The sequence below is a fragment of the Sinohyriopsis cumingii genome, unplaced genomic scaffold, assembly GCF_028554795.1.
Source record: "Sinohyriopsis cumingii isolate HCF-2022 unplaced genomic scaffold, ASM2855479v2 utg000972l, whole genome shotgun sequence".
In the NCBI taxonomy this organism is placed as follows: domain Eukaryota; kingdom Metazoa; phylum Mollusca; class Bivalvia; order Unionida; family Unionidae; genus Sinohyriopsis; species Sinohyriopsis cumingii.
Window position 1 is genome coordinate 895,076 of NW_028315949.1, and position 133,604 is coordinate 1,028,679.

Genomic DNA, 133,604 nt, shown 5'->3' on the forward strand with positions numbered 1-133,604 from the left:
TTGTTATATATAGTTTGCAAGTAATATAGGTATATTAGTACATGACATACATATGAGAAATTTAATTAAATTTACTGAGATATTTTCCTAGAAGTCTGAAAGTAGGTTGGGATGGAGTTGGGTTATTCTGAGTTATGTATATTATACCTACTATAGATTGCCCGTTATATTTAAGCATAACGCTTAGCGGAAAATTGTCTATTCTTCATATAGTATAAGCTTCGTTGACCTTGTCATTATAGTCATTGCTTGTATTGCTACCTGTTACATTAGATATTTGTGTCAATATGGGTATTTGTTACTGACATTGTAATCAGTTAAAATGAGTTTTTAATTAAGGGTATGAGAGTGAAATCCAGATATATGTTGGTCTGTTTCCATGAGGTGGATAATACAGTCATCTAAATTTGGGGGTGTAGATAGAGTCATCTGAATTGGAGTGGTGCGGTGCGGTTCGCGGCAGTTTGCACATCGTTGTCCTTGAAATGTACATTTGCCAGCATTATGGCCGCCACAGTTTTGCACCTTGCTTTGTGTGTACATGTTCTGGTCTGGTGACCAAGTGCTTTGCAGTTGCTATAAAATCTGGGTTTGTTAATTTAATCCTCCAGTTTGTAAAAATTTCTATCAGTGTCAAATTTTACAAGAAGGGGAGAGGTTGATAAGAATTCAACAAGTACTGCTGAAGTTTCTTTTCCATAGCTGTTCTTGAGCCTGAATGGTTTATTTTAGCTCCTTGTCTCATCAACTATTCCGTGATTGCAGCATTACTCATTCTAATTTTGGCTCTTATTATTTAGACTGGTGTTACGAGAGCTGTCGCCGGTCACTGGTACCTTTTATAGGGCCGCGTCGGTCAATTTCCATGTATTTGGCCACTTGTTGAAGCGTTCTAGACCATGCAATGATTTAATGCGTTTTAGGCCGTATTAATTTGACTTACCCATCATGTACTTCTGCTAATGCAGAGACAATAATCCTAATGATACGGTTGAGCAAATGGGTATGAGTACTGATGATAAATAGGGTATGTTCTTTTGGGTCATAATTTGGGGTCTCTTAGATATGGTCCTTGGTTTATGTGCTTTTTCTGTCCTATTGTCTGTCTCATTATTTATATAAATAGTCCTGTTTTCCGGTATCTGAACGCTCTATTTCTTTTCTTTATTCTTGTCATATCTGCCTTTACTGTGTCATTGGACATTGGCTGGGTATTGAATGCTTTACTGGATTCCTTGGGTTATTTTTCGCCTTTTTTTAAATACATTTTTTTCTTTTTTTTTTTCGTTTTTGTTGACTTGGACATGGATTGGCTATTTTGAGGGTTTTTCCGCTTTCCATCAGAATTTACCGCATCTACAACTATTGGTTTTATTGGTGGATTGTTATCTTCTGTAATCTCAAATTGGCGATGGCTGCTCCATAGACACAATACACTACAAAGATGTGGCAGATAAAGTACTCTGATAATTAGAGGTCATTGCTGCTGTGTTGAAGATTATGATGGTCCCTTTTTTATAGCCGATGATTTACAAAGCGTCGATCCGATAACAAAACCTCGGAGAATATCCTTTCCAATGCAGTTTTGCTTCTTTGCCTCGGCGTTTGCATACTTTACGGTACATCGATAGAGAATGATTTCGATATCGTGTACGTTGTCTTTTTTGGGATCACTCATTGTCATTCGGGCACGTATAAAGTTCCATTTAGCACTTCAACCTGGATGTCTGCCAATTTATAGACGAGATGATGATGGCCACACACTTGTGCAGTGGCACGAAACAATTCGGTGGTCCATATCACTAAACAACCTTTGTCGAAGGTGCAGTTGGTTTATCCAATGCTCACCCAATCTCCCGTCGTCAACAGTCCACGTTTATTGGGGACAGCTGTAGGGTTCGTACCAAACAGGTGCCCAAACACAGTCACTTCGTTGTCAAAAGTCACTACTTCGGGGGAGAATCCGACGTTCCGATTGTAAGATAGATTGTAAGCTTTGACCAGGCGCGGTAAGACGCCAATGTACCTGAGGGTGTGTTTTAAAATGCGTTCAAAACGTTCCACAATGCTAGCTTTCGGGTCGGATTTTCTTTGAAATCTTGGTTTACGAATTAGATGTTCCGGTCTGTTTGCCTCTCCTGTTAAGAAACATATGTTTCAAGGCTCACGCTAACTCCGAGTTCGTTTTGAAACTCAAAGGCAAATTTGGAAAAGACCACGAGAACACAAAATAAATTTTGAAGATGGCCAAATGAGAGATATCGGATAAACCAATTTGCCATTGGCAATCGATGCCTTTCACTTTGGTTCACGTTCTGGAAAATGTCCGTCGAATCTGTTTGCGTAACCTGTAAGTTGCTTGTTCTCGTAACCATCGTTGCACGTTGGGTAAAGGTACACTATTTAGTTGTTTTTGGCGCGAGATACAATGTTTGAACTCATACGTAACCTGTTAGATGGACAGGATGTTAGTAAATGTAGTAAATGGTCCAATGGAGATGGTGATGGTGGTGGTGAATGACATTTCATCATAGCTTTGAAATCTGTCAGTCATTTGTGCTGTTGCGTCTAAAGCTTTCTGGTCAAATAGCTGAAAACTGCGCAAACCGTGGCCATACCGTTGCGATTTTTCCGTGTCTGATAAATGGGTGGTATCCATCAACGATTGCAATTCGATTTATAACTGTGACATATTGGTCAGATGAGGATTTGGAGGTAAATGAGGGGTTTGTTGTTCTCACTAACGATGAAATTCCATCCATGGATTGTAGGGCACTAAAGTCAGCTTTCGTCTTTTCATGAGATTCCAAAATACATGTGTGATGCCCCTCTGCAAAAGGGTTCTTTTGATCATCTTTTTCCGTCTTATTTCGGACCAACGCATAAAACAAATCCAACATTTCATCCAAGCAGTGCTTCAGTCAGTCCTTACATTAAGGACCCTATTTGCATGGGCATACAGTCACCGCGTTCCATAAACATCTTTTCCTTTGGGCTTAAAAGTATTTTTTGAAGATTTGGTGAAGAAACTATTGATAATTTGCACAGCGTTCTTTCTGATGATTGAACAAAGGCTCCTTTCTTTCCTTGTTGTTCTTTTGCCGTTATTTTTCCTTTTTTGGATGCAGCGTGGTGGTTTCTTTTGTGGGACATCTTTTTCTTTCAGGAGCATATAACGCACTAAAGCGAATCGCCTGTCAAGGGTATATTACATATTCGAATGTCTCCACTGATTGTCCTACCTCGTATCGTTTTCACGATGTGCTTCACTCGACATTAAGGGGATCGCAACGGACTAAATCGTTACGTCACTTGCTTGGATACATGCATTAATTCTGGAACACTCCCCGTCTCTCTTGGAGACTTGTGTTGAGGGGTGGTGCCTTTTTAGACGTTGCCGCTGCGGCTCATAAGATGAAGAGGCTTTCGCTGGAAAAGACGTTCGTTTAGAATCGTGTTTCCATTTTTTCATCCAACTTGAAATAATGCGTGTCCAATCGAATTTGGCTGTCATCACGAGCATCTATTCTGAATGTCGATTCTGGGATCTGCCGAATACTTTATGTTTGTTAAAAAAGCGCTTGGTTTGATGAATGTGAATGATGCCTAGGAGAAATGAACGTGCTGTCATCGTAAACCATTGTAAGACTGGCTTCTAAAACACGAGGACTGATGACATATATGACATGAATCAAACTGGCTGGAAGATGAAACTAAAACGAAGTCAATTTGACAATTTGTGAGACAGACAACAAGTGTCGGGCTCTTTTATAGTTTCTTTTTCTTTGTGAAGCCTACATGTACGTGTCAACAACCGGTCCTCCGTCCTGGAACCAGTGATGGCTAAGGAATCACAAATAATTGGGTTTTGTGGGTTTTAAATCAAGAATTAAATATGTATGAGGTGTTTTAGTGGAATCGTCGTACCCATATGTCAGCCAAACAATTCCTAACTGTTTGACTAACACTTGAACTTGAGATTTATGTCTGGCCCTCTTAAAGAAAGCCACGTAATCAGTAGTGAGACTTAAGGTGCGATGGGCTTTATTTCGTTGCAACTAATTTTGGGTAATGTAAATGATAGTTGTATTAAGACAATGCTCTTCGCGTGTCAATCAAAGTTGAATTTCTTCATTATCTTCTCCTAACATTTCGTCACAGATATGTGTTTGAATTGTGTCAGACACAGGATATGTGTTTGCGAGGAATGCATTCACCAAAGACGATGGATTCTCCTTGACTTTATAGAAGAGATTTGTAAGACGACGGCCTCTCTTTGTAGCACCACACGATCCATTCGGTTGGACGATCGATCAAATGGGCTATGTCCTCCATCAAACGTTTGACAACATCGTTTTTGCCTGAATCACTAGTCCAAGCAATTAATATTTCAAAGAGGCGGTGACGTTGCATTGCTTAACAACATGAACGCTCTAACTTTTTGTCAGCAACTTTTTGAGTAGAAGAACAGGTAGAAGAGTAAGATGGTACCATAGCGAAGGTGTTCCGAATTTTGAAAATAGCAGAGACGTGGAATAAGATTTCATACATTTCGGATCACGGTTATTGATTGTAAAAATTAACGATCTAACAAGAAATACAAAAATACATAAGAGCCAAATGGTTAAGCTCATTTCTAACATGCCAAGTAAACTGAACGCTTGGTGAACTCGAATTTCTAGGAACGCTGTACTTTTCCTTGAGTTTCGACACACTATACATCTCTATTTTCCCTTCTAGAATGGCGTTTCATTCATGTTGAAGTCGACAACGGTACTGCTGTCCTGAATTCGATTTTCCTCTTTGTCGGGCTCATCTTCTTCTGTGACTTTGGCTAACACGAGTTTGAATGTAACACTTTTCGCTTGACGATTTAAATCATTAACGCAAATTGCTGCAAATGCAGACATTCTTTGCGTCCTAGCATCGAAAGCAAGGCTCTTCCAGTCGCGTACGTCTTTCCAATGTTCGTGTACGTCACAAGCTATAAACACATCTTCGCTAGCATAAACAGTCAATGAAGTTTTACCATTTCGTTTCTTCACGCAGAGGTAGAAAAGTGTCGAGTTGAAAGTGCAAGTCTTTTAATAGAGTGAGTCTCTCTTGTACATTTTAAGGAGCAACCATAATGTCTTCATAGAACTGTTAGTAAATATTCCACAAGGAATCTTCTGGTAAACGAAATGCCAGAAAATGTCACTAACACGCACATCACCAATTCAACTAGCAGCAGAGGGGCAAATCCCACAACTTTTAGAAGCCTCCAAACGCCGAAATAAGCCCTTTAAAAACCGCGTTGACGCTTGCAAACGTAATTGTCGCTGCGTTTTGTTGTCGTCGTCGTGAGAAGGGGCTGAATCCCACAACTTCCAAACGTCGAAATAAAACTGCGAGGGCGCTTCTTTGTAAACATAATTGTCGCCGTTGTTGCTGCGCTCTGTTTTCGTCGCCCCTCTGCTGCTGTCTAGCTGAAAATTGTATCTAACCAAACTCAAGTATATAAATTAAAAATTACTGATACCAAATAATGGTACACTCAGAATCTTATACAACCAGGCCGTCTAGGGAGCGAGCAGAAGCGGTTAAAAAATATATTCCAGTGAAGGAAAAGTTTAAAAAGGATGTGCAATCACAACAACAAGCACAAGCTGAGTATGCAATTGAAACAAGGGAATTATTTCAACCCGTCACTGCAGCCACTGAAAGGGTTTTAACTGCTATTAGGGGTCCCGAAGAAGAAAAAAGAAGTCTTATTCAAGTATTGCGAGAAGAATCCGGACCTGCTAAACGAAAAATGGTTGATCTTGAGTCGAGATTTACCCAAGAGGGCATAGAAAAAATTGAGAGTTTTAAGCTGACAGATGCTCTCAGTAGGAATATTTTTGGTAAGTTTGCTGCCGAAAATTATCATCGACGAGAACAATTTTTAAAACCCGAGTATGTCAAAAATGTGAAGAAAGATACTTGGGGTGACTGGTTGTACAAAATAGCTACGAATAAATATACTATAGATAAGGCAGATGTTGACTATCCGTTTTTTATTAATGGGATGAAGGACTACTATGAAGAACAAAAAGCAACAGTACAGAGGTAAACAAAGAAGCAACAGATGAAATGTTACAAAAGCTTCGACAAGAGCGAGAGCACAAAATTAGCACAAGAGCAGCAAAACGCAACGCGTCAGCAGCAACTGGCGGAAAAACGAGAACAGCAAAAAATAATCTTAGAGCAAAAACAACAACCAGGAAAACGTCAACCTTCTCCGCCAGCGACAGGAAGACCTTTCACTTCCTGCACCGTTGCAACAAATAGAGAAAAAAAAAACGAGAAAGACCAAACAAAAACACCAGGAACAATAACAGTGCCACACACGGATGTGTCTGATATATCTTCGCCGCCTGCTCCACAAGGCTCCTCTGAACTGGGAGCTTGTTCACCTGATCCATATGATACATTGTTTGATCTGCCACCTAGGGTTCCGTCGCCACCTTCTCCGCCACAGCATGAAATATCTACGCGGGGTAAGAAATCTCAACTTATTCTTACTTCTACCTTGCGGAGACAACAGCCACCACCCACTGGCAGTGGTTTTGGAATTCCTTGCCCTGATAATATTTTCAATGATGTGTCTCGGCTAGAAGTTCTTATCGGAGGAAGACGTGCCGGAAACAACTCACCGGAAATAATTAATGAGGCCTCTGATATTTGCCGAAGATTATTTCAAGTTGGTATCATGGATGCTCACATATATCAAGAACTTGTCGATGAGCTTGTTGACAGCGATTAGATATATGACAATAACATAACATGGTCATATATAACAGACATACACCTGCACAGATCAGAGCAGTAAACTCACGATTACCAATCTATAGAGCAACTTACGGAGACGGACTTGGCGATACCGCTCAGCGGTTATTTGCAGGATTGGCACCAAAGTTGGGTCCACTTGCAAAACAACTATCTATGAAAGCCATTAATATTGTTGGTGAAAAAGCTCCTGGTGCAATTGTTGGTGCTGCTGGCACGGCACTCAAAGAAAGACTAGCTCAACTAATGAGACGCAAACCGGTGGAATTACCGACCACCGAAACCATGCCCACGGATGTTAGTAAAAAAATAAATCAAGCCGCAAATCAAAAACTAGCGGCGATGGAATCCGACGCGCAAAGAAATATTAAAGCAAATTTAATAGCGGGATCATCCATTTGAAATCACACGCAGTAGTATAAAATGTTCAAACTGATATCCGATACAGCATTCAATATAGATGAGCTGGTCGAGGGAGACAGATCGGTGCGTGATTATCAATTTTATTCCTACGATGCAAGGGATCCAAATCAAAAGGGGCGTATTGAACTTCAAGTTCACGATACAAGCAGATATTTCGTGCCATCTGAAGCGTTTATTGAAGTAGAAGGCAATCTTGTGAGGGCGGATAATAATAACTATAGTGTCAACGACCGAGTTGGGTTTGTCAACAACGGGATCATGGCATTGTTTAGCAGCGCCGCGTACATGATTGATGGAAAAAATATCGAAATAATTCAAAACGATCTCGATGTTGCCACAACAATAATTGTTTTAGCGAGATATTCTGACGACTTTACAAGGTCATCTGGTCAATCAATGATGTTTGCCAAGGATATCACCGACAACGCCGATCGTATTCAGTATATTAAGTTGCGAACACCTCAAAATACTGCAGTTGGTCCACAACCAGCTGATTTCGAACATAAAGCTAGACCAGGTGGTGATTTTGATGTTATAAAAGGTACTAGCGCGACTTACAACTTAGGATTTGCAACACGCCGAGCAATATTTAGTCAGGAGATAATAAAAGTTTTTCAATGCGCGATTCCACTAAATCACATTTTTGAATTTTGCAGAGATTTCAGAAAAGTCATCTTTGGAGCTAAACACACAGTTATGCTTCATAGAAAAGCCGATGACAATGATGCGATTTGGCGAACAGCTGGTCATGCTGGTAAAGTAAACATAACGAAACTTTCACTGTGGATGCCAGTGCTAACTCCATCAGTCACAGAAGAACCCCGACTGCTCTCTTTTATGAATCAAGGCGGTAAGTCATTGCTATCGTGGCTTATGGTAACAACAGACGGCGTCCAAAGTCAAGTCAGAGATGTGTTTACTTGGCATATAGCATCACAACAGGGGTTTTCTGCGCCACGACATGTTTTTATTGCGTTGCAAGATATGCGTCGGATTGTAATCAGGAACGGTCTCATATGATATTTGACAAACTCGACGTTATTGAGGTTTCGTTGAGATTAAACGGTCAACAAGAACCATCCGAAGATATATCACTGAGTTATACAAATAATCATGTGGAGCGCGAAGATCATCGCTGGTTGACATTCCTGGCGCGTAACCTGAATATAGATAGTGGTACGCAAATATCACAGTTAGACTTTACAAACTTGTACCCGATTTATTACTTTTCACTGGAGCATCTTGACTTGTCCAAGCAGTCTGTTGTTGATATTCACTTCCGAGCTCGTGTCGGCGCGTTACCAGAAATCGCAGCTGGTCCTCGAGCTGTTCATGGTCCCTACAGAGCAATCTCATTGTTGCTTGAAGGTATTAGTGGCCGAATGAGAATCGTTGACGCACCAGTGGAAAACTTGTAGTTTTCCGAAAACATGTAACAATTAGATCAATCACGTTTATTATAAAAATGTCATACAGTCACGTTAATGTCACTCTGACTCCTGGTCAGGCTAAAAAATTACAATCAAAGAACGCAAGCACATGTGGGACAAAAATAACTTTAAAACATGATCAAATCGCTAATGGTGGTCCAAACAAACTGCCTCTGACTAAAACACAACTTAATCATTTCAATAAGGCGAAGCAAGCGAAAACTGGGACTCAGCTTGATTCCTGCAGCTTCAAAAATATGGTTCAAACTGGCGGTATATTTCCTCTTCTCGCGACAATACCTGCGTTAATATCCGCTGCTGCCCCAGCTGTTGCTAAAGCCGCTGCGCTAGGAGCTGTTGAAACCGCTGCTGGAATGGCACTAAAGAAAGCCACAGGGAAAGGATACAAAAAAGGGACGAGGGCTAAGACTTCCAGGAACTCCACCATCATGGTACCCAAAACGGTTCTAAGTGTTTTTAATCCGATGTCCAATTTTGATTTGCTCGATGCTGCTAAACAATTAAATATAAAAAATTTCAGAGGCGTCTTTATGCGAGATCAATTGCCACAACAACTGAATAATACAGAAACAGGAATTATTAATCTTGATAACAGCGATGGTCCAGGAACTCACTGGGTTGCTTACGCGATCGATCCACGTGGAATCCTCTATTTTGATTCATATGGGTTAGCACCGCCAGTTGAATTTCTCCGATATACAAAAGACGTCCCCGCGAAAGTTTGGTACTCAACGCTGCCAACACAAACACTGACCGATCCTCCAATATGTGGTCGTGAAGTATTAAATGTTCTTGATGCGATATCAGCGTCAATCAAACCACCTCACAAAGTCGTGCACGAGTACACCACGGGTCGATTTAAACAGTTTCCTATCAAATAATGGTTGATATTTACGGAAGATCTCTTCTCAACAGAAAAGTGAAGCGTACCGATGTGGATTTATCAAAATATGCGACCAAGGATGAAGTCGATGATCTTTTAAGTCTGACTGGAATAGACCCAGATGAGGTTGTTATTTTTCAGGACCGACACGGAAAATTAAAACCAGCGATATCAAATGGCATGAAATAATTCGTAGGGTTATTGGAGCCACTCCGGGTAACATCCCTGTGTTCACTGATAGCGGAAAAATCAGAGATTCGCTGATATTAATCGCGGCGCTTCGAGATGATACGCAAAAAGCTGAAGGGGAACGTGTAAAAAAGACAGGTGGTACAATGACAGGTGAATTCAGCATGAACGGCAACAAAATAGTAGTTTTAAGAGATCCGACATTCCCGGAAGATGCCTCAAACAAACAATATGTTGACGGCATTGACGGTAAACTAACCACGTTGCGGGCCGAGTATGATGTTCATGTAAACGCGTTCACAAGACTTCGTAGAAACTTTCAAAAAACCGATGATGCCACGGATAAGTTGTTTGGAACTCCTTCCGTCATCGACATAAAACTTTCTGATATCAAGACCAACATTGACACGATCAAACAAACACAGCAGGATATCGTAATAGGGATTCCTGAGATCGTTAACAAAACCAGTTTGATTAAAGTCCCTAATGGAGTTACTCCCGGGCATATTGCCAACATAGTATACACGATATCATCTATATTTGCAACATGGTCTAAACAAAATAATACTATCAAATATACAGCAACAGTCACTGGAGTGTATAGACTGTCTGTGTTCAGTTCCGCTAAATTTGAAATCTTCACAACATATCCCTGGAGACATTCCACTGACAAGTATTCCGGGGTTGTGACTATCATATTAAACAAGCGAGCCGAAGAAACATTTATACTGGAATCCGCCGACAAGAAATTAACCGCAGCATCTTACTGGTGGTGTTTGGAATTTGTAGCTGTAACACCTCAATTGTTTACTGCTTAATATAATAAAATGGCGCTAATGAAGGCAGCATCAACGACAACGCTGGATGCTCAGCAATATAGATATGATCAAGTACGCGAATGGAAGTCACAGCTAAAAAATACCATCAACGAATGCACAGCAAAGGTAAAAAAATACAAGCGACGTGTGATCGTGTTAGACACAATAGTGTCTTCAGTGTCCGCGTTAGTTGCATCTACGGGCGTGTAATTGTCTGCGTTAACACCAGTGACAACTGCAATCGCGGTCACAATTACAGTTTCAACATCAACGACAATTGCAGGAGTTGCTAATATTATCGCGAAAAAAAATATCCTCATGCGCGCTAACAAAATTGCACGAGTATGAAAAGTTAAACAGCGCGGCCACGAGCCCCTACTCAAAATTGTCGTCGCTGATATCATCCAGTCTTGATGATACAACAATATCAGATTCCGAATTCGCCCAAATGGCAAAGATGTATGAAGACTAAACTGGTCATTTGAAGCGACAAAAGATAAAAAACAATGTCAGCGACATCGACGGAATTACTTCAACAGATAGTCGAAAATACAAGCCTGAAACGAACTTCTTTAATAACAGTAACTTCAACTAGACGAGAATTCAGTATTAATTTTTCAACTGCGATTCCAGTAAGCGAGATCGCGTTAGCACAATCACAGTTGGCCCAATATCAGATCAAAATCGTTTGGTGGATTGCCAGCAAATAATTCGTTTGTGTTTGCATATAAAAATAAACCCGATGGCACGCCAGACTGGAATGTCGTCTGGTTACCAATCGGGTCTTATCAAATCGAAGAAATCAATGAAGAATTACAACGTCGAATAAAAAATATTACAACAAAGGAATCCAAAGTAGCAATAACTGTTCATGAGCCAACGCTGTCTTCTGCCATTGAAATAAACACCCCCGACTACGCCGTGGATATGTACAATAGTTCAATCAGGACAGTGTTAGGATGGCCTGAAAATCCACCACGGGCAGCGCCACCGCTACCTGGCTAACCTATGAAGTCTGATTATACCTCAGACAAGCAATCATATCATGAAATCACTCCGCCGAATAAAGAAATTCTGGATAACATACAAAATCGCCTAATGGCGGTATTTCTACCTATCTGGGCGATACTTGGTGTGGTTTTAATTCTGGACAAATTGACTTTTCTTTTGGCACGCCTAGCGTAATCAGATATTTTAAAGAAATTAATGAGGTACATAAAACACAACTAGCGCGACTACGGCAGCTCTTCCAAGAACACCTTTTTGATATAACAAGTTCACGCAGTGAAATTATTAAACAAATTGAGATATTAAATCAGCTTGCCGCCAACATGGAATATTTTAATCAACGATTAATTCAAGCAGTAATTAATTCCGATAACAACCTCCCTGTCCAGAAAGAATTTCTAACTAAATATTCACTGACAAGGGCCACGCTGCCGAATTTTAAACTTCCCGGATATAACGCGCCCGAACTAAGAAAATCAGTCAATGATCTAATCAATGAGTTCTTTGATGACATACTAGCACAACACAGAAAAACACTACCGGAGCAAACTATTCTCAGACACAACAATAGCCCAACCGGAGAAGACCGGTAGATATCCCCGGGCATCGTAAACATAACTGAAATGGTCGGGGTCAATCTTGTATGTGATGTCATTGATGGCAGTTACACGACAGTATCAAATCAAGCCCATCAAGGATTTATTCTTTATTCATTTACTCCGAAAGAGGTACCACCTGGATTTCTGATTGTGCAAGAGCCGATCAATCCGGTCTATCTACGATGCCACAATCCGTGGCTGACCAGAATAAATTTCGCGCTGACAGACCAGCGTGGTCACCTTCTTGATTTTCGAAGTGAAACACTACATATTAGTCTGCAAGTAAAGTCTTAGGACTTTCAATCGTAAAACGATTTTCAGTTTTACAGTAAAAATATTTTATTTTATATATATTTTGTGCATACTGTCCGATTTGTTAATTTCGATAGGGGTTTACTAGTAAAAATCACAGAAATCGTCCAGTTTCTCAATTTGGATAGGGTGTTTACTAGTAAAAATCACAAAAATCGTCCGATTTGCTAATTTTGATATGGTGTTTACTAGTAAAAATCACAGAAATTCAACGTTTTTCAGACAAAAAGTAAAAAATATTGAAATCTGCAGAAAAATTAATTTTTTACTGACAATTAATCAAGCAAGTACTGTATAATGAATCACCGCGTGAAATGTTTCATACATAACAAAGAACTTCTTGATGAAGCTGTCAGCGGGGAAAAAGTTACCCCGGAAAAAATAATTGTTGATGAATACGGTAATGACGATTTTATACTGATTGATACACAACTACAGCGACTAATAAAAGATCATATTGTGATCGCGCATTGCAGTATAATCAAATTTTAGAATATATACGCGTATTTAGATCTTAGATTTATGAATATGTACCACCACATAAATGTTTTCGTGTATGACAAACAAGCGCTCGAGCAAGCAGTTAGGGTTGCATTTGCACTAGAAGAAATTAACGATAAATTCATTATTGACGAATACGGAGACGAAGACTTCTTACTAACATAGCAACAGTCAGATAGTCTCAGACGCGAGCATATTATTTCAATTGTATGCGACAGAGATCAAATTCTCAATTATACACACTCCTGCATTAAACCCCACCGACTAAGGAAAATACTATCTAATTCGGACTGATGCAAGTTAAAAAAGTGATATTTTTTTCCTTTCAATTTCATTTCCAAATACTTGACTTTGTCAAGGTGAGGTATTTACTTCCTTGATGCTTGACTTTGTCAAGGTGAGGTATTTACTTCCTTGATTTCGTCAGCCTTGATTTCATCAGCGGACATACAATTTTTTAACCTCCTTACACGAGTATTTATTATCTTTTTAATTTCATACTCTTGAGCTAATTCCAACCTAATTTTTTCAATTGCAGGAGACAATGAAACAAATTCATTTATTTGTGCTTCTTCTACTGTAGCCAGCGATTTATACAAATTAGCTTGAATTCTTTTTATAAATCGATACAGAGCAGGAAGAATATAACGCCCTGCGCATTTAGCTTCATGTAGTGATTCAAAATCAGACATAATTGTTTCAGAATTTAGTGATATATTAAGTCCGCGCTCTTCTAATTTTTTAATAGCATCAATCACATCATTGATATTTTCGTAATTCATATATATAATATTATATATTTAAAAGAAAAAATTGGCACCACATCTCCTTGAGTCTTTAGCTTATCAAATGATAGGCTACCAAACTCAGGAGCGGAAACACAACCCCCATGTGAACCCCTAACCTGTCAAATAACAGACTAGAAGGCGTGTCTGCGAAAGACGAGACATTCCCCGTGTCGAGCCTCTAGCTTACCCAAATGTTATGCTAGCAGGTTCATATAGGGACAGTACAACATATAGTATTTATATGTATTTACATTTGTAAAGGCCTAAAGTGCCACCGCATTTTAGCAAGCTTACAGTAGGACAGTACAACATATAGTATTTACATGTATTTACATTTGTAAAGATTATAAAGTGCCAACATAGTATTTACAGTAGGATATAGTATAGTAACTAAGGACGGCACAGAAAGATACGGGGTTATATTCTACGCCCAACAAAGTTGCACACCCTCCCCAAAATCAATCCCGCGGAGTGGCAAAATGTCACCCCGTCAGGTTGATAACGCGGAAAATTGTGCAACTTTGTTGGGTTTCGAAACCCCGTACATAATTCGGACGCTATAGTATATAAACCGACTGATGCTTGGAAGTTCAAAAATAGCTCACTCGGTTTTTCGTACTTGTTTTCTTAAAAATAATCGCAGAAAAAATACAGATGAACCATAAAACCGAACAAATGTAATAAAATAAGGATTTTACCTGTGAAAAAAATATTATGTATTATACGCCCGCCCGTGCTGACAGTTTTTGATAAAGTCACCTTGACGAAGTCAAAGGGGAAGCAATTGGAGACCGTGTTGTGATCGTATAGGTAACACGGAGAACTGTTTACCAGTTTGTAGTATATATCGTTAACAAGCTCTGAACTAAAATTTCAATTCTGAACTGGATTTTAACACAGAATTTGAAAAATACCTGTACTTGTAAACGCGGAAGTGTTATACACTGTGACTCAATTGCTATACCGCTCTGGGTATTGCACAGTCTCAAGGAGTATTGCGTAATCACCTTGACAAAGGGAGAGAACTAATTGCATGAGATATGCTTAACGGAGTTATCTCCCATTTACATTAAAAAATCCTCGGATTAATTGTGAAGTACCTAACAATAATGAAAAACAATTTTCTGCTTACATGTTTTTGAGATGGCAGACTTGTTCACTTTATCTGCCACACGTTGAACCGAACGCGGGTTAATACCGAAATACTTGGCAGCTGAGTTCATCGATTGAAACATTTTCTCTTCACAGGTACTTATGTTGAAAGATCTGACAGCTCTTCTTGCAACGCTTTTAAATTTACCGGAATCACCTCGTGCAGAATTTTCCCTCTGCCTGATGGCTTGTAGATTAGATAATCCATTATTAAGTCTTTGTCCATCAATGTGATCAATTACAAGACCATCTTCGATCTTCCCTAAGAAACACTCGAATACGAACCTGTGATTATAATACTTCTTTTTCCCAACAGTAAATCTAAGAGAACCAGAACTATTAACAGCGCCAACTGGTTTTTTCAACCCGCAATTTCTGACTATTCCATCACGATTCGCTTCATAATTCTTAATGATAGGATGTGAGACAAATTCTTGGCTCATTTATATAATAATGTATTTGTCTAATTTATAATTTGTCTGAAAACTTAGTTATATAATCGCGCTCGCATTTTAACGCAACGTCGTAATTTTCTTTGTTATAATATCGCTTAAGTTCACGGTATATCCTTCCTGCGCAACTTGCACATAACTGTGTTTTACCACTGCCTCCAACACCACATCGCAGGCATGGTATTGGCCCTAAACGACCCCTTCGGACGCTTTTGGAATGTTTCCAGCAGAATTCTTTTCTGCAGAATTTATTACAAGGAATTACGGATCCAGCTTGAAGCCACTTGCATTTATTCATCTATATATAATATTTTCTTATTTAAATGTTTGTCTTAATATGGAGGAGTTTGAAAGATTATATGCCATTGGTAATGGGAAAGCTTCTAGATTTGATCTTGACAGACTTACCCCTGACTCGCAGAGACGGGCCCTGACTGATCTGTTTTGATATTATCAGGAATGCCAAAAAAGAATTTCGTAACGACGGTGCATCTCACGTATGGTCCATATTTCAAATTATATGCGACACCGAAGGTGTCAAGGACGCTACAATGAATGATGCACGAGCGAAAACAATTATTGATTATCTCTTTGATAGTCAGAAATATTTTTTCAGAATAAAATTTATTGTGCAAGCAGATTCCGATACTGGATTATCCGTGACAAAAAGACTCTATCCTTGCTAGCGGAAAGACTGTTCTGTTAAGTAAAGATTCCAAACCAGGAATGCTGACTTGGATTGATAAACCATATTACGCTCGAGCGTATCTTGTGACCGCGGTCATTTATGGAATCTATCCAATTAAAAAAACAAAAATCAATAAACTTACCCCAATGAGATTGTCAAGGCTGAATTGTGTAGCCGAACGAATAATGGAACATTTCAAAAATGCGATGCGCGGAAACGGTCTAACTGATCTAAGAAGTTCCAAGATATCAGCGTGGGCTGAAAACGTCAAGGATACAAGACATTCAATGAACGATGTTGCCGAGCTAGAAAAAGCATTAAGATTTCCCATAACCGTAACAACGATAACAGAGGAAGTATTATACAAATCGAAATATAATCGATACGGAGCTCCAATAAATATCATTGATCATAACGCTCACGCTTGGACTAACGCAGTTACGATATTTCCGCGGGATCGTGTTGTGAAATATTATTCGGGAAATATATTTGATATTATTTATCAAATAAAGCAAAAACGACCCTGTGTCGATGTGGTTGTTTAAAAGTTCCGAAGATGGCGAGTATGATCAATTTTTTAAATCTAACGGTGAATTATACCGGACGGAATCTCTGCAACAACAAATGAAAAAGCTCGCAGAGAAATATTCAGAAAACACCGAGCAGTTATTAACTAAATGTTTTACAGTTCCAAGTGTTGCCGCTCACACCGCCAGAGAAAGAAATTCGTGGAGACCAACACGAAGTGAGTTTCTCGAGGATATACAATTGAGTTGTGTCGAGTATGGGCACGGCGGTTTGTGGAATACGAAGTATGACCACAGCGAGATGATTTCCGTGGATATCATTGCGTGTTATCCGGGAAGCTTTCTCGGAATGGGCGAGTGTAACGAATACTTTAAAAGATTTGGACATCCCACAACCTCGATGACACGAGTTGCTATAAACGGCCCTTTACCCGATTTTTCCCTGGCAGGATTTGCTCATGTGAAGTCGTTTGAATTCGCTGAAAATCTTCATTCGTGCTGTTATGTTTGGTTTTGGCAGACACTTCTCAGAGAAACGCTGGGCACCAATAGTGTTATTGCGATATATGCTTGACAGCCGAATACTGGTCTCCATGACGGTCAGTGAACCAATTATATCATACAGACCGCAGACTTCAGTTTGGTTGCCAACACCGGAGCGTATCAGTCTCGATGAAGTCATTGAAGAATATGCACGAGAGAGTCCAAATACTCCCATGGATGTTATTGTCGGTGAGGCTCCTAAAGTTCTTAAGATTAGATTCAGCAATAGTGAAAAAACAGCAAAAGATCTCGGAAGAAGAATAATTGGTAAATTTACTCAAGGTGGTGCATATGATCATAAACTACATCATTCACGATTGATTATCGATGACGCTGAATTAAATTTTTTAATTGCTGATGCCACTGCGAGAAATATATTTTGTAATCGGGAGGACGCGCTCTTATCCAACGGGGGAAAGTTGGACACAATTGTAAGTTATATTAATGAAGAATCACCTCAATACACATATTTAAGATCTTCGATGCTGGCTTATGTTTCTATAAATTTGCTATCAATGATAAATCGATTTCCTGACACTGCAGTTAGAGTTGCAACGGATTCATTTTATATCAATAAAAGATACATAGAATCACTGGTTGTAGGCAGCGATGAATCATGGAGTTCGTGAATCCGCTGATGTTGAAATTAAGGATATTTATTGCAAATCAGAATTATTAGAAATGTCGAATGCACCATCTGTGTATGATCCAATCACCAGACACAAAACCGTTTATTTCAACGGGCCGGGTGGGTCTGGTAAGACAACCCGAGCGATTGAATTATTTCGAAATTCAGATATGATTGCGCTAACACCAACACACAGACTCACCAGGGAGATGAAACAACGAGGAGTCAATTCTTGTACTTATCACAGCTTTTTCAAATACAGCGGTAGTGTATGGACTCCAGATCGAATGGGAACAAAATATATTCCTGGGAAAATAATTTGGGATGAGATATGTACAGTGTCGATAGATATATTAAAATTGTTCCTGGATTGGCTGCTAACAAAAACTACAGCTGTGATAATGTGCGGCGATCATGGTCAGCCACCACCTTTTGTCGGTCCATCTCCGCGTTTATGGTTAAAAGATTTTGTTGATTATTATGAAGAAGTGTCTGATGATCATAGAGCAGTTGATGCAACGTTGAAGGAATTTAAAACATTAATCAGATTACAGCCGAATAAAATTCAATGTGAAATTATGCGCGAGATGATTCCTAAAACTTCAATGAGCGACTTTCGGAAAACGTGGAAACCAGACGATTTGATTGTGGCAAGTAGAAAGATAGTCAGAGACACACTTCAACAGCAGTTATTTCAATTACAACAAGAATAGGTTCCAATGTTGCCAACGCCGCTGTGTTATAGACCAGCTGATATGCGGTTACAGAATATAGATGTTGATATTCCTGGAAAAACAGAGAAACAGAATTTAGTATTGAATGATATTGTGCTAGTTGACATTGACGCTGTCAAAGACGCACTAAAAATGAATAAATCCCCGTGGACGCTGGGATACGCAATGACGATACATTCATCTCAAGGATTGACTATCAGTGATACAACTGTCTGGATCGTTGATGATCTATTCGAATGGTCAAACTTGGTTTACTTATCTGTGTCCAGAGTCAGAAGAATATCTCAACTGCGAAGAATTGTCTTGGAAGCGTCAATGGCTGATAATAATGAAAAGAACAGCGACATAATAAGAAAAAAATTAGCTGGTTACAAAGAGAGTGACAAAAAAAATTAATAGAGAATTTGACCTTGATGTTTATTTATTAACGCGCTGAAACAACAGCAGAATAATCACTGTGCGAGCTGTAATTGTGTAATGTTATGGCAGTATTCGAATAAAAATTCAAGACAATTTACCGTAGATAGAAAAGATAATAGTCGCGGTCATACACGAAAAAATACCATGTTCACCTGTCTTGAATGTAATCGAAGGCGTGGTGCAGGCACCCTTGGTGCTAGTTAAGTGAATGGGGTGGTAATTGTGTGTCCTCGGGAATTACCTGTAATTGCTCACGTGTGAATCCACGTTGAGGAGCAGTCGAATCCAGCCTGTAGATTGCTGGTCTACCAGTGGATCTAGTTATGTTAGATATCTTGTGTGCGGTAATACTCCAGATAGGATCAGTCGCTCTTTTTTTACCACCTTCAAGTTCACCTGGTTCATATAAATATCTCACAGTGACATTACCCAGTATTGTTGTGCTGAAAAACCACGTCGTTGCACAGGTATATGTTTTTTAGTGACCGCGATGGCAGGTTTCGTGTTGGTTGTTCGAGTAATTTCATTATTTAGTGCAGCTATCACGCTTGGTAATCTTACAACCCATTCGCGCGATCTCGTATCCTGAATGAATTCCTTCGCGTATTGATATCCAAATAACCGCTCAGCAAGTGTTCGATTACATCGCTCAACAATTGCCTGATCACGGTGAATTGCGATATGTCCTCGCCCGATGGTGACATTATGTTTCTTCATCAGTGATGAGACTGCGCCTTGAAATTCTTTACCAGGATCAACTTGTAGCAGCTGTGGCCATCGTAAACCACCTCGTTGATAAATTCGTTCAAACGCAGAAGCAACGTCAGATGCTGTTTTAGTCGTTAACGGTTCAGCATCTTTGTACCTACTTGCAACATCAGCTACAGTTAACGCGTATTTGTATATTTTGCGACGAATGGTATTTCATTGCAGAGTTTATTAACCAGCTTGCTAACCTCTCCTTGAAAGATTTATCAGTGATGGCATTTAACGCGTGAATTAATTTCACATCCGCGAGATGGCGCTGTTGCAAATCATTACTTCGGTAAGCTACATCACGGACATGGCATCCGCTATCGTTGGCATTTACCGTTTCTTCACCAGGGTTTGGTTGATTCTGGTCATCAAGTCTGATACCAAGTCGGGTTCCAGGACCACAGTAATTATATCCTGGAAGATGTTTTTCTCCTGGGTATTTAGCCCAAGGAGCTCCTGGTAACTTTCCTAACTTGGCTGCGATATCACCTCCTTTTTTTACTTGACTTTGATTTTGGCGCTGACTTTGGTTTCGGCTTTGATTTTGGCGCTCCACTGGAAATAAATTTAAACTTTTTTGTACCGCATCGTTCACACTTGCCTGTAAGTGCTTGTCGATTATTTTTTGTTGTAGTGGTTGTTATACCTGCAGTTGGGGTACGTGCTCTACATTTCACATAATATAAATCCATATTCTTTTATAATATATCTAATGGAGATCACTGACTTTTCTGATACAAAACGACGAGAATTAGTCAAACATATCTCGGTGCTACCAAATTCAATTCGAATGATAATTATAGGCCCATCTGGGAGTGGCAAGACGCAGTTGTTACTTAATTTAATAATGAAGTGGATGAAATGGGATAAGTTGTATTTGGTAGCTCCATCTGTGGACGATCAGCGATGCTACAGCGTGTTAAAAGATTTTAATGAAAGTGTAAAGTCGCTAAACGACGGTGATGATGTTGTTCAATTTATTACTAGTATTGATGAATCACCAAGTATCGATGATATTGATGGGAGAATTAACAATTTAGTCGTGTACGACGATGTGATGTTGGAAAAACAATCAAATCCTGCCAGGATATTCTCACGCGGCAGGCATAAAAACGTGGATGTGATTTATGTAACTCAACGATATACACAAATCCCGAAAGTTATCAGGGATAACTGTAACATCCTTGCGCTGTTCAACGGCGTTGACACACACACGTTACGAAATATATATCAGACTTGGTGCAGCGGCGATATGGATATAAATAAGTTTAAACATTTCTTTAGTCGTGCTCAGGCAAAACCACATGGGTTTGTAACGATACATTTACATGATCCTCGAACACGGTATCGAGTCGGGTTAGATACGATTTTCAGCTAGAGAGCAGCAGAAGGGGCGACGACAACAGCGCGCAGCCACAACGGCGAAAATTATGTTTACAACGAAGCGCCCTCGCAGTTTTATTTCGGTGTTTGGAAGTTGTGGGATTCAGCCCCTTGTGACGACGACGACAACAAAACGCAGCGACAATTACGTTTACAAGCGTCAACGCGGTTTTTAAAGGGCTTATTTCGTCGTTTGGAGGCTTTTGAAAGTTGTGGGATTCGCTTCCTCTGCTGCTCAACTGAAACTGTTCTTGTAAAAGGTTTTGCTGATCCTCCATAGTCTGAATAAGGTTATTGATTTTCATCCAATGAATATTTGTGGAGGTAATATATGTAGTGTTTGCACAAAGTCCCTTTTTGATCACTTACTTACCACATGTCACACAGAAGTTTCATCTTGAAGCAATTCTAGTTATTGTAAATGTCTGTTGCAATCCTCCAACTCTTCTTTGGGAACTACGTGTACTATTGGCATCTTGTAAATAGAAGTCATAGAATCTAAAGATTTCCGAATCTCGGGTAGTTCATCAACATGTAGTCATTGGAAAACTTTCAAAAGAATCAATCCTCCCTTATCATGTGTGTACCAGTGGCTACATTGTCGGTGGCATAAACGATGCAATTGTTCTTTGCGTTTCATTTTTATTTTGACACACTCTTCGTAAATGCGTTTTCGCAACACTAGCGAGGCCAACCGCAAATATTCTCGTCTAGAGTCTCCATGAAGATATTACTTGGGTCCAGCTAAAGGAAAGTGGTGCTAGTGTAGAGACCATGGAGCATGTTCCAGGTAAACCGAATCTCCCACTCGTGAAATGACACACCACAATTGATGCACTTGACTTTATCTACTTTTTTAAGTATGTCAATCCAGTTCTTGCTATTACTTCGGCCACTTTCCTTAGAACAGGCTGTGGATGATCAGGGCGATGGATGTCGATGCAACTGATACGATGTCCTAACTGCTGAAAAGCTTCGTACAATTTTAAGCGAGCGAGGGCCGTCACGTAGGCATCAATTATGGCATTTCCAAATTCTTCTTGCTGTACAACTGCGAGTTCATTTTCGTAATTGACTAGGATCTTAGCGATCTTGGCGAACGACGTCCACGTGTTTAATATATTTTCTTTTGTTCTGTATCATGTCAAAGTACTGGCATGGCTCTGCCAAGTACTCCGTATTGGGTAAACCAGGTCGTTGTGCCATTTTGCCACACAAGCAATTCAACATGACTTTGGCAAATAAATGATTTCCTACGTTTCTTTTCTACGTAATCTAAAGTGATGCCCTCCTTGTATCGTTATTCGTCTTTGAATTACTCTTGGTCTCTGTGAGACTGACACCAGGAAGGATAGCAAATGCCTTCTTGTTTGAGTTTTGAAAAGGCATCAACGTACCTTTCTGAGTGTCATCGCCCTTTTGTTACTGTTCTGTCTTAGGAAAGTGGAAAAGTTCGTACAGATCTAAAGGTATGTACCCCAGTTACAGAGCGCAAAACAATTCCATGCTGATCCACGTTCGTTCCTGCCAATGCTTGTTCTTTTTCAGTGTGATGACAAGTTTGGTCTTGGTTACAAGTTCTGGCACGAGTACGGCACAAAGAAAACGGAATAGTGCAAATCGGTAGGAGTCAAGACTTTCCATTTGATAAGTCATTCGTATTGACGAATGTTTTCAATCCTTTGTGTTCCGTCATCAAATACGGGTTCCCTGCTCAAAAGAGACGATATTTGCACACTTAAGGATACAGTAAACACAAGTTTAGGTATTTGATCTTTTTTCTCATTTTTCTTCGTCCGTGTGGTATAGTAAATTCGTTTGTCCTCTAAACAATCTGTCCCGCGGGTCAAGAGGATGTATCAGGTAGTATCTTTCCAAGATGCGTTTAAACTCGGGATCAGTTTTTAAATGGCGGTCATACTCGTGATCCCACATTTCACTGACTAGATATATTTCTTCTTCTAGCTTCAATCAGCTATGAGAAGATTCCTCGTATACGTCTTCTTGGCAATCTCTAAGAATGGATTTTTTATATTACGTTGAGGGTAACAAGTAGGGCATCCACGATCTTGGGGTCTTCTAAGTACCAACCATCCACCGAATAGGTTCCAATATCCTTAGGCATCTCTGTCATTCCAGATGTTGTAGGCTTTCGACTTAAAGGCATAGCTAAACCATGTCTCTTGATCCTGGTTTTTATAACAAGGACCTACGCTCAAGCACTCACACACGTACAGCATTCAATCGTCAATAGTAAAAAGGGGATTTATGTTTTACGTGATTTGACACATTCTGAGTAGTCACTCTTTTTAGAGAGGTAGATAGCCCTAAAAAGGACAATGTGTTTTTAGGAAACTAATAAACTGGAGGCAATGAGATTCAACTGCCGTATACTCTTTCGACGGCCAAGTCCTACTTCTTCACCTGCTACAGTCGATGATTCGATAATGATCCCTGCTGATGGTTCGGTTATCGATTATCTCAGGAATAGTCAGGGTAAAGGGTGTGATGGCAGGGTTAGAAGTTTGACACGGAAAGGTCTTTTATGCTTGGGTCGAGTTAAACAAGTCGGATACATACGTCTCAGAGTCCTTAGCTCTGATATTATAAATCTCTTAGCTCTGTTTCACTTTCCTTTTTCTCTCCATGACACTCCCTTTTCTTTTCTTATTCTTCTTATTTTTGTTTTCTTTTGTCTTCTTTTTCTTCATGTTGCTGTTGCATCAAAAAGGTTTGTTTTGCTTCTTTCTGCTGTTGAAAACTTTCTACAATTCTTACTTCTGCCTCTGTATAACATGACCTGAGGTATGATGCGTCAGTACTGGCGCCGGTACCAATTCTTGCGAAGAGGTTATATATTCTACTAATACACGATAAAATCGTTCTCTTCTGGAAGTATCATTATGTTTGTTTTGGTAGCCGCTATGCCATCACTCATCGTTTTACTGCAGGCGCACCTCAACACATCGCCTTTTTAGTATCAGCTATGCTCCAACTCTGTCGCATCGATTCACTGTGCAAAGACGCTAGTGTACCGTTATATGATATATGACGTCACACGCAGCTCTTCTCACTGTAAGAGAGCCTGTGCTCTCCCTGAATATTGTACGTTTGGATTAGTTAAAGATATCAATCCGCTTCGATATGCCCTTAGGCTATAAATACCCTTAGCTCGCCATTTTAAATTCACTAGTTCTCATGAACAAATGTGGACTACCGTTGTTTCCTCTACCCTGATATCATGGATGCTATTCAAAAAGGACTATCCCATGATGTGAAATCATCATGAGCTATCACGAAGATAACAAATACAGCTATTTGGAAAAGAAGATTTGATGTGGATAGGCAAGGCTGCCTGAAGAAAGACTTGATATACGGATCTGCTGTCAGACAAAGGAAGAGAAGAAGACAAGTATGATGCTCCGTATGTTAACTCAGTTGGGTTAAATGAAAAAACGGCCCTTTTCAGTGACATTCAATTGCCTCGAAAGATATAGTCATTGCCATGTTTGTTTATTTTAATGTTTGTTTGTTTGTGTATATGTGTATATTTAACCCCAACATCCTCTTTGTCCTATCAGCATTTCACGTAGTCTTTTCCATACCTAAATAAATTAGCTCCACAACTCGAACGCTGCTACTATGTTTCAGCCCTTTGAAACACTGTTGCCATTTTTCCTAGTGTCCAGTACCGTCACGCCACCCATGCTAATTCCTTCTAAAATTCCCCAAGAGTCATCCCCATGTTAATTTCCCGTTATGACCCTATACATTTTTTCCGCCGTTTTGACTATATAAATTGATATGACTCCCAATCGCCACATATAACTGCCATTATAGGTTTGAACCCCATCTCAGGAATAATACCTAATTGCAAATTGTGTATGCAAATATGAACATATTTTAAATTCGCAATCCTATGGTGTATATTTAGGGTCACTAATTCATGATAAAATACATTCTGAACAATAATCTTGTCCGATGGAATGCTGTTGCCAATTGTTTTAATTTATTTATTATACATTCTAGCTAGTGTATATGTTTGTATAGTAGGATCCTCGGCTTTTCTATAAAACTTTCACAATCGCAGTAGATAACAAGAAATATTACGTTGATGTTGATTTTATTTGTATTTAAATTTAATAATTTAAACATCTTTATTAGTTATGTATATTATTTTGCCTGCGTTAAAAATAGTGCTTTGCGTTCAGTAATGTTTCGAGTATATTGTTAAAACTTGAGCATTTCTTGTACATATGCTTTTGTCCATTTCGCTATTAAATTTGCCAAATTAACAGTCTAAGGTTATCCTTAGTGCATGTATGAAAAACATCCTCCGATCTACCAATGAAGCATCAAGAAACAGTAGGGGATGGAAAATATTCATGTATGAAAGTAAATATACGAATATAGCACATTTTAATATAAATAAAGTGAGAGAAGTAACTTCTTATGTTATAAGCATATTATCAACAATTATTATTCCAATGTAACATATATGGTAATCATCAGTGCGATATAGGAAGCATTAAATTAGCCAACAAAAACTGCAGTACAACTAAACATGTCATATTGTTACAAACATATAGCCGTATCATATATTTCACTGCACGAGGTAAATCTAACTTCGTTGAAACACTTATCATGAGCACATTCTCTATCAAGTATTAAACATGAATACATACCAAGTAAAGTGCTTGATTGAACAGGCAATTCAAAACTAGTTTTCACGTATAAATTGCTGCAAATTATCTATTACTATTACTATTGCTGTCATAAAGAGAGAGATTGTGAATAAAGTAGTTGTTCCACTTCAAAAGACCGATACAATTATACATCATGTATGATGAACGTAAACAAATCAATTAGCATCGGAAGCAAATACATTTCTGCAAAATCTAAAACAATTATGCTAGATTATCACTTTGTAAAGCAATATTGTTTCTGCCCAAATCTCGTACAGCAATTTTAAAACTATTTAAGCGATTTCGGTATATGCATCCTATTGTCACAGTTTTTATTTACAGATATTGTTGGCAATATTATGATATATAACTATTTGTTTGATTTAACCGATCATGATATAATATTACAACTGCTTTGTTCAAATAAAAGTTGATCGTATGATAGCATTATATTCTTTTTTCATGTTTAAATATCTTTACAGAACATTTATATTCATGAACATTCCCAGAAGATATCAGCCAGGTCAATTCTGGCAAATGGTTAATTTATTATTATTATTATTATTATTATTATTATTATTATTATTATTATTATTATTATTATCATTCGTGGTGTTGGTGGTGGTGGTGTGTTTGTGTACGTTTTTCTTTATAGGATTCCCAATTGGAACGACAAGATTTGGTAAGAATACGTGAAAATATTTTACCATGAAATGTAGTCAGAAAGACAAACATAATTACGCATTTATCAAATTAATTTGCAGGACCTGCTATTATTCACAGTATTTAGGGTATTAGTCAATATATTTGACATGGTTTGAAGGAATCCTAGTATTAACATATAACTTTTTCTGAAACATCTGCTGTAAATATCATAAATATACTTCACACACTCCAGTACAAGAATGCAGTGATCTTCTAACCTGAGATTTTGTATAAAATAACAACAAATTTTTAAATCAACTAATTTCTTCAGATATAGAAGGTTTTTCATCCTCCATAATCTGATAGTACTCTTGCTATTTGTGCGTGAAGTCTACAGATGATTTTCTATTTAATTTGTGTAGGAACATCACTTAAGACAAATATATTTTCTAATTACGTGCTTGACAAAATCCACACTTATATTGGTAACATTTTATCCATTTCGGACAAGAAACAGTTGATAATTTAATATATGTTGTGCTATTTCCAAGAATCTCCTAATAAATGCCACTTTAAGGGATAGTATCAAAAACATGTTATCAATCAATCTTTTTCCAACCTTTTCATGGTCTTAGCATTTGCACCCTTCTTCCAACCTTTATATGGTATTAACGTTTTAATTTTATCTAATGAATTATTACAAAGAAGGTTATTTAAAAAAATTGTTTAATTTCTTGACGAATATCCCATTTGGATTTGGCATAAGGATTTAAACTATTGCTTTATAAATATGTATCGAGACTCAGACTAGACTACTGCCTTAACACACTTCCAATTAAGTGCAATATTCGGTCGAAACCTCGCAATAGTTATCCGATTAAAGGTTATATGGAAATTAAGGCCATGAAATGTTGTGCGACCCTATTCCCAATTGATGTCAAACTTTCTACTGTATTTTGTCTCCTTTCTGCCCAATAACATTTGTCGTGGCCTAACTTGATTTACAAACTGGATACTAGAATATCGAACGGTCGTACATTTTGAGACTTTCTTCAGAACAATCTGTAAAGATTAATGTATCTTCAGCATATTGTGATATAAGAAGGTCTATATAATTATTATCGATAATATTCTTAACATGTGTATTCATGTTGCTAATTGCTAATTGGTATGCACAGAGTATCAAGATGTAATGGTATATTGGTCTTCATTAATGAATTTAAACCATTGGTTTAAATGCCCACGTATTATTATCCAATATCGTATGTGGTTATACAATAGAGTCACAAATTTGTAATATAGAATTTACACTAGTTGATTCTGATATAGGATATGTTTTCAAGGTAAATATATTTCCAGCCACCACCAATGTGAAATGTCAAATCTCTCTCTCTCTCTCTCTCTCTCTCTCTCTCTCTCTCTCTCTCTCTTTCTCTCACACACACACACGCACACACACACACACACACACACATACATCCAAATATTTGCCCGGTCGAAAATTGATGTTTATGTTTATTTTGTGCAGAAAAGTTCAAGTCCACCTAGATTAAATTTGATTTTGCTGAGGTTTTTAATTAAATTTTTATTTTATTTTGCTTTGTTTTGTTTGAATTTGTTTCATTTTTTGGTTTTGGTTTTAGTTTGTGCAGGTTTAAGCGAGAAGACACTTAAAACAGTTTGCCAGAAATTATAGTGAAATAAAGATATTACAGTGTTAAATTTATGTTCTCGCTCAACGCAAAATAATTGATATTACGTACGAAAATACATATAGATTCTGGTTGTTTTGTTGTTTTGGGTGTTAACGCCATTTCTCAGCGTAATATAGCCTAGAATTGACGACCAGTATATGAACCTCGATAAGAACCACCAGTCCTCGCAAAACTACTGGCAGCTTTCTCACATACCCACATTGGCCTAGGCCGAGACCCCAACCGACACATTAGAGAACTACTGGCAGATTTCTCATATACCCACACTGGCCGAGCCTGAGACTCCAATCGACACGGTATAAGTGAAATGGCACTTATCGGAAAAGACGAGCTCTTTAGACCCGTCTGCCACCTTGCACCAGACCAATTCCTGAGAACGCAAGATATGCACTGCTCCATAAGTTAATGCCAGTCGATAGGGGTCTCATTTAATGCACAGTTACGCATTTGCCTTCTTCTCCATGAATGGGTTATCTAATCCCCCCATAGGACGTATAATACGACAACCCAAATCAGGTTAATTTATCATGTGTACTCAAAATGTACTGATAACGGGTGGATCAATGATCCTGTTATCAAACCAAGTATGCCATACCTTAGCTGGCTGCACAAGGAAGAAGTTATATTAGAAACAGGAAGGCTTCTCAAAAGTCTTGTATATTCTAGTCCGTGGGTGGGAATTCAAAAGTTGGATGCGTTGTGATTTGGTCATTACAAACAATAGAGATAAACATATCAGGATGTTTAAAATCTGTTGTGGGACCCCACTGCATTAACAAGGTAAGTAAAGATTTTACCAGATGCTTATTAGAATAATTATATCCATCCTGTCAGGAACACTTTCAGAATGTGGTTATATCTAATGCTCAGATCAAAAGCACTATACTAGTAGTATGGGCAACTGTTGAATACAATCAACATGTACAGATGAAGTTTCCATTCTCATGTATCAATGTTAACGAATCCATACAATTCAAGTAAAAATACTTTCTAGAACAAGCAAGACAAATTTTTCCTTCCGTTACGCCACATTTCATCAGTCCAGTACCGAAATGTACCCCTGACTCGGCATACAAATTAGCGAATGTAAACCATACAAAAGATTTGTATTGATCATTCGACACATCCAACTCATTCAGTTATTATTAACAGTTGTAAACACATTCATTAAACTCCCCACACACGCTCAGTAACAGAATTAATCGGAAACAAAACAATGATTATCCCTCTGCCTTAGCTAATTATCCCTAGAGTGGATTTCACTTGTTCTGTAACTCATACTGCCAAGTGACTGTGTAGGAAACATACGTATTTATTACTCCCCCTTTTAATTTACATAGTCATTGTCTGATCATTTTTAATACTCATTTTTCATCACTATACGATATTTTCAAAGAAATATACTGACTTTTTCTTGTTTTGGTGACACGAAGGATAGACTTTAATATAGCATTTTTTGGAGTAGGCTTTATTAACGTGTGATTGGCCATTACATTCGTGTTAAAATTGTGACTGATTTCTATGTCATCACATACTTAGATCACTGAATTACCCACTGATTGTCAATCGAAGGTAATATTACCTCCTTAGATAGGAACAAAACAGCCTAAAATATTACATATCTTCCGGTACAAACACTCTATGTTTGTACGATAGCGTTGTGTTTTTCTACTGTAAAAACTAGTGCCACTATTACTTTATTCTAATGGAGGCGGTGCTAGAGGACATGGTGAACATCTTGTATTATTTTGTTGCATTTAAAAATCGAAAGATATTGTTCTTTTTATTATGCTAAATAATTTTTGCAAATCTTGTTTATGTTGAGCTCTATTTTGCCATATGGTAAAATTACAGACATAAATAAATTAACCCTACCAATCACCGGGTTCTTGATTTCAGTTCGTCATTCATGGATCCCATTTCTACTGCTAAGTAATAATCAGGTCTGCTTGTCTTATGCCGCTTACTATGGATTATTTGATTTTATTAAACGCTGTAGTTATGTTTTCATATATGTTCCAAAACTGATCATCATAGGTCTTCTGAAGGATAAGTATCTGCATGCGTTTAATTTTACTTTTGTTTGCTTCACATCCACTTGTTTGACTTTTGGTTGTATAGTGAATGACCGTATTTACCTCTTGATTGAAACTGTTGTATTCATCCTTATCACCTAAACTAAAATCTGAGTGTTGATGGAGTGTTAGATCAGTTAAGGAGAGAGATCGAGAACATAAACCAGGAAGATAGTATCATATCAGTAACATTCTGAATTAACAGTAACAAGGATGAGGTGGGTAGGTAATATTGATATGGCATGATCAAACATACTGATTGTATCGCCTTCTAGTTTTACTCATACTGAACCTTGTACTGTGAACACATACATGTACACGCCTGGTCTAATACAAGTATAATGAGCTATATCGTATAGACTCTGCACGCCTGAGCCGGTATATCATTACGGTCAAGTTTGTAAAGCATATAATTGAAATGTGCAGAATCAATCCTTTTGTTATAAAATTGAAAATGTATTCTAAGTTTGCTATGAAGTACCTTCATTTGTTCTACATTGTGATTGATTCTAGCACATAGGCTTTAAGTTATCTTATTTGTATTAGGCATTAACATGGACATAACGTAAATATACGCATAAAGCGTAGGCTTAATTGAGATATTTACATAACGTTATATTTTCAAGGTCACATGTCATACTCTAACATTTATCTTTTACATCAGTTTTCCATTATGTGATTAAAAATAGTTATAGTCGCACTAAAAGAATTAAAAAATTGTCAAGCATAAAGATGAAATAATAATTTCATTACTCAAAATAGAAGTATACAATGTTGTTTCCTACCTTTAGCTAAGATTTCTCACTTATAGATGACATCAACCGGAAAGAATGTACATTTAATCCCCACAAGTGGAAGCAAATGCTTCTTGTTGTCGAAAAATAAAATATAAACTATGGATAGGGAATATTTAGACGAAACTATTGAAAATGAACTTAATGTTAAGCCCTATACGCATGAACCTATCCCCAAAAAGTGCCACTCTTTATTCTGTGAGAATGTCATTTTTTAAACCTTTTTGCGTTCAGATTGGTTATAATAATGATAAGTAAAGATTTTGATCAAAGTATACACTGTGCAAGTTAATTAAGTATAATGATTGTTTTAAATGTTATTATTTTACATCTGCAGTAGCATTATTGTGCTATAATATTTTTATATAACTTAAATACGCTTTTTCTATCCCTCTTCTTATACGTACAATAGAGCTTTCAATGTAATTTCTGAGGCCCAACATTTTCAGTTTACGGAAATTATTTTTTTTTCTTATATACGACAGCTGTAGGAAAATTTTCGGCACTGCTGTCTTTAACAAATTGAATTTCATTTGTACACCAAGACAAATTTCCTCAAAATGCCGTATGCACAAGCCGGATGTTGCTGGTGGTATAAATGGCACAACCTTCTCATCACTCACCGTATTTATTTTCAATAAACATTTTACGATAAACAGGGTCTTTCGGAATAAGAATGAACCTTTTGTCCCATCATCTCTTATTTTGGTTACTTTTGGTTCCATATGCAACACAGTGCACCATATTTGCTGTAGAAAACTAAGATTGTAAATATAGATCACGTAGACATTAACGCAGGGAAATTAAACATATGAATTGCCAAGTTAAATAGAAGGGATAAATGTACGTCATATCCGTTTATGGCACGCGAAAACTGCTGATTGTTGACAGTGTTTGCGGAATATATTTTTATTTAAAAACTAATTTTTTTAAGTCTAATTCATGGCTTACATATATGACACATCTGTCTTATGACTATAATAATTTTACACGTTTGTACAATATATGTGGCCAGTGACTTTTAAAGACATCATTTGGAGTTTTCAGCGAGGAACTGAGTTCACAGCCAAATTGTATATGTTTGCATTGTCTTCCTATGCAAACGCCAAGAGGAAGCACTCAATAGATATATTTGCTGTCAGGCATTAATAGTATTTTCTGTTAAATGCAAATCACATTTGTCACTGGTAATGACTTATCCAGGGAATTATATATCATTATTAAAATATAAATAACTGATTGTAGTGATACCATGAACATTCATTTATCTGAGGTGGACGCTCTAACCAAAAGGCCACCGAAGTGGTGACTTATTTATATTGTACTACATTTATACAAAAATATTGTATCAAACATGTACTGGTGGGCAAAATTAGAACTATTTAAGCACACTGAAATGTTGGCGATGCTCAAGAAAGCAAAATCTCACCCACTTTTGGTTATCGCATGAACGAACAAGAAGTCAGTAATGAAGTTCTAATAGATGGCCATGGTGTTGGCATTTTAGACTTATGATACGGCAAAAGAGTAATACAGCAAAACTTGCTATTTGTATTTCAAAACATAAGGGTTCTTTAAAGGCCTCACTAGGTAGTTTGAAGGAGTATGCTGTATAGAATAGTGAAAGTGTATTCAACTATACATTTTTCTTCTCAAGAAATACATCTTTAAAGAGTTGTCGAATATTAAAATTACGAGTAATCTATCCAGTAACAAGATTATATAGTCGTCAAATTGACTCGGGTCACAATTAACTTAATCTAAAAATAAAAACGTTACCTAATGGAAAACAAGCTTCTAGAAAGTTTGCAATCTTCACCTAAAAATGTTAGCTATAATTAGATGTCTGTCACTATAATTATAACATTAAATGTGTAAGAAAAATATAGACCTGGCCATTCATTAGGAATTGCAAAAGTTCAAGAGACCAATTGTGATACATATACTTACTACATTACCAAAAGTAATAGTTCCGGCCGGGCAGAAAATGAACTTAATTTTTGGACAAGGTCAAGTCCAACATACAGTGATACATTACATTAGCATATAATGAAATAAAATAAGTTAGAAAAAATAACTAACAAACAATACAAATTAAATATACATTACACTTCCCCTAATAAAAAAATAGAAAGATGTATGCAATAAAGCTTTAGGTTTACTCTAAGTCAAATGTACATGTGATTTCAAAAATTGTATAAGATAAAATGGTACGAATTACAAAATGTATACAAGAAACAATATTAATATACACGTGAACGTGCATCGGCTATTCAATTGTATTTTCCTTTAACATGCCTAAAGTCAATATTGTATTCATACGAGATCAAACTCTACCTTAATAATCTCTGAACATGATAATGGGGAAAGGAGCTGAACTATACATTTCAAAGTGTTGCAATGTCAATATCAAAGCCAAACATCCATTCAGATAGTGGAATATTTTCTTTGGTTCTTATTTAATATCTTTAAAAAATAGCACACTGTATGATTTTCGGTATCTTGAATCAAATCTGCATCAACCCCAACAGCTTCGCATCAACATACATTTTAAATGATTTACGGCAATTAGGAGCTGAAAGAAATGATGTATTCTTAAGTATCGCCTTTAGTTTATCAAAACTCTTGACTTTTATCAGACCACTTAAACGTAGTTTTCCTGTTCATCAAATTTGTCAGGCTAATACAATTAGGATAACTATGGAACACAAATTCCGATAGTATCCGACCATACCTAAATATTGCATTACTTGCATTTTGCTGATAGGCACAGGGTATTCAGTGATAGCCTTGACTTTAGCATATATATGTTTAGCTAGTGAATTTCCTACAATATCTCCTAGAAATATAACGCAACCACGAAAAAATTCACGTTTTTGGATAAATTAATTGTCAAATTTGCATCCGTGAGTCTGTCAAACAATTTCCGAATTGTCTCTTGGTGATTTTTCCAGGTGTCGTTGTAGATGATAACATCGTCGATGCACGCAGCGCATTTATCTAGACCAGATGTAATCATGTTTATTCACAGTTGAAAAGTACAAAAAGAACTTATCATCCCAGATGTCTTCCATTTATGTTGCTAATGTCATATGAAGTCACAAATGCCACTATTTATTTTCCCTTTCACTCAGTGGAATTTGCCACAATCCTTTGAGGTGGTCTAATTTCCTGACATACATAGTATTTCCAATTTATCAATGCAGTCATGGATTATTGGCAATAGAAATTAATTTGTTTTGGTCACAATGTTACCCTGACTACAGTGACCGCCCACGCGGAAAGTATTTTCTGGTTCTGGAATATGTATACTCGACTCTATTAAAGCATTCTTCAGTAAATACTTAATTTCTGTTGTCAGACATTCCTGTTTCATAGAAATCATAATTTATACTTGTTTTACATGTGTTGAATCTAGAATTTCAATATCATGATAGATATTGTTTGTTCGTGTATCATCATCTGGAAAAAGCGCTCGCATTCGAATGAAAGGTATTTGTAATTCATTCGTTTCTTTTTGTTTCCTATCTAACTCTTTCTTGTCCTGATTATTCATTATATCTTATTCCAAAGAATTGTCGCTCCAACGTCACTACAGTCTGATAGCAATCCGCCGTTTAAATCTAAATATATGGGACAGGTACAACTAAATTGATTGCATTATAAACTTGGTTTTCCCTAACAACATACTGGTACTGCTTTAATATATTTACATCCCAAGAAAATTTGGAAGAATGAAACAAGAGACATAACTTTAACTCTATCAACAGACTACAAAGTTCACCCCATCGTAATTCTGTAGGAATTTTCCAGACACACACTGTGACTCTTGATAAGAAAGGACATATTTGGACAAGGCAAACTGAGTATCAAATATCTTTATCAAAGCTTTTATTTTTGTTTTAGTTTCAAAATTCCTCAAAAGAATAGACTATGGGAATAGTGTATACGCAAACCTTATGGACAGCAAGTATTGGTTGCCTCGCTTGATCTTAAAAGAGATTAGAAATCAATGGAAATATACATTAACAATTAAAGCACTGTATGAGAACTCCTTATTCTAAGGCATCATCTCCAATAATAATGTCAGTATTTAATTATTTACATATTTTCTGTGAGATGAATTGCCCTAACCTTGTCTGCATACTTTCCGCGCACATTTGATTACTTTCTTAATGTTTCGTCATAGTAGCAACTAGAGCATCCCAACTGCCAGTTGCTAGTGTTCATTTTATATGAAAGTCAATGCTGTTTCCGCTGCTTAGGAGTGTACTAGCACACTAAGTAATGGAATTCGACAACATATTCTCTTTTCCGAAGATAAAGGCATTAAGAAAGCATTGATACATTATTGCAAGAAAGTTGATTTCAAATCAAAAACCATGCCACACCCTGTTCTCATTATATTTCTCAAAAATACTTTGCGATCCTGAAAAAAAATGTTTCTCTTGGATAGGCCAATACTAAGTCAAGAATACACATTTGGCACTGTTCCAGACATACATTTGGCTGTTCAAAACAGCTAATACCTTGAATTAACAAATATATTAGTCACTGTTAATTTTTTTTAGAACTGATTCAAGATATTGTGATAAGTCCTATTTGTCCAGTTTAATCGACAAAACCAAGAATTTCTGTCTGTACAATTTTGAAACTCCAGTTTGCCAGTTTGCCAATCGTTCATCAAGAGTAGGTTTCTCAAGTGGTCTCCATTTTCTCAGAAGGACAATATATTTAACAAAATGATAGGTATTTATGTGACTTTATTGTCCCTAATATCCCTCAGCAATAAACAGGAGATCATGTGATCGTTTTACTGTTCGACAAGTGAGTGTCATGCTGATTAAATGAAGAGACAGTGTACTTTAAACATTAGTCATCAATACCCATTGATTGGTCCGACAGCTATCCTTGTGTCAGCTGATGGAATACTTTCTTGATCAACATTATTATCAAGACCATTCTTTGTCAGAGCTCTAGTAATTGTATAATCTGCCTATTTCTTTTTCAAAAGAATCGACATCGAATTTCTAATCCAAGCAAGCGTTATCTGTTACAAGTGGTTTAACAAAACCTTGCCAAAAGCTAGGTCATTTCCTAGAATTAAATATATATCCTCGATGGCTAAAGATGTCACTTATTCGACTGTCGCTGGTCCTGATACTAAGTCTGACGATAAATTTACACAATGTAGAGGAATATTAACAAAACCGCACTATACTCCCTGAATAAGAACGCTCTCATGATAAGAAGACTTCTAAAAAAGGCAAAGTACCTGTAATAAAAGACTATGAGAAGTCCAGGGGTACTTAAACCGTTAATAGAGATAAACTGGTCGAATACCTAATAAGTGATGTCGAACCCTTCGACGTGAATGGTTCATGATTCTCCATAACATTATCAGACCGGGGTTTGCTTCAGGCAATAAATGTATTGCTTTCAATATATGACTGTGACCCTGACCTCTTGGAAATAAGAACATTTGGATTAAGTCTATCTTCATTCTGTTGATTATGTTTTAATTTATAGCAATCCAAAATAATGTTTTCTTTCTCTCGCAATAGGTTCAAGAGGAGGAGATAAGGACTTCTTCGCTCTTACCAGAAACTTGATTTCTAAATGTTTTGCCAGTTTGACATTTGAAAATGCTCGTATTAGGTGTGAATTCACTGTAAATCTCAGCGAATGTCTCTGTTCAATAATATTAAGTAGAAAATGAATTTAAAGTTTGACAAGGTCAAGTCAAACATAAAAAGTTGCATTAAAATAGCAATTAATGGAATACAAAAGCATTAAACAGAACAATAACAACCAATGAAAATGAAATACACATAACACTATAAATGAAGTTTCATTTTCACAAATGAATCACTTTGTAATTCGTTGAATGGTACCGTCAGACCAAGCGTGACCTATCTGCACTGGTTCTATAGCCGCCCCACTTTACTACACCACCTAAGTAATACGTTCTGCTGTGTTAAATATCACCGACTCTGAAGTCCTCTGGGATAATGCCACGAGCGGTAATTATTATCACACCTTCCACGTAGGAGTTTGTTTCGTCTGTTTCTTGGACTTCATTTTCCAATAGATCCAGAGTGTGATCCTATGTTCAATCTTTCCCCCTGGAAGCTTTTTTAAGGTGGTCGTAAAGGTTCTTGTTACGCATTTCAGCTGGTTGTCGGATGAGAACAGTGAATAGGTTATAGGCCGTACACCACTTCCGCTCTGGGTAATTATTGTCATACTAAGGCTTGTTAACACCAGTAAGGAGTTCTGTTTTTGTATAAGGCGAAAGGCCAACCACCCTTTCAACATTTTCTGTTTTCACTAGTCCCCCTCATCCCGTCATTCGGAATCATAAATTTGAGGCAAATTAAAACTGTTTCTCCTGTCATAACTACAGGGAGGTCTGCGCACGAATAGAGACTGTATACGCATTGTTCTTTGGCAATTCAGGCTCAGGCGATAGCTCCAGATTTGAAAACACGGCATCATATAAAAGTCGAATAAGAATAGTTGATCGTCCTCTTCGATACCAAACGTACTAAGGACATGCTATGGGCGTTTGCGGAACAGCAGACTTCAATTTTATTGCTGTCATTAACACGCCGATACCATTTTCATACATGAGAAGGGCACGCAACTACTTTGTCAAGATCAAAGGAGTATATGGGTCCCCCAAATTTCATTAGCGCCAAAACGTTCGAATTCCTGCCACAGGGTCTGCTCTGATCGATAACCTCCCCAAATGCGACTGTGTTGCACCCAGTGCTGCTACTGTGCTCTGCTGTGTGGTTTAATAGGTAAATATTCAATGTGTCCAGCTTTTCGCGCAAGACACGTGTTTCCCGTTAATGTGCCATTTCGAATGAAGACATCTTAATCTACGCAGTTTTTAAACTTTATATTAACAGAAGTTTGCGTTAGGAAGTCTTGAAGCAGTCATGCATGGGATGGGGGGGGGCTTCATGGGGTTTCGTCACATAGCTTGCGCGTAACGTTTCCTAGACACAAGTCTTTCAAGCGTACCTTAACGCCAATGCCAAACCACTACCCGTAAGAAGTCACTGTGTCTTTAATTGATATTGTTCATGTATATGCCATCATACATAACCTCTGTCCACTTTTTCGTTTGTTTGTCTGAACATGTTTTTGTGTTATTATCACTAGTTTTTGTTCAACTTTGTAATATCTCTTTTGGATACATTGATATGCATAACAGTGAAATCAGTGTTTAAATGAGTTTATGCATTTTGTTCTCCTTTTATCAAGGATTACCAAGCAGTTAAATTACCATATCATTAGGTAGATAAAGATATCGGAAACATCCACCAGCACATTCTAGTTTCACGTTTGAATGTGTTTTCTATTATTGGAATTGTACCATCAAGTTCACTAGTGTCAGGTTGAGTGGTGTGCTCCTTTAGACCCGTTGAATCTTGACTAGTCGCCACACCCTCTATCGCACATTACTTAGCAAATAAACCAAAAATATTGTCTAACCAGTGGATGGTCAAAACGCAAAAAGTTCTTGATATATTGTTTACGGTATAATTATGTATCAGAAACAGGTGGATATTATGCAATTAGTGCTGCATTGAACCCACCCCCCAGGGGATATAAGCTTCCTGCGTGGCTACATCATTCAGTTACATTTGATGAAGATTAAACCAAATTAGTCAATCCTATATGCCTTAATTGAGAGAGATATAAGCTATTTTGATTAATCTGTACAGAGTGTGAACAGCATTGCTAATATCGAAAAATAACAAATACTTCCAGTAAAAGAGCTCAAAATATCAGGTTGTAATACACGAGTCATATATAGTAATGGCCCATTTTTCGATATAATCTGATTACGGGAGGGGCCAATCTAAGTTTTCCACACATGTTCTTAAAGTAAAATACGTGACTTTTCATTTAAGCTCTCTGCAAAGAACAGTGGCCGTCGCAGCTAAAGCACCGCGCTATCAGACACAACATTGGTGATTCTCGTCCAGGTTTCGAAGAAAATATTACTTTAATAAGTAGGGAAACTACCGTGTCTAGAAAGTGAATGTAAAAAGTGAAAGTCAGTGTTGATGCTGTTAAGCCGATTTCACTAATGGACACGAAGCACGCATAATCTTTAAATCGTATCTGAAACTGACATGGACTGCGCATGTTAGATGACTGTAAATCTTGAACGGCTTACTAACTTATTACCATGTACAATGCATAATATAAATTTATCAAAAAGGCTCAACACAAGTTATATGCGTTTTTAAACATTGATAAACTGTGTACCTTGGTAGTAACTTTATAAATAAAATGGAATATACTAGGCCAGCACTATGAAAAGTGAAAGAAACAAGAACTAAACATGTTTATGGGGTATTATATAGAAATTTAATCAAAAACTTCAGTATATCTATGAAATGTCGAATAATTACACATATGAGAAGCAGCGCAAGTACCGAGACAATTTTAATAAACTAATGCATAAGGCATTGGAGCAACCTATTTCAGGAATTAAGAGCGCTCCAACATTTGTGATGATATTGCATGCATAAGCACAAGGTTTGCTCGTTATTCAAGCTATATTCAAACTCATTGATGGGTCGTTTGAGTAACTCAGGTCCAAGAGTAACTTGGAATTTAACTTATCTGAGTCTGCAGACTATTTATATCTACATTAGCAACATTTGCAACCGATATAACAAAGACCAAGTCTTGTTCTTCAAGAACGCCTGATTTAACAATTTGAGGTACCATAACGTTGAGTAATGGACTAAGAAAAGTTTTCTATTCACCTAACCTTGAAATTTGTATAATATTTATGCTGAGGAGATGCAACCAGTGGCGAGTGATATCCATATTTAATCTGGTGGACAAAATGGGAGAAAGTTTTGGGTCTCGCGAAGTAGATTTGCCACCTGAATAAAATCTTGTTTCACAGTAGTTATGTGTATTGAGTAAACTGAACCACTAATTGTGTATCGTTGTGAGGATTTGGTTGAGGCAATCGTTAAATCGCTTTATTAACCAACAGTCATTATTAGGATTATTCATAGCATTTCTGAGATTTCTGCAGTCACTCATTGCTGGATCTGTTATGATCCCTTTGGAAGATCGCAACACCCTCGCGTCCGTGATAGCTGTCACATCACTCGCCCGTACAAAGGATAGCCATACACCGCATATAATATACAGTTGAGAATTCATCCCAATAACACAAAAATCATGTTGGTGTTTCATAACGTGAATGTGTACGGTGCTACTTGAGAGTTCGAGATGTATCGACGGCATCAAATACGCCTATAAGTCTGATCCTAACAACATAGAAAAAAAAATCCATTGCTTTAGGCTCGGACAATGACAGTTCATCAGTTCCTTACAGTTTCTGTTTTCGTCCTTGGACACGTTAGTGAGCAACTTAGCGATGGTAAACTTCGCAATCACATGACAATGCTGTCCTCAGAGCGCTAGCGCCCTGAAATATGAACTTTCAGACAAGTAGATGCGTCTATCCATACGAGTACATAAGTGGAACAAGTTTGCCGAAATTCAGTCGCCACCAATTGAAGCGTTTACTTCATCGCAGTCACATGAAAGCATCTCAGAACATATAACGAGCATGCAAACAAGATTTCGTCCGCATTCGAAAAAATATGTGGGTGACTCTCACACTATGTGTCTACGCATCCATGTGCTATTGCTCGCCTGATATGCTCGAGAAAACTCCTGACAATGGCATCAACGTTTAATAAGCTCGATTATACACATTAATTTAATCATCAAGAATGGTTTCGAATGTGATGTTGTCCAAAACTAAATTCGCTTTGGAATTGCTCACCGTTATGAATCGGCAACTGTTCATTGCGCGCTCTTTTCGTTACAGAATTTTTATGACGAGTCACAAATATGCGCGCGCAAACAACCCAGACGTGGACCACCATCTACAGATGGTGGGTTTTGGTGGAATGATTCATGATACCTTAAGGTACTTTAAACGTGCGAGATTACACCACCTACGGTGATCATGGGTCCTACTTTGAAATTGATCTGCAATACTTGGAATATTTACATGATGTACATCCGCTAGCCCCAGCTTTGTCGATGCTTGGAATGTAGCTGTGTCCATATCAGTACAACATCATCATTGAATCCCGCCGTAAATATACTGACTGCACTAAGCTAATACCATGTCTTAGGACAAAACACAAATATGGATTGCATGCGACAAAACTTCAGCTTTATCTGCTACTGAATATGTGTAAACAAGATTCATCGAGTGCTTGAATTTCGCCAGTGTGCTTGGATGACGCACTATATATCCCGAATAAAATGTATCAGGAAACTAGGGCTGCGATTGAGTTTTTGTAGCTATTTTTCAAGATCATGAAACATGATGTGTAGTGAAAACTTGTGCATAATCTACTCAAATGGTTTCGAGTCTACTTTTTCCGTGATAGCGAACAAGACTCGTCACTGATTCCGCCTTTTAATCCAGTAGCATCTTGATGATGAACTTGTTGTCGATTACAATAAGATAACGAAATTAAAGCTGACAAAAACAATCTATGTTGGTTCATCCCTGTTGGATTTGTCGAAGCTGCTAATGTACGAGTTCTAATATAACAAGATCCCATCATTTTCCTAGGACCAGGTCAAGATGCTGTACCCTGACACTGACTCGTTGATGATGCAACTAAAGATTTGTAGGGAAACATGAGATAATAGTGTTGGGTAAATATATATCATACCAGCGATTATGAGCAAGAATATCCTTTGTTTAGTAACACCAATTAAAAGGTGTTTTCTAAGTTCAAAGTCGAATCCTCGGGTAAACCTATCGAAGAGTATATGGGACTGCAACCTAACGTGTATTTGATCCTAGTTGGACCACACACCTCCGAAAATAAAATGAGGGACAAAAGGTGTTCCACGAGTTATTGTACAGAAATGTATCAAACACGAACTGTAGGCGGAATGTCTTCGAGAACAATGTGAATTTGCAAACAAACGGCAAATACATAGTGTCGTAAACATCGCATAGTTGTTTACCGATGCACTAAATTCAGTTTGTCTCGCTTCATACCAAGCGATGGATACTCCACCACGGAATCACAGCCTACACAATAGACCATCATTATGTTGTATGTACATATGACTGACACAAGTTAACGTGCATGACGTTATGCAATTGCACACACTAACGTATCAAAACAACTCTTGGAGGTGGTTCTGTATTCGATAGAACGAGTTACAATTCCCGAATCACAAATGTGAGGCTTTATCTCCCGTTCATGAAGTTCACCCGGTGTTGGTCAATAATGGTGACTTGTTGGTTGTCTTGTAGTATCAATCAATTTCCAAATCGTAAATACACCAACATAACATAATATACAGGATCCGTAAACGACATGGTCCTGATTCTACCTCTTCTGATGGAAACAGCTACCAAACATATTTCTCTCTGAGTGGTTGCAACAGTGCCGGCAGTGGTGAATGGGGATACATTATGTACAATGGAAACTTAGTGTTAAAACACGGAGGTTGTACCCTACGGACACGTATAAATTAACATAGTTGGGATACTCTACAGACAATAGAAATTTAATATAGGGAATGTATAGCGACAATATATTGCGAATGTCTTTGGACACTTGGAATTTAACAATTTAACATGGGTTGCTACAAATTTTGAATCAAGGTCAGGATCTAAATCAATACACTGGTGTTTAAAAACAATTAAGGTCAAACTATTTTCTAAAAAATACCATCTCTTGAGAATACATTTACATTACAATAGCCTGTAATACAAAAATTAAAAATTAAAACTGACAAACAATTAAACTGAAATAATATATATTAAATCAGATACAAGTAAATCAAATATACATGACAAATATGCTTCTTCTTCTCATCCAGCACCTCATCTTACCAGAACATTTTCCCGTTCATCTTCTTCTTCTTTCTTTGGATGTAAAAGGTACCGGCGTAATACGATATGTGTCTTTTTATATGAAAGGGGCACTAAACACCCCAGAACACACCAGTGTCGAAAATTTAATATTTCCCAGGGACACATTTGATACAATTGTTTGACAAATGAACTATATCAAAAAAAGAAATAATTGGCTAGAAGTGCATGTGCGTATTGAACCTGAACCTAAAAAATCCGATTATAGTCTGCCTGTAATGCACATGTACTACGCGATTGTATTACTAACAGAAAAGCTATGGACCCTCAATCTTACCGACGTGAAAATATAATCGAAACAGAACAACAGTTTTGAGATGAAATTGAGAAAAGTCTCTTCTTCTTCTTCTTCGTCATTTTCTTATTCTTCTTCTTCGTCATCTTCTTCTTCTTCTTCTTCTTCTTCTTCTTCTTCTTCTTCTTCTTCGTCTTCTTCTTCTTCTTCTTTTTCTTATGTTGTCCATGGTGTCTGATGATGGTGCTAGTTCTTCTGCCTACGATGACTACACATGTGGCTCCTGAGTCCAAATCTGGAAATGCACAGGAAAACAGATTCGGCATGGAAAGTATGTATACGGGTCAGGGATGTTGCGATATGCCGGTTATCTCTCATGGCTGCGAGTAGTTGGAGGCGGTCATCCTTAACTACTTCAGCAACAATTTGTGGTGATCGTTCGCTATGTAGACCGATCCTTTGTATTTGCACATTTTTCTGCGGTACCCTTTTTTCCGCTTTCACTGCTTCACCTCATCATAGAATAATTGTTTTCGTATTCTGGTCTTCTACATCAAAATGAACTGACCATACCATATTAACATGGATTTCCGCAGCAGTACTTCCATATTAGGAACACGGACCTTTTTGAGGATTTCTGGTGGTGCTAGTAAGTTAATTTCGATACGATTACATTCACAGGTACGTGTCAATTCAGATCTGCTTGCGCGGCACATAGTAGTCATAACACGATTAATTCACTGTATTATATAGCTATTTAATAGTTTTACTCAGCGTCGATATTCCCTTATATGTCAGGCCATTTTATTGTAATAGCATATAAAAATCCGGTCCACAAATTATTACTTCTCTGATTTCAAATGCTAGCTCAGTGGTCTTCAGAATTTAACCCTTTGCAGAACATCTTGTTATTCATAAATTATGACTGTTTAACCAACACTTAATGCAGTTGTTATAAAATAACCCAGAAATGTACTTTATAATGGCCATGCATTGATCCTCACTCATATAAACTGATATCATATATGTGATTTGTGACACGGTATCATTGATTTAACTCTGGCAAATGATAAGCCCGTTTACAAGTTTCATTTTCTGTAAAATAGTTCCACATTTAAGGTCTGAGTGTGATATGATAAATATGTCAGATAATGTCAGATTATTCTAAAATGAATATGATGTTCTTCTCGTGCAATAACTGATTTGTTATGTTTGTTTAGAACTCTTTCTCCGCAAAAAACTATATTTATAAGATGTCTGTGAAACCGCCGCATATGTCATCTGTTTTTCATTTTAATGTTTTAGCACATGATAATGATAAAAGCATACATCAATGACAGACACCTTAATCTACCCATCAGTATTGGTTTGATAAGGTTGAATCACATCAGTGTCTCATTGTCACTGATCACATATGTAACATAAAAGGTAGGAATTGCTTTATATTCCCTATGCCACGTGTGGGTATATTATTTGTCTCACCATTTCTTGTTGTTTTTTTTTTTATTTTATTTTTATGTTGTTTGACCAATCACTTTCCACAAGCGATTTAAGTTCTTTTTTTAAAAACAAAGATATTGCGCTTTTGGTATCAATGTATAAACGATGTAAATAATGTTCTTTGTTTTTCTCTTCAAAGTTCACATCTGGTGTATCATCGCCATATCCAATCTTATCGATTCGCAAGGATATTAAGATATACGGAGAGTACATCAGACTCGACAACTTGAAAGTTGAGGTTTCCAATAAGCTAACGAAGTATCTATTTACTACCGGTTTGTACAATATCAACAATCTACATCATTTGTTCAGTCCCCTCAAACGTATTCACTGTATACGAATCATATCCAATGTTGTTCTTAAAGTAGGTAATTTAACATCAGCTACAACATACATTGAGGCACATTGTAGTTTTTTCAGTCTACCTTTACTTTCCAGAAACTACATCTCTTTTTTGACAAATCGTTTAGTATTGACATGGTAAAGTTGATTAGCTCTTCAGGTTTAAGGTAAATTCAAACGAATGGAGTCTTTTGTATTTATCCTAATGAATTACGTGATATAATCCATCCTATGTACATTGGTTAATCGAGCTCTCAGTATTTAATAGAATCCATTCATTTACACCTTGTATCGTGATACCAAAACTGCAACTTTCTGCTCAATTCGTAAATGCGTTTATCTCATCTCTAAAGAGTGTACAGTTTTTCAAAATGTAACATCATTGCATTATTTATATTTAGCACTAATCTTCAAATAATTTGTTTGGTTCATTTTGAAGTAGATTAATTTGTAGGATTGTATTAAATCTATTTGAAGTAGTTATTTGTGTTTCCTGTAGCTCGATATTAAGGTGACGTTTCATTAGCAATCTACAAAAGACCTCTGGTACAAGTCAGTGAAACTATATGAGAAAGTAAATGTGTCCAGTTGTATGGTCTAGGAACATGGTGGTACTTTCGGTTTTATGCAGTCGGAAGGAAAGTGATATCAGCACATGCACATATGGTGGTGTTTGTCTGTATGAAGTATATGACAGAATCACGGGACAGGCATTTGATTAAGCAATGAACAATGTTTTATTTGTTTCTTTAGGCGGTACAAGGGTAATACAGCAAATCTCTAACTAATAATAATTAGTACATTTTATAAATATATTATATTTCCCTTAAGTACACAATAAGCTTGTTTTTCACTTATAAAATCCAAGTGACAACTTTCAAGTACGTGTAACCTAACAGCAGTAAAGAAATAGTATGAAGTCTGCATTAGAAAGTGGAAGGTGAAAATATGTGGTCTTGATCTTGCTATATGAGAAAAATCAATAACTCGATATCGATTCCAGCCATTGTAACAAATATTAAATATATTGGTATCTATACATTACATTAATACCGTTAAGTTGCGTAAGTGATACATTTGAAAGTTTATATTAACACAAGACACTTTCTCAATGCTTTCTGATTGTCTTCATTGAGTATATTTAATAATGGTGGCAAGTCATTGAGATTACATAGTTACATAACCACACTTTATTTTGTAAACATGTATTAAGATGTAATAAAGTTTAGTGGCTGCAAGTGCAATTAACATAACTGAACACAACTGTTATTACAGCTTCTAAACATTTCTATCCACTTTCATGAGACGATCAATAGTTGTCAGGTATGTATTACGTACTGTGCATATCGTAAATGTATCGTTTGATACACCGTAAAATTACTACACTATTAGTGTATACTATTAATACATAGCTTATTAATGATGAAAATAACATCTGCATCCCCATTGTTTCTAAATATCTATATATCTGGTTTATTATTTCGACTGTAATATAAATTTGAAATTCAAGACTTAGAACTCTCGACCTAAAATGATGATTAATTACTAAATTGCTTTGTTGAAAAAAAATTGGAAAAATGTCAACATTAGAAAAGATTTTGAAATTATATGTGTAAAAGCTATCAAAAATTTATCAAGATCCAAACGTTTATTTTGAAAAAGAAAATTGGCCACCATTATGCACGTGTCCATATTTTTTCGCCTCAAAATAAAGATCATCAATTTGTAATGTATTCGTCAGGTTTAACAATACATTGCGTACTCGCATTCCTTTGGTGTCACTAATCCTAATCACTAATTGTTGTTGTAAAGGTTATTATGTAGCCTAATAGCGTATCGTGTATGCTTCAATTTTCTTTCTCCTTTTCATTTTTATTTGGCATTGTAATTTATTCTGCTTAAATAATGATAAACTTGTAACACACATAACCGACTTTTAACTGAATTATTCCCCGTGCACTTTTGTTTGGATATTTTTGAACGGGTATGAAGATATTGATAGAACTTAATCTAACTTTTCTTAAAATAATGAAATATTGTGTAAATCATTATATTACGGGAAGACATAAGTGTCATAAAGTATGTGCTTATTTCTATTTCAATATCCCTCCCGCTGTGGCAGCACACATTAGTTCAGTTCTCCACATAATTCAAGGAGATAAAATCAGTGGTCCAGAATTAATGTAAATCCCATTTGACGACACGCAACTACGTTCAGGTCTGACAACGTTTGTTGCAATAAAGATGTAACCTTTTAAGAAAAAAGAATTTTTTTGACGAGTATGCACAAAAAAATAAATCCACCTAAGTTAAAGTTTAAAAATCAACTTGTTTGCAGAGAACTATCTGTAATAAAGTGACAATTGAGTGTCTTCAAAGTATTTATTAATATAGCAATTTTGTGAATGGCTTGTCTAATTTACGTTTATAATTTAATAAAGCATGACTGTAAAAGTTGTCAATTCGGATCTGCATAAAAACTGCAAAAATACGAACTAGAGATACAGAGAAATAGAAAAACTAATAGCAATGCAACTAATCAAAGAAACAAAATAAAACTCAATATAGAACAAAGAGTCATTTCATATAATTATTTGCATGATCATATATGTTTTAATTCCAAAGTGCAAACATTGTTTTTATCTGGATCATTTCAGAATTATAGATCACAGAAGGACGAGACTAGATTGGTGTTCAACGCTGGTATGTTTATGGCACTCAGTTGACCCTGTCCTACCAACTTGCTTCATATACTAGTCTACCTGATTACTCTAGCAAGCTCCGACGAAAGTAGAAAGATGAAAATCATCTGTGAAAAGTTCCTGGCTTATTCGGTAAGGAACAGTTCATTTGTTAGCATGGTTTGGTTGTATTTATATCGAGTTTAAACCATGCTGAACAGAAACAGTTTTCGAGTATCCCCACTGCATGTTATCAACATTGAATTTTAATAAAAGTGTGCATCACACTTGTATTAACCAGTGAGCGGAATAATGGTTGATGTTAGAAATTCACTTGAAGAATCTTTAGGAATTAATCCATTTGAACGTTTTTTGGGACATACTATCCGTGAATGATTGAAAATTGTTGAACGAGAAACTTCTTTAAAAAAAACATACAGAAATGAATCTGTTCGACTATGTTTCTAATTTTAAACATACGTTGTCAAAGGACTCTGAATTAGAAAGAACTAATCTGCACTCCATTTAGTCAAACATGAAATCAAGGAATGAGAAAAATACAGACGAAAGTAGCCTGGTGATAGAGTTTAGGCTCTCTTGTCCATAACTCAAAATCCTATTCAGGATAAGAGCTATGGTCCTTATATCATTAATAATCCAGGGAGGCGAAAACAAAAACAACTTTTGCCATTTAAATAGCTTAAAAGATTACGTTTAAAGAGTGATCCATATTAATCAGTTTAATTGTACCCTTTATACCTCACAGTCAGGATTTAAACGGTCGAATGCATTTTGACCTTAGTGACTTTGGAGTAAACAATCTTCAAAAGTCAATAATTATAAATAATCTGGACCAGAAAATTTCACATATGCGGAATGTAAACATAATGAACTAAGATATTGTGTAAATAATGAGTACTTGATTCCATATGTTCCTTACACGAAAATATAATCTAATATGACTTCTAGGATGAACCCTCTCAAACATGGAATGTTTCAGGAAAGAACGTCAGTAATTGTTGAAAAATGATTTCATACAATCAAGTAAAATTTAATCATGTAAATTTTACTGAACCCAGATATTACTTTCTGCATTTGCACCGACCATACAAAAGTGAAAAGTTTGACCAAAAGAATCGATGACTACAATGAATAATTCTAAAATGCAAAATATGTCCCCAAATTTCACCTATTGAAAGGATTCTGCCAAATTATACTCACGGAAATGCAAAGGAAATTTCAGAATTAGTTTATCTAGGTGGACTACATCAATATAAAGTGACACCGTTTGTGTTGAAATTGCAATTTTCAATGTTTAATGAACATGATTACATCTAGTCTAGATAATTGTGATGCTTACATTGATTATGTCATCTTCTACAACAACCCTTCGACAATCTCAATGTGGTTACTTTGACAATGAATTTATCGAAAAGTGAGTTTTGCTATGCTTATGTCATATTTCTAGGACATATTGTGGGACATGGACAAGTTAAACCTTCAAATTCTAAGATCAAGGCTCTCTCTAAAGTTTCTGCACCTATCAGTAAAACTCAACTGATGCAATTGTTCGATAAGACTAGACACTATCGTAAATTTTGTTCCAATTTTTCCATAACTGTTGAAACCCTGACATATAAATGGGGTAGGAAAATCAAGTTTCATTGGTCTTCGAACTATCAGGATACTTTTGATAACTAAAGGCTATACCTAAGAGTGCACTGGTTCTGTCAATTTCAAATTTCAGTCAATCAATTAGATCGTCTATTGATGGGAGTGATGTTGGGGTTCGTGAGGTAATTATTCGAGAAGACATTATGGTGTAGACTATCCAGTATTTAATCTATCAAGTAGCTATGCACCGGAGAAATTGTGTGTATAATTGAGTGTTATGTTATTCATATTGATTTTTGCAACGCTTTGAGGTGTATATTAGTTAAGCTCCTTCCCCCATTATTTAGTGATCACAATACCTTTGCTCTCATTGGCGAATTGAAACCAAAAATCAAATATTGATTAGGTAGAATGTGATATTGCATGAAAATAATATTGACACCAGGCACATCAAGGGAATGGAAAATTTAATAGCAGATGCACTTCTACGTGTATAGATATAGTATATTGTTTCAGGTATACTTTGTGCTATTCATAACATTTCAGCTTATGCATATTTTTATCGCATGTACCTTTGACTAATAGTTAGCACAAAGTCTTATTGCAATATTCTTTATTTTTTCCTTGAAAAACTATCGTTCTATCTCAAAAGGTAGTTATATCTCAAATGGAATGTGACTTCAAATTTACATAGTCTCTTCAGCAACTTCCAGTCGGATAGTCGCCTATGTCACTGCACGGTAACTGCCTTCCTAAAAGTTCGTATTCATCTTCTCTCTGCTTTGGACAGTAGTTCTGACACTTATGAACGTGTCCGCAGTCTTTTGATACAATTGGCGATGTTTGGTATCCACATTATTGCTTTATCATAGTTCAAGCCGTACCTAACTGAAAGATAAAAATTTGTTTTAATAAACAGTAAACACTCTAGATGAGATAATCTTTGATAATGCGTCCCATATGGCTCTGTTATATGACCAATTTTTTTTATTATGTATACATAGCCCAATCAAGTGTCAAATAGATAGCAATCCCCTGTCCAGTCAGTTGTATCCTGGCAACACTCAACTGAGCTAATTTAGCTGTTCATTTGGAGTTGCTTCAACCATCCAAACTTTAGAAAAGTGAGTCTCCGATGTTAAGTGATGAATGATTTATCTTAAGCTACAAAGGAAAGATAAAACTGACGAAATCGTCATTTGTGCACAAAGAATATTTCAAGCCCAATATTTACCAGAATTAAATAATATAAGAGATATCCACGTTAAATATAAATAGTCATCAAGAAATCTTGGTGTTACGTTTCATCGCTGTCTTTTACTCTCTTTCTATCTCTATATTTCTCCCTCTCTCTCTCTCATTATTATATCGTGTACAGTTGTATAGCAGCATTCCTGGAGCTGAGACGCATCAGCACTATTCTAAATCTTTTCATTTGAAGCCACAAATACATGTTGTTTGTTCATTAGTACTCTGTAGACTTGACTATTGTAACAGTCTTTTTTCTGGTCTGAATCTGTGTCTTCTACGGAAACTTCAAAAGTTTCAAAACACTACCCCTAGAACCAGTCTTGGAACACCAACACATGCTCATACCACACATTTATTCTCAACAATTCCACTCGCTATCTGTACGCAGTGGAATCAAAAAAAAATATCTTCTCTCTGCTACAATTTGACTGCCTTTTGTGTGCTACTGCTAGAAGCTTACGCTCAGCACCATACACCCCTATTCTTAGTATTCCTAATATCAACACTAGCTCCAATGGGCCAGGTTTGCTTGCATATCAGGGCTCAGCTACTTGAAATGAACAACCTTAGTATCACGGACGTAATGAGATCATATTCACATTCAAGAGTGCTCTCAAATAATTTCCACCAGCAAAAATAAATTTACCATACTTTATAAATCTGATTAGTTTTAGATTGAAACTGTATTGAGGAATCATGATGTGTTTTAGGCTATGTTATGTAAACCCACTGACATGTTTTATGATGTTATTTTATGTAATAATTCATTTGTTTTATAGTGTTTGTGGGATAATGTCATGCTTTTTATGTTATCTATATGCAAAATACTCTTATCTCTCTGTATACTAACTTGATGTAAAGCGCGTAGACATTTTTTAAATGATTAAGCGCTCTATTATGTTCTCGATATTGGTATCATCAGTAGTAGTAATAGTACAATTATCGAAGTTCTTGAGATTTGGCGGGTTTTAAGGTATCGACCAATAAATCACTTATATCTACTTTAAGCTCACAGTTAAGATCTAGTTCCTTGTCATTACGCTACATGTACTACATTATAAAACATCAGTGGTCATTGTGCTGATGCTTTTTAGTGTACAGTTGAGCTCTAAACCTAATAACAAACATAATAGTAAGCTTTTAATCGAATAATATTACAAACAATTAAATGTGTGTGTGTATATATATATATATATATATATATATATATATATATATATATATATATATATATATATATATATATATATATATATATCAGTAAATAAAAGTACACATTAGAATGTGATCTTCTTACCTGATTATACGTTCTCCACCATGAAGGAACACGAACAGAAGTAATTAAACCCATCTAAATGCTATCCTTCTTATCAGGGTGATCCCTTAAGTCCTTCAGAGCAGCCATACAAAACCTGTTCAGATGTCTCATTCTTTATTTCATGTATGCAGTCGGTATTTTGAGACAGCATGAACATGGTTTAAACAATATTTTCCGGTTTCTTATAAACTAATTCGCATGTATTTGATGCTTTCATTTGTTTAAAGATATCATAATAACTTATTATTATTTATTTATTTTCATGAGGCTCAATTTTTGTACAAAACATTTCGTAGGCACTTAAATTCGGGTTTAGCAAACAAATCTGAAAAACTATGACAATGCAAAACACAATGCTACCACATGATCAGCATAAAGCAAAGACCTAACAAACAAACACTAGCTTACACTGTGGCTTCGCCTGATTGCTGAAAATGAAATAAAGCCGACAGCAACAAAATGAGATGCTACCTAAAATGAAAGACAGTAGAATCACCTCGCTATTTGAAGCAGATCCATGTACAGATCAACTTCAACCACCATAATTGACAATAAATAAAGAGCACAAAGAAGAATTATCTCATATTTCCACAATTGGTATGCTAAATAGGTCATATAGGCTATCACGAAAAAGGAAGATTTTATTAATAACGATCAGTGCAATACATACTTTAACCTTGCAACCTCAGTAATCAAGCAAATGCACCCTGAATTGGCAAGTCTAGCTCACGTAACATCGAGTTAATGATCGGTCCTAAATTATTAGTGGTTTTCGGAAAGCTGGATTTATATAATTCTGCAAGTTGGAGATTGTTTACCTGACAAGGATTGGCGTGTAGCATGAGATATGATGTCTCCATGTTGATTTAATGGATTGTCCTAAAATCAGTGACTTGATATCTTTAATACTCTGTTGAGAGTGGTGTATATATTATTCATTAATAATACAGCTGCAGACAATAGTTCTAGCACCTTGAACGCATGTTTTTCTTTTTGGATTAAAATGCATGAATACAATGAAATGTACTTTCAGGAGGATTTCGATATTTCGATTGATTTTAATAAACACTGAATTTGATTTTCATACTCCTCTAGTATGTTTTATTATTCTTTATAATAATTTTACCATTAGCAGTGTGCTCTTGTTTTTCTTTTCTCTCTATTCTTAACTTTATGAGATGAATTTGCAGTTACTGGATATCTTGACGCTACGTATGCATTGTATGCTTTATAATTATTTATATATATATATATATATATATATATATATATATATATATATATATATATATATATATATATATATATATATATATATATATTTATTTATTTATATATATATATATATATATATATATATATATATATATATATATGTGTGTGTGTATATATATATATATATTTATTTATATATATATTTATTTATATATATATATATATATATATATATATATATATATATATATATATATATATATATATATATATATATATTATATGTTCTATAGACATTATATGTTACATTAAGAACCGATCGGACGAAGTACTAAAGTAGTATATTAATGCGTCAATTACAATTCAAACTAAAATTAGTAAAGAGGATCTAGACTTGTTAAATATAACAATATGCAATAACGTTGCAAAGAAGGTCACTCTGGATAATACGGTTTATTTTAAAAGAAACTAACACTAAAGCACATACATAATTATTAACAAGATTAAACGGTGAGCATACCCTTAGCATTGTGTGGTACTCTGGTGACTCATTTATTATTGATTCTGTCTCGGTCATGTATCGCAAATGGGTGGGTTTTTTCAAGATACAAGACTTTGAGAAAATTTAGCTTGCTGGCATTCATGTTTGAAAATACCTGTTGCATATTGATGATTATGTTATTGCAGCTGATATTACAATTAATGGCAACGTCACAGCTAACTTCAACATTTGAAACAAAGCAACAATTGGAAACTTCAGTTTCTAGTAAAGCATCGAATTCGACAAATGTGACATATACGAAATCATCCAAGTCAACATCTTTACCAACTACAATAGCACCACTGTCGGCTTCAACTAGAAGGACGTCGACACAGGGTACGTATATAATTAAAGTTATGGGATTGATAAGATAAACAATTTTATCACTGACTGAATCTCTGTGAATTATATACCTTATACAACTGTGTTGACATTCCAAATGATTCAAAACTGGAACTACCAATGTTGAAAATAAAGAGTAGAATGAGTACCAATTATTTTCATATTAATGCCAAAACAAAAGTATATAAATGTCATAGATTCGTACAACCCGTTTCAAATCGTTTGTAATAACTTTGTTTTGAATCTCCTATTTTCTAATGTATTCTGTGATATGCGAATACATTGTATACATGGTCACTTTTATGCTTCAAGAAGCACAAGTAAGCCAGTGGTGAGTGCGACTCTTCGTTACAACTGATAAATATCTCATTATTGTCTAAAAAAGAATTATTTTCTGTACCGAACAATTATTCGTTTTGTCCATGCGACTGACCCCCAAAAGATTAGTTTCGCCAAGTTTTCGTTCTCTACGTTCGTTGATGACATCATTAATATTAATTGTTCCTATTATTACAGAGCTAATAATAATAGGATGGTCAATGATCAATGACATAATTATGCGTCGGGAAACAATGTTTGTTCATGAGATATGCATTTATATTCCTTGTGTCTTGTCATCGCTTTCTGCTATCGGATAACACATGTATTGTGCAACCATTGTAATCGGTTGATCACATATAGAGAACGAAATAAGCAATTTTAGTGGAAGGTTTAATTTCACTTGATAGGTATTGATTCGAAATCGATTAGACCACAAACACCTTTACTTTAAAGTATATTTAATAGACTTTGATATGGATGTCATTCAGCATTTACTTGACATTGATATAATTTGTCAGAAAATAAACACAATTAACAATTATAAGTTTGATCGGAAATAATATTTAATGATATTCAACATTACACAAAGATATTAACCACTATTAAGACATTTGTTTATATTTGTCAGAACTAGTTCAGAATATAAAAGTTTATACGGACCTAGAAAATAAACAAACACGGTACGGTTTTCCCGTATGGCATAGATTCTGAACTAAATATTAAGTAAAACATGTGAATCATTTGGATAGATACAGTCTAATAACAACTGAAGATATTGAAAATAAGAAATGCAGTTTGGCACACTTGGCGATTTGTCGTTGTATCAGTTTGTGAATCCAGGTTCTTACGTGTATTGAAACGGTACAGCGCAATGAAAAAGCTTACAGCACATAGTTACTACAGAATAAAATGACAACTGTTCCACGGTATGCATCTCTGCTCATGGAAGACTGACCCTAGTTCATAAATTGGAAACTGTCCACAGCGCAACCCTTAAACCATATGCACTTTCTTGATATTACAAGGGCGAGTAGTTAAACCCTGGTACCCTTTTGTGTAGTCATGTTTGGAAACCAAATATATTTGCTCCAAATTAAGCTGCGTAGAACAGTGCTTAAGGTATCGTACGGGTGATCAAAAGATTGCAGGTTAGATTCCGAGCTTCTGAACAACTTAGTATAGACAACCAAATTTCCCTGGATATTTTAAGACAAGGGGTTTCTTTTCTTTTAAAAATTAATTTTGCACATGCTTCAAAAAAGGAAATGTTGGGTTATGATATACTCAGTATATCCCCAGTTAAGCTACCTACCGTATTATCAGTTCATGAAGAGCATGTGATGTCATCAACTTATTGAGAAAGATCGTATGTCATGCCAACTATATTTATTCCACTAATCCTTTAATTGTTTTGTATCATGTGAGTTAAAACCTCTGCACTCACGATAAACAAATTGTGGGAATAAGGGGTTATATGTCAACGCCGAACCAGCTGGAAACAAATTTAAGTTTAAATTTTCCTTTACTCTTTGCACATATTCAGGTTCTTTAATTAATGATTTATTAAATTTACAGTAGGTCTTTTGTTTGCTTACTTACTTTTTTGACGAAACAAGCTTCATTTTTACAATAATCAGTTCTAATTAAAACAGAATCATTTTTAAAGTGCAATATATGTTTTTATCTCAAGGATAAAATCTCGACTGGCTCTATTTGGTCCATAGCTAATAATAAGTCAAAATCTATAGTTTCCAATGGTTATACAAGAATACCTCTTGGATTTTTGTAGAATATGAGGTGAAAAACAATCATACTACTAGGCTGCCCGTATGGAATTTTTACATTGTTTAATAAAGTGAGTGTCTTGAAGAAAGCATATTGAGACAATTTTATACCTCAGATAATTAAATACATATCTTCTTAAGATCCTCCGAAATTCAACGTAGCAATTTTTATTGCCTCTTACATCAAAAGATTTATAATATTCCTTTTATTTTTGTGTGTAGATACCATAACAAGCTTGTAAAGAGTTGATCTCGTAAATAAACATTGCCCACTGTTGTCGTCTAACGATATTATTTAATATTGTACTATATTATGAATACTCCAAAGAAAAGGCTGATGTTGATGTGGTATACCAACCAATAGTGAGTGGTTGTCACGGAATTATATAAATTATTTTATTTATTATATACGTGTACTCGGGTTTCGTTTTTATGTGTACAAAGATACCCGCGAGTAATTTATGTATATTCCGTTGTATTTCGAAATAGTGAGTTCGGTTCATCCTATGCCGCTAAGTGAATGAGTAATTTTGGAAGGTGTCCTGTCCACTGGTAAAGAATTGCGTTTGGTACATATATACGTACTAATCTGAGTTAAAAGCGAAAGCCTTGAACTTCACACCAACAAATTATACAACTCATGGTATTTGGAACAGTATTGAAATCTTTTAAGATGAACTTGGTTAAATATGGTGACACTTGCAATTGCTTACGTGCAGGTCAAGTAACAGATATTTTCTTCATAAACTAGATAATAGCTCTTTATACTAATCACTGGCAGCCATCATCACCAATTTACCTCACAAATGAGAATTACAATTAGTTTTATGGGATCTGATTTAATTTAAACTTGAGTGTTGTTTTACTACTTTAAACATCTCTCTCTCTCTCTCTCTCTTTGTGTCTCTCTCAAAATCAAAAAGCCTTCTACCATCATAATAAGACCAATTTGTCATTCTTATAACATATATACCATATTGCAAGTTCTAAGGAATAAAGTCTCTCGTACACTAAGCTAGGCTTGCGTCACTCCTAAATTTCGACATCCAGAAATATGAAACAAATCGAAATAGGTTTTATGTTTCCACCATAGACTTCATTTTTTTTACATAAAATAAATGGTTCAATGTAGATTGCTCCAAAAACAATTCAATGGCATGGATAACTATATGTCATGTGGTTAGCCAAGTGTTTGCAACATTCTCTTTGGCTGAATTGATGTTAATTGTTCATGTAGTCATACACAGTTAGGCAAGTATAGAATGGTCGGTTTAGAATACATTTTAAACTAGTCACGGTCTGTATAAGGTAGAAACGAATCATTTTGTGTGTAAGATTGATACAACAAACCATATTCATACAAGACATTGTTAAGCAACAAAGCCAGAGATGTAACTCGATTATATAAATAAACTGCTTGCAATATTTCTATGAGAACGCTAACTATGAAATTGTTTAGAAACTCATTAACACGTCATTTGATATTACATTTTATTTCTTTAAAATATGATTACTATATTATACCTTGGATTATATCTTTTGATGCTGTCCCGGAGGAAAGAGGCAACATAATATGTTTATTTATGATCAACATTTCATGGTGAATTTACTTTCTTTTTTGGTCGGGGGAAATATAGTTAATGAAATTTTAGACGATCCTTATTTGCGCGTTCCGTTGCTGTCTTTCCTCTATCAAACACAAAAAATATGTGTGAACTAGTGTACTTTTGTTCTCCCTTCTTCAGTAGGAAACATTTATCTCCAAAGAACTGCACCAAAACAATCGTTTGACTGTGTGACAAAGATAAAACATAAAATTAAATCGACAATTGATGAGCGACAAAGACGCCGATGTCATTTGTGTATAAAGGTCTGTATACAATATATATTAGAGAATAACAGAATAATGCCATTAAATATAAACACTTAAGTACTGGCTACACAGATTGTGAGCCTCAATATATATACATTCTTAATCTCTCAAGACCAAACAAAAATCAAAAGAAATTATAAATCTACTCTTAAATGTTATTTTTGCTTTTAATGATTTAATATTACAGCTTCCCTCCATCGTGTCGGAAAGAATAACAAAACAGTGAACCATCATTCGTTTACAGTTTCTAAATCAAATAATTTAATTTCCTACATTTATGTGTCAGGATAGACTGAAAATATCAATTTCAAGTGGTAAACCTTATCTGTGCTTGCACTCGATGTCTTTCAACAATAAAATATATGAACCAGTGGTTCATAAAGTAGGTGGTACCTATACTGTTATTGGAACATGATGCAGTTGAAGCATCGAAACAGCGGGATGAATTGAACACAGTTTGTGCTACACCCATTCGCAAATATATAATGCATTAGGTTTAAACGGCAATTCATATGTGTGCATGATTCATAGTCTTTCGATAAAGAGCAGTCTACTTATATTCCTTACAGTACTACATATGCATGTGTACCTTTGAACCAAGTAACCTCTCAAATTCATGCAAAATCCCTTGTATGGTTTTCCTTTACTGCCCAATGAACCAAAGTGTCTCAACGCAACGTCACTTAATACATCAACTGTACAAGTATTTTGACAGAATACGGGAGATCCAACACACGTTCAAATTCAATTTGATGGTAATCGTTCGTATGATAATGTTTCCGAGAACATTACCTGTACTCCATTAAAAAAAACTCCAGCTACGTGATCAGCAAACGTTCCGCCGGGTCCAGGTATAACATCGCCATATTGGCTTCTTCACGAGGAGTTCAGAATTCTATATCCTCCTCTCTATATGGAATAGCGACTGAGTACTTAGTATTCTTTCAAAATAATTGATAAATAGGAGCCTGACAATTCACCCAAGTCAACTATTTAAAGATTGGAATGTATCAAAGAAAGTGTCAGTCAGCAATGTCTAGAACATGAAATTGCTAACTAACAGCTATAACGTTAATTAGAAACGTATTGCGAGTATTTGGTACACCGATATTGAGACTCAAAAACATATACAATCTCACCGCATATCTACCAAACACAGAGACTACAAAGCATTTTGCCTATATGCCACCATTCAATAATGTGCTTCTTCAAGAGGAGTTCATAATTCAAAGTCCTGTCCATTATATCGAATAGCAAGTGAGTACTGTAATATTTTTCTTTCAAACTGTCTGATCAACGGACATTGACAAGTCATCCTATCATGTATTTAAAGCCCAATATTATCAAAGCAAGAGTCTTACAATATGATCTAAAATATTTACGTCACAATAACAGCTATGATATTCATTAGAAATTAACTGCAAGTACTTGATGCACATATTTTGGGTATTAAGTATTATTATATATGGTTTCAGTGTATCACTACCACATATAGAAACCACAACCATTCTTGGCCCTGTATGACCGTTCAATGTTGCATTTACTTTTGACTGAAGGTTTATTATTATATGAATTGGTTTTCACAACTTCTACTATTCTAGTGAGCCACTGCAAAAATACGGTACACTGATTTAATTGTGGAATAGATATTGCATGTTCATTTCCCACGCTTGATGGTGGGCAAATGTTCAGTGTCTCCGTTGTCAATGGCAATAGGTACTGGTATATTGGCAATAGGTAAAGGTATTCTTTCAAAATACCTGAAAATTCGAAGACTGACAATTCATCCAAGTCAAATGTTTAACGAATGGAAAGTATCAGATAAAATATCATTCAGCAATGTCTAGAACATATAGTTTGAACATAACAGCTATGCCATTGTAAATACTTTCTACACAGATAGTGAGCCTCAAAACATATACAATCTCATTGCATCGCTACAAAACACAGAAGCTAAAGTGGTTTTTCATATATACGACCGTTCAATACTACCTTTACTTTTTAATATGTTCGAATTTCTATGATTCAAATGAGAAATATAAAAACAGTGTGTACTGATTGTACTGAAGGATCGAAATAGCAAATTAGTTTAGCACAAGTTCTGTTGGGCAAGTGGGGATATATTAAATGTATTAGCTTTATACGACAATCCGTATGTGTTCATGATTCATTGCCTTCCACCATCAAAGATGGAATATATACATAATAGAGCGCAATCTGTTTCTTCCCGCTACAGTAGGAGATGTGTTGGTCTAAGTTTGGATACATGAACTTCCTAGATTAATGCAATATGAAACTATTCATTTCCTTTAGTGCTCAACGAACCACGATGTGTCAAGGTAACGTCACTGAATACATCAGCTGTGCAAGTATTTTGGACGAATACGGGAGGTGCAACACACTTTCAAATTCAACTTGATGGGAATCGTTCGTATGCTAATATTTCCGAGAACGTTGCATGTTCTCATTCAACACACTGCAGTTACGTGATCGACAAACTCTCGGCCGGATCTGGACATAACATCTCAATCTCTGCTTCTTCCGGAGGAGTTACGAATTTCATATCCTGTCCATTACATGCAATAGCGAGTGAGTACAGTAATATCTTTCTTTCAAACTATCGGATAAACAGACATTGACAAGTCAAACAATCATGTATTTAAACCCGAACATTATCAAAGCAAGAGTCTTACTATTGAACCTAAAACATTTAGGTCACAATAACAGCTATGATATTCATTAGAAATTAACTGCAAGTACTTGATGCACATATATTAGGTATTACACAAATATATACGGTTTCAGTGTATCTCTACCAAATTCAGAAACCACAGCCATTCTTGGCTCTGTATGCCCGTTCAATGTTACATTTACTTTTTACTAAAGGTTTATTAAATTATGAACTGGGTTTCACAACTTCTACTGTTCTAGTGAGCAACTGTAAAATAATGAACACTGATTTAATTGTTGGATATATATTGCATGTTCATTTCCCTTGCTTGATGGTGGGACAAACTTCAGTGTCTCAATTTTCAATGGCAATAGGTACTGGAGCACGACTCGTTGTCTGTCCACCATCACAGAGGCAAACATGTATGAAAGCAATTAATCTGCTTATTCTCTTTACAATAGTAATGTTTGTGTACGTTTGACTATTGACCTTCTCATATTGACGCAATATTGCATGTGTTACTTTATTTTAGTGCCCAACGCACCAAAGTGTCTCAACGCAACGTCACTTAATACATTATCTGTGCAAGTATATTGGCAGAATGCGGGAGGTGCAACACACTTTCAAATTCAACTTGATGGTAATCTTTCGTATGCTAATATTTCCGAGAACATTGCCTGTCATCCTTCAAAAGACTGCACCTACGTGATCGGCAATCTTTCTGTCGGATCAATATATAGCATAGCAATCTTGGCTTCTTCAGGAAATGTTCAGAAATATATATCCTGCTCATTATATGGAATAGCGAGTGAGTACATAATATTATTCTTTCAAAATACGCGATAAATCGGAGAATGAATGGGAAGTAATAAATGAAATTCAACAATGTCTAGAATTTTGTGGAATTACTGAGAAAATGTTGAACTGTGCAACTCGAGGTTCAGTCAAACATGCATCTATTGTCATGTTTTATATAAATCAACGTCTATTCAGGGAAACAAACATTTGATGATGCGCAAACATGACAAGACACACAATACGTATATCAGTAGCAGTCGTGTGACAATAGCACAGACGTGACTCGAATACGGTATAAACGCTTATCAAGGTTGCAGCTATGGTGATGACTTTTTTAACTCCTAATACGTACACATGCAGTCCTAATTATTATAAACCTAACACAGAATCTACACAAGTATTCCCAATTGTATAAGTGGGTTTGATATTGTCTTCATATTTGTAATATATTATTATTTATAATTTAGACAGTGTATTGGAGTAATAAGAAAACGCTATACCCTTGTTGAATTTCAAGCGCTATATTACGCATGTTTAATTTTCAACACTTCGTGATTTTGCAAACATTCCTTACAAAATTATTATAAATCAATCCTTGTTTTTTCCTGCACACAACCTTTTTCCACAATCAAATATAATATGCATGGCAGAGCATGACCTGTTTCATCTCCTTGTAGTAAGATATAGCTTGGTCAAAAATAAAATTAGAGCCCACCTTTATATTTCGCTTAGTTCTCAACCTAACAAAGAGTTCTAGCTAACCTGAACCAGGCCATGCTTATCTAAACCAAAAACAAGTACATTCTTTTAGCTCTGAAATAATAATACCTTCGACAAAGTTTTCAACGTGAACGATGATTACTTGAATTCCATGTATATAAAGGTACGATCAAAAACATCTCATGTTTGGATCATTTTCTTCTGAAGCTCGAGCTATCTTAATTCTAATTTCATTTGGGTTTTCATCTCCAACTCTTCAAATTTCGTATCCGATGCGGATATATGTGTACTAATTAGACACAAAGCACCTATATCCAAAATATTCTTTTCCACCAAAAGCTGAATCAAAATATTTTTCTTGTTTTATCGCCTAGGTACAATAATTCTTCTTTGCCAAAAAAAATCAAAGGGCACTTTCAAATTACCATTGACGATTTAAACAAATATTTCCTACCAGATTAGATCTAAACACAGCAGTAAATCTTTCAACAGAATGAAACTAAAATAAGAATGAACAATTCTTACTTATTTTATGTTATAAACATCCAAAAGATTCTATCTCGCACTTTATCAACAACTGATTGATCTTACAATACATCCTGACTTGAGCTATGCTGCAACACAACTCATTCATCCCAATGAAAATTACACCAAACTGTAACATATTCATTTTACAGAACGTTGTATGGTCATCATCAAGGCTAAATACAGAACTCAAACCCAAGAAAACGAATTATTGATAGCTTTGACTACATAATCATCCTAAAACATAATCTACACACATAGACATAAAAATGCAATGTAATATTTTGATAGCAAATGATTATTACAGTCCACACAAATAGACAAATGTTAATCACACAATTTAGATATATATGAAAGTATTGTAATATATACATATTGATAACGTATATAAAGTTGATGATCCGTATGGTTCTGCTTGGTTATTCTGTACTATTAAGATCACCTAATCGAAAACTAAAGTGCTTTTATTTCTACTGATATTTTCGTCTAAAACAACTTTTCAGTATCTGCTACTTTCTAAACAATTTTACTTAGCGATGCTTACTGATCGAAACTGTTCTTCCATATTTCATTGATTACAATAGTGTTGCAACATAGGGACACAACAGTCTGTTGAATGTGTTCGATATTAATATGTTCTATGGAATGGCACTGCCAATATTTATCGACCCACTAAAAGCGAAGGAAAGACGAAGGCAAACACATTCAGCAATATATATTTTAGGACACTTTGGCAGGCGAAATGCGCTTATTTAGAAGTTAGCGCCCAGTTTCTAAGTCAATTGATGATTCGATTAACTAACGTGTGTTTCCAAATCCTTTTGCGACAGACGAATTGAAATCTGACACTCTTTATGTTGTCTTTTGTTCTATAACTGAAGTTTATTTCCTGATGTAGCCCCCTCCCAGCCTAAAGCCACAGCAACGTCAACCAACACCACCAGTATCCAGATTAATATAACCAAAGGAGAAGGAAATGTTAATCAGTATGAAGTAACCGGTTGTACAAGTAATAATACGTGCACTACTAATAAAACTACCTTCAAAGATCAGATTCAAGGTATGGAGATATATACGTTTTCACACGAAGCTGACGCCGGAACATGTTTTAACTTTACTATTGTTGCCATCGTCAGTGCGAATGGAACAGACGCCAGGAGTACTGTGGAAAGTATTAATAACGTGTGCTACGGTAAGTAAACTAAACTATTGTTCCTTTGTTTCCTACACAGCTTCTCTTTGAAGATCTCTTTTACCTTTCTTTTCCTTTCTTATCTTTCCAAAAGCAATATTGTTCAACACTTAGCAAAAGAGTCAAAATAGTTTTGGAACAAACTGTTTTTCTTTACCTATCAAGATGGATCATATTGATATGAATAGAATATATACCTCGCAATTGTAGTGTAGTTCCTTTTTATCAAATATACGAAGACTCACATGTCGCAACAATGTCACACAACAAGTTAGTCTGCATTGATAGGATAAGAAAATCACGTGCACTCTATTTACTCCTTCAGTATTTTGTATTAGAAGACAAAAAACAATCAACGACTTTGATCTAACCAGGCTCTGGTTTCATTGATCATCCAAACAGTACAAGATCACCAAACTTAAACAAATATAACGAACTAAAATTTTAGACACAAATCTATCTGAGCATTTACAAACACCTTGGTCTAGTCAAGATAAATGTAAACATTTACACGAGGACACTTTTCACACAAGGAGGTATATTATCGGCCTAGGCCTCTACTTTTCTTCCTTGTCTTTATTTGAAGTTCTCTTTCTTCTCCCTGTATTTGCATCATTTTCTTCTGAAGCTCAAGCTCTCTTAATTCTAATTACATTTGGAATTTCACCTCCAACTCGTTAAATTTCGTATCCGATCCGGATACGTACTTACTAATCAGACCCAAAGCACCTTTATCCAAAATATTCTTTCCCACCGAAAACTGAATCAAAATATTTGTCTTCTTTTTCGCCTACGTTCAAGAATCCTTCTTTGCGAAAGAAAATCATAATGTCTGTGGAGCTTAAGAATCTTCTCATTTGTAAACGGCTCTATTTCTTCTCGGCTACAATTAAACATATCGTAATCCTCCTACCATGACATTGTTAAAAGCGTGTAGTTTTCACTAAATATGTCTTAAATGTGTGAAATGAAAATCTTAACCAGCGATGATTAACTCTCGAAACAAAGTAAATATAAATTATAAGAGTTCTACTTTCTCGGAAATAATTTTTACAAATTCATATTCCAGACCAGCTCCAAGATTCTTCATCAGTTTATATGGTCTCGAACTAACTTGAAAGAAAGCCATCACGTTTAGTGGCATTCAAACAGTAACTTAATCCTCAAGGTTAAAAATGAATATTTCAGATGAACTTCCAGTATTGTGAATTAAGTCCAAAATCAAAGCAACAGCTCTATCACAAGTCCAAAGGAACTCAGTGTTCCAAATAAATTCCTCATCTTGAATGTGCTGCGGTACTTATAGCCCTGAATGTGTTGATTCGCCTGCAGGATAGATGTTTCACAAAGAATAAATGCAGAATGGCTTTGAATGAATTCAGATTAATCCCAAAAGCTATTTTCATTCCAATCAAAGGGCACTTTCAAATCACCTTTGATGATTTAAACAAATAATTCCTCTCAAATTAGATCTAAATTCAGCAGTAAATCTTTCAACAGAATGAAACTAAAATAAGAATGAACAATTCTTACTTATTTTATGTTATAAACATCCAAACGATTCTATCTCGCACTTTATCAACAAATGATCGATCTTACAATACATCCCGACTAGAGCTATGCTGCAATACAACTCATGCATCCCAACGAAAATTACACCAAACTGTAAACATATTCATTTTACAGAACATTATATGGTCATCATCAAGGCCGAATACATAACTCAAACCCAAGAAAACGAATTATTTATAGCTTCGACTTCATAATCATCCTAAAACATAATCTACACACATAGACGTAAAAGTCCAATGTAATATTTTGATAGAAAATGATTATTTCAGTCCACATTTATAGACAAATGTAAATCACACAATTTAGATATATATGAAAGTATTGTAATATATACATATTGACAACTTATATTAAGTTGATGATGCGTTTGGTTCTGCTTGGTTATTCTGTACTATTAAGATCACGTAATCGAAAACTAAAGTGCTTTTATTTCTACTGATATTTTCGTCTAAAACAACTTTTCAGTATCTGCTACTTTCTAAACAATTTTACTTAGCGATGCTTACTGATCGAAACTGTTCTTCCATATTTCGTTGATTATAATAGTGTTGCAACATAGGGACACAACAATCTGTTGAATGTGTTCGATATTAATATGTTCTATGGAATGGCACTGCCAATATTTATCGACCCACAAAAAGCGAAGGAAAGACGACGACAAACACATTCAGCAATATATATTTTAGGACACTTTGGCAGTCGAAATGCTCTTATTTAGACGTTAGCGCCCAATTTCTAAGTCAATTGATGATTCGATTAACTAACGTGTGTTTCCAAATCCTTTTGCGACAGACGAATTGAAATCTGACACTCTTTATGTTGTCTTTTGTTCTATAACTGAAGTTTATTTCCTGATGTAGCCCCCTCCCAGCCTAAAGCCACAGCAACGTCAACCAATACCACCAGTATCCAGATTAATATAACCAAAGGAGAAGGAAATGTTAATCAGTATGAAGTAACCGGTTGTACAAGTAATAATACGTGCACTACTAATAAAACTACCTTCAAAGATCAGATTCAAGGTATGGAGATATATACGTTTTCACACGAAGCTGACGCCGGAACATGTTTTAACTTTACTATTGTTGCCATCGTCAGTGCGAATGGAACAGACGCCAGGAGTACTGTGGAAAGTATTAATAACGTGTGCTACGGTAAGTAAACTAAACTATTGTTCCTTTGTTTCCTACACAGCTTCTCTTTGAAGATCTCTTTTACCTTTCTTTTCCTTTCTTCTCTTTCCAAAAGCAATATTGTTCAACACTTAGCAAAAGAGTCAAAATAGTTTTGGAACAAACTGTTTTCCTTTACCTATCAAGATGGATCATATTGGTATGAATAGAATATATACCTCGCAATTGTAGTGTAGTTCCTTTTTGTCAAATATACGAAGACTCACATGTCGCAACAATGTCACACAACAAGTTAGTCTGCATTGATAGGGTAAGAAAATCACGTGCACTCTATTTACTCCTTCTGTATTTTGTATTATAAGACAAAAGACAATCAACGACTTTGATCTAACCAGGCTCTGGTTTCATTGATCATGCAAACAGTACAAGATCACCAAACTTAAACAAACATAACGAACTAAAATATTAGACACAAATCTATCTGAGCATTTACAAACACCTTGGTCTAGTCAAGATAAATGTAAACATTTACACGAGGACACTTTTCACACAAGGAGGTATATTATCGGCCTAGGCCTCTCCTTTTCCCCCTTGTTTTTATTTGAAGTTCTCTCTCTTCTCCCTGCATTTGCATCATTTTCTTCTGAAGCTCAAGCTTTCTTAATTCTAATTTCATCTGGATTTTCATCTCCAACTCTTTAAATTTCGTATCCGATCCGGATACGTACTTACTAATTAGACCCAAAGCACCTTTATCCAAAATATTCTTTCCCACCGAAAACTGAAACAAAATATTTGTCTTCTTTCTCGCCTACGTTCAAGAATCCTTCTTTGCGAAAGGAAATCATAATGTCTGTGGAGCTTAAGAATCTATTCATTTGTAAACGGCTCTATTTCTTCTCGGCTACAATTAAACATATCGTAATCCTCCTTCCATGACATTGTTAAAAGCGTGTAGTTTTCACTAAATATGTCTTAAATGTGTGAAATTAAAATCTTAACCAGCGATGATTAACTCTCGAAACAAAGTAAATATAACTTATAAGAGTTCTACTTTCTCGGAAATAATTTTTACAAACTCATATTCCAGACTAGCTCCAAGATTCTTCATCAGTTTCTATGGTCTCAAACAAACTTATAACTAAACGATCACGTTTAGTAGTATTCAAACAATAACTTAATCCTCAAGGTTAAAAATGAATATTTCAGATGAACTTCCAGTATTGTGAATTAAGTCCAAAATCAAAGCAACAGCTCTATCACAAGTCCAAAGGAAATGAGTGTTCCAAATAAATTCCTCATCTTGAATGTGCTGCGGTACTTATAGCCCTGAATGTGTTGATTCGCCTGCAGGATAGATGTTTCACAAAGAGTCAATGCAAAATGGCTTTGAATGAATTAGATTAATCCCAAAAGCTATTTTCATTCCAATCAAAGGGCACTTTCAAATCACCATTGATGATTTAAACAAATAATTCCTCTCAAATTAGATCTAAACTCAGCAGTAAATCTTTCAACAGAATGAAACTAAAATAAGAATGAACAATTATTATTTATTTTATGTTATAAACATAAAAACGATTCTATCTCGCACTTTATCAACAAATGATCGATCTTGCAATACATCCCGACTTGAGCTATGCTGCAATACAACTCATTCATCCCAACGAAAATTACACCAAACTGTAACATATTCATTTTACAGAACAGTATATGGTCATCATCAAGGCCGAATACATAACTCAAACCCAAGAAAACGAATTATTTATAGCTTCGACTTCATAATCATCCTAAAACATAATCTACACATATAGACATAAAAATGCAATGTAATATTTTGATAGAAAATGATTATTTCAGTCCACATTTATAGACAAATGTTAATCACACAATTTAGATATATATGAAAGTATTGTAATATATACATATTGATAACTTATATTAAGTTGATGATGCGTATGGTTCTGCTTGGTTATTCTGTACTATTAAGATCACGTAATCGGAAATTAGAGTGCTTTTATTTCTACTGATATTCTCGTCTAAAACAACTTTTCAGTATCTGCTACTTTCTAAACAATTGTACTTAGCGATGCTTACTGATCGAAACTGTTCTTCCATATTTCATTGATTATAATAGTGTTGCACATAGGGACACAACAATTTGTTGAATGTGTTCGATATTAATATGTTCTATGGAATGGCACTTTCAATATTTATCGACCCACTAAAAGCGAAGGAAAGACGAAGGCAAACACATTCAGCAATATATACCTTAGGACACTTTGGCAGGCGAAATGCGCTTATTTAGAAGTTAGCGCCCAATTTCTAAGTCAATTGATGATTCGATTAACTAGAGTGTGTTTCCAAATCCTTTTGCGACAGACGAATTGAAATCTGACACTCTTTAGGTTGTCTTTTGTTCTATAACTGAAGTTTATTTCCTGACGTAGCCCCCTCCCAGCCTAAAGCCACAGCAACGTCAACCAACACCACCAGTATCCAGATTAATATAACCAAAGGAGAAGGAAATGTTAATCAGTATGAAGTAACCGGTTGTACAAGTAATAATAAGTGCACTACTAATAAAACTACCTTCAAAGGTCAGATTCAAGGTATGGAGATATATACGTTTTCACACGAAGCTGACGCCGGAACTTGTTTTAACTTTACTATTGTTGCCATCGTCAGTGCGAATGGAACAGAAGTCAGGAGTACTGTGGAAAGTATTAATAACGTGTGCTACGGTAAGTAAACTAAACTATTGTTCCTTTGTTTCCTACACAGCTTCTCTTTGAAGATCTCTTTTACCTTTCTTTTCCTTTCTTCTCTTTCCAAAAGCAATATTGTTCAACACTTTGCAAAAGAGTCAAAATAGTTTTGAAACAAACAGTTTTTCTTTACCTATCAAGATGGATCATATTGATATGAATAGAATATATACCTCGCAATTGTAGTGTAGTTCCTTTCTGTCAAATATACGAAGACTCACATGTCGCAACTATGTCAAATACCAAGTTAGTCTGCATTGATAGGATAAGAAAATCACGTGCACTCTATTTACTCCTTCTGTATTTTGTATTATAAGACAAAAGACAATCAACGACTTTGATCTAACCAGGCTCTGGTTTCATTGATCATGCAAACAGTACAAGATCACCAAACTTAAACAAACATAACGAACTAAAATATTAGACACAACTCTATCTGAGCATTTACAAACACCTTGGTCTAGTCAAGATAAATGTAAACATATACCCGAGGACACTTTTCACACAAGGAGGTGTTTTATCGGCCTAGGCCTCTCCTTTTCCTCCTTGTCTTTATTTGAAGTTCTCTCTCTTCTCCCTGTATTTCCATCATTTTCTTCTGAAGCTCAAGCTTTCTTAATTCTAATTTCATCTGGATTTTCATCTCCAACTCTTTAAATTTCGTATCCGATCCGGATACGTACTTACTAATTAGACCCAAAGCACCTTTATCCAAAATATTCTTTCCCACCGAAAACTGAATCAAAATATTTGTCTCCTTCTTCGCCTACGTTCAAAAATCCTTCTTTGCCAAAGAAAATCATAATATCTGTGGAGCTTAAGAATCTATTCATTTGTAAACGGCTCTATTTCTTCTCGGCTACAATTCAAAATATCGTCATCCTCCCTCAATGACATTGTTAAAAGCGTGTAGTTTTCACTAAATATGTCTTAAATGTGTGAAATTAAAATCTTAACCAGCGATGATTAACACTCGAAACAAATATAAATTATAAGAGTTATACTTTCTCGAAAATCGTTTTTACAAATTCATATTCCAGACGAGCTCCAAGATTCTTCATCAGTTTATATGGTCTCAAACTAACTTATAAGAAAACGATCACGTTTAGTAGTATTCAAACAATAACTTAATCCTCAAGGTTAAAAAATGAATATTTCAGATGAACTTCCAGTATTGTGAATTAAGTTCTAAATCAAAGCAACAGCTCTATCACAAGTCCAAAGGAACTCCATGTTCCAAATAAATTCCTGATCTTGAATGTGCTGCGGTACTTATAACCCTGAATGTGTTGAAAAAAACGATTCTATGACGCACTACATCTCCAACTGATCGATCTTACAATACATCCCGACTTGAGGTATGCTGCAATACAACTCATTCATCCCAACGACAATTACCACATACTGTAAACATAGTCATTATACAGAACATTCTATGATTATAATCAAGGCTGCATACAGAACTCAAACCCAAGAAAACGAATTATTTATAGCTTCGACTTCATAATCATCTTAAAATATAATCTACACATACTACACACATAGACAGAAAAATGCAATGTAATAGTTTGATAGCAAATGATCAATATAATCCACATAAATAGACAAATATTAATCACACAATTTTGATATATATGAAAGTAATCTAATATATACATATTGATAACTTATATTAAGTTGATGATGCGTATGGTTCTGCTTGGATTTGCTGTACAATTAAGATCACGTAATCGAAAACTAAAGTGCTTTTATTTCTTTTAAAATTTTCGTCTGAAACAACTTCTCAGTATCTGCTACTTTCTTAACACTTTTACTTTGCGATGCTTACTGATCGAAACTGTTCTTCCATATTTCATTGATTATAATAGTGTTGCAACATAGGGACACAACAATCTGTTGAATGTGTTCGATATTAATATGTTCTATGGAATGGCACTGCCAATATTTATCGACCCACTAAAAGCGAAGGAAAAACTAAGTCAAACAAATTCAGCAATATATATCTTAGGACACTTTTGCAGCCGAAATCCGCTTATTTATAAGTTAGCGCCCAATCTCTAAGTCAGTTGATGATTCCATTAATCTAGCATGTGTTTCCAAATCCTTTTGCGACAGACACATTGAAACTTAACACTCTTTATGATGTCTTTTGTTCTATAACTGAAGTTTGTTTCTTTATGTAGCCCCATCCCAGCCTAAAGCCACAGCAACGTCAACCAACACCACCACTATCCAGATTAATATAACCAAAGGAGAAGGAAATGTCAATCAGTATGAAGTAATCGGTTGTCTTCTTGGCATCCGTCCGTCTACGAGAGACGATGGCATAGCTCCAAAGTACGCTTTTGCTTATCCTTCTTTTTAGCTCTCTTTTCAGCTTGCTTTATTCTTCTCTTTTCCTCTGCATTTTGAACTCCCTGCCTGACAGCTAGACGCCAGCTGGAACGGTTGTTTGCACAGATCTCCCAGTCGTTGACATTGATGTTTGCTGTCTTCATATCCTTCTTGCAAACATCTTTGTAGCGCAGATGTGGTCGTCCAGTTGGTCGTGCACCTTCTGCTAACTCCCCATATAACAGGTCCTTGGGAATGCGACCTGGGTCCATTCTCTTGACATGGCCGAGCCAGCGAAGGCGCCTCTCGCTGAGTATGGAGAACATGCTGTTCATGTTGGCGCGTTCTAGAACCTCTGTGTTGGGTACTTTGTCCTGCCACTGGATGTGCAGAATGCGCCGCAGACATCTCAGGTGGAAGCTGTTGAGTTTCCTCTCGTGTCTTGCATAGGTGGTCCATGTTTCGCTGCTGTAGAGAAGTGAGCTGAGCACGCACGCTTGGTAGACACGCAGTTTGGTCTTCTCTGTGAGGTTGGGGTTGTTCCAGACCCTCTGGTTAAGTCTGGCCATCACTGCTGCTGCCTTGGCAATCCTGCCGCCCACCTCAGAATCAATGGAGAGTGAGCTGGAGATGTTAGACCCGAGGTATGTGAAGTTCTCGACAACTTCCAAATTGTACCCATCGATGGAGACAGAGGGAGGGGAGTCTGTGTCCTGTGCCATGACATTTGTTTTCTTCAAACTGATGGTCAGTCCAAATTCCTTACATGCATGGGAGAGGCAGCATACCAGCTGCTGGAGTCCATCTTCCGTGTGTGATGTCAAGGCTGCATCGTCGGCAAAGAGCAATTCACGGATGAGTACCTCTGTGACTTTAGTCTTAGCACGGAGACGGGCGATGTTGAACAGCTTGCCGTCAGCCCTGGTATGGATGTACACTCCCTCGCTGAAGTCCTTGAATGCGTACTGGAGAAGCATGGAGAAGAAGATGGCAAAGAGCGTCGGTGCAAGGACACAGCCTTGTTTGACTCCGCTAACGACTGGGAATGCTTCAGATGTTGTGCCATTGAAGCACACTGTGCTGTGCATGTTCTCGTGGAACGACATAATGACAGCAAGCAGACGTGGGGGGCAGCCGATCTTCTGCAGGAGTCTGAAGAGTCCACTCCGACTAACCATGTCAAACGCCTTCGTCAGGTCTATGAAGGCAATGTAGAGGGGCATCCGCTGCTCGCGACACTTCTCCTGCAGCTGACGTAGTGAGAAGATCATGTCTACAGTTGACCTGCCGGCTCGAAATCCACACTGGGATTCTGGGTAGACGCGGGAGGCTAGGATCTGCAAGCGTGCCAAGGCAACACGGGCGAAGGCCTTTCCGACGATGCTGAGGAGGGAGATGCCCCGATAGTTGTTGCAGTCGCTACGGTCTCCTTTGTTTTTGTACAAAGTGACGATGTTGGCATCACGCATGTCCTGTGGGATGTATCCCTGTTCCCAGCAAAGGCAGAGGAGTGTGTGTAGGGGCTGGAGCAGTGCTGGTTTTCCGCTCTTGAGGACTTCAGGCGGAATGTCGTCGCTTCCAGGAGCCTTCCCACAGGCAAGGCAATCGATGGCTTTTCCGAGCTCTTCCAGGGTGGGCTGTGTGTCTAGCTCCTCCATGACAGGCAGGTCTGGAATGGCGTCCAGGGCAGTTCCAGTGACATTGTTTTGGGTTGCATATAGCTCAAGATAGTGCTCAACCCATCGCTGCAGTTGTTTCCCCTGGTCTGTGATGACTTCGCCCGTCTTGGACTTGAGGGGGGCGGTCTTGTAGCTGGGGGGCCTGTCGCTTTTTTGATACCCTCATACATTCCTCTTGTATCTCCGGTGTCAGCAGCTGTCTGTATACTGTTGCAAAGGTTCAGCCAGTAGGTGTTGGCACAGCGGCGGGCGGTCTTCTGGGCGTTATTCCTTGCAATCCTGAGGGCTTGTAGTGTTCTGGGGCTAGGTGCAGCCTTGTATGCCAGAAGGGCTTTCCTCTTTGCCTCAGTCACGGGCTCCATCTCCTCCCAGTTTGCCTCATACCAGTCGACATTCTTTCGCTCCCTCTTCCCGTAAGCTGTGATGGCTGATTTGTACACAGAGTCACGGATATGGGACCACTTGGAATCAATGGTGTCATCAGGTGTCACTTTGGTGAGGGCTTCCTTCAGTTTGCTGATGAACTGCTGTGTTTTCTCTGGGTTGCTTGCACAGTAGGTGTTGATACGTGGGTGACCCTTCTTCTTGGCGTGGTGCAGCTTCTTGGGTAATATTCGCACCTTGCTGGCCACCAGGGAATGGTCCGTGTCACAATCGGCACTGTGGTAGCTGCGGGTAAGGAGGACACTGGCCAGTTCTGCACGCCTGGTGATGACGAGGTCTAGCTGGTGCCAGTGGCGTGAACGTGGGTGTCTCCACGACACCTGGTGGATCTCCTTGCATTTGAAGAAAGTGTTTGTCACACATAGGCTGTGGGAGCAGCACATCTCCAGCAGTCGCTGACCATTCTCGTTGATCTTGCCCCTTCCGTAAAAACCGAGACAGGTGGACCAGGCCTCATGGTCAGCTCCCACTCTAGCATTGAAGTCTCCTAGTAAGTAAAGGCTTTCATTGTTGGGGATACTGGATATTGCCTGATCCAGAGCCTCATAAAACTTGTCTTTCTCCTCGTAGGTGGAGTAGAGGGTTGGGGCGTACACACTGAAGATGTTGACCGGGCCTAAGGATGTTGACAGCCGGAGGGCAAGGATTCTCTCAGTACCTGATGATGGAGGTTCAATGAAGGCGATTAGCGTGTTCTTGACGGCAAAGCCTACACCATGCTGCCTAGGTTCATCCAAGGGCTTCCCCTGCCAAAAGAATGTGTAATTGGCTTCCCTGATGGTGCCGCTGTCAGCCAGTCGGGTCTCCTGGAGGCAGGCAATGTCGATGTTCAGTCGGGAGAGTTCTCTGTCAATGACGGCAGTCTTCCGTGCATCGTCGATCTGCTGTAGGTCAGTGGTCAATCCAGGACACATGGTCCTGATGTTCCAGGTTGCAAAACGAAGAGTTGGAGTCTGTTTATTTCTTCTTTTAGTCTTTCCTGGTGCAGAGTTTTGTGGCCCACTTGTTGAGATGGTTCTCTCAGCTCCACGCACCCAGTGAAGCAGGCAGGCCATGGCGGGCAGCACGTTACTGACTGGGGGCTGCCCAGCTTGAGGCGGGCGGTAGCTGTCCAGTGAGACCTGATGATCTCTCCCACCGTCAGAAGTAACCCCTGGCGCCAAGCTCTACGCCAATCGAGCTTTGACTTAGAACCGGTAAACTGCTAATTCTCGTGTTGTGCCGACGCCGTACGACGACGCTGGAGTGTCCTCTCCAGTGGAGCTATGAAGCCTGGGCAGGGTGGTATGGAGAATCAGCTGTTGCCCATGCAGCAGATCCCCCCTCTCCACGCAGCTGGTGTGCCCAAGGGAACGACGAATGCCGATACAGCTTGGCACCAACGGCGTCGCAGGAGTTGCCGGAATGACGTTGAAGTCAATGTCATACCGCCTTAGGGACTCCATCTCCGGATTTTCTGTCGGGGTTTACTCCCTTAGCCTTTCCCATGAGTGGGTATAGCCACAAGGCAGCAGAGGTTTGGAATCGGAGTTTTCCTTCTCCTAGATGAGCTACCATCCAAGGTTTACGAGTCCCATCTACCCGAAGCAACTGGTTTTAAGGCGCCAGTGGGCCGCCTTCACCCCTTCTCCTGTTAGTAGAAAACATGGTCTGCCGGGCTTCAAATCTAAGCCACTCGCGAAGGCCAGGAGCTGGATTTTAGTTGACAGAGGCAGTAGGAGACGCAGGCCGTATGGGGCATTTTGGAGGATTGGGGCGCTTGTCTCCCACTCCCACCCCGGGCAATGTCAACCTTAGACCACAAGTAATCGGTTGTACAAGTAATAATACGTGCACTGCTAAGAATTTCCCTTTCAAAGATCAGATTCAAGGTATGGACATATGTACGTTTTCAAACGAAGCTGAAGCCGGAACTTGTTTTAACTTCACTGTTGTTGCCATCGTCGCTGCGAACGGAACAGACGTCAGGAGTACTATGGAAAGTATTAATAACGTGTGCTACGGTAAGTAAACCAAACTATTGTTCCGTTGTTTTCCTACACATGCCTCTCTTTGAGGATCTCTCTTACCTTTCTTTTTATTTCTTCGCGTTCCAAAAGCAATATTATTCAACAATTTGCAAAAGAGTCAAACTAGTTTAGCAACAAATTGTTTTCCTTTATCTATCAAGATGGATCATATTGGTATGAATATAATATATACCTCGCAATTGTAGTATAGTTCCTTTTCATCAAATATACGAAGACTCACATGTCGCAACCATGTCAAATACCAAGTTAGTCTGCATTGAAAGGATAAGTCAATAACGTGCACTCCATTTACTCCTTACGTATTCTGTATTACCTGACAAAAAAATAATCAGCGATTTTGATCTAACCAGGTTCTGATTTCATTAATCATCCACAGATTACAAGATCCCTAACTTAAACAGACATAAAAAAAACTGAAATATTACACGCAAATCAATCTGAGCATTTACCAATTCCTAGGTCTAGTCATGATAAATGTAACCATTTACACGAGGACACTTTTCACACAATAGGTATATGTATCGGCCTAGACCTCTACTTTTCTTCCTTGTCTTTATTTGAAGTTCTCTCTTTTCTCTCTGTATTTACATCATTTTATTCTGAAGTTCAAGCTTTCTTAATTCAAATTTCATTTGGTTTTTAATCTCCAACTCTTTAAATTTCTTATCCCATCCGGATACGTACTTACTAATTAGACACAAAGCACCCTTATCCAAAAATATTGTTTTCCACCAAAATCTGAATCAAATTTTTTTTTTATTTTTCGCCTACGTTCAAGAATCCTTCTTTGCAAAAAATATCATAATGTCTTTGGAGCTTAAGAATCTACCCATTTGTAAACGACTCTATTTCTTCTCGGCTACAATTCAAAATATCGTCATCCTCCTTCAAAGACATTGTTAAAAGCGTGTAGTTTTCACTAAATATGTCTTAAATGTGTGAAATGAAAATCTTAACCAGCGATGATTAACACTCGAAACAAATATAAATTATAAGAATTCTACTTTCTCGGAAATCATTTTTACAAATTCATATTCCATACGAGCTCCAAGATTCTTCATCAATTTCATGGTCACAAACTAACTTAAATGAAAACCATCACGTTCAGTGGTATTCAAACAATAACTTAATCCTCAAGGTTAAAAAATGAATATTTCAGATGAACTTCCAGTATTGTGAATTAAGTCCAAAATCAAAGCAACAGCTCTATCACAAGTCCAAAGGAACTCCATGTTCCAAATAAATTCCTGATCTTGAATGTGCTGCGGTACTTATAGCCCTGAATGTGTTGAAACAAACGATTCTATGACGCACTACATCTCCAACTGATCGATCTTACAATACATTCCGACTTGAGCTATGCTGCAATACAACTCATTCATCCCAACGACAATTACCACATGCTGTAAACATAGTCATTATACAGAACATTCTATGGTCATAATCAAGGCTGCATACAGAACTCAAACCCAAGAAAACGAATTATTTATAGCTTCGACTTCATAATCATCTTAAAATATAATCTATACATACTACACACATAGACAGAAAAATGCAATGTAATAGTTTGATAGCAAATGATCAATACAATCCACATAAATAGACAAATATTAATCACACAATTTTGATATATATGAAAGTAATCTAATACATACATATTGATAACTTATATTAAGTTGATGATGCGTATGGTTCTGCTTGGATTTGCTGTACTATTAAGATCATGTAATCGAAAACTAAAGTACTTTTATTTCTATTGATATTTTCGTCTGAAACAACTTTTCAGTATCTGCTACTTTCTAAACACTTTTACTTTGCGATGCTTACTGATCGAAACTGTTCTTCCATATTTCATTGATTATAATAGTGTTGCAACATAAGGACACAACAATCTGTTGAATGTGTTCGATATTAATATGTTCTATGGAATGGCACTGCCAATATTTATCGACCCACTAAAAGCGAAGGAAAAACTAAGTCAAACAAATTCAGCAATATATATCTTAGGACACTTTTGCAGCTGAAATGCGCTTATTTATAAGTTAGCGCCCAATCTCTAAGTCAGTTGATGATTCCATTAATCTAGCATGTGTTTCCAAATCCTTTTGCGACAGACACATTGAAACTTAACACTCTTTATGTTGTCTTTTGTTCTATAACTGAAGTTTGTTTCTTTATGTAGCCCCCTCCCAGCCTAAAGCCACAGCAACGTCAACCAACACCACCACTATCCAGATTAATATAACCAAAGGAGAAGGAAATGTTAATCAGTATGAAGTAATCGGTTGTACAAGTAATAATACGTGCACTGCTAAGAATTTCCCTTTCAAAGATCAGATTCAAGGTATGGACATATGTACGTTTTCAAACGAAGCTGAAGCCGCAACTTGTTTTAACTTCACTGTTGTTGCCATCGTCGCTGCGAACGGAACAGACGTCAGGAGTACTATGGAAAGTATTAATAACGTGTGCTACGGTAAGTAAACCAAACTATTGTTCCGTTGTTTTCCTACACATGCCTCTCTTTGAGGATCTCTCTTACCTTTCTTTTTATTTCTTCGCGTTCCAAAAGCAATATTATTCAACACTTTGCAAAAGAGTCAAACTAGTTTAGGAACAAATTGTTTTCCTTTATCTATCAAGATGGATCATATTGGTATGAATATAATATATACCTCGCAATTGTAGTATAGTTCCTTTTCATCAAATATACGAAGACTCACATGTCGCAACTATGTCAAATACCAAGTTAGTCTGCATTGAAAGGATAAGTCAATAACGTGCACTCCATTTACTCCTTACGTATTCTGTATTACCTGACAAAAAAATGATCAGCGATTTTGATCTAACCAGGTTCTGATTTCATTAATCATCCACAGATTACAAGATCCCTAACTTAAACAGACATAAAAAACTGAAATATTACACGCAAATCAATCTCAGCATTTACCAATTCCTAGTTCTAGTCATGATAAATGTAAACATTTACCCGAGGAGACTTTTCACACAAGTAGGTATATGTATCGGCCTAGACCTCTGCTTTTCTTCCTTGTCTTTATTTGAAGTTCTCTCTTTTCTCTCTGTATTTACATCATTTTATTCTGAAGTTCAAGCTTTCTTAATTCTAATTTCATTTGGTTTTTAATCTCCAACTCTTTAAATTTCTTATCCCATCCGAATACGTACTTACTAATTAGACCCAAAGCACCTTTATCCAAAATATTGTTTTCCACCAAAAACTGAATCAAAATTTTTTTCTTTTATTTTTCGCCTACGTTCAAGAATCCTTCTTTGCAAAAAATATCGTAATGTCTGTGGAGCTTAAGAATCTACCCATTTGGAAACGATTCTATTTCTTCACGGCTACAATTCAAAATATCGTCATCCTCCATCCATGACATTGTTAAAAGCGTGTAGTTTTCACTAAATATGTCATAAATGTGTGAAATGAAAATCTTAACCAGCGATGATTAACACTCGAAACAAATATAAATTATAAGAGTTCAACTTTCTCGGAAATCATTTTTACAAATTCATATTCCAGACGAGCTCCAAGATTCTTCATCAATTTCATGGTCACAAACTAACTTAAATGAAAACCATCACGCTCAGCGGTATTCAAACAATAACTTAATCCTCAAGGTTAAAAAATGAATATTTCAGATGAACTTCCATTATTGTGAATTAAGTTCAAAATCAAAGCAACAGCTCTATCACAAGTCCAAAGGAACTCCATGTTCCAAATAAATTCCTGATCTTGAATGTGCTGCGGTACTTATAGCCCTGAATGTGTTGAAACAAACGATTCTATGACGCACTACATCTCCAACTGATCGATCTTACAATACATTCCGACTTGAGCTATGCTGCAATACAACTCATTCATCCCAACGACAATTACCACATGCTGTAAACATAGTCATTATACAGAACATTCTATGGTCATAATCAAGGCTGCATACAGAACTCAAACCCAAGAAAACGAATTATTTATAGCTTCGACTTCATAATCATCTTAAAATATAATCTATACATACTACACACATAGACAGAAAAATGCAATGTAATAGTTTGATAGCAAATGATCAATACAATCCACATAAATAGACAAATATTAATCACACAATTTTGATATATATGAAAGTAATCTAATACATACATATTGATAACTTATATTAAGTTGATGATGCGTATGGTTCTGCTTGGATTTGCTGTACTATTAAGATCATGTAATCGAAAACTAAAGTACTTTTATTTCTATTGATATTTTCGTCTGAAACAACTTTTCAGTATCTGCTACTTTCTAAACACTTTTACTTTGCGATGCTTACTGATCGAAACTGTTCTTCCATATTTCATTGATTATAATAGTGTTGCAACATAAGGACACAACAATCTGTTGAATGTGTTCGATATTAATATGTTCTATGGAATGGCACTGCCAATATTTATCGACCCACTAAAAGCGAAGGAAAAACTAAGTCAAACAAATTCAGCAATATATATCTTAGGACACTTTTGCAGCTGAAATGCGCTTATTTATAAGTTAGCGCCCAATCTCTAAGTCAGTTGATGATTCCATTAATCTAGCATGTGTTTCCAAATCCTTTTGCGACAGACACATTGAAACTTAACACTCTTTATGTTGTCTTTTGTTCTATAACTGAAGTTTGTTTCTTTATGTAGCCCCCTCCCAGCCTAAAGCCACAGCAACGTCAACCAACACCACCACTATCCAGATTAATATAACCAAAGGAGAAGGAAATGTTAATCAGTATGAAGTAATCGGTTGTACAAGTAATAATACGTGCACTGCTAAGAATTTCCCTTTCAAAGATCAGATTCAAGGTATGGACATATGTACGTTTTCAAACGAAGCTGAAGCCGCAACTTGTTTTAACTTCACTGTTGTTGCCATCGTCGCTGCGAACGGAACAGACGTCAGGAGTACTATGGAAAGTATTAATAACGTGTGCTACGGTAAGTAAACCAAACTATTGTTCCGTTGTTTTCCTACACATGCCTCTCTTTGAGGATCTCTCTTACCTTTCTTTTTATTTCTTCGCGTTCCAAAAGCAATATTATTCAACACTTTGCAAAAGAGTCAAACTAGTTTAGGAACAAATTGTTTTCCTTTATCTATCAAGATGGATCATATTGGTATGAATATAATATATACCTCGCAATTGTAGTATAGTTCCTTTTCATCAAATATACGAAGACTCACATGTCGCAACTATGTCAAATACCAAGTTAGTCTGCATTGAAAGGATAAGTCAATAACGTGCACTCCATTTACTCCTTACGTATTCTGTATTACCTGACAAAAAAATGATCAGCGATTTTGATCTAACCAGGTTCTGATTTCATTAATCATCCACAGATTACAAGATCCCTAACTTAAACAGACATAAAAAACTGAAATATTACACGCAAATCAATCTCAGCATTTACCAATTCCTAGTTCTAGTCATGATAAATGTAAACATTTACCCGAGGAGACTTTTCACACAAGTAGGTATATGTATCGGCCTAGACCTCTGCTTTTCTTCCTTGTCTTTATTTGAAGTTCTCTCTTTTCTCTCTGTATTTACATCATTTTATTCTGAAGTTCAAGCTTTCTTAATTCTAATTTCATTTGGTTTTTAATCTCCAACTCTTTAAATTTCTTATCCCATCCGAATACGTACTTACTAATTAGACCCAAAGCACCTTTATCCAAAATATTGTTTTCCACCAAAAACTGAATCAAAATTTTTTTCTTTTATTTTTCGCCTACGTTCAAGAATCCTTCTTTGCAAAAAATATCGTAATGTCTGTGGAGCTTAAGAATCTACCCATTTGGAAACGATTCTATTTCTTCACGGCTACAATTCAAAATATCGTCATCCTCCATCCATGACATTGTTAAAAGCGTGTAGTTTTCACTAAATATGTCATAAATGTGTGAAATGAAAATCTTAACCAGCGATGATTAACACTCGAAACAAATATAAATTATAAGAGTTCAACTTTCTCGGAAATCATTTTTACAAATTCATATTCCAGACGAGCTCCAAGATTCTTCATCAATTTCATGGTCACAAACTAACTTAAATGAAAACCATCACGCTCAGCGGTATTCAAACAATAACTTAATCCTCAAGGTTAAAAAATGAATATTTCAGATGAACTTCCAGTATTGTGAATTAAGTTCAAAATCAAAGCAACAGCTCTATCACAAGTCCAAAGGAACTCCATGTTCCAAATAAATTCCTGATCTTGAATGTGCTGCGGTACTTATAGCCCTGAATGTGTTGAAACAAACGATTCTATGACGCACTACATCTCCAACTGATCGATCTTACAATACATTCCGACTTGAGCTATGCTGCAATACAACTCATTCATCCCAACGACAATTACCACATGCTGTAAACATAGTCATTATACAGAACATTCTATGGTCATAATCAAGGCTGCATACAGAACTCAAACCCAAGAAAACGAATTATTTATAGCTTCGACTTCATAATCATCTTAAAATATAATCTACACATACTACACACATAGACAGAAAAATGCAATGTAATAGTTTGATAGCAAATGATCAATACAATCCACATAAATAGACAAATATTAATCACACAATTTTGATATATATGAAAGTAATCTAATATATACATATTGATAACTTATATTAAGTTGATGATGCGTATGGTTCTGCTTGGATTTGCTGTACTATTAAGATCATGTAATCGAAAACTAAAGTACTTTTATTTCTATTGATATTTTCGTCTGAAACAACTTTTCAGTATCTGCTACTTTCTAAACACTTTTACTTTGCGATGCTTACTGATCGAAACTGTTCTTCCATATTTCATTGATTATAATAGTGTTGCAACATAAGGACACAACAATCTGTTGAATGTGTTCGATATTAATATGTTCTATGGAATGGCACTGCCAATATTTATCGACCCACTAAAAGCGAAGGAAAAACTAAGTCAAACAAATTCAGCAATATATATCTTAGGACACTTTTGCAGCTGAAATGCGCTTATTTATAAGTTAGCGCCCAATCTCTAAGTCAGTTGATGATTCCATTAATCTAGCATGTGTTTCCAAATTCTTTTGCGACAGACACATTGAAACTTAACACTCTTTATGTTGTCTTTTGTTCTATAACTGAAGTTTGTTTCTTTATGTAGCCCCCTCCCAGCCTAAAGCCACAGCAACGTCAACCAACACCACCACTATCCAGATTAATATAACCAAAGGAGAAGGAAATGTTAATCAGTATGAAGTAATCGGTTGTACAAGTAATAATACGTGCACTGCTAAGAATTTCCCTTTCAAAGATCAGATTCAAGGTATGGACATATGTACGTTTTCAAACGAAGCTGAAGCCGGAACTTGTTTTAACTTCACTGTTGTTGCCATCGTCGCTGCGAACGGAACAGACGTCAGGAGTACTATGGAAAGTATTAATAACGTGTGCTACGGTAAGTAAACCAAACTATTGTTCCGTTGTTTTCCTACACATGCCTCTCTTTGAGGATCTCTCTTACCTTTCTTTTTATTTCTTCGCGTTCCAAAAGCAATATTATTCAACACTTTGCAAAAGAGTCAAACTAGTTTAGGAACAAATTGTTTTCCTTTATCTATCAAGATGGATCATATTGGTATGAATATAATATATACCTCGCAATTGTAGTATAGTTCCTTTTCATCAAATATACGAAGACTCACATGTCGCAACTATGTCAAATACCAAGTTAGTCTGCATTGAAAGGATAAGTCAATAACGTGCACTCCATTTACTCCTTACGTATTCTGTATTACCTGACAAAAAAATAATCAGCGATTTTGATCTAACCAGGTTCTGATTTCATTAATCATCCACAGATTACAAGATCCCTAACTTAAACAGACATAAAAAAACTGAAATATTACACGCAAATCAATCTCAGCATTTACCAATTCCTAGTTCTAGTCATGATAAATGTAAACATTTACCCGAGGAGACTTTTCACACAAGTAGGTATATGTATCGGCCTAGACCTCTGCTTTTCTTCCTTGTCTTTATTTGAAGTTCTCTCTTTTCTCTCTGTATTTACATCATTTTATTCTGAAGTTCAAGCTTTCTTAATTCTAATTTCATTTGGTTTTTAATCTCAAACTCTTTAAATTTCTTATCCCATCTGGATACGTACTTACTAATTAGACCCAAAGCACCTTTATCCAAAAATATTGTTTTCCACCAAAAACTGAATCAAATTTTTTTTTTTTATTTTTCGCCTACGTTCAAGAATCCTTCTTTGCAAAAAAATATCATAATGTCTTTGGAGCTTAAGAATCTACCCATTTGTAAACGACTCTATTTCTTCTCGGCTACAATTCAAAATATCGTCATCCTCCTTCCATGACATTGTTAAAAGCGTGTAGTTTTCACTAAATATGTCTTAAATGTGTGAAATGAAAATCTTAACCAGCGATGATTAACACTCGAAACAAATATAAGTTATAAGAATTCTACTTTCTCGGAAATCACTTTTACAAATTCATAATCCATACGAGCTCCAAGATTCTTCATCAATTTCATGGTCACAAACTAACTTAAATGAAAACCATCACGCTCAGCGGTATTCAAACAATAACTTAATCCTCAAGGTTAAAAAATGAATATTTCAGATGAACTTCCAGTATTGTGAATTAAGTTCAAAATCAAAGCAACAGCTCTATAACAAGTCCAAAGGAACTCCATGTTCCAAATAAATTCCTGATCTTGAATGTACTGCGGTACTTATAGCCCTGAATGTGTTGAAACAAACGATTCTATGACGCACTACATCTCCAACTGATCGATCTTACAATACATTCCGACTTGAGCTATGCTGCAATACAACTCATTCATCCCAACGACAATTACCACATGCTGTAAACATAGTCATTATACAGAACATTCTATGGTCATAATCAAGGCTGCATACAGAACTCAAACCCAAGAAAACGAATTATTTATAGCTTCGACTTCATAATCATCTTAAAATATAATCTATACATACTACACACATAGACAGAAAAATGCAATGTAATAGTTTGATAGCAAATGATCAATACAATCCACATAAATAGACAAATATTAATCACACAATTTTGATATATATGAAAGTAATCTAATATACACATATTGATAACTTATATTAAGTTGATGATGCGTATGGTTCTGCTTGGATTTGCTGTACTATTAAGATCATGTAATCGAAAACTAAAGTACTTTTATTTCTATTGATATTTTCGTCTGAAACAACTTTTCAGTATCTGCTACTTTCTAAACACTTTTACTTTGCGATGCTTACTGATCGAAACTGTTCTTCCATATTTCATTGATTATAATAGTGTTGCAACATAAGGACACAACAATCTGTTGAATGTGTTCGATATTAATATGTTCTATGGAATGGCACTGCCAATATTTATCGACCCACTAAAAGCGAAGGAAAAACTAAGTCAAACAAATTCAGCAATATATATCTTAGGACACTTTTGCAGCTGAAATGCGCTTATTTATAAGTTAGCGCCCAATCTCTAAGTCAGTTGATGATTCCATTAATCTAGCATGTGTTTCCAAATCCTTTTGCGACAGACACATTGAAACTTAACACTCTTTATGTTGTCTTTTGTTCTATAACTGAAGTTTGTTTCTTTATGTAGCCCCCTCCCAGCCTAAAGCCACAGCAACGTCAACCAACACCACCACTATCCAGATTAATATAACCAAAGGAGAAGGAAATGTTAATCAGTATGAAGTAATCGGTTGTACAAGTAATAATACGTGCACTGCTAAGAATTTCCCTTTCAAAGATCAGATTCAAGGTATGGACATATGTACGTTTTCAAACGAAGCTGAAGCCGCAACTTGTTTTAACTTCACTGTTGTTGCCATCGTCGCTGCGAACGGAACAGACGTCAGGAGTACTATGGAAAGTATTAATAACGTGTGCTACGGTAAGTAAACCAAACTATTGTTCCGTTGTTTTCCTACACATGCCTCTCTTTGAGGATCTCTCTTACCTTTCTTTTTATTTCTTCGCGTTCCAAAAGCAATATTATTCAACACTTTGCAAAAGAGTCAAACTAGTTTAGGAACAAATTGTTTTCCTTTATCTATCAAGATGGATCATATTGGTATGAATATAATATATACCTCGCAATTGTAGTATAGTTCCTTTTCATCAAATATACGAAGACTCACATGTCGCAACTATGTCAAATACCAAGTTAGTCTGCATTGAAAGGATAAGTCAATAACGTGCACTCCATTTACTCCTTACGTATTCTGTATTACCTGACAAAAAAATGATCAGCGATTTTGATCTAACCAGGTTCTGATTTCATTAATCATCCACAGATTACAAGATCCCTAACTTAAACAGACATAAAAAACTGAAATATTACACGCAAATCAATCTCAGCATTTACCAATTCCTAGGTCTAGTCATGATAAATGTAAACATTTACCCGAGGAGACTTTTCACACAAGTAGGTATATGTATCGGCCTAGACCTCTGCTTTTCTTCCTTGTCTTTATTTGAAGTTCTCTCTTTTCTCTCTGTATTCACATCATTTTATTCTGAAGTTCAAGCTTTCTTAATTCTAATTTCATTTGGTTTTTAATCTCCAACTCTTTAAATTTCTTATCCCATATGGATACGTACTTACTAATTAGACCCAAGGCACTTTTATCCAAAAATATTCTTTCCACCAAAAACTGAATCAAATTTTTTTTTTTTTATTTTTCGCCTACGTTCAAGAATCCTTCTTTGCAAAAAAATATCATAATGTCTTTGGAGCTTAAGAATCTACCCATTTGTAAACGATTCTATTTCTTCTCGGCTACAATTCAAAATATCGTCATCCTCCTTCCATGACATTGTTAAAAGCGTGTAGTTTTCACTAAATATGTCTTAAATGTGTGAAATGAAAATCTTAACCAGCGATGATTAACACTCGAAACAAATATAAGTTATAAGAATTCTACTTTCTCGGAAATCATTTTTACAAATTCATATTCCATACGAGCTCCAAGATTCTTCATCAATTTCATGGTCACAAACTAACTTAAATGAAAACCATCACGCTCAGCGGTATTCAAACAATAACTTAATCCTCAAGGTTAAAAAATGAATATTTCAGATGAACTTCCAGTATTGTGAATTAAGTTCAAAATCAAAGCAACGGCTCTATCACAAGTCCAACGGAACTCCATGTTCCAAATAAATTCCTGATCTTGAATGTGCTGCGGTACTTATAGCCCTGAATGTGTTGAAACAAACGATTCTATGACGCACTACATCTCCAACTGATCGATCTTACAATACATTCCGACTTGAGCTATGCTGCAATACAACTCATTCATCCCAACGACAATTACCACATGCTGTAAACATAGTCATTATACAGAACATTCTATGGTCATAATCAAGGCTGCATACAGAACTCAAACCCAAGAAAACGAATTATTTATAGCTTCGACTTCATAATCATCTTAAAATATAATCTACACATACTACACACATAGACAGAAAAATGCAATGTAATAGTTTGATAGCAAATGATCAATACAATCCACATAAATAGACAAATATTAATCACACAATTTTGATATATATGAAAGTAATCTAATATACACATATTGATAACTTATATTAAGTTGATGATGCGTATGGTTCTGCTTGGATTTGCTGTACTATTAAGATCATGTAATCGAAAACTAAAGTACTTTTATTTCTATTGATATTTTCGTCTGAAACAACTTTTCAGTATCTGCTACTTTCTAAACACTTTTACTTTGCGATGCTTACTGATCGAAACTGTTCTTCCATATTTCATTGATTATAATAGTGTTGCAACATAAGGACACAACAATCTGTTGAATGTGTTCGATATTAATATGTTCTATGGAATGGCACTGCCAATATTTATCGACCCACTAAAAGCGAAGGAAAAACTAAGTCAAACAAATTCAGCAATATATATCTTAGGACACTTTTGCAGCTGAAATGCGCTTATTTATAAGTTAGCGCCCAATCTCTAAGTCAGTTGATGATTCCATTAATCTAGCATGTGTTTCCAAATTCTTTTGCGACAGACACATTGAAACTTAACACTCTTTATGTTGTCTTTTGTTCTATAACTGAAGTTTGTTTCTTTATGTAGCCCCCTCCCAGCCTAAAGCCACAGCAACGTCAACCAACACCACCACTATCCAGATTAATATAACCAAAGGAGAAGGAAATGTTAATCAGTATGAAGTAATCGGTTGTACAAGTAATAATACGTGCACTGCTAAGAATTTCCCTTTCAAAGATCAGATTCAAGGTATGGACATATGTACGTTTTCAAACGAAGCTGAAGCCGGAACTTGTTTTAACTTCACTGTTGTTACCATCGTCGCTGCGAACGGAACAGACGTCAGGAGTACTATGGAAAGTATTAATAACGTGTGCTACGGTAAGTAAACCAAACTATTGTTCCGTTGTTTTCCTACACATGCCTCTCTTTGAGGATCTCTCTTACCTTTCTTTTTATTTCTTCGCGTTCCAAAAGCAATATTATTCAACACTTTGCAAAAGAGTCAAACTAGTTTAGGAACAAATTGTTTTCCTTTATCTATCAAGATGGATCATATTGGTATGAATATAATATATACCTCGCAATTGTAGTATAGTTCCTTTTCATCAAATATACGAAGACTCACATGTCGCAACTATGTCAAATACCAAGTTAGTCTGCATTGAAAGGATAAGTCAATAACGTGCACTCCATTTACTCCTTACGTATTCTGTATTACCTGACAAAAAAATGATCAGCGATTTTGATCTAACCAGGTTCTGATTTCATTAATCATCCACAGATTACAAGATCCCTAACTTAAACAGACATAAAAAACTGAAATATTACACGCAAATCAATCTCAGCATTTACCAATTCCTAGGTCTAGTCATGATAAATGTAAACATTTACCCGAGGAGACTTTTCACACAAGTAGGTATATGTATCGGCCTAGACCTCTGCTTTTCTTCCTTGTCTTTATTTGAAGTTCTGTCTTTTCTCTCTGTATTTACATCATTTTATTCTGAAGTTCAAGCTTTCTTAATTCTAATTTCATTTGGTTTTTAATCTCCAACTCTTTAAATTTCTTATCCCATCCGAATACGTACTTACTAATTAGACCCAAAGCACCTTTATCCAAAATATTGTTTTCCACCAAAAACTGAATCAAAATTTTTTTCTTTTATTTTTCGCCTACGTTCAAGAATCCTTCTTTGCAAAAAATATCGTAATGTCTGTGGAGCTTAAGAATCTACCCATTTGGAAACGATTCTATTTCTTCACGGCTACAATTCAAAATATCGTCATCCTCCTTCCATGACATTGTTAAAAGCGTGTAGTTTTCACTAAATATGTCATAAATGTGTGAAATGAAAATCTTAACCAGCGATGATTAACACTCGAAACAAATATAAATTATAAGAGTTCAACTTTCTCGGAAATCATTTTTACAAATTCATATTCCAGACGAGCTCCAAGATTCTTCATCAATTTCATGGTCACAAACTAACTTAAATGAAAACCATCACGCTCAGCGGTATTCAAACAATAACTTAATTCTCAAGGTTAAAAAATGAATATTTCAGATGAACTTCCAGTATTGTGAATTAAGTTCAAAATCAAAGCAACAGCTCTATCACAAGTCCAAAGGAACTCCATGTTCCAAATAAATTCCTGATCTTGAATGTGCTGCGGTACTTATAGCCCTGAATGTGTTGAAACAAACGATTCTATGACGCACTACATCTCCAACTGATCGATCTTACAATACATTCCGACTTGAGCTATGCTGCAATACAACTCATTCATCCCAACGACAATTACCACATGCTGTAAACATAGTCATTATACAGAACATTCTATGGTCATAATCAAGGCTGCATACAGAACTCAAACCCAAGAAAACGAATTATTTATAGCTTCGACTTCATAATCATCTTAAAATATAATCTACACATACTACACACATAGACAGAAAAATGCAATGTAATAGTTTGATAGCAAATGATCAATACAATCCACATAAATAGACAAATATTAATCACACAATTTTGATATATATGAAAGTAATCTAATATATACATATTGATAACTTATATTAAGTTGATGATGCGTATGGTTCTGCTTGGATTTGCTGTACTATTAAGATCATGTAATCGAAAACTAAAGTACTTTTATTTCTATTGATATTTTCGTCTGAAACAACTTTTCAGTATCTGCTACTTTCTAAACACTTTTACTTTGCGATGCTTACTGATCGAAACTGTTCTTCCATATTTCATTGATTATAATAGTGTTGCAACATAAGGACACAACAATCTGTTGAATGTGTTCGATATTAATATGTTCTATGGAATGGCACTGCCAATATTTATCGACCCACTAAAAGCGAAGGAAAAACTAAGTCAAACAAATTCAGCAATATATATCTTAGGACACTTTTGCAGCTGAAATGCGCTTATTTATAAGTTAGCGCCCAATCTCTAAGTCAGTTGATGATTCCATTAATCTAGCATGTGTTTCCAAATTCTTTTGCGACAGACACATTGAAACTTAACACTCTTTATGTTGTCTTTTGTTCTATAACTGAAGTTTGTTTCTTTATGTAGCCCCCTCCCAGCCTAAAGCCACAGCAACGTCAACCAACACCACCACTATCCAGATTAATATAACCAAAGGAGAAGGAAATGTTAATCAGTATGAAGTAATCGGTTGTACAAGTAATAATACGTGCACTGCTAAGAATTTCCCTTTCAAAGATCAGATTCAAGGTATGGACATATGTACGTTTTCAAACGAAGCTGAAGCCGCAACTTGTTTTAACTTCACTGTTGTTGCCATCGTCGCTGCGAACGGAACAGACGTCAGGAGTACTATGGAAAGTATTAATAACGTGTGCTACGGTAAGTAAACCAAACTATTGTTCCGTTGTTTTCCTACACATGCCTCTCTTTGAGGATCTCTCTTACCTTTCTTTTTATTTCTTCGCGTTCCAAAAGCAATATTATTCAACACTTTGCAAAAGAGTCAAACTAGTTTAGGAACAAATTGTTTTCCTTTATCTATCAAGATGGATCATATTGGTATGAATATAATATATACCTCGCAATTGTAGTATAGTTCCTTTTCATCAAATATACGAAGACTCACATGTCGCAACTATGTCAAATACCAAGTTAGTCTGCATTGAAAGGATAAGTCAATAACGTGCACTCCATTTACTCCTTACGTATTCTGTATTACCTGACAAAAAAATAATCAGCGATTTTGATCTAACCAGGTTCTGATTTCATTAATCATCCACAGATTACAAGATCCCTAACTTAAACAGACATAAAAAAACTGAAATATTACACGCAAATCAATCTCAGCATTTACCAATTCCTAGTTCTAGTCATGATAAATGTAAACATTTACCCGAGGAGACTTTTCACACAAGTAGGTATATGTATCGGCCTAGACCTCTGCTTTTCTTCCTTGTCTTTATTTGAAGTTCTCTCTTTTCTCTCTGTATTTACATCATTTTATTCTGAAGTTCAAGCTTTCTTAATTCTAATTTCATTTGGTTTTTAATCTCAAACTCTTTAAATTTCTTATCCCATCTGGATACGTACTTACTAATTAGACCCAAAGCACCTTTATCCAAAAATATTGTTTTCCACCAAAAACTGAATCAAATTTTTTTTTTTTATTTTTCGCCTACGTTCAAGAATCCTTCTTTGCAAAAAAATATCATAATGTCTTTGGAGCTTAAGAATCTACCCATTTGTAAACGACTCTATTTCTTCTCGGCTACAATTCAAAATATCGTCATCCTCCTTCCATGACATTGTTAAAAGCGTGTAGTTTTCACTAAATATGTCTTAAATGTGTGAAATGAAAATCTTAACCAGCGATGATTAACACTCGAAACAAATATAAGTTATAAGAATTCTACTTTCTCGGAAATCACTTTTACAAATTCATAATCCATACGAGCTCCAAGATTCTTCATCAATTTCATGGTCACAAACTAACTTAAATGAAAACCATCACGCTCAGCGGTATTCAAACAATAACTTAATCCTCAAGGTTAAAAAATGAATATTTCAGATGAACTTCCAGTATTGTGAATTAAGTTCAAAATCAAAGCAACAGCTCTATAACAAGTCCAAAGGAACTCCATGTTCCAAATAAATTCCTGATCTTGAATGTACTGCGGTACTTATAGCCCTGAATGTGTTGAAACAAACGATTCTATGACGCACTACATCTCCAACTGATCGATCTTACAATACATTCCGACTTGAGCTATGCTGCAATACAACTCATTCATCCCAACGACAATTACCACATGCTGTAAACATAGTCATTATACAGAACATTCTATGGTCATAATCAAGGCTGCATACAGAACTCAAACCCAAGAAAACGAATTATTTATAGCTTCGACTTCATAATCATCTTAAAATATAATCTATACATACTACACACATAGACAGAAAAATGCAATGTAATAGTTTGATAGCAAATGATCAATACAATCCACATAAATAGACAAATATTAATCACACAATTTTGATATATATGAAAGTAATCTAATATATACATATTGATAACTTATATTAAGTTGATGATGCGTATGGTTCTGCTTGGATTTGCTGTACTATTAAGATCATGTAATCGAAAACTAAAGTACTTTTATTTCTATTGATATTTTCGTCTGAAACAACTTTTCAGTATCTGCTACTTTCTAAACACTTTTACTTTGCGATGCTTACTGATCGAAACTGTTCTTCCATATTTCATTGATTATAATAGTGTTGCAACATAAGGACACAACAATCTGTTGAATGTGTTCGATATTAATATGTTCTATGGAATGGCACTGCCAATATTTATCGACCCACTAAAAGCGAAGGAAAAACTAAGTCAAACAAATTCAGCAATATATATCTTAGGACACTTTTGCAGCTGAAATGCGCTTATTTATAAGTTAGCGCCCAATCTCTAAGTCAGTTGATGATTCCATTAATCTAGCATGTGTTTCCAAATTCTTTTGCGACAGACACATTGAAACTTAACACTCTTTATGTTGTCTTTTGTTCTATAACTGAAGTTTGTTTCTTTATGTAGCCCCCTCCCAGCCTAAAGCCACAGCAACGTCAACCAACACCACCACTATCCAGATTAATATAACCAAAGGAGAAGGAAATGTTAATCAGTATGAAGTAATCGGTTGTACAAGTAATAATACGTGCACTGCTAAGAATTTCCCTTTCAAAGATCAGATTCAAGGTATGGACATATGTACGTTTTCAAACGAAGCTGAAGCCGCAACTTGTTTTAACTTCACTGTTGTTGCCATCGTCGCTGCGAACGGAACAGACGTCAGGAGTACTATGGAAAGTATTAATAACGTGTGCTACGGTAAGTAAACCAAACTATTGTTCCGTTGTTTTCCTACACATGCCTCTCTTTGAGGATCTCTCTTACCTTTCTTTTTATTTCTTCGCGTTCCAAAAGCAATATTATTCAACACTTTGCAAAAGAGTCAAACTAGTTTAGGAACAAATTGTTTTCCTTTATCTATCAAGATGGATCATATTGGTATGAATATAATATATACCTCGCAATTGTAGTATAGTTCCTTTTCATCAAATATACGAAGACTCACATGTCGCAACTATGTCAAATACCAAGTTAGTCTGCATTGAAAGGATAAGTCAATAACGTGCACTCCATTTACTCCTTACGTATTCTGTATTACCTGACAAAAAAATAATCAGCGATTTTGATCTAACCAGGTTCTGATTTCATTAATCATCCACAGATTACAAGATCCCTAACTTAAACAGACATAAAAAAACTGAAATATTACACGCAAATCAATCTCAGCATTTACCAATTCCTAGTTCTAGTCATGATAAATGTAAACATTTACCCGAGGAGACTTTTCACACAAGTAGGTATATGTATCGGCCTAGACCTCTGCTTTTCTTCCTTGTCTTTATTTGAAGTTCTCTCTTTTCTCTCTGTATTTACATCATTTTATTCTGAAGTTCAAGCTTTCTTAATTCTAATTTCATTTGGTTTTTAATCTCAAACTCTTTAAATTTCTTATCCCATCTGGATACGTACTTACTAATTAGACCCAAAGCACCTTTATCCAAAAATATTGTTTTCCACCAAAAACTGAATCAAATTTTTTTTTTTTATTTTTCGCCTACGTTCAAGAATCCTTCTTTGCAAAAAAATATCATAATGTCTTTGGAGCTTAAGAATCTACCCATTTGTAAACGACTCTATTTCTTCTCGGCTACAATTCAAAATATCGTCATCCTCCTTCCATGACATTGTTAAAAGCGTGTAGTTTTCACTAAATATGTCTTAAATGTGTGAAATGAAAATCTTAACCAGCGATGATTAACACTCGAAACAAATATAAGTTATAAGAATTCTACTTTCTCGGAAATCATTTTTACAAATTCATATTCCATACGAGCTCCAAGATTCTTCATCAATTTCATGGTCACAAACTAATTTAAATGAAAACCATCACGCTCAGCGGTATTCAAACAATAACTTAATCCTCAAGGTTAAAAAATGAATATTTCAGATGAACTTCCAGTATTGTGAATTAAGTTCAAAATCAAAGCAACGGCTCTATCACAAGTCCAACGGAACTCCATGTTCCAAATAAATTCCTGATCTTGAATGTGCTGCGGTACTTATAGCCCTGAATGTGTTGAAACAAACGATTCTATGACGCACTACATCTCCAACTGATCGATCTTACAATACATTCCGACTTGAGCTATGCTGCAATACAACTCATTCATCCCAACGACAATTACCACATGCTGTAAACATAGTCATTATACAGAACATTCTATGGTCATAATCAAGGCTGCATACAGAACTCAAACCCAAGAAAACGAATTATTTATAGCTTCGACTTCATAATCATCTTAAAATATAATCTACACATACTACACACATAGACAGAAAAATGCAATGTAATAGTTTGATAGCAAATGATCAATACAATCCACATAAATAGACAAATATTAATCACACAATTTTGATATATATGAAAGTAATCTAATATACACATATTGATAACTTATATTAAGTTGATGATGCGTATGGTTCTGCTTGGATTTGCTGTACTATTAAGATCATGTAATCGAAAACTAAAGTACTTTTATTTCTATTGATATTTTCGTCTGAAACAACTTTTCAGTATCTGCTACTTTCTAAACACTTTTACTTTGCGATGCTTACTGATCGAAACTGTTCTTCCATATTTCATTGATTATAATAGTGTTGCAACATAAGGACACAACAATCTGTTGAATGTGTTCGATATTAATATGTTCTATGGAATGGCACTGCCAATATTTATCGACCCACTAAAAGCGAAGGAAAAACTAAGTCAAACAAATTCAGCAATATATATCTTAGGACACTTTTGCAGCTGAAATGCGCTTATTTATAAGTTAGCGCCCAATCTCTAAGTCAGTTGATGATTCCATTAATCTAGCATGTGTTTCCAAATTCTTTTGCGACAGACACATTGAAACTTAACACTCTTTATGTTGTCTTTTGTTCTATAACTGAAGTTTGTTTCTTTATGTAGCCCCCTCCCAGCCTAAAGCCACAGCAACGTCAACCAACACCACCACTATCCAGATTAATATAACCAAAGGAGAAGGAAATGTTAATCAGTATGAAGTAATCGGTTGTACAAGTAATAATACGTGCACTGCTAAGAATTTCCCTTTCAAAGATCAGATTCAAGGTATGGACATATGTACGTTTTCAAACGAAGCTGAAGCCGGAACTTGTTTTAACTTCACTGTTGTTACCATCGTCGCTGCGAACGGAACAGACGTCAGGAGTACTATGGAAAGTATTAATAACGTGTGCTACGGTAAGTAAACCAAACTATTGTTCCGTTGTTTTCCTACACATGCCTCTCTTTGAGGATCTCTCTTACCTTTCTTTTTATTTCTTCGCGTTCCAAAAGCAATATTATTCAACACTTTGCAAAAGAGTCAAACTAGTTTAGGAACAAATTGTTTTCCTTTATCTATCAAGATGGATCATATTGGTATGAATATAATATATACCTCGCAATTGTAGTATAGTTCCTTTTCATCAAATATACGAAGACTCACATGTCGCAACTATGTCAAATACCAAGTTAGTCTGCATTGAAAGGATAAGTCAATAACGTGCACTCCATTTACTCCTTACGTATTCTGTATTACCTGACAAAAAAATGATCAGCGATTTTGATCTAACCAGGTTCTGATTTCATTAATCATCCACAGATTACAAGATCCCTAACTTAAACAGACATAAAAAACTGAAATATTACACGCAAATCAATCTCAGCATTTACCAATTCCTAGGTCTAGTCATGATAAATGTAAACATTTACCCGAGGAGACTTTTCACACAAGTAGGTATATGTATCGGCCTAGACCTCTGCTTTTCTTCCTTGTCTTTATTTGAAGTTCTCTCTTTTCTCTCTGTATTCACATCATTTTATTCTGAAGTTCAAGCTTTCTTAATTCTAATTTCATTTGGTTTTTAATCTCCAACTCTTTAAATTTCTTATCCCATATGGATACGTACTTACTAATTAGACCCAAGGCACTTTTATCCAAAAATATTGTTTCCACCAAAAACTGAATCAAACTTTTTTTTTTTTATTTTTCGCCTACGTTCAAGAATCCTTCTTTGCAAAAAAATATCATAATGTCTTTGGAGCTTAAGAATCTACCCATTTGTAAACGATTCTATTTCTTCTCGGCTACAATTCAAAATATCGTCATCCTCCTTCCATGACATTGTTAAAAGCGTGTAGTTTTCACTAAATATGTCTTAAATGTGTGAAATGAAAATCTTAACCAGCGATGATTAACACTCGAAACAAATATAAGTTATAAGAATTCTACTTTCTCGGAAATCATTTTTACAAATTCATATTCCATACGAGCTCCAAGATTCTTCATCAATTTCATGGTCACAAACTAACTTAAATGAAAACCATCACGCTCAGCGGTATTCAAACAATAACTTAATCCTCAAGGTTAAAAAATGAATATTTCAGATGAACTTCCAGTATTGTGAATTAAGTTCAAAATCAAAGCAACGGCTCTATCACAAGTCCAACGGAACTCCATGTTCCAAATAAATTCCTGATCTTGAATGTGCTGCGGTACTTATAGCCCTGAATGTGTTGAAACAAACGATTCTATGACGCACTACATCTCCAACTGATCGATCTTACAATACATTCCGACTTGAGCTATGCTGCAATACAACTCATTCATCCCAACGACAATTACCACATGCTGTAAACATAGTCATTATACAGAACATTCTATGGTCATAATCAAGGCTGCATACAGAACTCAAACCCAAGAAAACGAATTATTTATAGCTTCGACTTCATAATCATCTTAAAATATAATCTACACATACTACACACATAGACAGAAAAATGCAATGTAATAGTTTGATAGCAAATGATCAATACAATCCACATAAATAGACAAATATTAATCACACAATTTTGATATATATGAAAGTAATCTAATATACACATATTGATAACTTATATTAAGTTGATGATGCGTATGGTTCTGCTTGGATTTGCTGTACTATTAAGATCATGTAATCGAAAACTAAAGTACTTTTATTTCTATTGATATTTTCGTCTGAAACAACTTTTCAGTATCTGCTACTTTCTAAACACTTTTACTTTGCGATGCTTACTGATCGAAACTGTTCTTCCATATTTCATTGATTATAATAGTGTTGCAACATAAGGACACAACAATCTGTTGAATGTGTTCGATATTAATATGTTCTATGGAATGGCACTGCCAATATTTATCGACCCACTAAAAGCGAAGGAAAAACTAAGTCAAACAAATTCAGCAATATATATCTTAGGACACTTTTGCAGCTGAAATGCGCTTATTTATAAGTTAGCGCCCAATCTCTAAGTCAGTTGATGATTCCATTAATCTAGCATGTGTTTCCAAATTCTTTTGCGACAGACACATTGAAACTTAACACTCTTTATGTTGTCTTTTGTTCTATAACTGAAGTTTGTTTCTTTATGTAGCCCCCTCCCAGCCTAAAGCCACAGCAACGTCAACCAACACCACCACTATCCAGATTAATATAACCAAAGGAGAAGGAAATGTTAATCAGTATGAAGTAATCGGTTGTACAAGTAACAATACGTGCACTGCTAAGAATTTCCCTTTCAAAGATCAGATTCAAGGTATGGACATATGTACGTTTTCAAACGAAGCTGAAGCCGGAACTTGTTTTAACTTCACTGTTGTTACCATCGTCGCTGCGAACGGAACAGACGTCAGGAGTACTATGGAAAGTATTAATAACGTGTGCTACGGTAAGTAAACCAAACTATTGTTCCGTTGTTTTCCTACACATGCCTCTCTTTGAGGATCTCTCTTACCTTTCTTTTTATTTCTTCGCGTTCCAAAAGCAATATTATTCAACACTTTGCAAAAGAGTCAAACTAGTTTAGGAACAAATTGTTTTCCTTTATCTATCAAGATGGATCATATTGGTATGAATATAATATATACCTCGCAATTGTAGTATAGTTCCTTTTCATCAAATATACGAAGACTCACATGTCGCAACTATGTCAAATACCAAGTTAGTCTGCATTGAAAGGATAAGTCAATAACGTGCACTCCATTTACTCCTTACGTATTCTGTATTACCTGACAAAAAAATAATCAGCGATTTTGATCTAACCAGGTTCTGATTTCATTAATCATCCACAGATTACAAGATCCCTAACTTAAACAGACATAAAAAAAACTGAAATATTACACGCAAATCAATCTCAGCATTTACCAATTCCTAGGTCTAGTCATGATAAATGTAAACATTTACCCGAGGAGACTTTTCACACAAGTAGGTATATGTATCGGCCTAGACCTCTGCTTTTCTTCCTTGTCTTTATTTGAAGTTCTCTCTTTTCTCTCTGTATTTACATCATTTTATTCTGAAGTTCAAGCTTTCTTAATTCTAATTTCATTTGGTTTTTAATCTCCAACTCTTTAAATTTCTTATCCCATCTGGATACGTACTTACTAATTAGACCCAAAGCACCTTTATCCAAAAATATTGTTTTCCACCAAAAACTGAATCAAATTTTTTTTTTTATTTTTCGCCTACGTTCAAGAATCCTTCTTTGCAAAAAAATATCATAATGTCTTTGGAGCTTAAGAATCTACCCATTTGTAAACGACTCTATTTCTTCTCGGCTACAATTCAAAATATCGTCATCCTCCTTCCATGACATTGTTAAAAGCGTGTAGTTTTCACTAAATATGTCTTAAATGTGTGAAATGAAAATCTTAACCAGCGATGATTAACACTCGAAACAAATATAAGTTATAAGAATTCTACTTTCTCGGAAATCATTTTTACAAATTCATATTCCATACGAGCTCCAAGATTCTTCATCAATTTCATGGTCACAAACTAACTTAAATGAAAACCATCACGCTCAGCGGTATTCAAACAATAACTTAATCCTCAAGGTTAAAAAATGAATATTTCAGATGAACTTCCAGTATTGTGAATTAAGTTCAAAATCAAAGCAACAGCTCTATAACAAGTCCAAAGGAACTCCATGTTCCAAATAAATTCCTGATCTTGAATGTACTGCTGAACTTATAGCCCTGAATGTGTTGAAACAAACGATTCTATGACGCACTACATCTCCAACTGATCGATCTTACAATACATTCCGACTTGTTTTCCACCAAAATCTGAATCAAAATATTTTTTTTTTATTTTTCGCCTACGTTCAAGAATCCTTCTTTGCAAAAAATATCATAATGTCTTTGGAGCTTAAGAATCTACCAATTTGTAAACGACTCTATTTCTTCTCGGCTACAATTCAAAATATCGTCATCCTCCTTCCATGACATTGTTAAAAGCGTGTAGTTTTCACTAAATATGTCTTAAATGTGTGAAACTAAGATCTTAACCAGCGACGATCAACACTCGAAACAAAGTAAATATAAATTACAAGAGTTCTGCTTTCTCGGAAATAATTTTTTACAAATTTATTTTCCAGACGAGCTCCAAGATTCTTCTTCAGTGGCTATGGTCTCAAACTAACTTAAACGAAAACCATCACGTTCAGTGGTTTTTAAAATATAATTTAATCCTCAAGCTTAAGAAATAGATATTTCAGATGAACTTCCAGTATTATGAATTAAGTCCACAATCAAAGCAACAGCTCTATCACAAGTACAAAGGAACTCAGTGTTCCAAATAAATTCCTCATCTTGAATGTGCTGTGGTACTTATAGCCCTGAATGTGTTGGAACGCCTACTGGCTAGATGTTTCACAAAGAATAAATGCAGAATGCCTTTGATTAATCAGATTAATCGCAAAAAGCTATTTTCATTCCAGTCAAAGGATACTTTCAGATTACCACAGATGATTGAAACAAATAGTTCCTTCAAATTAGACCTACCGCTTCGGTGGCCTACTGGTTAGAGCGTCCGCCTCGGATGCGGGAGGTCGTGGGTTCGATCCCCGGCCGAGTCATACAAAGACTTACAAAAATGGTACTAACAGCTCCCTCGCTTGGCGCTCAGCATTAAGAGGTTAGTGTTAGGACTGGTCGGCCCGGTGTCAGGATAATGTGACTGGGTGGGACATCATGCTACATGTCTGCGGCATGATACCCCAGTGCTAGACATCACTATAAACTGCCACATTGCAGGCATCGTAGCAATATGACTGAAAAATTGTTAAAGCTACGTTAAAAATCAAAATCACATCATAAAAATCACATCAAATTAGACCTAAACACAGCAACAAATCTTTCAACAGAACGTAACTAAAATGGTATTGAACAATTCTTACTTATTTTATGTTATAAACAATTATATGTCGCACTACATCTCCAACTGATTGGTCTCACAATACATACCGACTTGACCTGTGATGCAATACAACTCATTCATCCCAACGAAAATTACACCAAACTGTAAACATATTCATTTTACAGAACATTATATGGTCACCATCAAGGCCGAATACATAACTCAAACCCAACAGAACGAATTATTTATAGCTTCAACTTCATAATCATCCTAAAACATAATCTACACATATAGACATAAAAATGCAATGTAACAATTTGATACCAAATAATCATTACAGTCCACATAAATAGACAAATGTTAATCACACAATTTAGATATATATGAAAGCATTGTAATATATACATATGGATAACTTATATTAAGTTGATGATGCGTATGGTTCTGCTTGGTTATTCTGTACTATTAAGATCACGTAATAGAAAACTAAAATGCTTTTATTTCTATTGATATTTTCGTCTAAAACAATTTTACAGTACCTGCTACTTTCCAAATAATTTTACTTTGCGATGCTCACTGATCGAAACTGTTCTTCCATCTTTCATTGATAATCCTAGTGTTGCAACATAGAGACACAACAATCTGTTGAATGTGTTCGATATTAATATGTTCTATGGAATGGCACTGCCAATATTTATCGACCCACAAAAAGCGAAGGAAAGATGAAGTCAAACAAATTCAGCAATATATTTATTTGGACACTTTTGCAGGCGAAATGCGCTTCTTAAGAAGTTTGCGCCAACTTTCTAAGTCTTTTGATGATTCGATTAACTAGCATGTGTTTCCAAATCCTTTTGCGATACACGCATTGAAACTTTACACCCGTGATGTTGTCTTTTGTTTTATAACGAAACTTTATGTCCTTTTGTAGCCCCCTCCCAGCCTAATGCGACAGCAACGTCAACCAATGCCAGCAGTATCCAGATTAATATAACCAAAGGTGCGGGAAATGTAAATCAGTATGAAGTAACCGGTTGTACAAGTAATCATACGTGCACTACTAATAAAACCTCCTTCAAAGATCAGATTCAAGATATGGAGATATATACGTTTTCAACCAAAGCTGAAACCGGAACTTGTTTTAATTTTACTATTATTGCCCTGGTCAGTGCGAATGGAATGGACGCCAAGAGTAATGTATACAGTATTAATAACGTGTGCTACGGTAGGTCAACGAAACTATTGTTCCTTTCTTTCCTAAACCTGCTTCTCATTCAACTTCTCTCTTAACTTCGGTTTCATTTCTTCTCTTTCAAAAAACAATATCGTTCAACACGTTGAAAACAAGTCAAAATAGTTTTGAAACAAATGGTTTTTATTTGCCTATCGAGCTGAACCGTATTTGTATCAATATAATTTATACCTCGCAAATGTAGTATAATTTTGGCACACAGTATGCCTATAAAGCTTCTTGACTTCTTGCTAATTCAACCATACTATACGTATCTCGCGGAAGTATAGCTTAGACAAATGTAATCACATTATCAATGCAGTAGTCATCAAAACATGGGGAAGATTTTTGCGGAATGTGAAATTACTCTATTTGTATATATATTTTTATGTAAGAGAGGTTCACAGTACTAAGTGCTTTCCAAGGAGCCTATTCGGAGCCTATAATCAAACTGTTCTTACATTTCCGTCCGTTACAACGTCAAAAAAAAATGTCTCGTACAAAACCTCTTCCCATTTCAAAATTATCATTTTCGGAAAAACAGCATTGCCCGCATGTATCAACTTTACGCAAAGATAGGATAACAGCGAAGACATCACACAGCAGAATATCTCTTTTGATTGGTTTAGACATTAAATACACCCATTTAGATGTTTGGGTCAAATTGTCATGTCATTGTTGAAATATGTGATTACAACAGTACACTTAATTTGATTTTATGAACCCGTCCATGTGTTTAAATATGTTTTGATCATCTCAAAATGAGTCGCATTGATGAAGGATGGCTTCGAATACAGAAATAGCAATATGTCATAATCTTTACGTCACGTATCAAGCATCATGCAATTTATTCCTATATTCCTCATACCCTCACACGGAACAATTCAGAAATAATTGCATATAACTTAGAACTTATATATCGTCGATATGCATGAGTGTATATTACAGTCTCTTTATTATTACCAAGATAGTGTAACATTATTTCTCCAAAACCTACTTCTTCGGTGATGCTGATATTTTGAATGAAAAATAATGACGTGTTGAGACTTTAATTGAAACTACAATTGTTTGAAAGCATTAAACGTAATATCTTCTTGACGTAAATGCTGTGTAAATTAATTTTAGATAAAAGAGATTGTTTCAGACTTATGCGATAAATGGATCGCTAATATTTCTTTTCTATATTTTTGGGATTATTAGTCATTTTCTCCTCCATCGGTGATCAACAATAGTTAAACTTGGATTGATTTAGGGCCTTATTTAAAATTCGTCTTCCAACAAAATCTAGTACTGCCTCAGAAGAAATGTTGGTGATTGACTTATCGCGGCATAATTGATTGACATAGCGGATGACACTGTCGAAGCTTTGTTGCTTCATGTGAGATGTCTTTGATTTGACAAAGAAAACAATTCTGCATTGTGTTATATGTGTTAATGTCTACATTGTTGTCGATGTTGATAGGTAAAGAACAATCAGTTGATGTTTGTTCAAAACTATTTTCACTACTTTGTAATGTGCTGGATAGTAATGCTTTGTGAAGGAGTAGAAATGAAAAACGGTCCAATTCATTGGAAGTCTCCGTACTTCTCCTACGCTTACCTCTACCGATTTTTGAAAAACATATGTTCTTTCGTATATATATATATATATATATATATATATATATATATATATATATATATATATATATATATATATATATATATATATATATATATATATATATATATACCACCATGTTGGCCAGTTCTGCGCGTCGGTTAATTCTGCGAAACGATACGTCATTTCTGTAAACATTGGATCACGTGTTATTTTGGGTCGAAAATCCATTTTATATCAAGAACGAACGATCGTACTTTAATTAAGAAAGGTTATATTCATACAACGTACAAAACTATCCCAATTTCAGCTCGAAATGCGTATAAAAATATGATTTCTAAATGTCATCACGAAGACCCACTCCATGACCTTCTTAGACCTGTAAACCAGTCCTATTTACCATGTATATTTTAAAGTCATACCAATAAATATATAATATAAAAGATGGAAATCAATACCTTAAAAAAAATTCTGCATCTTAATCCAAGTTTCCAGTTTTGCAAGACATTGTCCCACAAGTACAAAATCGTCTGCTACCCAACGTGCCAACTTGCCGCTAGACAGAAACAGCCCAAAGTAATATATTTCATTTCTATAGCCCGACTGATAAGCATTACATCTTTACAAAGCTGTGCGCAGAATAGGGCGACATATCGTGAGTCATGCAAACGCGAAGATAATATCCCGGCAGTCATTCTCCGTGGAGTACGTGGTGTATAGCTGATGGAATGGTTGGATAATGCACATTGCACTTTTTCTTCTTTTGACACGCCTTTCGGAGGCACCATGCAGAAGTAAACATTGATGATATGATATGTTGGTTGTCTCCAAATCATTGGACTTGGAATAGGCATAAATTAACGTTTCCTGTTCAACCACTGACAAAACTTTGTTGCACAAGTGTTTCTGCATATGTGTGAGACCCACCTCTAATCATGATCTCCAATTTTGAATTCCCAATATAGGTGACAGGCTTTCTTAACTATAGTGGTTAGACTGCACTTTTGTGATGCAAACGTCACTTCACCACAAACATAGCAGAATTTATCTGAATTGTCCACACAAATGCAAGACATTTCTGCTCACTTTGGCTAACGAAAATGTGTCCCTTTGCAAAATCAAACACTGACATATCAGATAGTCCTACATTGTATGATTTCTGCAGTTGATATAGGGTAATTTATTCAGAAGAGTGATGTGTGATTAGTTATGATTGCATCATCCATGACTTTTAAGAATAACATGATGCAATTCATATCATGTATGACACAATACCAGCTTCATATTGCATTATTCATTATTTTATCTAAAAAGCAGGTACTGTCTAAACCCAGGTATAGATTTATTTATAGATCCTGTAAAAGGTGTATTTCAGTCACTTCTGGTTTACATTGAGATCATCTCTCTTTACAACTCACTTATCCTACGCTATTCCTAAATCAATGGTCGTATATACTGAACCAGTATTATAGCTTTAAAATCATTTTCGTTCTAAGTGACCCAGGATTAGTAAAGTTTGACTACATTTATTCGGGATGCATTTTGGCTATAGACCAGTGTATAATCAATAGAGATCGTGGATGGTTCTCCCAAATTGAATTTAAAGTTTTAGACAAGTAACAAACGATGTAATTCCTCTGGAAATTATTTTAACTTGTTCGGCACTATCAGACAGATAATTGTTCAACATATGCAGCCTGATAAGTAGCCACCCATCCCTCGCGCGCATATCAATCAACAGGCCTCTACCTGTCAATAATTTCAATGGATTTGCCAAGCAGGTAGTAAATGTACTTGTCACGAAAATATTCATCGGGCGTTTCCAGCATATGAATCCTCCACGTGATAATGAAAATTCTAGAAATTTTTCGGGATGGCCTCTAACTTTTATGCTACTTTTTATGCTCGACTAGGGCATTTTAACAAGTTTAACAAATGTCATAAGCACTTATCACATACAATTCACAGTAACAAGTCAGTCTTTCTGAGCCATCAATACATGTGCAGCGTATCGACATTTTAGACGCTAACGACCTCGGACCTATTCCTCACGGCCAGACCACGTTTAATGCATGGTTAAATTCAACATAAGCTCAGTAGCTCGTTTTGTTCGACCTTCTACTTCTCCGTATGAGCATGAATATCTTCCCATGACGTCATGGCCCAATGTTTCAAGGAGACGGTATTACAGATTTTTTCGATTGCTTCTTGGGATTCATATAGATCGCCTGAGACAATGCATTCTTCAACACGACTGTAACGGTGTGCTGCATCAACATTTCCTGTGCATATTGAAATCATTAAGGAAATGTACGATTAAATCCTTTAACAATGACTTAATCTCGATGAACCCCACTTTGTCCTCAGTGCATCTCTGCTGGGCTGCGTTCCATCAACGTGGATACGTCTCTGTTTTATTACGGCAACATTTCTCTTGCTTTTTGATGTCCAAATAATCGTTCGAAGAGTGTATGATTAATTTATCAACAATGACTTGATCTCAATGAAGGCCAGTGAATATTTATTCAGTTTAATTATATCAACTCGGATATTGTCCGAAAAATTGTCGACCCGGATGAACCTGCAGAAACTTTGGCCATGTCAGTGGTTCCCGCGCGTAGCCATTATTGTATCGATCGGCAACATCGACAACGGAGGCAACAACTCTCTTATAAGATATACCTAGCAGCGTAAATCAAGTCACAGGAATAATTAATAACCTAAAACTTGACTTTAAACACCGATTCCAGTGTGTGGTTTAATCACTAGTGGATATATGAACTGCTTCTAAAATCAACATTGAAATAAGAGAAGGGAACTAAATGAGGTTAATATATCAAGTCTTTATTGATTTTCATCTTCCAGTGTGATTGGATGCAAAATATTTATATTACCAAATGCTATAATGAGGTTCAAAGGGTTTGATAAATCTAACCGGAGTATATATCTTAACAACAACGAGACCATAATGTTTCCTCCCGGACGATAAATATCATTATTGTCTTGAACGTATGTCAAAGTAAACATGAAGCAATTAATAATTACTACCACGATAGATCCTAAACAATATCAATGACGCAGAGACACAATTGCGTGCCGAGATTAGTAAACGCAAAATCATTCTTCATCAGTACAAGCTTGTGAGTGGTAACATAGATGTCGCATGTGGTATCGCCATCGCGCCCACGATGGAGCTTGGTAAAACTGGAATAGCCACCTCGATGACTGTGGCCATTGGAGTTTCCATGGGTGCTAATTCAGCAGTGGCGGGTGCAATTACAGCCGTGGGATAAACAATTATAAATCTGACTTCATAGGTGAATAAATGGTAAAATTAAGATAACGATATAAGCACAACGTTATCTGTGTAGCGTTACTAAATTGTATTCGGATGCCTTTAATAACATCCACATTAAAAGGAGAAATACAGTGCCGTGATGGCCGAGCTGAGAATCTTTAATGCGGTTAATACACAATGAAAACCAAAAACAGCAACAAGTCCTTGATAAGGAAATGCATCATTTCATTAGGGCAAATAGGCCCTTATTTTAGTTACTCCTATTCTTACCTTCACCAATACGGCCAGCTTATATATATATATATATATATATATATATATATATATATATATATATATATATATATATATATATATATATATATATATATATATATATATATATCATATGTGACAAGTTGGCTCACCTCCGTAGCTCGTTTTTGTAAACGTTCTCTTTGTCCATGTTTTATATAAAACATATCTTTAAATAATTTTAAACAGAAGATGGTCGAGATCCGGTTGAGCTTATCTATGCTATCTCCTTGAGAGTACAGATATGCTGCCATCATAAATTGTTACCTATAATTATTTAACGACCAACAAACGTGTCTCAAGTCATTATGCGTGCATGGTCATGTATTTATCAATTGACATATTTGTCAGCGTTGACTTTCAATTTAGATATGCAACTCAAGCTAAAATTGACAGGCTCCTTAATTAATATAGAAGGACTATTTTTTTCGCATAGTTGTTTCGAACCTGACGTCTCTCGCGAGCCTGCGTTGTATTACAAGAACCTCATCATAATCATCATCTTTATCATCATCTTTATTTCCTTCCATAGAAGATTGTATGATATAACAATAAATCATCTAAATACAATCTATAAAAAAAGTATTTTAAAAAAATAAAAGGAAAAAACATTAAGAGAAAATAAAAAATGAACATCACAAAACAAATTCTTACAGTATATCAATCAACAAAGTGTTCGTCAGCTGCATAAGATGCAAGTTTCAGTATCTTATTTGCAGAAGGTAGATGCACACTGCATGACAAAGTATACTGCATACAGGGCGAATAGCTTGGAGTTTTCTTTGTGGACTACACCTGCTGGTAACCTTTTTACCTAGAAGATATTGTAGCTGCAGCTCATCTTCTGCATTAAATAACGTAATGTGCAGACGACTCATGTATCAGTAAGAAAATCACAGAAAGAGTTTCTGAAATTCGACATATAAGCAACACAACAATGAAGTATCAAGCTGTATAAATATTCACACATTTAATACACATATCGAGCTGTGTTTGAGGAACAGCAGCCCACAGTTTAGCTACAGATGTAAGTACCTTAATGTGCTGTCTGGTTTTAACCGACCGCCACAATGAGGCAGGTCGTAAGTATTAGTGTATCGAAGAGAATCTATCAAAACTTGCTTGATTAGACAAACGAACTCTCCAGAGGGAATTTTGAAGACCAGCAATTTTTGACCTTACAAATTCTTTCCAATTTTGTTTCTCTGGAATTTCGGAATGATACAAATAATCAGTTAGATACTCGAGCAAGTCAAACTTCTGTAACGTATAATATAAATTAGATATTAACCCGTAGCTTGACATGCATCTGCTCAAAGTGAAGTGAAATAACACAACGTTAAACACACGTTTAGTATGTACGTTATTAGGCATCAAACACAATCTGTGTAAAAACATCAATTTTTTTCTATCAGTTTCTGGCTGCGCTGATGTCCATCCTAGCATTCCCAAGGCGATGTCTGATCTTGCATGTGTTGGGAAGCCTTGTAAATGTTTGGCAAAATACCTCAGAGTTATATCCATTGAAGAGAGGTCACTTTTGAAATGTTACACCATAGTTCACTTCCATAAAACATTGAAGGAAAATCACTTTTTTTATTACATTTGCAGCCACTAAAGGATTTAAACCTTTCGGTGTAATGCCAATACCAAACAGACCGTAAAATTTTTTTTTTCCTTTCTTACATGCATCCAGTGTTGCATCATGCGAAGTCAGCTTTGAGTTAATCCGGTGAACAAGGTGTGTTGCCGAATCAGTAACCGGCAAATATGACGGGCCAAGATACCATTTCATATTGACATAATTCTTGTATTGGGGACCAAAAATGATAATGTATGACTTTGTGACACTAAGCTCGAATAGCCACTTATTACTGTAGGCGTATGCTATATCTAACAGCTTTTGTAGATTGCTAGGATATATAACCCAAAGTGAAATGTCATCAGCTATGGTTGGATTTACCACAGCTAAGGATCCAATCTTGGCTCCAAATCCACTATTTTCTAACTGTAGCAGCAAGTCATTTATAAATATTGTGTACAATCTAACCATCTAGGCTATATATCTAACCATCTCTATAGATGTAGATAAATAGATGTAGAGGTTCGATTATATGTCCAAAGCATCGCATGTTATTAATTGAAACATCACACCTTGTGCAAAATTCTGTCAGTTTATCCGCTTTTGAGATATTAAACAAGATTACAGAAGGTACAGCGAGCAGAATTTACAGGATATGGTTTATAAGTTTCTATGAAACATACACGTGCTTAGTACTCTAGCTGTTAGAATATATTATCCATAAATTAATGCAAATATAGATTTTATACTGTAAATGAGACTGTGTCCTCTATCAGATACGGCGCTACATCAATGATTTTCCTCTAGATCTTTTGCTCACATCCAGAGACATAGAAACACCTTTATCAGGCTCTATCCTCTTATTTAATGTGAAATGGGTGCAATGTTGTATATAATAATTTTGCATATATTTCGATCATTTCCTGTCAATGCTTTATCTAGGACATCTTAATTCGTGCAATTAATTTTAAAGTAGTTTTAACAATTTCCGGCCTAGACATCTAGAATTGAATAGAGAAATATATTTCGGTTTCTTTATTCTGTGTCGACAGCTCAGATGGCCTAAGTGTTTAAGTATCCACCTCGGATGCGGGAGGTCCCGGGCCGAAATCCAGGAAAGGTCATACCAAACATTCATAAAAATGGTTAAATCTGCTGCCTCGTTGAAGAAGCTAGTGTTAGGGCTGGTCGGCCTGGTGTCAGGGTAATGTGAATGGGTGCGACATAATGATACGTGTCTGCGGCATTACGTTCCAGTACCAGACATCACTATAAATTGCCACACAACAGACATCGAAGCGATATGACAGCAAAATTGCTGCAGCTGCGTTAAAAATCCAGATCACCCACACCCACACACATACACACACATACTCCTTCAGGATGTAAAAGGTTTTTGACAAACAAAACTAAACTATCACGCAACTGTGATGGATATGGCAAGGATGGAACAAAATCAAGGCATAAATTACAAGTTCAGAAATAGGGCATAATGCTTAACGTCGGAAATATGTCACTTGCACATCAGTCCAGCTCCTATATTGAGATTGCATATTTTTGCTTTTACGATGCAGGGAGAGTAAATGATTGCACGGTTCATATTCTTAATTATAACTTTAATTCTTCGTGAACGTCTAACTTCGCTGAAAGAATCCTTACCCATTACAATTCGTGTATATTTCCATATATCATTCAATTACAGAAATCATTAAGTTAATTTTATCATGTTTTCCTACCACTCTGACTTTCGAGGTCATGTGTGGCCATTAAGTATATTGGTATATAAATGTTCGTACACTACTATAGTCTTTACAAGGTCAATTATGAGTGCAATGTTAAAGAAATGTCATATTAGTACACGGCGCAGTCTAGTATACATCATAAGGTACATGGTATGGCTCGGACTACTAGCGCAGGTAACGTATCGTGTATGGAGCGTACAAGAAACTAACTGTCCTAACTGGTTAAATTAAAACAAAGGGGAAGAAACTGTAGTGACAAGCTTCTCTAGGTGAAAAATATTTTAATGTAAGTATCATTTTTCCAAAATTCCAAAACATTGAAATGCCACACATTACAAATATTGCAGTCTAATAGCAATGGCTTTATTATTTTCGAATTCATAATTAAGTGACATACAATTTCACTGCATTGACTTTTATCACAGCAGTAGTAGTAGTAATATTGCCAGAGGGAACCAAACAAATATACCTACATAATCAAAGTAATAATTATAATATTATGTTGACAAAAATGTTTGGGTGCATCAATGAAGAATACAAATAAAATTACAAATATATTGTAAAATAGTAAAATAATTGATATTTGTATCATAATGTTAGAAAGAAATATGTTCAGATTTTAAAATCAACAAATAATCTTAGTGATAATGTTATTTTCGTACGACGCTTAAGCTTATATTTAAGAATTTTCTGTACAGTATTTCCAGTAATAGTAATGATACTGTCTACATTATATATTGCTTTTGAGGTTAATTAAATTTATGGCATGTTAAAAGCTTGGCAAATATGAATAACCTATATTTCCTTGGTTACGAAACTTCTATTTATACACTTATAAAGATTTACTGTGTAAAATTTATCATATCATATTAAAATAATAAAAATATATACTCTACTATTATTACACATTTATAATTTAGATAATAACAACATCTTTATAATACAGAGAATCTGTCAATATAGTCTCGTGATCATTTTTAATCTACCGGTTACAACTGCTGGCGTCGTGCATGTTACAATACAGCTCTACGGCGTTTTTGAAGAGCAAGAGTATCAGTGTAATAACCATACACTTTACGATGTATATTAGGCTGTACTATAAATAGTATTTCTTTAGCATTGCACACGCCAAATAAATATACATTGTACATTGGTTACGACATATTATAGTCATTTATTCGCTTTTTAAGATCCTGCAAAAACATCCGCTGAAATCAAAGAATGTACAACCAATTCCATCGAAATAGAAATTAAACTCCCCAGAAATGCTACAGCTGTGAAGTTTCAGATCACATGGACTCTCACCGAGGAAAGAGAAAGGCCGGTTTCGACTGTAGAAATTGATTCCCAAGGTACTATAACAACGTATATCTTGAACGGGACGATGGCTGGATCCTGCCTTGATATTGAGATTGTTCCCTTCAATAAAAACAACACAAACGACACTAGCATTTTATTAAATAATCGTTGCTTTGGTGAGTGCTGCTATTTACTAATAGTAATGTTTGGTGTGTGTATATATATATATATATATATATATATATATATATATATATATATATATATAGATAGATAGATAGATAGATAGATAGATAGATAGATAGATAGATAGATAGATAGATGGATAGTTGGTTAGATAGATACATATTTATATACAGATAGATTGTTAGATAGATTGATAGATAGATAGACAGATCGATCGATGGATGGATGGATGGAAGGATGGATGGATGGATGGAAGGATGGATGGATAGATAGATAGATAGATAGAATGATAGATATATAGATAGACAGACAGACATACAGACATACATACAGACGATGATGGCTTTTAAGATTGATACAATACATATTTATTTAAATTTCACTGTTTGTAGCAAGGCTAAGTCTTTAATTGTCTTTTGATTGTCTGAGATCATTGCCTGAATGAGTAATATTTCATTTCTTAAAAGTATTTAATCACATATAACGTCGATATTAGGTTTGTCCTTTAATATCCGAGTAAATGCGTGTTGTAGTTGTAAAATGAATACAAAAATGATTTCTTATCTTTTGAAGACTTAATGAGCGTTTACTACAAATCGTTTACTTTCTCTGTTTCAATAAGAAATCACATGTCTGTCGTTTTAAGAAACAAAATAAGTTTGCTTACATACTCATTTTATGTAACAATCACAGCTGCAAATTATACAGAAAGGGTAACATAGGAAATATTGGCCAGGTGTAATCTTGATTTTCAAACTTCAAAACGATATCTAGTGGATATCTTTAGCAGAAGAAGTGTTGAAAGGTTACTTGACTCCAGACGTCTTCTTCTTGTGGACCTAATGATCATTATTATTATTATGATTATTACTATTATCATTACTACAGTTCCATCGCAACCCAAAGGCTATAAGATTAAGCTACGAACATCGACTGCAGTTTCGATACTCTGGAAAAATGGAGAGGGAACAAGACGCAAATCCAAGATTATATATAAATGCGTAAGCCCAAATAACAATATAGACAGCCATGTTATACATGTATATTACGCTAGTGGAAGCGAATACACGTTTTCCAACCTGGACCCTGGAACAAAATGCAATGTCTCCATAGTAGCAGTTGCAGGAGACTTAAGAACTGAAAGTTTACCCCTTCACGGAAATATTTCAACCAATGAAACAGGTATCTGATCGTTCAAAATCAAATATTATTTTTACTGTTGTGTACGTGGTGTGCCATTATTATTAATATGTTGGATGACATAAGAATATTATAATAAGTTTATCTAGATAATAATGTGAAATTTTTTTATTAATGTTTTGAAATTTACTCGTAGATTGTATCTCGCAGCATAATAGCTTAAACTGCTTAATTTTAAACTGAAACATATAGTAGTAGTGGTAGTAGTAGTGGTAGTAGTAGTGGTAATTGATAGTATCCAATTTCAAAAGCATATATTTGCTGAGTTTGGATTAGCGATCATAAACGTCTTGTCCATTAAATAATTGCATTCCATCTTTATGGTGATGTAATATTTTCCTCATCATGTTTTAAGATAATTTGATCGGATGTTTCCTTTATAATCTTACTAACCCTGTTTCATCCAGCAAACAAATTTGCTAGAACGTAATTGAACTAGTAACAATGTATTTTCATTGTCCTCTTTCACTGTTGAAAGAAAACAGAACAGTATTATTTATCTACAGGATGTTTCTTACAGCTCCCGAAAATGTTTCGGATTTTCGTGTCATTAATGTTGCTGTTGACAGAATTTGGCTTCAATGGTCACCTCCGAAGAAAAGGAATGGCCTAGTTAGAAAATATATCTTACTAGTAAAGGAAAATGACGACTACTGCGTCAAAAATAGTTCTTATATTGGTTCATATTACTTCTTCACTTCGGACACTGAAGAGGAAGATTACACTGGACAACAAATTTTTACAAAAGTCATGTTACTGAAATAAAATTAGTCAATTCTTATCAATTTTTATGTGCTGAACACAAATATGACAGTCAAATTGCAAAATTGGCTCTAGTTTTTTGTAATCTGCAAGAAATTAATGTTTACATAACGAAATGCATTCCAATAGTAAAAGGTCAACTGTAATAGCCTACCTATAAAAAATCAAGTCATTGACTACATCTTAGATTTCTTCGCCTGTCTCTTGTACAGCTGTTCGGGAGCATCTCTGAGGAGTGTCCAGCAGTAGTCAGCCAGCATTGTAGTGGACCATTTTCCCTGGTATCTTTGTTCCATTGTTGCGATATCTTGATGAAAACGTTCGCCGTGTTCATCACTAACAATACCACAGTTGCTAGGAAAGAAATCCAAATGGGAATGAAGGAAGTGAATCTTTAGAGACATATTGCAGCCAAGTTTCTTATACTTCATCAACATGTCTTCTACTAGTTCCTTATAGTTTTCTGCCCTAACATTTCCGAGGAAGTTTGTAGAAACTAGGCGAAAAGCATTCCATGCTTGTTTCGCGTCACCTTCCAGCAAGTTGTTGAACCGGTCATCTTTGAAAAGCTCTCGAATCTGAGGACCCACAAAAACTCCCTCTTTAATCTTTGCTTCGCTGAGTCGAGGGAATTTTTCATGCAGGTATCGGAATGCTGGCAAAGTCCGGTCAATGGCTTTCACGAAGTTCTTCATCAAACCTAGTTTGATGTGAAGGGGTGTTAGCAAGATTTTCTGAGCCTCAACCAGAGCTGGGTGTTGGATATTCTTCTCTCCAATGGCTACATTCTGCCTGTGAGTCCATTCCTTCCTCATGTAGTGCATTTCCCTTGCTCGGCTATCCCACTCGCATAAGAAACACATGTATTTTGTATATCCTTGCTGCAGTCCCATTAAAAGGGCAACTACCTTCAAATCACCACAGAGGTGCCAGCTGTACTTGTTATACTCAATGGAATTCAGTAGCTGCCTTAAGTTATCGTATGTCTCTTTCATGTGGACAGCATACGCTACTGGAATAGATGGAAGAATGTTTCCATTGTGCAAAAGCACAGCCTTGAGACTCAGTTTCGAAGAGTCCACAAATAGTCTCCATTCTTGTGGGTCATGAGTGATTTTTAAAGCATTCATGAGGCCCTCAATATCGGAACAGAATATCAGATTACTTTCCTTTCTGAAGAAAGGCTCCAATTGCTGGTGGCACTTTTGATATGCAGTAATTGTGACATCTTCTTCTAGAAGATTCCATTGTTGGAGTCTTGATCCTAGCAATTCTGCCTTGTTCTTTGATAAGTCCAAATCACGAATCAGGTCATTTAGTTCTTCCTGTGTTATTCTGTGTGGGGTTGATGATGCACCACAGTGAAAATCTGGATCACTGCATGCTGATGGACCAGGAGAAGAACACGTCGACTCACCTTTGTCTTCGTCAGATGAATCAAGAGAATATTCTGCTGGAGGTTCTGGAATAGGAAGTCCCTCACCATGTGGAACTGGTCTCAATGCAGACGGAATGTTTGGGTAGACTATTCTCGACTTCTTTCGCTTCGTTATTCCGCCGGAAAGAGGAGGAACCAAGCAGAAGTAACAGTCATTTAGGTGGTTGCTTGGCTCTCTCCACACCATTGGGACTGCAAACGGCATTGATGACCTTTTGCAATTCAACCACTGTGAAAGCTGTGTTGTACATGTAGCACAGCATATATGCGGAGCCCAAGGCTTGTCTTGGTCACCAACCTTGCATCCGAAGTAAAGATGATATGCCTTCTTCACTTGAGAATTGATACTTTTCTTCTGGTTGACAAATGTCACTTCCCCACAAATATAGCAAAAATTGTCCGCGGTATTAACACACTTTCGAGGCATTACTGTTCTTTATTGTACGTAAATGGATAAAATAATAAGTTTTATGTAACAGTAGCTTGAACTGTCTCGCACAACGTCTAAAATATTTTAAATGCTGAACCTATCTGATTGGGCTTTATATAGTACACTGCTTACGTCAGCTTCAGCAGCCGCCTGGCATTAGTATAATAGGCCTACACATGTATAGTACACTGCTGACGTCAACTTACTTCAGCAGCCGCATGGCATTAGTATTGCATTGCATCAGAAAATGATGCAATCAACTGTGGATGATGTGAGCATGATGGTATTATGCAATGTTACATCATTATTCCGGATGTTGCTGCAGTCCTACTGGAGAAATTTACACAGTGAAACATAGAAAATGAGGTATATGAATATCTTCAAAACGAGAGCCAATACAAATTTTTCACGGTTATATTCGTGTTCAGCACACCAAAATACTACAGATTAGGGCCTTTTCAAGTCAGTAATGATTTCACTGTTGACCAGTGTTATCCTTGCAAGGTATGCACACACAAACACACACACACACATACACACACACAAACACACACACACACACACACACACATATATATATATATATATATACACACACACATATATATATGTGTGTGTGTGTGTGTGTGTGTGTGTGTATAAAGGGAGAAAGAGAACGAATACATTTTTTAAACGAGCGTTGTACTGATTCATTCATTTGAGTAATTGCAGAACACACAAACAATCAAAGTTTACGTGATGTTATTCATATAAATGCAAAGATAAAAGGACAGAAAGCAATTGCGTTATTTACGTCAAAAATTAGTCACCTTATTTGTGGTCCATTTGATTTATAAATCTCATTCATCAAATAAGATAACGTTCCAAACTTTCAGTGTCTTTCAACCATGCGGATGAATCTTGCAGTTGTATACAAAACGGCTGTTTATTGTTTCCTTGTCTAAGCACCTAAAAGTGCGAGGGTTAGTAATATACCACCCTATTTGCAGTATGAGTAAGTATATTATAACGTGATTGGTTGATTCGTGAAATAGATAACTGTGACAATGTTCTTCTTATAATTCCTATATTAATGATTTAAACAATCTACCAATATTTACATTTTCTGTAGTTAAACGAGTATACTTCAATCAAGAAAAATGTGATATATCTATATACACACCTCGACTACATTATTCCTTGTTGCACTCAATTACCTTTTATAAATAATTGCAGAACTCGCGGTATTCCATGCAAACTATCAACAGCAATAGATTCATTTCTATGAACAAGACATATCAATCAGTATATGTGGATCAACTGAAACCATATATCAGTTATACATTTGAACTAATGGCATATACGTCTTGTCTTGGGGACACAGTATCTCTTACAAAGTCGACATCGACTTCTGGTAAGTATCTATGATATAATCAACCTTATGTTTCCTTTTATTGTTGTTGGTTCCTCTTAAGAACCTGACAGTCAGCCCATTCTTGCACCGAAAATTAAACATTTGTATATCGAAGTTTCTTTATATAATAATAATAATAATAATAATAATAATAATAATAATAATAATAAATAAATAAATAAATAAATAAATAAATAAATAAATTATTATTAGTTGTAGTATTAATATTATTATCATTAGTATTATTATCATAATATTATTGTTATTATTATTGCTATTAAGTTCTATATTCATTTGCTGATAAAAAATGTCAGCGAAAGTAAACTCATGTACGATATCAAAACATTTATAAAAGTTCAAGATATTTATAAAAAATACACTAGTGAAATAAACAAAATTGAGTTTTGACCAGACAAAATACAAGATTGAAATAAACTTAACAGCCAGCACACGCGATCTATGTATTGAAAGTGACAATGAAGTAAAAAAAAAATAAACAGAAACCAAGAAAGACAGAAAGGTTCTTTGAGCAATGATCTTTTAGTATATATTAATGTAGTGAAAGTATGAATGTCTGAGTGTGGTATTACACTAAACAGCTCCAACTGAGCAGCTCTTCTTTTTAACTTTTCCATTTTTGGTCTAATCATAATCTGGTCCAGTTGTATACATTCAATCAGCATTCGTCCAAATTGTTTAAACAGACTCATAAACTACATATTCAACTGTTACATTAAACGATAAGAACATTATACGTTGTACAATTAAATATTTTATCCTAGCTTATGTATTATAACCTGCAAGTGTTTCTTAAGTGCTATACTGAGTCTGAATCATATATTGTATTAAGATATTGAATAATGTCTTATAGTTTCTGTTTGTTGTTTTTAGATATTGTCAAACGTTTTGCCACTATTAATTTTTAGTTAAATCAAATTCATTTGTATAGAAATATACAGGAAATGTAACTAACAACACCTGAATGTGAACATTATAATTTTCCTAATTTTGAATTAAATACAGTATTTTTAATTTAAAAAATCTTATTAATATTAAAGAAATGATGATTTATTATTTGTCATCAAACTTCGATGTTTTTTTATTACACCCGTTATGTGATGTCTGAATTTCAAATAGCAAGTTGCCATATATATATATATATATATATATATATATATATATATATATATATATATATATATATATATATATATATATATATATATATATATATATTGCCTATATTGGTGTATCTGAAAGGATAAGCAATGCACGAAATTGGTACAGTCGTAAATTGATATAATCTGTCATACATCAAATACACCTAAATAGCATACAAGAAAAAATCCATTGTTGTAATAAATAAATACTTAATTCCATTCATGCCTACTTTGTTTGCGTTTAGAAACACGAGATACTGACACAATTTATTTCATGCATTTGCATCATACTATGCTTGTTAATATTTTATATGTTTGCAAAGAGATGAATTTATAATAAGCCTTGTTTGGCTTGTTAGCTAAGTGCACTCCTCTGCAAAAATTCTGGGTTTGATTTCGATACCAGGCCATGTAGGCTGCAGTGTTTGCATAATTTGGCAAGACACTTTCATTGCCAAAGAAAAACGAACTTAAGTCACTAGTGAAACACATTAAAACGGGTAGAGCCAAATCAATCTGGAATGTCTTTTTTTCATACTAAAAGGGATGTACTGCATACTGGTTAGTTTGAAGCGTTTTTCTTCATCCTTGTTGTACTGTCAAGAGTATGAACATGACACTTACATGTGGTTTGATTGAGCTAGTTGGATAAGACAATACTATAAACATAATAAATGTAATTGTAAGTATCACCTGCAAAGAATTTTGCTCCGAGTCATTTTTTAAAACAATTTTATACACTAGAGCGTTTCGTCTGCTTGTTCAAAAAACACTGAAAACTACAAAAAGGCATAAGTTGTGACTCCTGTTCTCATCAATATTTGAGGAATGTAATTCAATTTTATATTAGATGCTTACAATTGTATACTCAACAATTTAATCTGTATTTAAAACGTTTTTATTCAGTACTGTGGTAGCTTAAAAAAAATCTAAAAATGTTTTGTACATATGTATTTCTATCTTAGTATATGTGACATACATATATTACTGACTTTAATGATGCCACATACGTTATGCGTGTTTTACTTTTGAGTCAAAAAGTAGCAGTTGCTCTTGCCGTCCAGGTAGGGTTTGTGAAGTGGTATGATTCATAGATGTGACAAGTCTACCATGTTTGTACCTACTTTCATTATTAATATTTGTGTTATAGTGCTCAATAGTGAGCCTACTACACTGTCAATCCATAGTGATTGTATGTTTTTATATTTCACTAAGGTGATTTATTAACTGATATAATGAACAAGGCATAACAGTGGATTAACTCCAGGTTGTAGCTATTCTATGCAGCGTTATGAACATGGACATTCATATTGTGTTTAATATCATTTGCACCTCGTTAATATATACTTTGTTTGTTGAATTCTTAATTTGGTTTATTTTAATTGAAATTGCTCTTAACGCAATGCAGACTGTTTCTTCCATTAATAGTCATCATCGGAGTGTAGGGTACTAGCAGATCAGCAACTTGAAGGTCCGCAACTCACAAATCAGAAAACATTTGAGGCATCGTTTCACTCTATGTGACGTTCTACGAACGCTCTGTTATGAGTTGAGGTTGGGTGCTCCCAAAATTTATTTGAATTACTAAGGAATTCCCACCCTGGCTCGTTTTTGTAGGAAATGAAATTAGTGATAGAGAGAGAGAGAGAGATACAACTCCAAGCCCCCAGTCAGCACCACCGACAATTAAATTATTAAGAACACAAAGGTGAAATTCTAAAGAATAACAATGTATTACAATTTAACGATATTAATTTCTCAACCAATTTCCTTCCTCTCGACCATGTAACAACCTATTTCATCACTTGATTATAGTGTGAGATGGCTTTCCCCTGTACTTGGTTTCTACTTATCTTTGCTCTACTCACGAGTGGCTTCCTCGGAGTTATTGCTACAACTTCTCAGCACGATGCTTCACAATGATTAATTCGTTCCCAGTCCAAATGACTGTTAAATTATGGTTCGGATTGATGGCCCCACCCTTCCTCAGTTCCAATTGGACATCAATTCTACCCAGTCGGTCCACATTAACAGACGAGCCTCAGGCCATCTGTCAAAGCGGGGAAGTTACAACAGCAACGAGGGTCCTTTTTTCCAACAAAGCTTCCAACGTCTACGTGTTAGTTTTGACACCTAACGATTTTAGCTTTTGTATAAACACGAATCGCTATGATAGCCGCAAGGTCTACATACACATGGCGCTAACCCATTCCTTTGTTCCTGACTTACGTAATCGCGGGCAGAAAACATGACACTGTAGCTTGTTTTTGTTTTTCTGTTTTTATTAGCCAGTTACATAAGTATAAAATGTGTATCCTGCGAAACCTGTTTTGGTGCAAGAGTGTGCAAATGTCTATACTTCCTTCAATCAGGGGTTTTCAGATATCTACTACGACGTTGTTTACAGCGCCATGCCTTTTACCGCGGCTTTTGAGCATTACTGAAATCACTATCATTATGCATCACGTTTGAAGAACTATATGGTAACATATGCTCGAAAAGTTCAGTTTGCCATTCATTTCAGAGTTGACGCAAATAACTGTTCAAAGTTAATAAAATTGAAATCTCCGTTACATTTAAACATTTAGGAAGGTGATCAAATCCTATTCATGTCTATCCAGATCTAATCCCTAGCTTTAATTTTTATTAATAACAAATTACTGAGCGCAATATCAACAGATCGTCTACTTCACACTATAAGGCGACAGAAGGAAAGAAAACATTAATTTTTAACATGTAATATTTGCTATTCTTTGAAATAGTTAAGATGTTTGGTTTAAGCAACGTTCAAATATCTAGTTTAGAAATGCCACCTCTTGATTCGGTCGCAAAGGTTGTTTGTAATTCCCTTCTTTTTTGGAGTACTCCAAAAGTAACGACGATATTCATTCGAAATTTCCTCTAGAACCTAATGTAATAACAAATTCATTCGTACATGCCGGACACATCTATTCGAGAGGGAAGTAGGAGAGATAGGTCCACTTATCAATTCTAATTATTTCATAAGTCTACTACAAATAGTATCCTATTTACATTTATAAACTTAATTTTGAAACATTTTATTATATGAGTTGCCTTTACATAAAATTTTCAGGTTGTTATTTTCATTTTGATACTATACTAACGACGGTCACTGTATTTCTTAATTGTCGCGGTATTTAGACCGCCCCCATCAGATATCACCTCTGAGAACCCAGCACTTTTGTCGGACCCTTTGATTACTGATGCAGTTAGATCGAAAAAGAAAAAAAAGGTAAGTCTAATGAAACTTTTCGAGGCGAGTGTATCTTGAAACAGTTGTAGTAATAATCTACTCGACGGGTAATTATCTACCATTTCCTTCCAAGTCATGTTTTCTTATTTTGGCTTGATATGTTCACCGCTAAATCTCATTTATTGACCATCATGGCTTCTCGTCTCATTCGTTAGGTTATTAACGATGGTGGGGTAGTTCCAGATAAATAATATACTGATGTCATCTCTGGTTTTATTCAATGATACGTTCTGCTTCTTCTTTGATGACGTGCTTACAAAACAAGTAAGCGTGGTTGTTGATTTGGATTAAGAGGACGACTGTTTTGCGGGAGTTTCAAGATTATCGCATGAAGTTGAAGATAACATCTTTGTTGTAACAATTTAAACCAAAATATAGATATTATTAAACCAGCCTAAATTAGGGTAGTTTATTTCTTTCTTCAGCATCAATTCCTCCAGAGATTGCCCTTACAAGGTCAGTTTTAGAAGTTTCAGACCCCAGAAGACAGATATCAATTAATGTACCGATCATGCAAGTCTGCAATATCGATGATAGTCATCCGTTACATTGCGGTATTATTGTGTCCCAGTCGACAAAAGCATTCGGTAAATATGCTTACAATCAATATATATTTCAATTTGAATTGATAGCCAACATGAGAACGGTACAAAAGAAACAGCCACTGAACACAAGACCATCACTGAAAGTTCCATCTACCTTCTATAATATAATGCGATGTTATGCAATATATTGGAATGCAATGTAATATGTAAATGCTTCTGTAATATAAATATTTTAACATCTGTAACTTAAATTCATACAAATGTAAACATAATGTTTTCTTTGCACCAAACCATGATTATGTACACAGCATGTATTTGTTCCACATGTAAATGTCAGAAATGTAATATATCATCTATTTTAATTTTATCTTAGTATAAAACGAAGTGCCGATGTATAGAAGCGCAAAAGCTAATGTGTAAATAACCGATATCATGTGTCCGAAGAGCAAGTAATGCATTTGATCACTGACCAAATGTATAAATTTAGCAAAACTTGAAAGTAATACCTTAACATAACTGAGCTGGAAAGCCGTGCCAAGAAAACACAGTAAAGATAAATAGAACTAAACACTTTTCAAGATTATCGCAATGTTGTTCTTAGAACAGTGTAATACTTCCATATTTATTGACATTACAGTTACAACGTTTAGTCCAGTAAGATTATTACATTCACCGATACAGAGTTTATGCAAATTATCGTTTAAACATTTAAGCAAACTAATTAAAATTTACAAAGAGTAGCTCGTTTACATGAAAATAAAAGTCATTAATGTATTGTTGCACGAGTCAACATACATCAGCTATATAATTTTGGAAAAAAGTGCAGTTTTCCTACTGGAATCAGAGCCACATTATGAACCATAACGCTGTGAAAGAATGAAATTCTTACATAGGTAGAATTAGAACGGAAATACACTGTATGTACTCCATATAAGACAAAATGTAAACGTTGCGTATATGGCGAAAACGATTACTTCTTGTTCACAACAAAGGTTTCGGTCCCTCTTATGTATATTAGGAATATTTATTTCTGTCTAGGTTATAAACGTAAACATTTACAACTACGAATTATGGGAATGTCCACATGGCCTCAGTTACTAGCACGGTGACTGTAAAACTAAACTTTATGATATTTTTCTCTACACTGTAATATTGTCTAAGTTTTGAAATAATATACCTGGGTCAGGCCGCTCTCTTATAGTCATCCATACTAATCTCTTTTTAATATGATGACTGATAAACACTTATAAAAACAACCATCAAATGTTATGCTTGTGTTCGGGTTTGCTAAGAAATATTTCGCGACAATTATCGTCTTGGAATATTATGACTTTTACAGCTCGGTTAGCAATGATCACTTTATTGCCATCATGGGTCCGCCTATTCCCTGCATTTCTCTCGTTCCACATGATGTCTTATCACGTCTCTTAAAGGTAAAAACTACTTGATGACAGACCAATAAGATCATATAATTGCTTATTTTTGCAACCTTTTTGTTAGCCAAATATAGGACAGCTATTACATATTTATTTCCAATCATGTAATTACTTGCAAAAATGTTTCGTACTGTTTTGTATATTGAGCAAACTGATTTCAAAACTACTAGCTTGCTTATTTCATATTCCTCTACTTGACAGGTAATCCATACAAAGGAAATGCCGAATGTTATCAAAACACAGTTATTAAAAACTATAAAAGTTGGAGAGATGTCCACGACGATGACGAAATTCCGCCTTACAGGACAACCATTGATGACTGGAAACCGATAACAGATTTTAGTATGTTATACAAAACTGTCAGCATGTCACTTAACATCAACGTTTATAATTTGCATTATAAGCTATAATCCCTGAACAGTACACAATTGTAGATTTCAAGTTTTAAAAAATAAAGAAATCATCAAAATCGATATATGATTAATACCATACTAGAAAATAAAATTCCTCGTATATTTTACAGTTATTATAATTTGGTTTCTTTCCAGATATTTCATTTAGTAGTAGTCTCATCAATTCCTTGCCGTGGAAACTCTTTTGAGTTTACACCATTCCGATCACAAATGATGATCATGGAGCCCCCTGATTAAATATGAGTTGATGTACTGAGCTGGAGAGTAGATTACTGTTTGCTAACTAATACATGCTTTATATATATATATATATATATATATATATATATATATATATATATATATATATATATATATATATATATATATATATATATATCCTAGGGGTCGTGACTCTGAAATAACTCCCACAAAAGTCACACACGACTCGGTTTGGTTGAAAATAGTTGACAACAAGGATCCGAGCATTGTTTCAGGAGATCAGACATTTTCCAGTATTCAAACTTCGTAACATTTTTCATTCATTTAGACAAATTGTTTTTCCTCTGATGTAGATACCACACATTCCACAAGCAGTCGGGACATTCCAGAATATGTCAGTTTCATAGTCGGACAAGATGGGTATTGTGAGGACAATTATCCTGTATATTGCAACGGTTACTTGAAGCCAAACACATAGTACAGGTACTATCCGTCATTATCCACATGTTACTTTTATTGTAAAAAGTGGGATACATTCTTGAATTTTTAATTTGTTTCTATAGAAAAGACAAGAGAGGCTATTTACACATAAATGACCATTATCAACATCTCCATTATATTTCTAGTTTCACAAAATATTAACAGTGAATACAAATTTATTGACAAGCTTTACAATAAAACCGATAATGGCTTATTGGATAGTATTCAAAATTAAAATTCGCATATATATATATATATATATATATATATATATATATATATATATATATATATATATATATATATATATATATATATATATATATATATATATATATATATATATATATATATATATATATATCTGTGTGTGTGTGTGTGTGTGTGTGCTTAACAAGTTATTATCTTTGACTTGAGTCTATTCATTTATGGAAATTAGGACATCACCGAATGGTTTAGGATGCCGATTTACAAGTACTAGGCGATAGGTATGGGGATCGATTCACGTTTGTAACCACATATATTGCATTTAACTTTTTCTGTGATATATATATATATATATATATATATATATATATATATATATATATATATATATATATATATATATATATATATATATATATATATATACATATATACATATCACCTTTTTGAAGATTTACCAATCACACATTGTAAGGCATACGATACATTAGTGTTTACCTTAAGCTGAAATCTGCTACTGATTCTTAAACACGGAATAGACCGCTTTCCTAATCAGTGTTAAGCGGACCTTTTGTGTTAAAGACATTTGAGATGGTTATGTAGGTACCACAAGGCCCTGATGCAAAGTATTTGTAGTAGTATGTGTTTGTCTCACGCGCTTTTGATATTGGAGAGGATAAGGGACATAGACAAGATCTTAACTACCTATCACAAACTAAACCTTATACCATCTAGTTTCAATGAGACAAACTGGCAGATGAGGTTTCTGAATCATATGGGAGGCCATTGCTTTATCTCTGTCCATCTCGCTCTCAAATACATTTACAATATATCAACTCTTACGACCATCCATATAAAAGTCATTCCATTACTATCTGGTAGCTTCATTCAGGCTCAATGCCTCTTCTTACAATCATTTGCATAAAGATTCCTCTATGGCAACAGAAGACAATGATCTCGAGTTTCATGGCGTCCATGAAATCTCTTTTTCTGTATCCATATATAGCCGTTCTCTTTTTTTCTTGTGGATCCTAAATCAATCAGGACAATTAGATTCTAAGTTCTTTTTCCTAGTACACAATACTAATCCAAGTTTTATATAGAATGCTACTTTTACCGTATTATACCTAATTTGTAAGGACTCAAGAAATACGCAAATATTGCTTTACGACAGCTGCCGCATTTTTTATCTTCCATTTCATTGTTTGAACACTAAGCTCAGCCTCTCAACTGATTCGCGTTACGTTTGGTCTGCTCTTTATGTGGGTAAAACTATAATCGGTCACAACGTCAGACAATAGTTCTTTACTTTATTGAGGACCATTATTATCTGACTTTGCTTTCTCTGTGCCATATCTTACATATATTTACTTCATGTGAGTTGTAACAGCATAATAAACCATAAACGTCAGTTTCCCAGTTTCAACGTAATGCAAGAATATTTTCTACTACACCAAGATGTATCAGACCGTTCAACTCAGACAAGTCGGTCATTACAATTTGACATGGCCTTTTTGTAGGGGAACGGCATGATTGGCGCAAGTTCGTTTGACGAAATGCGCGAGTAATATCCTCAAATGTTTCCACAAAACCGCAGAAAATGGATGTGTTCTGTTGTATTCCAGTGTTCTTTTTATGTCACGTCTACAATTAATTTTAGCTCTCTACACTAAACCTAACATTAATGAACAAAATTACAATATGACATATTTACGTTGCAGCTGACCTATACAAGTACACTATAACATAAAATCATAGTATATTCAACGTACTAGCGTTGTATACTTGCATATGAATTACAAATAATATATTTGATAAACATAATAGTTTTTAAGTTGTAAACAATGACTTATAATAGTAAATACGCAAGTTGTTAAAACAATCTATTAGAATGATTTGTAATGAATAAAATAGAATCATTAAAACACTACTCATATTCTTTATAATCAAAAAGAAAAGAAAAGAAATACTTTACCTCTCAACAGCATAATTCACAGTTCCAAGACGTTTCCCGATATTATTTTAAAAAAATAAAAAATAAAGAAATTTCATACCTTAATTTGTCCGCTCTAAATGTCCTGTCCATGGAGATTGTACGTGTGACGGCCAAAGTTTTAACTACATATGGTCGCTTTATACAGACCCATCGCAGGTATTATGAAGTGAACAATCTTCTCGCCTAGTAAGATTTAGTACGCCACTATCACGATCATAGGACTTACATGTGTTTGTGTTATACAGTGAACTTCAGATAATGTGTTGAGCATAGTCGACATCAGATAATATATTTTCAGGTCTTTATTATACCGAGATTCTAAACTTATTTAATGCATACATTAAAGAAAAGAATAATTTAAGTCAGTTGTGACACCTGTAGATAAATCTTATACATAACTCTACCCGCTAATCGGTGAATCTGTTATGACCCATAATAATAATAATAATAATAATAATAATAATAACGATGACTTTTCATAGCACCTAATCTTTAGAAGTTCTAAGCGCTTTAAAACATTATACAACACCTATAACTTAAAAAACATATATAATGATATGATTACAAAAACAAACATGAAATTAGAAAATATACAAATCATGCTGAGAATATTTAAGGTAGGAAACATTATTAGATCTTTAAGTTTGTGCTTGCAGTCGGAATAGGTGAGTTTTTAAGAGCACTCTTGAATATGATCACTGTGTCTTTGTGTCTAAGTTCAGTGGGCACTTTATTGCACGTTGCTTGGTCCTGGTATGCAAAAGAACGCTGTCCACATGACTTTGTTTTCATAGTGGGAATAATGAGTATACGGTTGTCGGAAGAGAAGCGTAAGTACCCCTTGATGATGTGTACACATGGGTGAGGTCGGATAGGTATGTTGGACTAGAGTCCGTCAGTGAAACGTAGCACAGAGAACAAATTTTGTGTTTGATTCTGAATCAAATGGATAGCCAATGTAGGGTACAGAGCAGAGGGGAGGTGTTCTCTGATCGTGATACTCTAAGTGTGATCTGAGCAGCTGTGTTTTGAACTTTTTAAAGTTTCTGGAGTAGATATTGAGATGAACGAGACATAATTGAGTTACAATAGACTAGTCTTGAAAGTACTAATGAACACAAGTGATTTAGTGGCATTCCCTGAAAAATATTTGCGAATGTAGCTGATGCGTATTAGCTCAAGATATGCAGCCTTGCATATGTTCATGACGTGTTGGTGCAATGTGCATGTATTGTCCAGAGTAACACCTAGGTTTTGTACTGATTGTATGAATTTAATGTTGGTGCTGCTGATATTTATTATTTGAGGTAAAGGATGTGAATAAGAAAGTCTTTGTGTTGTGATTAGAATAGCCTGATTTTTATTATCATTCATCTGCAGCTTATTATATGTCATCCATGATTTTAAATCAGAAATGCACCTCTTTATACCTTGGGTGGTAGCATCAACTTCAGTTGGTTTGCTAGATTTTGAATATTTGGGTTTCATCAGCGTACAATTGGTACGACACTGGATGATGATCTATGACAGCGGCTGAGTGTATAGAATGAAGAGAACAGGTCCAGGAACAGACCACTGTGGAACACCACAACATAGATCAACTGGTCTGGAGTCTATTCCATTTGCAGACACAATTTGCGTCCTGTTGACCAAAAAGGACTTGAACCACAGTAAGGCTGTTTCATGAATGCCAAATACATGCTGGAGACGGTGAAGTAATATATCATGGTCACATACTACATGTATTTATTTCTCCATTGTTATACCGAAATGCAGCGGTTATATCTACTGAGCCATGGCCAAGGACGATCTTTCACCTGCAGCAACAGTGCACCCATATTCTAAAGTTTGTCTATGGAACTATAAAATAAATAATGCAATTACATCGAGACTGGCCTCTCAGTGCTGGGACGGATAGTGTAATGTTCGTATTAATTTCGGTCAAACTTGTCACGTAAAGCGAATAAGCATGCGAAATCATTGATCGTTTAGAATCTGTCAGTATACATGCAGACATATATTTCAGTTAATTTTAGATATTTTTGTAATTGTTGAGCATTATACTTCTTTTTTGTTCTTTCAAACTTTCAAACGCTCTGTATCAACGTGTTTTGCAGCAAGAGTCACATAAATGTCTAACATGAATATTTCATAACCTCACATATATCCCCGCTATAGTTACCTATGTATTCATTAAAATGTTTTTCAGTTTCTTTTTTCTATTTTAGTAGTTTTTAATTGAATTTATTTTAACGTTTGGATTATTCCTAATGTTTACATCTGCTTGCTAAATGACACATCCTCTAGTTAGTACATTCCAAAAGCATTATTTGTTATTTCAAGTGCATAAACGAGATTTATTGGCAGTTGGGCGATGAGATTCGTCTCATCGTCTCTGGCTTTATGAACATGGAGAACCACAATAATATTTAATGCGGTCAAAATTAGTATCGTCCTCAAGTAAAACTTTTATATTCACAGAGAAGAGAATGAATGCTGTCTAGTTTCATGTCTGACTAGCGTCACTATAATGAATTTGATCCTTGCTGATAGTGATATCGCTTTTTATACTTAATTTTAAAACACTGACAATATGAAACCTCTAAGTAGAACATTTCCACACAAAAAAACAATAGAAACGAACTACAAACAACCTATCTTACCGATTGTGTTCTAAGGGTAAGATTACAGTAGCTAAATCCTTTTGTTTCAAATAAACATATCATCCAATTTCTCACATTTTCTGCCTATTAAGAATGTTTCTGTTTTTCATTCAATCGCTTCTTAGTTAAAGATTTATAGAAATAAGAACATTTAGAGAACTAGTACGTACATAAGTCAAGTGCTCGTTAAAGCTGAATGGATTTAAAACTTATTAATCGTATTAAGACTTTTGTAGACATGCAAATAAAGACCCTATGCAGAAGTATATTACAGTTTGGTTGGGCATACGTCAACTATTTGGAGGCGATTACATTATCATTTTTGCAGTTATATTAACAATTGTTGATGAAATATCAGTACGATCCTTGTTAATTCAGATACCTTTGGACATAACTGTAGTACCGCTACTTTTCAAGATGCATATTTATTACTGATAATTAGATACAACCATTGATATGCCTGCGGCAACCTCCATGCATTATACTACTCGAGATCACCCTTTGTCGTTGGTCTGTGTACATGCATTCGATGACTTCATCTTACAGTGCTATACTATTTCAGGATACCACTTATTGAAAAAGTTGTTACTTACAAAATTTGAATATTTTTATTTCTTATCTAACAGTCCCAAGTATCCACATATCTAATAATCAAATAGAAAGTACATTCTCAAATATTTCCTGACCATACGCCAATCAGTGTGTGTTAGATTTATCAAGCAATATTTCATTTTTCATAGGGATATTTTTGATGATATATAATTTTCATGTTACCTCATATTAGATATACGATTTCTATGAACAGGTTGAAACTGGATATAACGGAATTGAAATTCCAGTAAGGATAAATAGTAGAAACCACAGTTGATAAAATGCATATAAGAGTTGACATGCACATGTATAACGATGTATTGGAAGACTTTTAAACTAAATTAACTGGTAATATCAATCTTGAGATGCTAAGTATTTTTCCCTTTTTACGGGTGATTGTATTTTCAATGTTTATCACAGAACTATTGTAGATATATTAATTTTGGCTTGCCTAGCGTCTTACTTTTTCTTTTCAGAATATGACTATACTGCTGTAATAGCAGTAAGTGTGATGATCCCTCTCCTGATAGCTTCGTTAATTGGTATTGTGATCGTACTTAGACGGAAGAGGATAGCGTGAGTATAAACTCTCCTTCGCAATTAGTTTTTGATGTTTTAAACAATCCATAATACTCTTATAAAATTCTAAGGAATCTTAATTGCAACTGTGAGTAAATAAACTAATTTTTAAGCACTAAAAGGAATGACAATATAATGTACAAAGGTATCACCTGAGCATCGAGCTCAAGATGTACTGACATTAAAAAGTTTTGCATACAATAGCCATCAACTTACAAGTTCAGAAACTCGACAGTAAATGCGATATGTTATTACTAAAATAATTGGGGTTCGTTGCATGCATAGGTCTTGCCTGATTGAGGCATTCTTAATGCATGTTTTTTTTCTGGTGGTAGACAGTATATTCACAAATATTTCCTGACCATACATCAATAAATATGAGGGTGTGTGGGATTGTTTGATCAATAATATTGCACATAACATGTAAACTGATAAAACATGCCCATACTAATATATTTGTTAGCATGCCTCTTTAAAAGAAATTCAAAGACCGATTGCTGTATTGCTTGAGCGAAACTATGAAATATTAAGCCAGATATCGGCGCGCACATTTAGGTATTTTATGAGCCAGCAGCGTTAAAGGTTGACAAAATATATTTACAATATTATTCTGTACTTTTATGGTTGATGCTGCCTCTCACATTGCAGATGAATTTTCTAACCAAGCAGAAGCACCCATATGTTATTAACAAAGAAGACGGTTTCTCATTATTCTGAATAAATATGTTGTCATCATGAACGTAATTTGCAGTTCAACCAGACCTAAATTTGTTATTTGTGAAGTAACACTTACCATGGAAGACTACATAGTAAATCGAACCTTTTCAAGATAGAATATTTGTATATTTCAGGTGCTTTAAAGAATCTAGCCCAGTTGATGAACGAGCACATACACTTGACAATGAATATGAGATGCTGAGACCAAAACAAAAAATGCAACGGTAAAATTTTCAGTGTAAATAAGAATCTGAAAAGACATGGAATAGCTTGCATGCTTTCTGAAAATGATGGTTTATTCAATTTTTTGTTACGATTTCCATGATTTAAATCTCTTAGGCGCCAATGATATTATTTTTATTCTGTTTTTGTTCATTTTCTTTATTTTGTCTCATTTTTCTGCTAATGATGTTTATAAAGTTATTTTAAAATGATGCTGCATTACAAGTACGTTTTCATTGATTTGGATATTACAAGCTAGTGACGCAAAATGAACCGCCAATGAGTTAGACGTCTATTCCTTACTTCGCTGGATCTAGCTAATAGATTCAAATGTCGAAATTACTGTACCATTATATTGCTTAGGACTGTGGTTCCCAAAACTCTTCGGACCACCGCCTCCTTGGTTATCCTCAGCTCCTCCTACCTTATACCATAAACGCCATTATTCAGCATTATCTCCCCCCCCCCCCGTAATCCCACAGCTTGTTTAACAGTTTGTCTCCTTTAGACAGCAGAGCCATCTCAACGGTAGTTATTATATCAAGAACATTGTACCACGTTTAATGAATTCCCTCTGAACGCTTTTGGTAATGACACATACGGATAGACAGACGTACTGACGAATCAACACTGAGTATCACTCTAGGAGCCCATTTTAAGTATGTGAATTATATATCTACTATTAATACCGCTATTAGTGATATGTTTACTACATTTTCTGATGCTATTGTCATTATTTATATTCTACCACTAACACTTGGAATGAAATTATATTCGAATTTTATTCAGTTTTTCAGAATTTTGACACTGTACAAAACATAAATGTCCTGTGACCTTTACTTTGGTCTTTAATTTATACATGTAACCAAAAAAATGAACAATTTATTTGTCAATATTTAAGACGTTCTACATAATAAATAAATGTTTGATCAATCAAAACCACTTGACTATTATTGCGATTTATTCTGATTCTCCCCCACTCTCAGAGGTTCTACGCACGCGTTGTGAGTATTTTTTTATTCAAATTTGCATACCTTTATGCTGCATGAGTAATAATGTGGAATGTAGAAACTACAATAGATAGAAAGAGAGTCGTTCTTTTATAGGAATTGCAATATTTCGGATATGAAACATTTTCTTGAGGGGGGAGAAGTAGAATGCTTCATTACTGGTTAGACAAACATGTTATTATCTGAGTCGGCGAACTGTATGTCTTACACGCTGACGAGAATAATACCTATGTTTCAATATTATTAGAAATGCATCAAAAGTGGTTAAACGTATATGCACAATACATGACACAAATCAAAATTGGTTCCTATCTCCAGATAAGGCATATATAGGAAGTTATACTATTGACAGTTTATGCCGAAAAGAGATGGAAAATACCAAATAAACAGGAATTATTTTGTAGAGGAAACTCTCATGTAGATTTTGTTTTTAATTTATATAATCAGACGTTTTAGCAAAAATACAATTATCGAAACAGTAAGCAAGAGTGAGTTAAAATTCTTAATACAACGCTTTTAAACTGTTATATCACTTGACTCAGTTATATAGATGGCAGAAATTAGAGATAAGACCTTAAAGTGTACAAAGAATCAAAGTATACATAAATATTATCAAGGGTAATGAAAAAATAAATCAACGCCCAAGAGCTTCGTTGAAATGAACTAATCCTCCCTCTTGGGGGATGCGTAACTGACATTAGAATAACCTAGGAACACGATACTCTTGCACCAAAATGGATCTGCCTTGACTTCAGATAATACTGATTAGTTATTGCATATCAGGTTCCTTACCTACTAATTCAAAAGATTACGGTGACGGTAATAAGATATGAATATA

The 133,604-nt window shown here is 35.5% G+C and overlaps 1 protein-coding gene across 1 annotated transcript; it reads left to right on the forward strand.

Moving 5' to 3' along the window:
• Positions 1–28,740: 28,740 nt before the first annotated feature.
• Positions 28,741–63,878, forward strand: LOC149772931 (uncharacterized). Its single transcript, XM_089947098.1, has 5 exons — positions 28,741–28,890; positions 47,682–47,858; positions 53,791–53,980; positions 60,278–60,553; positions 63,577–63,878. Exons 2-5 carry the CDS (start codon positions 47,823–47,825, stop codon positions 63,876–63,878), a joined length of 804 nt encoding a protein of 267 aa, XP_089803224.1. The 5' UTR covers positions 28,741–28,890; positions 47,682–47,822.
• Positions 63,879–133,604: the final 69,726 nt, after the last annotated feature.

Excerpts from the sequence above, each read along its gene's own strand:
- LOC149772931 (XM_089947098.1), top strand. The coding sequence starts at position 47,823 with ATGAAAATCATCTGTGAAAAGTTCCTGGCTTATTCG. Across the intron at positions 53,981-60,277 it reads TAGAAGGACGTCGACACAGG|TGCTCAACGAACCACGATGT; the intron begins GTACGTATATAA and ends CATTTCCTTTAG. Across the intron at positions 60,554-63,576 it reads TCCATTACATGCAATAGCGA|CCCCCTCCCAGCCTAAAGCC; the intron begins GTGAGTACAGTA and ends TTCCTGATGTAG.